This window comes from Chionomys nivalis, chromosome 7 (assembly GCF_950005125.1).
Source record: "Chionomys nivalis chromosome 7, mChiNiv1.1, whole genome shotgun sequence".
Taxonomy (NCBI): Eukaryota; Metazoa; Chordata; class Mammalia; order Rodentia; family Cricetidae; genus Chionomys; species Chionomys nivalis.
The window spans coordinates 78,615,900-78,741,435 of record NC_080092.1 but is presented as its reverse complement, the minus strand read 5'-3'; the positions used below and the strand labels follow the sequence as shown (position 1 = coordinate 78,741,435).

Genomic DNA, 125,536 nt, shown 5'->3' with positions numbered 1-125,536 from the left:
GGTTTAGCTAAGCTGAGGAAAAGGGAGGGGCAGAGTCGTCTAGGCAAAGGGAGACCCAATAAACGCCTCTCCCAGCCCATCTGCAGTTCCCGCTTTTAGCCACTCGGGGGCGCCCAAGCCCAACCAGAGCACCGGAGAGAGAAAGCAAACTGAAGTAGCCGTTAGAGGACAACTTAGGACGTCAGGGACGACCCCGAACGGAGAGTTGATGCAAGGGCCCTCTGCTCTGAAGCTGCAGACCCCTGGCGTAGCCGCTGGAAAGCATCCGATCTCGTCTCCGCTAAAAGGCGCCTGTGGCACTGCAGGCTAACTCTCCACCTTTCACCCTCACCTTCCACGCTACGGTCACTTCTTCACTGGACTAGTTTCCTTCCCCTCCCCCTCCTCCTGTGGGAACCATCCCACAGCCGGTCAGAAGGTTGAGGAATGCTCTGCCTTGGCCAGGTGCCAAGCTGTGGACTTCCTGGGTTTTGGGGTGGGGCTTGGCAAGGGGAAGCCCTTTGGACACAGAGCCACCAGTCTTGCACAGCCTGTCTCCCCTCCCCCCACCCCTCTCTCTGCTAAGTGATAGGCTCTGCAGTCACTCTTTGTGACCGCAGTCTAATTTCCTCTCCCCCACCCCAATAGGATTTCCTAGCCTGGGTAAACACATCTACAAGTCTGGGGGCAGGCGGCCATCCTGAGCTCTATGGCTCACAATAGGTAGGGGCGGGAGGCAACCATTTCAGGACCTGCCTTCCCTGCCTGGAAGGAGGGGTTCAGTTGTCAGGGCCTTGGTCCCTAAGTTATTCATGCCAATTCATCGCCTCAGGTTCCTTCGTAGAACCTTGGGTCTGAAGTCTCTATGGAGTTAAAGCCAGGAGTAAGCCGGTTTCTGAGTACTGGACCTTGCCTCGGCCTCCATTTTTCCTGAAATACATCAGCTGAACGCTGAACTCGCTCATCCAGATCAAGACCAAGGAAATCTTTGCAGCCCGGTGCAGCTGACTGGGGTGCGTTTGGAAAGAATCTGAAGAGCCTGCAAAACCCACTTTCAGATCTCCTGGCTGGAGGCCAAGCCTGACAGGGACCCCTCTGTCCTACCGAAGGGGCTCGCTGCTTAAAAGTACTTTTGTGTTTGTGGGAGGAGAAGCCTCTGATATGTCCACCGTGGCCCTGAGACGAAGAATGGGAATTCAGTCTGGTGGCGCCCCCTGCCTCACGGATCCCTAGTGCCACTTTGGCAGCCAGTCCGCCTGCCGTCATCATCTGTAGACCTGTGCCAGATTCCCAAGTTCCTATCTGGAAACTTCAGCCCCCACACCCCAGGCCTAGGGGAGAGCCAATGTAGGTCACTGCAGCTGAGCCTGCAGGGCTGTCTGCTCCTTGGGCCCAGAGCCTTTCAGGCCTGGAGGAAGTCTTGCAGGGAAGCAAAAGCAAGAGCACCATGAGATTCAGATATATATATATACTGTTCAGAAAAGAAAGCAGGGAGAAGGAAGAAGGCAAGGGGTCAGAGCCGAGTCTGGAAGAGGAGCTTGAGCCTGCGCCGAGTTACCCATGCGGGAGGGAAGGCATGCTCCCATTCTTGGCATCCCCCTTCTTCTTGCTTTCTTTGCCTACATAAGGAGGTTCTGGTTCTGGTGTCTAGCCTCCACTCTCTGGTCACACGCCAGGCTCAGCTTTCACTCTCAGGAAACTTTGTGATTTACCTTCGAGACCCTCTGGCCACAGTTTTTGTTTGGGTCTTGGAGTAGTATGCCGGTGCTATCCCCGCCCTCTCTTATTGACAAACCTTCCCTGCTCCTTATCTGCTAAACTCATTTTACCCAGGGAACGCCCAGCCCTCTCATCCCTTTTCTTTTTTTTTCTTTTTTTTTTTTTTTGTTTTTCGAGACAGGGTTTCTCTGTGGCTTTGGAGCCTGTCCTGGAACTAGCTCTGTAGACCAGGCTGGTCTCGAACTCACAGAGATCCACCTGCCTCTGCCTCCCAAGTGCTGGGATTAAAGGCGTGCGCCACCACCGCCCGGCTCTCATCCCTTTTCTTGACTCTTCCTACCCTGACCCTGGAGAGATCTAGGCAATATGAGTTTGGGCAAATGTGTTAATTTCGTTTCGCACAGAGGAATCAAGGGTCTATGGCCAGACCTAGCTCAAGGCAAAACAATAGTGGAAGGGCAGAGGATGGCTCGGTCGTTAGGAGCACTGGGTTCAGTTCCCATTATCCACGATCATCTGTAACTCCAGTTTTAGGAGACCCAGTGCTCTCCTGACCTCTGCAGACACCAGCCATGCATGCAGTACACAGGCAAAACACTCATACATATAAAATAATAAAATAATAAAAATAAACAAGGGAGGGAAGCACACACCTTTAATCCCAGCACTTGGGAGGCAGAGGCAGGCGGATCCCTCAAATGCAACCTGGTCTACGATGGATGGAGTGAGTTCCAGGACAGCCAGAGCCACACAGAGAAACCCTGTCTCAAAACAAACAACCCCCCCACCCCCCGCACGCGCCACCACAAAACCAAACCAAACGAAAGATAAATAAGGGGGAAAAATCCTACCTCCAGTAAAATAGAATCGCAATCATGGTGGGCTTTTCTTTTTGTGGGAGGGGACATTGCTTTTTTTGTTTGCTTTTGAGACAGGTCCCACTGTGTAGAGTAGGCTGGCCTAAAATTCAAAGGATGCACCTGCCTTTGCCTCTGGGTGCAGGGATATCGAGGTATGCTACTGCCGAAGCAGGTCCTGTGATTTCTGCCCCTTCATTTGAAGCCAGACCTGCATCTTCAGCCCCTAATCAGCTGCTTTAACAGGAAACTCAGAACAAGGGGGTGGGGGAAGGAAGGGGAGGGAAAATGGAGGATAGTCTTCTCTTTGCTTCATTCTTCCTCCGAGTACATTCTACTCCCCTTTGAGAACAGTAACTCACTATCCCTCTCCTGGTGTGTCATTTGCCCTCATTACCAGAAGCCTGGTACACAGGAGGCACCCAATAAATGGGTTTTGCACAGAGTCAAACTAAATCGGACTAAGCTTTCTGACTCAACTCTGAGATATTGCCCCACATTGGAGAAGGGTAAAAATATCCCCAGATTATGGCTGTATGTCCTGGAGAGAACTCAGACCTAGAGCTGCGTTTCCCTCACACAACAAATCCCCTGGAAGGCATCCTAAAGCAGATTCCCTAAGCGACACGTCCCCAGCGTTTGAGAATCAGTGAGCCTCCGGTGGGCCTGAGAACCTGCATTTCTCACGGGGTTCCAGGTAATGCTGATACTCTCCATTACTGCCCTGAGAATTGTCACCTCAGTGAATCCCAGCCCCTCACCACGAAGACCTGGTTGATTGCAATCTTATATAGGAGGAGGAGGAGGCGTCATGAGCACCTCCCTTTTGTGCAGACCCTCCACCACACAAGGTAAGGGCAGGCGGCATGTCAATGTAGGACTGATTATCTGTGCTCTTTTTATTTAGTCCGTATTGAAAGTCACTTCCCCCAAAACATGTTTTGCTCCAGCGAGGGAGCACCAGGAATTTCCTGTGGCTCTGCAGCCCAGTGCCTGCCGGGGTGGAGGCAGCGCTGAGCAATCCAGTCCTTCCCTTGGCTCGGGCAGGGCCACGTGCCCCACCCCCTCGCTTGCACATGTCTCCACCGCCACCGCCGCAGCAGCCGGGCTGTTTATGAGCGGGTTGTTGTGGTAGAAATGGAGCAGGCTGCACATGCCCGGGCCATGTGACCCGGGCAGCCCGCGTGAGCTCCAAGACGGCACAAACACACTCGGGCCTGTCCTCCAGTGGCCGGGGAAGCAGGAGGGAAAGAAGGGGGAAAGAAGTGAAAGGCTACTGGGCTGCCCTGTTGTCCCCTGCCCTGTGTTCTGCTTGTGTCCTTTCTGTCTCTCTCCGGAGCTACCGGGAGCGCAGTCAGCAATCAGCAAGGCAGCATGTTCACCTCCCAAACAGACCCTCGGCATTGACAGCCCCCACGCCCCATAGTCCCCCACGCCCCACCCGCCCCAAATAACAAAGGGCCTCTCCAAGTCAAGTGCACAGCATCTCACTCCAGCCTCCTTGTGATGTGAGGTTCTGGCCTCCCAAGTTGGGATCTGCTTTTCCTGCAGCCTGGGCTCCCCAAACCAGGTTTCCCTGTCCCCTCTTTCTAGGAAGGAGGTCCAATGGCACACATTCGTGTAGCTAGCGTCCACCATGATTAGAACAAGCAGAATCAGGGATCTGAGTCGGGGACAGGAAGCTAAGAATATGGCTGCAGCCATCTGTGGGAGACAGTGGATTGGAAAGGGAAGTCCCTCTGGTTGTCCGTGGTTAGGACTGGAGACCTAGAAAGGTTGTCACACTGACTCCTGTCCAGAACAAGCGGCAGGGCAAAAGGCAGGCTTAGCTTTCATCCTCACTGAAGCGTCCCCTCCACCCGCCCACAGGCACTGGAACCCCAGAGCCCCTACTTCCAGACTGCGGCGGCTCCTGCCCCAGCCCACTGGTGACCCTGTTTCTGCACCGCAGTGCCTCTCGCTTCGAGGTGAGGCTGTGCTGGAGTCAGGCGGACAGTAGGTTAGCAGGAACAAGCTAACGAAATGAGCACGACCCACATTTCCTCGCACACCAAAAACTTTGCAGATCCTGCATTGCAGAGCTGGCGCTTTTTATTTTTTATTTTTTTTAAATCTCTCCTCTGGGCCCCTACACACGTCTGCATTTTTGCAACTAGCACAGATTTTTTTTTCCAAGGGTGCAAACTGCGCATCCTAATGAGCCAAAGCGCCTTCCTGCAGCATTGAAAATCTCATCAAATTGCCAGAGCCCCCCCTCCCCGATTTACAAGAGGGGGCAGGATCCTAAATTTGTGAAGTAGCATCTTCTCCCTCCTTCCTCTGCCTGCCTCCCTCCCCCACAATACTGCAGACCTTCCAACCAACAGCTGCAACCAGTGGAGAGGGGCGGGAGGAGGGACCGGAACGTGAGCCTTATTCCTTCTTTCCACACAGGCTGAGCTGGCGGGCGGCTGGGCGGGGGTTGCTTTTTTTTTTTTCTGGGCAACCCACTGTACCTTCCCCTCCCTCCTCATCCCAGCCAGTGTTTATGTAAGCCTCCCAGAAGCTACACAGGGCCCCCAATGCCTGCCCAGGCCCCAGTTCCTCCGAAGTCCAGCCTCACGAGGACTGTCATGAGCTTCCCTAGACAGCTGCATGGAGAGCTGCAAAAGCCCAAGAATAGGAGATGCTGGATCAGGAGAGGGTCTGACATGTCGCTTAGAATGGAGATAAGGCAGGCACAGAGGCATCCTGCCTTCTCTCTCTCTCTCTCTCTCTCTCTCTCTCTCTCTCTCTCTCACACACACACACACACACACACACACACACTTCTCTGCATCTCTGTCCTCAGAGGCTCAGCTCAAGGACAGCCAGTACACAGGTCCAGGAGCATGAAAGATGGTCTTACCAGCAGGCCACAGCAATGGTATAGCAAAGAATGGATAGAAGACATCAACATGACATGCCGGATACTACTGTCCCCCTAGCTGGGAAGGTGGGCTCTTTACCAGATAAAGGGTCACCTGGGCTTATCTTGTACTACTAAGGACAGTCTAGGCCACCACCAGTGAAGTCACTGTGAAGTGACAAAGATCCTGAGCTCAGAGAACTCCCCTTTGAGTTCCCAAAGCCCTGAAGTATCCTTGATCCTGGATGGTGGCTTTAAAGGTGCGCATTTCTCAGGTAGATAAATGGGAAAGCCAGATTGTCTTTCCTTAGGGCCATATCACAACTTCCATCTGCCCTTGATGGCCTTCCAGACTTTCAGCAAACACAGCTTTTCATTCATTCATTCATTCATTCATTCATTCATTCATTGAGACAGGGTCTCACTGGCTGACCTAGAACTCACTATGTAGACCAGGACGACCTGGAACTCTCAGAACTCTGCCTACCTCTACCTTCCAAGCTAGGATCAAAGGTATGAGCCACCATACCTGGGTCAACTCGGCAGAAGCACCAAGGAGTTCTGGGGGCCCTGGCCTGTCGCCCTTCCCCCACCCATCACCAGCTGTGGACCCTATAATTAGGGGACTTGAGAGGAAAGCAGAGCCCAGATGTCTGCCTGAGTCCTCCTCTGGAGCAGCCCATGTGGAAGGTTTTTTTGCTTTGTTTGTTTTTTTTTTTTTTTTTTTTTTTTGCTTTTTCGAGACAGGGTTTCTCTGTGGTTTTGGAGCCTGTCCTGGAACTAGCTCTTGTAGACCAGGCTGGTCTCGAACTCACAGAGATCCGCCTGCCTCTGCCTCCCGAGTGCTGGGATTAAAGGCATGCGCCACCACTGCCCGGCCTTTGTTTGTTTGTTTGTTGGCTGATTGGTTTGGTTTGGTTTTTGCATCCTATTCTGATCCATTCCTACCTTGTACGACCAGATCATGGGAATGCAGGCTGGAGAAAAAGTTTAAGGGGAGAGAAAATGTTGGAGTTACAGGAGAGGTTCTGGGAAGCTGAGGTTCTTCTATGGGAGGGAACAGAAGTTTCTCTTCTTGATGCTTCACCTCCCTTCCCAGCACCACCGTGGCTTGGGAAACAGGGCTTGGTATGCGGCTCAGATGCACCCCCTGTGATACCATTCTCTCTGGGAAGGAATGTCTTGCTAGTTGAATTTCTTCTTCAGGCCTGGCACTGAACTCCCGGCTCTGCCGTGATTACTGATAGTGACATATAATTGCCGTTCCAAGCTGGGGTAGGGAACTTTATGTTTCCAATAATCTCTATTAATTCTGTCTGTCATTCTTTGATAGTGTTCTGTAAACACAGCTTCAAGACAAATCTCCTAGTCTCCTCTGCAATCCTGGCCAGGTTAATAAACATCTTTAAGCCTCAGTTTCCTGATCTCCAAAATATAAAATGTGATCTACAGCTTGGTGGTGGTGGAGTTCCAGGACAGCAAGAGACACCCCATCTCTGGCGGTAGAGGGTAGATCCCCAAAACAAAACAAAACAAAAAAACCCAAATGTGATTTACAGCTCTGAATTGCTATGAAATCCAAAGGAAAAAAAAATGTTTATAAGGTCCTTAGCACAGTGCCTGCCATACAATTGGTACTTAATACAAAATCTGCTATCTGATTTCTGTTGAAGGAATTGTAGCGGGGAAAGGTGGAACACATCCATTGAACCCCGTCAGCCCTGGTTCCTGCCTTGCTTTTCTCTTCTCAAGTTTTCATAACAAATCAACTCAGACTTTGTTCCTCAGGTCTTGAGATCCTCCCCAAATGGTGGGATTTTGGATGGATTAGGGAAAACTAGTTGCCCTTTTAGGAACCAGGAAAATGATCCAGGAAGGTAAGGAATGAATCCCTTTTAGGTAAATCTCTGGTTCTCTGATTCAGGGGCATCCCCAGGTTTCTATCCCAGGTTTGCATCACCCGGGCCAACAGGTTTCTACCCTGGACAATGGTTCTCTGGTGAGAAAGGAGGGGGATGGGAAGGCACCTAACTGAAGCCTGACCTATTTTCAGTAGGGACCCACCCTCAGTCAATCAGTCAGTCTGCCCAAGATTTAGGCCACTCAAGGTTTGCACAGGGTGTTGCCCTGTTACCCAGAACAGCCTACTCTCAAGGAGAATAGATCTCGGATCAAACACCCGCCCACTCGTGGACTCACTGCACATGTCCACAAGTGAAGATGCTGTTTAGATTCATACTCATAGTCCTGCCCCACCCAAAAAAGTGTGCTAGGAACTGAACCCAGGTCCTCTGCAAGAGCAGCTAGTGTTCTTAACTGCTGAGTCATCTCTCCAGCCCCCATTTTTCTATTTCTGATGTCCTCCCCAGTTCAAAGAATCCTGGGAAAACGAAAGACAGAGTTGAAAACACAATCACAGAGACACCAACAAAGCCTCCAAAGCATGAGGTCACTCCTCGGACTTCAAAGAAGCCAAGTGGAAGTGTGTACAATATGGATCCAGGGCTGTTCACTGAACCTGGCCTCCAGGGAGCCAAAATTGGCCCTGTATGTATTTGTGTGTGCGTCCGTGTGCTATGTGTCTGTGTGTGTTGTAAGCTAAAACGTCTGGCTGAGGGGAGGGTGAAGGATGTTATTGCTGTTTTTGGTTTTTGTTTTGGTAGGGTTTTTGATTGATTCATTGATTGATTGATACAGGTCTTCTACTATAATCAAGGATCAGTGGCCTGGAACTCTAAGTAGCCCAGGCTCACTTTGAACTCATAGTAATCTTCCTGCCTTAGCTTATAGACTACTTGGATTATAGGTATGGTCAGTCACCATATTGGCTATAAGTATATTGTACCAAACTATACCTGTTGTCTTTTTTTTTTTAAGCTTAATTTTTATTTTATGTGTATGGGCATTTTGCCTGCATGTATGTGTGTGCCTGGTACCCGTGGAGGCCAGACGAGTGTGCCAAATTCCCTGTTGCTGGAATTACAGGTGTTGTGAGCTGCCATGTTGGGTGCTGGGAATTGAACCCTTGTCCTTTGTAAGAATAGCAATCATTCCTAGCCCCTAAATCATCTCTCTAGCCCCTACACCTGTTGTCTTACAGCAAGGTTTAGGTCAAAGAGAGGCCATCCATCTACTCTAGTTCCCCCTAGGTGAGATAACACATCCCTTTGGTGGCCTTGGTTCCTTGGTTCCTCTGCCCTTCTTCCAGAAGCCCCTGATATAGGAGCACAGTTTACATATCAGAATTTTTTAGAACCAAGAAAAAGCCCTACTTTTCACTTTATTCCCTTAAATCCAACAAAAGAGCCAGGGAGTGAGAAGTGGGCGCATATCCTCATACCCACTGCAAGGACATTCAGTTACTTCTTTGACTTGGGTGTATTAGTAACATCTGCAAACCTGGCCCGTGGGGGGCAGGAGTAGGAAGATTAAAACTGCAAGACCATCCTATAGAACTAGACCCCTCTAAAAAAAAAAAAAAAAGGCAGAGCCCTATGTGAGGTGCAGAGGAAACAGGGGTCAGAGTTACGCCCCTCCTTCCTTTCCTCCCAGCCTCTGCCTTCATACCTCACACAGACAGCAAAACAACCTTGCTTCTTGCTTCTTGCATTTCAGCTCTGGTTCTCTCTGACTTCCCACTGGCTGCAAACTCCAGAAGAGAGTCTTGACCTCTGGCCTTCCTTCTTCTGGAAACATGCTCAGCTAAAGGATGTGGGCCAGACCACCACGGCTATAAACAAAGCAGAGGGCCTTGGGGGGCCCCAGAGCAGCTAAGGGGAGCGAGCTGTGTAGGAGGGAATGCGATTTTGGATTTTGAGCAGCTCTGACAGATACCTAGGTGGGGTCCCCTGGCACTGACCCAGTCAGAAAAGTCACAAAGAATAGGCAGCCGGGGACAGACCAGCTCACCTCCCAACTCTCCTTCCATACACAGTGGGAAGAGAAAGGGAGTGGAGGCTGAATTCAAAACCAAGTTTTCCTGGAAAGCCTCTTTCCTTGTTTGTCCTAGCTCCTCCCAGTTCCCCCCATGGTGCTCTGCAGCAGCTTCCTAGCTCTGGGCCCAAGGGGCAGGGCGGGCCAGAGAAAAGCCTGCTTCCCATCTGTCCCACTCTTGTTAGGTGTGTGGGCGGGGACAGAGTTGAAGCCTGCTGCCCAATCAACATCATTGCCCTTAACTCCCGGCTTACTTTTTCCTTGGTCCCTCACTCCAGCTTTGAGGTGGTGGTGGTAGTGGTGGTGGGGTGTCTCATATTGTTTAAGTCTCAAACCCCTAGACTCAAGTGGTTCTCCTGGTTCTGTTTCCCAAGCAGCCCAGGGCAAACCGCGATGCCTGCCTATGTGGTTTTCTCTGCTTCCTAGGTGACTGCCCTGCTTCCCAGGATTCCATTCTTTCTCCGGAGCTACCTAAAAGCAAGTGAAGAAAGGCTTCGGCTAAAAAAGAAAGCCGTCCCCAGAAGCACCGCGATTAAGGAGGACTCGGAGAGAGGAGCAGGTGGCTCAGCGCACTTGGCTGCTTGTGGGTGTTTCCGTCTCTGTACAGCCCAAACCCTAGAGCATACCTCTTCTGCAGACCCGAGTTTTATTCCTGACACAATTGCTGCTCTCAAAGAGAGATGCTAGTTGCTCCTAAGCCCGTTCAGTGTCTCTTCTGCTCACCTATCCATGATCTCTGTGGTATTCATAAGAAACAAGCAGTGGTCGCCTTTAATCCGAGCACTCCAGAGGCAGAGGCAGGCGGATCTCTATGAGTGAGAGGCCAGCCTGGTCTACAGAGTGAGTTCCAACACAGCCAGGGCAGTTACACAGAGAAACTCAGGTCTCAGAAAACCAAACAAAAACAACTGGATGCTCGACCTTAGGTCAGTCGCTTCTTTTCTTCTTCAGTAAGGGGAGGGAAGAATTTTTTTCCTTCCCTAAATAGGATCCTGCCATGTAGCGCTGACCAGCCTCAAATTCACGGCAGTCCTCCTGCCTCAGTCTCTCAAATATGGTGATGACGGGCATGTGCCACCACACCCTGCCAATGGGTGGGGGGAGGGAGAAATGATCCGCATGTCCTGTCTGGTAACTGGGAACTCCTGCTCCCAAGAAGCACTGCAGGGAGCAGACCCCTCCACGTTAAAGCGCTTTCACTATGAAGTTTCCCTCTGTTATCCTTTGTATTTCCCAGATAAAGGGAAATGACTCACCCCAGAGTCAGTTGAGTGGGCAGTGTGGTGTCATATAAGCAAACAGGGAGTCCCTAGGGATAGCCCCGCTCTGTCATTCCTTTCCCGCGGGTGTTCTTCCTTGGACGGGGAGGGGGGCGGTGTGCGGGAAAGGGGAACACGTTGTCTATCCCGCCTTGTCACCATAGCAAAAAGCAGCTTAAATTCTTGACTCCAGGGAAATCTTCTCCAGCTTGTTTACCGTGTCTCGTCACACCCCCCCCCCCATCCCCGTCACCAGTAACCTCAGGGCGAGGCCAATTCTGCAATCACGTGAAGTTCTCACGTTTGCTTAGGTTTGCAAAAAGGGCCTTTTAGCTTTGATCTCCCATGGAGCAGTAAGCTTTGCCAGGCCCTCCCCAGGAATTCACATGCCCTTGCCATACAAGGCTTTCCAAACACGCCACCCTGACTCTTCAGAAAACTCCACCCCAGTCCACTTTCAGCTCCTCCCCGCTGCCAGCCAGCACTTTTGCTTAGCAGAAAAGGGGGACTATACGCACTCCGCCTACTTTATCAGTAGACTACAAATCCCGACAATCTTGGCGGTGCGCAGACGCATAGAGCTCAACGTGCCGGCTGCTGGAAAAGTGTGTCACTGGGGCACGAGGCGCTCCCTGGAATCACATGGTACCTGCTCCAGTGCCGCGTGCGGCCCGGGAACCCTGGGCTGCTGGCGCCTGCGCAGAGCCCTCTGTCCCAGGGAAAGGCTCGGGCAAAAGGCGGTTGAGATTGGCAGAGTGAAATATTACTGCTGAGGGAACGTAGCAGGGCACACGTCTCTCTTTGCGCCTGGGTGCCTCGTTTCTCCATCACCTACTTACTTCCTGGTTGCAGCTTCTCTCCCTTTGGGACTTTTGCACCCGGAGCTCCAGATTCGCTACCCTGCAGCGTTGCGGAGCCTTCAGGAGTGGCATCCGGTGCACTGCAGAGACGCGACCCTTCTTGCTACCTTATAGCCAGATCTGCTGCAGACTGATTGCTCACACACATTCTCTCTGCTCTTCCCATGCAAATCAGACCTCGGTTGCCTCAGCGTCCTACCCTTCTGCAGGGCTGCAGTCCGGCCACCCCCAAACCTTACTGCTCGGTGCCTGGAATCCTGATTTCGAGCCGCGGGGTCCACTTGCCTCCCTCAGCCATTGCCCAGGGGGCGAGGGAAACTACCGTAACCTCCAGTTTGTGTCAAGGTCCAGTTTGAATGACCGTTCTCAGCCGGTGAAGACATGACGACTCTGGACTCCAACAACAACACAGGTACTGAGATTCTTATCCTCATCCTTGCTCTGTCACTGTCTCCATTTCCATCCACGGCTTATGAGAGGAACTTTGTAAGGGACTGGGGATTCCCTCTGACCGGCGTTTGCTACTGTGCTGAGAGCCACTACGTAGGGTTTCCAGAGCGGGTTACTCTGGCTGCGAATGCCCCTAAAGCATATCCTCACCGCTACCCCTCTGAATTCCCCTGAGCGCGAGGAACGTGAATATTGGGCAGATGAGATGGAGGGTGGATATTAGTGGCGAGTGGAAGAGTTTAGGGAGACTGAGCACTTTGAAGCAGTGTCTGGAAACGTCCCCATCTGTCCACCACTTTGAGCTGTATAGTATGCCTGTCGTTTTTCTCTTTCCTCCAGTTCTAGCCTACTTCCAGGGAGTCTGGGAAGCTGTGGGACTAGAGGGTCTGAAGGAATGGGTCAGATCTTGCAGGGGAATCCTCAGTGGCAGTAGGGAGCTCCACTTAAGGAGTCGGGTGCTTGGGGCTCATCTCCAGGCAGGGCACCCACAGCGCCCGAGCCCGGGGAGGGCTCACATGGCTGCAGAGCCCGACCCACGTGCTGTATTTGTTTTCATTCAGTAGAAGCCGTGGCCACCATCCCATTGGTCATTGCTTCCCGGCCTCGTTACATAATGAGCTCCGCCCCTCAAGTTGCCTGAGCAACGCGTGTTTCCTTCCCTCCTCCTTTCAGTTGTCCCGGCCCAGCTTGGTTTTAGGGCCCAGCCTTCGACCCAGGACGCCGCCGGAGGGGCGGGGCGAGGGCGGGTTTCTGCTTGCGACAGAAGGGGAGAAGAGAAGGCGGTGCTTCGAGTTCCGGGGTTCCTCGTTGGGGAGCCACGTGCAACGGGCACACGTGGAGCGGGGACGTGAGGCCAGCTGAGGGCCAGACTCCCGCCCCGCCCTTCTCCACCTAGATCTGGGTGAAGCTGGGTTGACTCACCGCCCCCGCCTGCCTTCTTTTCCTCTCCGACTGCCTGGCCCTTTTTACCCTCCATGACCGAGACTTGAGTAAGATGGGGCCACCCCTGTGACTTGTTCTGGCCTCAAGTTTGTGCGTCCCAGCGAGACCTCACACTAGATAATCCTTACTCCCCTCTATTCCGATCGCACCATCATCATCTAAAAACACTAAACTGCTCTTAGACCCAGTTTTTCCATGTTCGTTCCCAAAGTCATACTGTTCCTCAAGTATCTCTTAGCCTGCCACGAATGTCTTCTCGGCCAAAACGTGAACATCTTAGAATCAAAGCAGAAACCGTACTTGTTTTCATCGTGCTGCTTTTTTTCCTGCGGAAGGGAAAACACTACAAGAGGAAGCGTTGATTTCCTCTAGGTTGGAAAGCAGACTGGGAGCGATGAGCACCTAGATTTAGAACTAGGGTCTTTTGAGCAGTGCCCCTCCGTTTAAAGTTGGAAGACTTTTTGAGTGACTTTCTCATGCCCTGTTTCAGAATAGATAAACTAGGTCAAGTTCATCTAGGTCCACATAAACATCCCATCCCCCAGCCCAGCTGTGAAACCGTACCGGCTTAGCCACTCTCCAACTATTTTACAGGCAGCTGGGTTCACCCTGGACCAACCTTGAGCTATTTTAAGGCTGCCCTGCCTAGTTTAGTGTGTGTCAGTGGGTGAGCAAGACATGTGCTTCTGTAGACACGGTGGCGTGGCATGTGTCAGCACACACACGTGTCTGGGAATCCTCCCTTTTCCCACTCCACCCATGGCAGGCCAAGCAAAGTGCTTGGCAGAGGTGTGGCAGGCAAGTCATCTTCCTCTTCAGCAAATACCACAGGGGCAGAACCACGTCATTGGCGATGTAACCAGAGGGGACAGAGTTCCTGAGTGACTGGAGAGCCAAAGTCATCATCTGGCTGAGCCCCGAAAGGGGAAATGCCTAAATCCCCGGGCTGGACCTTCCTTCCATCTCCTGCAGCTCTTATCTCTAGGTCTTTCTTGGACTCAGAGTCACTGTGACTCATGCCTTGGAGGCCAGGGGAGCCAGGCTGAACCGAGTCCTTCCCTGCGGTTCTCTGTGAGACTGTGTCTTTGGGCTTAAAGGGATAAATGACTGCCGTACCTTTGTATGACCTCTGTTCTCTTAACCCTCGGCTAGCTACCCCTCACAGTCCATCACTGGATAGGTAGGTCTTGGTGTAGAATTGGCAGCTGGTTTATTTGTGAATGGCTGTCAGCTGTTCTTCCCATCCCCAAAGCTGCCCCTTATAACTAAGTTACTAGCTGCAGTTGCTCTTTCCCCGGGAAAATATCTAGGGCAGGGGTTCCCATGTCTAAGGTGCCCAGTGGGGTTATGCCTCACTAAGCAGAAGTTGAATGTGTTGAATAGGTGTTCCTTATGACGAGGTTGGCTATCATATGTAGTATATGATGGAGAGTTTCTTAGAATTTTATGTTGACCGTGTCAAGGCTAGTGTGTGTGAGAGAATTGCTTATTACTTCAAGGTTAGGTGTTCCACACACATAATTCCCAAGAGGAGCAGTATTTTGGTGATCAGGTAGTGCCTTGAACCCCAGACATGATGGCTGATACCCTCCTCTTGGATTCTTGTCCAGGCGGTGTCATCACCTACATTGGCTCCAGTGGCTCCTCTCCCAGCCGGACCAGCCCGGAGTCCCTCTATAGTGACAGCTCCAATGGCAGCTTCCAGTCCCTGACTCAAGGTTGCCCCACATACTTCCCACCGTCACCCACTGGCTCCCTCACCCAGGACCCCACCCGCTCCTTTGGAAGTGTACCACCCAGCCTCAGTGATGATAGCCCTCCTTCTTCAGCCTCCTCCTCCTCCTTCTATAATGGGAGCCCCCCAGGAAGTCTACAAGTGGCCATGGAAGACAGCAACCGAGTGTCTCCCAGCAAGGGGAGCGGCAACATTACCAGTGAGTGAACACCCAGCTGATTTAAGGGAAAGGAAGTGACTGAGGATTCAGTTGATAGTTGGTTTCCATCTGCCAGTTAACCCTCAGGGTCTACATCCTGACCTTTGGGATGCTGTTAGAGTTGTCCGAGCTTCTGTCCAGTCCAGTCTGGTCTGGTCTGGTCACCTGAGTGCTCCTAGACTTGGGAGCCCCTCCTTAGCCCTTACGCCCTAGAATCTTCAGCCTGGAAAGCCTCCACATCCCAGGCCCCTAAAGCCTCTCTGTTTATGCTCTGCCTGTCTCTTCCCACAGAGCTGAATGGCATGGTGCTGCTGTGTAAAGTGTGTGGGGACGTGGCCTCGGGCTTCCACTATGGCGTGCATGCCTGTGAGGGCTGCAAGGTGAGGCGGGTTGGGCTAGAGGACCCGGGCAGGTGCTGCCCTCCCACTGTGAGGCAAGGCTCAGTTTAGATGAAGAAGTTCACTAGTCGCCCCTGCTTCCCAGGGCTTCTTCCGCCGGAGCATCCAACAGAATATCCAGTACAAACGGTGTCTGAAAAACGAGAACTGCTCCATTGTCCGCATCAATCGCAACCGCTGCCAGCAGTGTCGCTTCAAGAAGTGTCTCTCCGTTGGCATGTCTAGAGATGGTAAGGCAGCATGCCCATGTCTCCTCCTGGCCCCATTTCCTTCCACCCAGTTCATGTCATGTGTTAACATCTTGGGCAGACACACTCGTCCCCCATTCAACCCCCCACCACCCCGTCATCTACTATCATATCCTTTGAGTGGCCTTGCTGGTTTCAGTTCTGAAGTGGAACCCCAGCATCCAGAGTCTTGCCCTTTCAGGAGGAAGGAAGGAAGGGAGGGAGGCATGTGAGTCTGGGAGAACTTCCTGACACTACTCTCATCCTGTTGCAGCTGTACGTTTCGGGCGCATCCCCAAGAGGGAGAAGCAACGGATGCTCGCTGAGATGCAGAGCGCCATGAACTTGGCCAACAACCAGCTGAGCAGCCTGTGCCCTCTGGAGACCTCACCTACCCTGCACCCCACCTCAGGCTCCGTAGGCCCCTCGCCACCTCCTGCGCCAGCCCCGACACCTTTGGTGGGCTTCTCTCAGTTCCCACAGCAGCTGACACCACCCAGATCCCCCAGCCCTGAGCCCACCGTGGAGGATGTGATATCCCAGGTGGCTCGGGCCCATCGAGAAATCTTCACCTACGCCCATGACAAGTTAGGCACCTCACCTGGCAATCTCAATGCCAATCACGCATCAAGTAGCCCTTCAGCTACTACCCCACACCGCTGGGAGAGTCAGGGGTGCCTGCCTACCCCTAACGACAACAACATTTTGGCGGCTCAGCGTCATAACGAAGCGCTGAATGGTCTGTGCCAGAGTCCCTCCTCCTACCCTCCTACCTGGCCCTCCGGCTCTGCCCACCACAGTTGCCACCAGCCCAACAGCAATGGGCATCGTCTCTGCCCCACCCACGTATACTCGGCCTCAGAAGGCGAGGCACCTGCCAACAGTCTACGGCAAGGCAACACCAAGAACATTCTGCTGGTGAGGGCACGGAGCCAGTGTGGAGAGAGGGAGGGGGCCTGGAAGGTTGGACCCAGCATAAGGCAGCTAGCGTTCCCGGAGCCTGACAGTGGGGATACCCTCTGCCCAGGAAATGCTATTCTACCCTGAAGCCTGGGTTCTGCCTGGGAACCTTTAACCACCAGTTGGCAACTGAATGCTATTTTAGGTGAGAGACCCATCCTCAGGAGCCATAGCCCTTAGCCCAGGCAGAACCTGGAAAGCAGTTGGGCTGGGGGAGCCCAGGTGAGCCCGTCTGGCTGATATGCCTCTCCTTACTCCATTTTCCCCCTAGGCATGTCCCATGAACATGTATCCCCACGGACGCAGTGGCCGGACCGTGCAAGAGATTTGGGAAGACTTCTCAATGAGCTTCACGCCTGCTGTGCGGGAGGTGGTAGAGTTTGCCAAGCACATCCCCGGCTTCCGTGACCTTTCCCAGCATGACCAGGTGACCCTCCTGAAGGCTGGCACCTTTGAGGTGAGCGGAAGTTGCTGTTCCCTGTTCTTGATTATGGGAAGGACCCAGTTAGAATAGCTTGGTGACTAGGGTGTAAAGGGGTTCACGGAGACTTTGGAACTGTGTTCTCTCTCTGATGGAGGAGGTGGAACTAACCCTACTACCACAACCGGCAATGTGGAACTTCTATCCTCTAAGCTGGTGTCTACTCAAAACTCACGGCATCCGAGTAACCCCTGGGACACATTGTTCCCCACTTCTCAACAGTAGATGGATGGTCTTAGGTTAAATGTACATTCCAGAAGTGGTGGGCACTTCCACCTGGGTTTCCCCGCCCCCCACCATTGACCGTTCATAGGTCTCCCCATTACTGGCAATCTAAGGCAACACACTTGACGTTTTGGGGGCAAACCGTAGCGGTCATTTGGCAAATGCTCCTCCCACCTCACTTTAGGTGTTGATGGTGCGTTTTGCATCATTGTTCAACGTGAAGGACCAGACAGTGATGTTCCTGAGCCGCACAACCTACAGTCTGCAGGAGCTCGGTGCCATGGGCATGGGCGACCTGCTCAATGCCATGTTTGACTTCAGTGAGAAGCTCAACTCCCTGGCGCTTACCGAGGAGGAGCTGGGCCTTTTCACCGCTGTGGTGCTTGTCTCTGCAGGTAGGCCAAGCTCTCGCCTGACCCCGGAGGAGGCACACGCAGTTCAATTTAACATACCTTTTATGGAGTACCTACTCTATGCCAGGCCCTGCACTGGGCACTGGGGTACAGACATGATTCAGACACAGTCTAGCTTGGGAAACAGACTCATGCCCGACTAATTATAAAACAGTGAGATAAGTGTCACAGTAGAAGCATGAACCAAGGAAGCACAGACAACTATTTCTGCCTGGGAGAGCTGGGGAAGGAGGTGACACTTGAGAAGGGCCTCAAAGGGACAAGATAATGCAAGGCAGAGGGGGGAAGGGCATCCCAGGCAGGGGGAACTACAGAGCAAATAGCAAGGGAGCTTGGCCATGTGTGGCTTGCTCAGGGTAGGAGGGTGGTCTTGAGGGGTTGGAGCTGGCCAGCCTGTGGCCTTGCTCCCAGCATTTGGGCATGCCCTGCTCTGGGGCAGAGGCCTGGGAGGAGGAGTAAGTAGCGCCCTCCTTTTCCTCCCCCATCACCCTCCAAGGGGCCTTAGGGAGAGGCTGCCTTGCCTGCCAGGTCCTCGCAGACCTCCGGGTCCTCGTCAGAGGAGGAGGAGGAGCTCAGGGAGCCTGCCTCACTGCTGTCGTCTTCCCCACAGACCGCTCGGGAATGGAGAATTCCGCTTCGGTGGAGCAGCTCCAGGAGACGCTGCTGCGGGCTCTTCGGGCTCTGGTGCTGAAGAACCGGCCCTCGGAGACTTCCCGCTTCACCAAGCTGCTGCTCAAGCTGCCGGACCTGCGGACCCTGAACAACATGCATTCCGAGAAGCTGCTGTCCTTCCGGGTGGACGCCCAGTGACCCGCCCGGCCGGCCTTCTGCCGCTGCCCCCTTGTACAGAATCGAACTCTGCACTTCTCTCTCCTTTACGAGACGAAAAGGAAAAGCAAACCAGAATCTTATTTATATTGTTATAAAATATTCCAAGATGAGCCTCTGGCCCCCTGAGCCTTCTTGTAAATAACCCTTCCCCCACCCCCACACCATGCTTCCCATCCTCCCCTATTTAAACCACTCTTGCTCCCCCACCCTCCTCTGGCCCCCTGATCTGTTCTGTTCCTGTCTCAAATCCAATAGTTCACAGCTGAGTTGGCTTCTGTGATGTGTGCTCGTTTTGGGGGGTGGGGGTGGAGGGGACTACTGCCAAGGCTGGGGGGGGCACCTCTCCATCTGGTTAGCTTGTGGGGTGGGTACTCTGCCAGCAGATGGAAGAATATGGGGAAACAGCACGCAAGTCTAAGGGGGGGGTGCCCAAGGGGGTTATTTTCATCATATATTTATTACATAAATATATAGTAAAATAGACGAGCAACAATTACCATAAAAATATCTTTCTTTAAAATCCTGACCCAAAACACAATGGGGTGAAAAATCGCACATAACAGACATACTGATTGTCAACTGTGGGGCAGGAGTAGGAGCCCCTCAAGTCACCCCTACCGGTCCCACCCCTCTCTAGAGAAGGGACCTATCTCCTTCCCTGTTTTCTAGGCATAAACCCCCTCCCCCCACCCCAGCACCAGCTTCTCATACATTCAGTAGCGCCTCTGGGTAGTGTCCCCCTCCACCCAGGAGTTCCTAGGGCAGGAAGTACGTTCCCCCTAGTGGACGGTGTCTGTCACACGCCCTGCCCTGCCCTCTCCCAGCCCTGTAGACCCACCACCCAGGGAAGGGGTAGGGGCTCCTCCTCCCCCACCCTCCCCAAGTCTGAGCAGGGAGGAGGCTGGATGAGGTATGTGTGTTCTAAGTGATGGGAGGGGGATACTGAGATGGAGAGGCAGTGGTGGGGCAGGGTAGTGGTCATGGCTCTGGCACCCCCTTGTCCTGGCCTGGCCCCCCCAACCTTCTCCCAGCAACCCATCCTCCCATCAATACTGCACCTGCTGCCCCACCCGGCCTGCCCTAGTGCCCCGGGCCAACACTGGGGGAAGGCATGCTAAGCACCCATGCCAAGGCCAACCCCCCATTAGCACCAATGGCCCCCAGGAGAGGGCCCTGTCCCCCACTTCCACAGCAGGGACTGGGACAGCTGCCTCTCTAGAACAGGTGCGTGGCACTCCTGAGTCTCTCTGGCTCCTCCCCACAACATATAGTCACTCATACATTCACACACAGGAACACACACACACACACTCCACATCACTGAGGGGAAGGGGAAGGGCTGAGGGGAAGGGGCTCACAGCTCATATGATTTGGGGAAGGGGGGGGATTCCCAAGTGCCTGTAAGAGGCCATGCCCATGGCTGAGAATGGGAATGGAAAGGGAGGAGTGGAGCCAGGGGAAGGGAGACAGCAGGCAGGTCAGGAACTCCACTGGGCCCCCAGATATGGGGGGGGGGTATGAGAGAGGGTTTACCCATGGGACTGGAGGAATATGGAAATCAGTACCCCAGGAGAGAGAAAGAGGATAGAGATAAAGATAGCACAGGTGGCCCAGGGGCCCCAGGGGTGGGGCAGGCACATGCACAGGTGACAGGAGGTGTTCCTCCAGGTCCTCTGCCCAGTTGGAACACCTGAACAGTGGCAGAGGACACTGCCCTGGGGACAGCAAAGCATTGCCTTCCTCTGTGTGTGTGTGTGTGTGTGTGTGTGTGTGTGTGTGTGTGTGTGTGTGTGTAGGGGCTGTGGCAGGCTGAGGGTCAGAGTGGGGTGGCAGGTTCCCCACTGCTTAAGACATTTTTTGCCCCAATAGTGCAAAGCGCAGGAAGCCCTGGCACCCCCTCACCCGCCCCCTGCCCCAGTCATTCCCCAATGGCTTCCGGGGGGCATCTATGTCCACCCATCCATCCCTGCCGACATGCAGCCCTGAGCCCAGGGCCACTGGTCTGCTCAGTTTCTCCCTCTCCTCCCTTCCCTCCCACTCATGGGAGGGCCACTTCCTCCGGCCCTCTCTCTCTCTCTGCAGAGGAGTGGGCTGTAGCCAAGGGGAGGAGACGGAGGAGGAGGGCAGCTCACCCAAGGGCAGACCAACAGAGCACTCCTCACCAGAGGGTGGGAGATGGCTCAAGCCAAAGTCCCTGAATTAGAAAAGAAGAGGGGAGTGGGTTCCCAGGGGCAGAGGGGTGGCTGGCCTAAAGAGCTTCAAAGAAAATCGGAGGAGCGCCAACTGCCTCCTCCCCTGGGCCCCTAAGTGCCACTGATAGAAACACTCCCACTGCACGCCAACCTGCCCTACGTCTGGCTTAGTGCGTCAAGTGGGAGTCAGTACGGAGGGCAAAGGGAGCCCAGAAAACAGACAGGAAACGGAGTCCCACAGGGGCGGAGGTTCTGGGAGACACACGTCCACCCCACCCCCCATGCAGCAGCATCTGGATTGTAGCTAATACTGCAGGATATGAGGAGGGAAGGAGCCTGGGCCACAGTTTTTCCTGTGTGTGGGTGCCAAGGTATAGCAGGAGGGGGACAGGAGGCCCCTGGGGCTGGGCACTTGAAAGGGGAGCTGTGTGGGCAACAGGGCAGGCTGGTGAGGGGCCAGCTGGCATCCAGCGTGAGAGGTAGATGGAACTCAGCGGGCACGAGTGGCAGAGCAGAGGAAGTACTGGGGTGCAGTGCCAAAGGGGCACAGGGGTGGGGGCAAGGCAAGGGGGGTGCCAGGACCCTGTTGTGTCGCCTCACAGCTCCACAGCTCAAACCAGCAGCCTTGGAGGTCTGCTGGGGGCATCTCTCTGGGGGTGGGAAGGGCAGCTCTCAAAGTGCATGGGGGTGGGAAAGGGGGGGGGTCCTTCCCCTTGGGCCAGCCTCAGCTAATAACTTAATATCATCTCTCTCTCTCTATGTCTCTCTCTCTCTAACACTCTCTTTTTTGTCTTTTTTTTCTTTTCTGTCTAGTTTTTCTTCATTTATATTCTCCCCTCGCTTGGTTTTCCAAAGTGCAGTTAGGGTGACGACCATTTTTAGCCTCCAGGGGAGGAGCCAAACCAAGCCAAGCTGTCCTTTGCACCTAGGACCCAGGTATTTGGGGAAGTAGAGACCTGTGGCCTGAAGGGAAATCTAGGCCAAGGAACTTGGCAGGGCTCTCCTGTGTGTATAGGGGTGAGTGAGGGCATCTGCCCCTATTCCTCATTCCTCCTGACCCTACAATCAGGATGGCTCGTCCCTCTCAGTTCTTCCTCCCTTCCCCTAGTTCCTTAGAGGCTGGGGGGGGGGTCCCAGAAATTCTAGGACTTAGGTCCCAGTCTCCCACACTGTCTTTCATAGCAAGTTCATTTGTTGCCCTGTCAGAGGGCTGGAGGTTCTGAGGGGGACTGGGCAGTGCAGGGGTGTATGGGAGCTGCAGCTATCCAAGGATGGGAGGAAGGAGAGAAGAGGTGGGGGGGTTCTCCCTCAACCCCCAGCTCTGTCCCTTCTCTCCAGGCTCCTCCCCACCAGCTCCGCACACCCTCTGGCCGCCTGAGGCTTTAGACTTCCTGATCCTCAAAGACCTCGAGGAAGAGTGGGGGAAAGAGTTCGGTGGGGCACTCGACTTTCATGTGGAGGAAGCGGCTGGCGTGGCAGGCCCCGATCATGCGGAGGTCAGTCACCTTCATCAGCAGCTTGGGCCAGAAGTGTGGAATGTTGTGTTTGCGGTGGTTAACGTAGTGCTCAAAGGCCAGCAGGTACGCCTCCTGACTCTTCTCAATCTTGTCCACACACAGCAGGCCGGAGCGGTCTGCAAGGAGGGAAGGCATGAGTGTTGGGGGATTTGGGAAAAACACAGGTAAGAACATTCGGGAGGGCATGGAGGGACATTGAAGCAGGGAGGCTGGGAGAGATCGGGCAGGAGTGGCGCACGCCTTTACCCCAGCACTCGGGAGGCAGAGGCAGGCAGATCTCTGAGTTCGAGGCCAGCCTGGTCTACAGAGGGAGTTCCAGGACAGCCAGAACTACAAAACCCTGTCTCAGAAAGAAAAAATAAATAAAAAAATAAAAAATAAGGAGCTGGAGAGATGGCTCAGTGGTTAAAAGCCCTGGCTGTTCTTCCAAAGGACCTGGATTTAATCCCCAGCACCCAAACGGCAACTCACAACTGTCTGTAACTCCAAGATCTGACAGCCTCACACAGACATACACATGCGGGCAAAACACCAGTGCATATAAAATAAAAATTATAAAAAAATAGCACTGAGGGACATGGGTCCATGAGCAGCCACCTAGCAGAAAGAGGTGACTGAGGCTCAAGGAAGGGCACTGGAAGCCTGGGTATGAAGCGATCCATAAGGAGGACAGAGAAATAGAGAGATGGCATGGGAAGAGAGGAAAACTGGAGACAGAGGAGGAACAGGCACAGAGTAGGATGGATGGCAAAGGCAATAAATAGTCTGGAGATCAAACATAGGAGCCAAAAAAAAATTAATTAAAAAAATAAAATAAGCCGGGCGGTGGTGGCGCACGCCTTTAATCCCAGCACTTGGGAGGTAGAGGCAGGCGGATCTCTGTGAGTTCGAGACCAGCCTGGTCTACAAGAGCTAGTTCCAGGACAGGCTCCAAAACCACAGAGAAACCCTGTCTCGAAAAACCAAAAAATAAATAAATAAATAAAATAAAATAAAATAAAATAACAGAGCATGGACTAGGGGTCAGAGGATGGATTGGGTTACAGAGAAGGAGCAGGAGTGTAGCGATAAGAGTGCCAATGCAAGATTAACGAAGGGGGCAAGCAAGAAGCCTAGGGTGGAGATAAACTCTCTGGGACCTCCCAGCCGTGGCCAGATACCTGTTGACATCAGCAGTACAGCCTGCAGCAGAGCCACTTCCGTGTCATCCAGGTTAAAGGCAGAGAGTGACTTGCCCAGTTCAAAGATGGCGTCAGAGACTACACCCAGGCCGCCATTCTTGAGCTGCTCCCGCTTAACCGCCATCTCCCCACTCAGGGTCAGGGTGTCGCTCTCAGGGTCATAGCGGACAGCTGCCCGCAGGGACATGATCTCCATGCAGCACCCCTTCAGGAGGATGATCTGGTCTTCGCAAGGCAGCTGTGGGTCAGCAGGACCACAGACCATTCAGTACAGTCTCCCCATGCCCCACAATCCCCCTCCACCTCTTTGCTGGGCCACACCCACCTATGCACTACTGCACTTAAGCCTCACAGTTATTCCTAAAAGTGAGGTCCCATCATTCTCCCAGTCCTCTTCAAAACACTGAAGTACAGGGCACCTAGGTGACTTGGCCAAGGTCCCACAGCTAGTACAGAAGCCTATTTCCAGTCAGTGCTACGCAGAATGAAGCGATGAGTCATGCTGCGTGGAGGTAAAATGATCACTCTAGGAGCGTGTGTGTGTGTGTGTACGCAAGTACATACACTCATGTGCTAAATCGCTGTTGGTTTATCCTAACAAACCCTTAGTCCAGAGCCCATCAGAGGATTCCCCAGTGAGACTGTGGGACCTGGGAGTGACTCTGGGTTCCCTCTAGCAAGTCCCTCCTTCTGTTTGCTGCTCACCTCGGAGAACATGGGCAGTTTTTTGGCAAAGTCCACCACACGGGTGATGGCCGGGGTGATGATCTTGGTAAACTCGCTGAAGGCCTCTAGGTCTACCTTGTCTCCATCCGGCATGGAGACAATGGGTGACTGGCCAATGTCATCCGGCTGGAGGGAGAGAGGAGGGTCAGCTGGGGCTGCAGACCCCCTTGCAATCGCTGAGACTCCCTGTCCACCAGGGGGAGCTCCAAGGCAGCTTGGGGGAAAAGTCCCAGCCTGTGACTGTGTTCCAGCCCTCAAGGTTTCTTTCAACTTTGGGGAAGAGGACAGTCCAGAGCGAGCATTTCAGATTTGCCAGTACTAATAATAGTGAGAATTTTAGTTAATAAATTGTAATAAAAACACAGCCGTAATGCCTGGCAACATGACACCCGGCTGTAGGCTGGCTACCTATTCTACAGAGTTCCTTTTAGTCCTCCCCACAAATGTATATGGAAGGCAGAGTCACAGCACTTCACAGACAAAAGCCCAGCAGAGCTAAGTAGTATGACCAGAGTCACACAACCGGTCCTTTACAAGCACATCTGCGTGGCTTTGGGGAAATTATCTTCGTGTATTTTCCATCCCTTAGCATAGTGTATCGGGGAACCAGGCCCCAATAGTTCATCTCCTTCCAGTCTAACCATCCACTTGGCAGTCAGCTCGGTGAAGGTTCAACACAATGCCTAGAGCCCTGCAGGTACCCCAAATACTGCTGTGTTGACTAAGTCCTCGGTCCCTGTGGGTTAGCTCTGCCTTGGAATTCAGAAGAAGAGAAAGCCTGGTTGTCACGGAGCACCCCATTGGATGGGACAGACAGGCTCCAGAGAGCAAAGGCACATTACAGGTGCAGAAAACGCTAACTGCGGGACGGTACGGAGCACCATGGAGCACCAGCCGCCGGGAGAGGCAAGCCTCTGCGCTCTCACTGCGCATGCTTTCTTACCAGGAATTTTCGCCTCTGCTTCCAATGGCTACCCTGGGCATTGGTGCTGCGATGGGCCTCTGTCGCAACATGGATCAGATCCCACTCTTCAGGAGTGGGCTCTGGTCGCTGCTGCAGCGATCGGATCATCTCCTCCTTTCGCCTCCGCTCCCGGTTCTGCTCGATCAGCTTGCGTTTGGCCACCCGCTTCGAATCATCTAGAACCACTGTGGACAGACAAAAGACACTTTGCATGGCAATCCCCCACGGTGCTCATAAATTGCTTGTCCTAGTACAAAGGTCAAGTGACTTCCCAAATCACTTAGCAATAAGGTGGCACAATATAAGCCATGCTTGATCACTGGGACCAAGTCAACTCTAAGTAGGCTGGCCCAAGGGATAACATGTCCTGGTCTGAGCTATGGAGTAAGGAGTAGCTAGCTGCCGGGCGGTGGTGGCGCACGCCTTTAATCCCAGCACTTGGGAGGCAGAGGCAGGTGGATCTCTGTGAGTTCGAGACCAGCCTGGTCTACAAGAGCTAGTTCCAGGACAGGCTCCAAAACCACAGAGAAACCCTGTCTTGAAAAAAAAAAAAAAAAAGGAGTAGCTAGCTGACCCTGCTACCCAACCCACAGTTGAGAAAACGGCCGATCATTTAGCTGTGCCTGCAGGAACCCTACTAGGTTGGGTGCTTAGAAATTTTTACTCAACAGCTCCCTCTCTAAGGTCTTCAAAAGGCAAGACGCATCAGGCCTACATTTCATTTCCTTTGGGATGAGGGCACCAGATCCCAAATCTGAGATCAATACTTTACAATTAACCTGACCTGGACTTGCTGTGGGAGCTCCTTCAGCCAATAGCCTTTAAGAGGCGGGCTATTCGCAGAAGGAGCTCCAACAGCACCTGCGGAATGGCTATCAGTCCGCCCTGAAGGTTCCCAGGATCCACCCACCACCCTTACACTCAGCCCCACCACAGCTGCCTGACTCCACTGCCCCATGGGTGCCTCTTACAGTCCATGGCCATGCCCACGGCGATGCACTTCTTAAAGCGGCACAGCTGGCACTGGTTCCGGGTGATCTTGTCGATGACGCAGCAGCTGTCATACTTGCAGGAGTAGGTGGGATGAAGGTTCTTCTGGATTGTGCGGCGAAAAAAGCCCTAGGGTGGGGGCATATGGGGCAGGGTCTCAGTGTTATGACTTCCTCTCCTGAGCCAACCACAGAGTTCACTGAGTAGGGGGTGGGGCCAGGGAAGCAAGTGCCTCCTGGCACCTACTTTAGGGCGAGGATTGCTGGGTCCTACCAGGTCAAAGGATCTGAGAAATACAGGCCCTTCCCTCAGGCTGCAGAGGGAAGAGGAAGGTCTGTGGCAGCAGAACAATGAGTGGGGTAGGCTGCGGTAGGCCTGGGCTGGTGTGGGTGCTATGAGACCTTGGAAGGCTACTTTAAATCATTTTAAAATTTGAGTCTCCTGTACCCTAGGCTGGTCTCAAACTCACTATGGAGCCAAGTATGGCCTTGAACTTCTGAGCTCTGAGTGCTAGAATTATGGGCTTGTGCCACCACAGCTGGTGTGTGTGGAGTTCGGCTGGAACCCAGGGTTTGTGCCTACCGAGCAAGCACTCAACCCGAAGAGCTACACTGCCAGTCCTAGGGAGTCCAATTAATAGCTTGCCTGGTTTGTTTAATGACTCTAAAAGCAATGACCCCAAAAGCATCCTGATGTACAATATTATGCCTATTATGGGATTTATGAAATAGGAAGATCAATATTCAAGAAAATGTACTGACTGAGAACATTAATAGCTTTTCATTTTTTTCCCAATTTGTTGCTTTAGTCTTTGTTTTAAATGAAAAAAAAAAAAACCTGAAGAATCAGGATGATGGCAACATAAAGTGTTGATTCTTGTTGACCCTTACCATGTGATGTGCACTTGGCATGTATGTGCCTTTCATGCATGTTACATTTAATTTCAATGCCACGACTGGGCCTTCTGTGGAAGACATTAAGATCTGAGAGTCCAGGGGCTGGAGAGATGGCTTAGCAGTTAAGAGCACTGGCTGCTCTTCCAGAGGCCCCGGATTCAACTCCCAGCACCCACATGGCAGCTCACAACTGTAACTCCAGCTTCAGGGGATCTGACACCCTCACACAAATACACATAAAGTTAAATAAATTATTTTTTTTAAGATTTTTTTTATTTATTATGTATACAGCATTCTGCCTGCATGTATGCCTGCACACCAGAAGAGGGCACCAGATTTCATCATAGATGGTTGTGAGCCACCACGTGGTTGCTGGGAATTGAACTCAGGACCTCTGGAAGAGCAGCCAGTGCTCTTAACCTCTGAGCCATCTCTCCAGTCCCCAATAAATTAATTTTTTTAAAAAATAAAAGGTCTGAGAGTCCAGACCTAGAGTGAATTAAAATCACGGCACCAAGATACACCCTCCTAGGCATCAGTCTGGACCTACAAAACCAACTCTAGACGTGGAGATAGGGCACCTCTGTCTTTGGGGGATGTTCCCCTGGGACCCAGTTGTCCTTGGAGCTAAGAATCCTTGTTCTCGGCTTTGTTGCTACTATTATTTCCTGGAACACTGCTTTGAAACTTAGAATCTCAACTGGTTTTGGTTTGGTTGACAGTAGGAGAGAGAATCTTTAAGTTTCTGCATTGTGTGTGAATGCCTTTGTGTGTTAGTTTGAGAGAGAGTCTTGTTTTGTTTTCCTAGACAGGGTCTCTCTGTGTAGCCCTGGCTATCCTGGAACTCACTCTGTAGACCAGGCTGGCCTTGAATTCAGATATCCATCTGACTCTGCCTCTCAAGTGTTGGGATTAAAGGATGTGCCACCACCACTGGCCACCTTGAGAGATATGTAGCCCAAGCTAGCCTCAAACCCACTATTTAGCTAAGGATGGCCTTGAACTTTTGATTATTTTGCTTCCATCTTCTGAATATGGGACTATAGGCATGTACTACCATGCCTGGTTTCACTTACTTTTAAATGATCTCTTTCTGGAAAGATCTGTATTTGCAGAAGGTCCTGGAAAAGCCATACAAGTTGAAATGGATTGAATCTAATCGGCTTTTCCAAGTCTGTGGCCTCTGACCCTCTGCTAGAAAGAACCTTTGGTCGTCTTTTCCTCTAGGTCCCTATCATGACCCTTCAGCATGGGTTCTCACCTTTTCAGGTACATTGGGATCACCTGGGACACTTTTTAACAGCAGATTCCTGGGCTCCACCACAATAACGTTTGGACTAAGTAGGGGGCAGATGCAGCTTGGGAATCTGTATTATAGCTAGCACTGTAGGTGGTCCAGGAGTCACACACCCCTCTGTGTGTATGTGTGTGTGTGTGCATGTGTGTATGTGTATATGTGCATGGACATGCGGAGGCCAGAGGTCAACACCTAGGGTTCTCTTCAATCATTCTCCACCCTTTTGATGTCCTTTTGTATGTGTTCTCCCTATAGAACTTACTGGCCGGCTAGACTGGCTAGCCAGCAGGCCCCAAAGATCTTCCTGTTTGCCTCGCAGTTTTGGATTGCAGACAGACATGCTGCACTCTTGGTTTCTGATGTGGACCTGGGACCTGAACTCACAGCCTCATGCTCAGGTAGCAAGCGCTTTCCCCACAGGCCATCTCGCCAGACCTCTAGGATCCATATTTTGAAAGACAGTGGTTCCTGTTTGTAGATTGCTTCTTTGGTGGACTGCAAGTAGCTTGAGGGTAGGGTACATACTGATATACTCATAATGTATCCCTTAGCCTTTTTTTTTTTTTTTTTGCTTTTTGTTCTTTTTGTTCTCACTGTGTAGTCCTGGCTGGTCTGGAATTCACTACGTAGATCAGGTTGGCTTCAGCTCATAGGCATCAGCTAGCCTGTGCCTCCAGGGCACTGGAGTTAAAGGCATGTGCTACAAAAGACAGGGTCTGACTATATAGATGAGGCTAGTCCATAACCCACTATATATCTAGATCTAGATCTATATGTATCTCCATATCCCAAGGTAAATTCATAATCTCCATGCCTCGGTTTTCCGAACTGCTGGAATTACATGTCTGTAGTACCACGGTACCACTCTTGGATTCTTGCCCCTCATTCCTAGCACTCTGCAAGGGTGGAAGGGGCCACACTAACTGCAGGGTGGGAGGAGCCACACTGACTGCAGGGTGGGAGGAGCCACACTGACTGCAGGGTGGGAGGAGCCACACTGACTGCAGGGTGGGAGGAGCCACACTGCAGGATGAAGGTGCCACACTACTTTAGAGACTCTCACAGTTATAACTGTTACCTCTCCCATACTTTTTTTTCAGTTTTTCAAGACAGAGTTGCTCTGTGTAACATTCCTGGCTGTCCAGGAACTAGCTGTGTAGACCAGGCTGGCCTCAAACTCACTGAGATTCACCCACCTCTGCCTCCAAGTGCTGGGATTAAAGGCATGTGCTACCACCACCCGGCATCTCTGCCATACTCCTTTTCATCCCTCTACAGTTATTTAAAGTGGTACCAGGTTGCTGGGCGGTAGTGGCGCATGCCTTTAATCCCAGCACTTGGGAGGCAGAGGCAGGCGGATCTCTGTGAGTTCGAGACCAGCCTGGTCTACAAGAGCTAGTTCCAGGACAGGCTCCAAAACCACAGAGAAACCCTGTCTTGAAAAAAAAAATAAAAAATAAAAAAAAATAAAGTGGTATCAGGTGAATTATCTGATTTAATTTGCTTATTAACTCTATGACAAAGGCAGCATAAGTATCCCCATTTTATAAATAAAGCATATGAAAGGATTATGAATGAACGAATGAATGAATGCATGAGAAGAGAAATGATATGACAGGTAGGCTCTGCGGTCCATGTTTACAGAGACTGTCATGGTATGACAGGTAGGCTCTAGGGTCCATGTTTACAGAGACTGACTGTCATGCCAGGTGTGGAGACTCACAGGGATTGGGCAATGGGGAAGGGACAGGAGATGGCTCGTCCATACCTTGCAGCCCTCACAAGTGATACAGCGGTAGTGATAACCGGTCGCCTTGTCCCCACACACGACACACTGCTCGTCTTTGTCCAGGTAACTAGGGATATACCCTGGGAAGGGGGAAAGGGTGGAGGCAGTGGGCATGGTGCGGAGCCCGGTGGAGGAACTTCTACTGTACCCACCCAACTTTGCCTTCCCCCTTTTTCTCCTAGGCCAACTTCACTGAAGGGTTCTTTATCTCAAAGCAGAAAGGAAAAGTCCTGGAGGCATAGAGGGGGACGGAGGGGTGGGACTGACCATCTCCTTCCCTTCAAATACACGGAGTCTTCACTCTTCGGACCCCCCATTCAGTGCCCCCCTTCCATGTATTCATTTATTCTTGAGCCTGGGTCTTACTATGTGGCCCAGGCTGGTTTTGAACCCCTGGGTTCAGGCTATCCTGCTATGTCAGTACAAACAGCTGTAACTGCAGGTAGGTGCCACTGCACTTGGCCTGGCTAGGGCTTGTTGTTGTTGTTCCATCTAAGTATAGGGAGTTGGGAGAAGAAACACCCCACCTTAGGAGAACAGACACCCTTAGGCTGGTGGAACCTTCAAGGAGGAGGTTACGGGAGGGTGAAAGGGCCCTTCCTGATCTAATTTCTCCTTAAAGGCCAAGATATGTTTTGAATCACCATTCTCACCCCCATACACACCCAACCCATGTTCTGGAAGCTGTTCCCTCTAGACAGAGGGGGTCCAGGCACAGCCTTGGAGGAAGCAAGTGTGCTCTGCAGGGGTGAGGGCAGGGAGAGGGACATGTGCAGCCAGGCTCACCTGTCATGCTGTTCTGCAGGGGTGAGGGTAGGGAGAGGGACATGTATAACCAGGCTCACCTGACATGCTGGTTTTCAGGGAACATTGGCCATTCTTTCTTTTCCGCTTTCCATCTGGTGACCTGGCACTGCATGGGGCAAAGTGGGAAGAATCACACAGTGGCCTTGGGCCAATCCCTTCTCATCTAAGAGGCTTCCACAACCCCCCCCCCCATTCCTGGCTCCCTCTGTCTTAGGTCTTTAGTCCACCTCCCACTCCTACATCAGCTGACGAAGGTTAGGAGGGTCTAGCTATCTGGTAGCTGCATGGGAGAGATAAGGGGCTTAAATGGGGCCCAAACCATGTTTAGGGCCCCAGCACAAGACAAGTATTGCTATGAGACTCCAAAATACACACGCACCTCACATATAAGCAACGTTCTAAAGCCCACCCCCAACACACATACACACATTTCACCCACAGTCTAGAGGACATTCGCATTTAAGCCTTAAATATATGCCAAATATGCTGAAATGCTCTTTGGAATATTCTTAAAGCTATGTAACCTTTACAGTGTATATATCTGCAATATGACACCCACGCACGTGAATAACTATGCAGCCTTCAGGATAAACCCAAGTATGGCAATAAGCTTTAGGATCTACAAATTCATGCAATTTTCAGGGCATCCTCTAATGTATTAAATGACTTCTAGGAGGTGCCCGTGTGTTATAGAACCCCCTGGACAGGCACCTGTTTGTGCCACCTCTCTCTCCCATGTGAACGTGTGTCTTAATTTCTAGGTCATATACACACGCTAAATAACCCATGCTGACAGCAAATATTAGGTCACCCTGTTCATGGCCTCCATGTAACAAATCGGAAAACTGAGGTGCCATTTGTGCTCTGTGACACCAAGCATTGGAACCAGTCAGGAACAGGACCCTTGGCTGCTCCATGCAAGGTATTATTAGCAACTGTCAGCCACAGCACATATATGTTGCCAGGTTTTCCACATATGTGTTATGTAACTTCAGCACACACAGGTTACATAAGCCTCTACTCATGCAAGGATTGTATAACCTTCCACACCCACCCTGTGTGTGACTTGTTGCAGGGCCCCACCTCCTACAGCCTGACACAGCTCCCAACACACTGACACAGTGACCTTGGCCAGGGTCACAGTCACGGACAGCCTTGGGCTTCACACCCCCCTGGGGATTACCCCTCTCTGGCTCCTACGGGGCTGGAAGGTCAGGCTTGCCTCCCGCCTTGTGTGTGAGAGTGTGTGAGTGCAGAACTCAGGCCACCTAGATCCCAGTTGAACTGGCGGCTTTGGCTGTCACCAGACTCAGAGCCTCTGGTGCAGTTCCACACGCTGCCACAAGGTGGCACATAGCCATGGGGGAGGGGAGGGCTAGGAGCCGAGGTGCCTCCGTTCTGAGGGACTAGGATTCTCATTTCTACTTTTTTTTTTTTTTTTTTTTTTTTTTTTTTAAACAAGATCTTAGAGCAGGCTCGCCCAGAAGCCTGAGCAGGGAAATAAAGCAGATGCAAGTGACAGCTACATGGTGACAGTCTGTCTCAGAGTCTGAGCATGGAACAAGGGCTTTGGGGAACGGGGCTCACCCCACCTACACAACCATGAACTCCATCCACTATTTCTGCCCCTCCAAAGAACCAGTCTTGAACACAAGGGCTTTGCCTGGCCAAGTTTCCGGCCTTCTGGCTCAGGACCCGATCTCCTAGACAACGGCTAGCTACACTGCTCCCCAGAGCACCCCACCCCCACTATTTCCCTGGCCATACCGCACAGGCTGTACCAGCTCTGGGGATATCATGCCAAATGGGACAGAGCCCTGTGCCACTTGGAGCGGACCGGGAAGGCAGGGACCCTCTGAACTGATCTAGGGCAGTGCAGAGAGGTAACCCTTCCTGAGTCGTGTGTACAAGGTGACGCCTCCCCCACGTGTGAGTAAAACCTTCATGGTTGACGCACACTTCCACTTCCTGGGAGGAGCACCATCGCAGTACCCGCCTTGGATCATGAACAGGGAAGAGTGTCTGGGGTTTCCAATAGATTCCAAAAATAAGTGTGGGCTGTGACCAACAGTTATTGGTGCCTGTACCCGGAAATGTTATGTTACATGCACCATGGCTTGTGGATGAGCATGCTTGCTTGTGGTCAAAGACGGTGAATGGACTGGAAGGAAGAAGAAAATGGCAGGGCCATGGGGATCACACACGCGCAAGTGAGGGCAATAACGGAGAAGGAAGGATGGGGCATTTGAGACTACCCGGCACTGCCAAAGAAGGGGCCACATGTCTGTCGCCTGTAATGATTCTGCTTCTTATCACTTCCTCCTGCAAAGTAAGCACTTCTCAAGCCAAGCGCCTAATGCCCTGAGACACATGAACGTGCCCTCAGTCCCCGGACGAAGGCAGGCAGCAGGCCCACTGGTCTCATGTACATCTTCAGGGAGACTTAAAGGAGACCAGCTCTCTTAAGCCCAGAGAGCTCTCCGAGTCTGTTGCTATGAATAGGTAATACCAAGATGCCACCCATTACCTGCTCTCCTCTGGGTCCGACCCACACTCCACCTTGCTTGGCTTCTGTTCCATTCACTTCAATTCCATCCAGGATGCCCTCCAGCACGCCAAGAGACTGGGGTGGGCACACTGCCCCCCCCTGCAACGCCCACAGGCCACCCACCCCCCGCCTCCCAGGCCCTAGGGCACAGCACCCATGGTACCCGCCTCAGTACTCAGCCTTTCACACCATGCCCTGCGCCCCAAAGGGGTGAGGGGAGTGGTGGGAGGGGCCAGGGAGTGGCAGGTGGGAGAGCTAGGGGCAAGCTGGGTTGGTGAATGGTACTGGGTTAGGAGCTGGGAGGTCTTCCGTGTCTTGTCGTTCCTGGAGATGTCTGTGGAGAGAAGGGAGAGGCAGGGGTAAGAAGCTGCCATAGGGGTGGGTCAGTGAGCAACCGTTAGTGGGAAATATTCAGTAGCTTCCTGGGGCCTGTAGCAAAATGGCAGTGGGCATGGAGGGAAGATACAGGAATAGGACCAGAATAACCTTATATCACAGGGACAGGAGAGCTACAACATAGGCCCCAGACACAGGGAGGGATGAAGGGAAAGAATGAGGTCATCTATGCAGCAGGTAACAAGTCTCAATACTCACATTCAAACAAATGTCTGGCCTTTTATGAGCGCCTATTAAATATCAACTATTGTTACCTCCCTTTACCCAAGATTTCTTAGCATCTGTCAGTGTTACAGGGCAAGAGGGATCAGAGACAAGTAGCTCGCAGCACAGGCATGGGGAGGGGTTCCCACAAAGGCAGGGTGGGGCAGAGGCATAGCATATAGGGATGATGAATGTTCACACTAGTGTCTTTTGGGGGCGGGGCAATTCTGGGTGGTCCCAGGGCCTTCTGTACGCTAGGCCAGTCCTCTGCCTCTGGTTTAGGTCCCTAGCCCCAGGCTGGCGTCTCAAAGGAGCGAGACAACAAAAACGAATGAGAACTGACTCTCTCCGCTTCCAGTACATGAACAAAACCCCAACTCTTGCCCCTCCAAGATATTATTTGTTTGTTTGTTTCTGAGACAAGGTTTCTCTGTCTCAAAGCCTGTCCTGGAGCTAGCTCTTGTAGACCAGGCTGGCCTCGAACTCCCAGAGATCCGCCTGTCTCTGCCTCCCGAGTGCTGGGATTAAAGGCATGCGCCACCACCACCCGGTTATTATTATTTTTTGAGACCAGGTCTCACAATGTAGCTCTAGATAGCCTGGAACTCACGATGTACACCAGGTTGTCCTAGAACTTACAGAAATTCATCTGCCTCTGCTTCTGGACAGCTGGGAGTAACAGTGTGCCTCCCCCCGGCCTGACCCATTTAAGGGTTTTTAAATCTCTCAAACCAAGTTCCAAATCCCAGTGTCCAGTTAAGGATGAGAACGAGCTGATTTAGCCGATCGACTGCCATTCACCAGGATGGGAGAAGGAAGGAAAGTGACTTGTGCTGGTGCTGACTGAGCAGATATGATTGCCTTCCGAAGGGGCTCGAGCACTGTGCAGACGGAAGAGGCAGGCATGTCGTCCCAGCACTTGGAAGCTATAGAGGCAGCAGGATTAGAAATTCAATGTTGGCTGGGCAGTGGTGGACACACCTTTAATCCTAGCACTTAGGAAGCAGAGGCAGGTGGATCTCTGTGAGTCTGAGGCCAGCCTGGTCTACAGAGGGAGTTTCAAGAAGTTTCAGGATAGCCAGGGCTACACATTGAGAAACCAAATGTCTTGGGATGGGAAGTTCAAGGTTATCTTCAGCCACATAGTAAGTCTAAGATCAGTCTGTGCCAGAGACCCTGTCCTTAAAAAAAATTTTTCCCCCAGATGGAGCCAGGTTTGCTAATGTCTGCCTATAGTTCTAGTACTCAGGAGGCTGAGGCAGGCAGACAGTCACAAATCCAAGGCAAGTCTGGGCTACACAGTGAACTCTATACCAAAAACAAAATAGCATAACATTAAAAAATAAAGTAAAATGAACTTTCCAGGTGGGGAAACCGAGTCTCAGTAGGTTTGGCAAGTCCCTCAAGTTCACTCAGCGAGGAAGCAGGAAGCTCAGGGATGGGGCTAGCCTTAGTCTGCTGCTTGGAGCCAGGATAGTGCCAGCACAGGCGCCCACCTCCAGTTCCTCTGAGCTGCCACTGTGACTCTGGCTGCAGGCCTGTGGTATCCTGTCTGCATGTGCACAGACTGGTGCGGGCATTTGTGAGGGGGACAAAGGGTAGAGTTCCCCACTTACAACTTCATCACCTGGCTGCTGCACCAGAGACCTTGCCCTAGGCCCCCGCCCCACCCCCCACCCCCATGAGCTGATAAGGAGTTGGGGTGAGAGGAAGGGGCAGAGATAAAGCAGAGCATTGGGCAGGGGCAGGGCAGCAGGACAGGCTCTCTGCACTCAGGCAAGCCCCTGGGGTGGGAAAAACAGGACCACAGAAGAGGGGACCATTCTGTCTCTGACAACCGCCTCCCGGCCAGGACTGCGCACTGGGGGCTGGACAGGAATCTGGGGGGTGATGAGTGGGGAGACTTAGCCCAGGGAGCCATCAAGAAAGTGGGTCAAGTTTTTCTTGGCTTGTGGAGAAATTCCTGTTATAAATTTATAATGGCGTAGCCAGCCCTAAGGGGTGGAGGTGGGGGAGGAAGAGAAGTGGGTAGGGATGCCCATGGCTGGGCACCGGAGCCTGCAGCTTTTAGCTAGAACAGAGGAGCAACAGCAAGGAGCTGGACAAGAGAGGCTAGTTTGTTCCCGTTGCTGTCTGGGCCCAGCAAGGCTTCTTTCAGTCTGTTTGTCTGTCTGCCTGCCTGAATCTCTTTTTCTTTCTTTCTTTCTTTCTTTCTTTCTTTCTTTCTTTCTTTCTTTCTTTCTTTCTTTCTTTCTTTCTTTCTCTCTTTGGGTCTGGGTGTCTCCCTCTCCGCCCCCACCCACCCACCCCAACTGTGCCTCGGTGCTTGGCACACCCTGGCTGCGGTGTTGCCCCCGCCTGTCTCCTGCCCGCCTGGCACACTGCCACCACTTGTTTACAGAAGCTGGAAAAATCCACTCGCCAGCCGGAGGCCCAAGCGCCCCCAGGGAAGGGAGGAGACAGACCCAGGAGTGGGCAAGCAGAGAGAGGGGCAGCCCTGGGGAACAGGCCTTGGGGGCAGGCAAAGAAGGCCAGGGTGTGTAGGAAAGGGTATTAGCAGCTGTGGGCAGGGCCTGACAGGGAACCTCAGCAGGAGCCAGTGGCATGGGAAGCTCCTGCCTGGGGCCAGAGCTCTGGAGGTGCCCTTCCCCCCAGCATCCCACCGCTACCAGTTGCTACAAGGCAGACGTGGGGCAGTGCCAACCTAAGCTACCCTGTTTATTTCCCCTCTCTCCTCCCTGGCCCAGCCTTAACTCCAAATGTGTCTGGGCACTGCCAAGGGCTTGCACTGCACGTGCCCACAGTGGGAGGGGCAGGGTCCTTGTCTGCCTCACCTCTGTGTTGAGCTGAATGTGCCCTGGTGCCAGGTGGTGTAGCCCAGGTTACGGCTATCCCCTGGCAGTGGAAGAAGGTGTCAAGGTGCCATCCTCACTTCTTAGAGCATTTTTGCCTGGCACCTATCAAGAGTCTAGAACCCCTGGGGACACCTGATAAACCTCTCCAAGGACGCCTTTGGGCTCTAAGGATACACAGAACCCAGGCAGAGGCCCAGCATTCAGGAAGGCACCAATCACGTGAGCTGCAAGGCAGGAGAAGGTTAGTGGGGAAGGGGTATTATGTCAAGGATAACCATCCTGAAGGTCAGCCTCTCTTCCCTCTTCCTGGAGTACAGCTTAATACCCTCCAGCTCCTGCCTAGAATGTTCTTTGCAGCGGGGGAAGGGGTTCAGACCCAAAGACAGAGGGGGTGAAGCGACGGGGTTCAGGCATTCATTTGGACAGCAGAACAGGAAGGCCCACCTGTCCATTAGCCTGGCCACCTACTCCTTCTTTGTCTGATAAGAGCTGTTGGGTGGCAGCATGGGCAAGTTGCCCACAGAGGGGAAGCATTTCATTAAGCCTAAGTGATTCTGCAATGGGGGGGATAGGGACAAGCCAATGCGGCATCCATAGGCACTACGCCAGGTTCCCACTGCCGCCTTTCCTACTCGCAGTTCTGTGGATCCCTGGGATCCGCCCAAAGGAGACCGCCAGCGAGGACTCTGCCCCTAGCCGGCTAGCAGCAAGTAGTATGCATGCAGCTTCTGAGTCTCTGTACTGGGCTATGGCTCTTCCTTTCTGGGGCCCCTGAACTTTGCCCTTAATGCTTTGAAGAAAGCTCAGCCATCCTTGTCAAACACACACGCACGCATGCACGCACATACACACACACACATACACACACAGACGGACATGCGCATGTGCACACACACATATACACACACACAGAGGCAATGAGGAGTTGTAAAGGGGAGAAAAAGGAGGAAGAGACGGGTAATGGGAAGGATGGGGAAAAAGGGAAAGAAAAATACAGAGGGAAGAACAAAGAGATGAGGCAGAGATGTGGGTAGAGCTAGGGGTTTCAAGGAAGTAGGGGGAAAGGAAGAAGGGAGCAATGAGGAGGACGGGAGAGGAAGGGGTGAGATGGGCAGGGCAGATAAAGGGAGGAGAGGTAGATGAAAGAGAGAGACAAAAGGAGAAAGGAAAGTAACAAAGAAAAATGGGTGGGGGGTGCTTCTGCCCTGCCTAAGTCCCACCCCATGGAAGCTGGGGGAGGGGGGAACAGAAATGGTTTCCACGGTGACAGCTGGCTCTTGGTGGCCTGGCATGTGGGCTATTAATAGTGCTGTGGGTAGGTTCACACCTCCCTCTCCCCTTCCCCTCTGCTTGCTACTAGGATGAGGGGGGGAAGAACCCCCTACCCCAACTCCCAGTCATCCTGCATAGCTGTCCTGATCCCACACTATGGAATCATCAAGGGTAATGTGGAGAGGCCAGGGCAGCCACTGTAGCCCAAACACACACGGGCATGCACAGGCAAACAGGTATCTGTGTGCAGACGTGCCCAGTGCCAACGTGGGTTCCCACAAGTAACGCCGACCTAAGACTGGCTCGGGGTATCTATGGCCATTGGGGACCTGTGGTGGCAACATATACCCTATGTTTTGGGACAGATGCCTCCCTAGGACTGGGGCCTCTCCTCCCCCTTCCCCGGCCCCTACCCTGCTCTGTTCTCAGGTATGGATTGGGCAGGATTGCCCCACCCAATTCTCTGCTATCCCAGTGCCAGGAAAGAATGAAGGCGGGAAGGCCGGGACTATTTGGCAGGTGTTTCTGTGGCAGAGAAGTACACACAGACTTAGGCGCAGTTTATAGGTGTGGGGGTAGGGACCGAGAGAGGCAGCACCTCTGGGTGGGATCTTGCTTGAGCACTCCGGAACTTAAGAGCAGTGACCTGGCCTTCTGATTTCCTAGCTTCTGTGGGCCTTAAAACTAGGGATGGGAGATTAGGTGGGGGATGTGCACTACGGGGAGGGGGAGACTGGTTGCTTAAACAAAGGATCCTCCCTGTCCGTCCCCCCCCCACCACCACAAAGACTATAACAGGAAATCCCCCCCCCTTGCAGGTCAAAGACAGAAAGACATAAACAGTAGCCCTGTCTTGGGCCAGATGCCCAGTATTGACATCAAAGACTGTGCTCCCAACCCACTCCCCATCGCCTTGCCCACCTGCTTCTCTCTCTTCCCCCAGTCCAGGCTAATTCCATAAAGCATCCAGGGTGCTAGGTCTAGACGTCACCTCTCTGGCTATGCCCAGCCTCCACACTTAGTGATGGATGGCTATACACCCAGCCCTCACAGAATTTCAGGTCCTCTTTCCCAAGTCCCTTCAGAAAAACCAGCAAGAAATCTGTCCCCAGAAAGGCAGAATTAGGACCGCCCCCCCCAAACAAAAACAAATAAACAAACAAAAAAACCCTGGGCATAGTGTATTCTCCCCACCCCACCCCCAGTAGAGGGGTAATTGGAGCTGGGAGCTGGGGCAGCTGAATGCTGGAGGCATGAATGTCATGGGGCCAAGGCGCTTGCAGCAGATGGCACCATGGGCACAAGGCTTGGGGGTACTCCCTCAACACTCCCCTCTTGGAAGGCAGAAGTTGCTTGGCAGCTACATCACCTGGGAAGGGAAGGAATGGTAGAGGGGAAAGAAAGACAAGATGTTCTCCTGGGCACCCCAGGGAGGCAAGAGCTAGCCCCCACCCAGTCAGAACTGGCAGAGGCAGAGGGAGGGAGGCAGAGAGGGGGGCGACACAGATAGAGGGGGAGGGTGGAGGGAAAGAATAGAAAAGGAAGGAAGGAGAGAATGGAAGGGAAGGGATGGAGGAAGGGAGGGAGGGAGAGAAGGAGAGAGAGAGAGAGAGAGAGAGAGAGAGAGAGAGAGGAGAGAGAGAGAGAAGAGGGGGGAGAGAGAGAGACCGAGAACAGAGCAAATGCAGCTGAGTCTCAGGCACACACATGGACACGTGCAGACTCACACATTCAGCCCGCATGCGCAGAACTACAGGGCTCCAGTACCGGTTCCAGGAGATATTCAGAGCCCTACCCAGCCTACACATGCACAAAACACGCTCACATGGATGCATGCACAACACACCCACTCACTGATGTGTATGGAAATGCTGAGAGTCCCCAAAGCTTGTCCCCTCCTCCTCCCCATGTCTGCTAAAAGAGAAAATGAAACAGGCAACCAGGGCTTCGGAGCCAGAAGTCCATTCCTTCCTCACAAGAGGAAGGGGAGGAGGAGGAAGAGAAGGTGGGTGGCTGCTTGGCCCAAACCGCCACTCTTTGCCACCGCTGAGTGGGTGTGGCTGTGCCTCTGGCACTAACCTGTAAATCCTGACTCCCTCTCTTCAGATCAAAAGCCCACCACCAAAGCAAAGGAGCAGGACAGTATCCGGGTACAATAATATCCATTTTGTCTCCCTGTCTACCTGTGAACTTCTGACCCCTCCGAACAAACAGGAAGAAGGACCCTATTGGTATCCCTTTCTTGCCTGTCAGGCGAAAGGACATGACACGTGTCCCACTGCAGGAGAGCCACAGATGTCTCAGTGAGAGACGGAACTGTCTCTGGTTCCTGGTGGCACGTGCATCCTCAGCCTGGTATGTGCCAGGCTGGGGAGGAGAGAAGAATCCACAGGAACGGCTTACCATGCCAGGCGGCACTACCCGAACAAGCTACCATCTTGCCTTATGCGTCTTGTCTTTTTTTTCCCCCCTGCAGTATTAGGGATCATGTATGCCAGAAAGTGTTCTGCTACCGAGCTATAACCCTACGCCCAATATTATGTTCTTGACCCTTAACCTAAGTGGGTAATATATAATAAAAAGCCAGGCCCCAAGTTATACAACTGGTGAATGGCAAAAACCCAGCCCCTAACTCCCAGCCAGTATTCTTTCCACACACCACACCTGCCTCCCCTCAAGAGGCTCCAAAGTTCCCTAAGCGCCACCACAGCCAGCAGCCATGAGAACTGGAATTGAGACTGTCTCTCACACCAAAGGCTCCAAGTCCCTCCACTATGACAGGGCCCGTTCATTGTCCTTACTTCACCTTGAAGAGCAGGGGCTTGAGGGAAAGAGGATCCTGATTCTTAGAGTCACAGCCAAGTAAGGGACACCAATACAGACCCAGGCTCTCCGGGTACTATGTGTTGGTCCTTCCCTAACATCTCAGTTTCCTCCCTGCCACCACCTCTTACTAATGGGCACTGTGTGCCAGGGGAATCTGGCATCCGTGAGCCAGGACCGTCCTGGTAGGTAGCTGGGGTGATGGTACCCGAAGGAGGAGGAAGGGCGCTGCCCCCTTCCTGAGTTCCTAGGCTTGTGGCGATAACACTGCTTTTGTTCATGCATGTGTTTCTCTCTCTCTCTCTCTCTCTCTCTCTTCTCTCTCTCTCTCTCTCTCCATTGTCAACACTCAGACTTGTCCCAAGAGAGATGTAGTGACACCCAGGCATTCATGCATGTGCCTTTAGCTAAGGAGGTGTGTCCCAGGTTGAGATGCCAAAGGCTCCTTTTAAATTAAAAGATGAGGGTCAGAAGAGGTGAGGCAGAGAGGCCTGCTGTAGGCTCTTAGTTCTTGTTAGACCAAACACCTGCGAGCAAAAGGCGCTATATAAACAGTGAGGAGGCTGGACATGCATTGCTTCCCCACTCACTTCCATTCCCATTCCTGTAATGTCTGGGAGACCCAAATCGCTACTACAGTTCCACCAGAAATCCCAGGGTCTCCGGGCATGAACTGGGTGCATTTGGGGGGGATGGGGTGACACAAGCTCGCTATGTGTCCACGGTTGGATTCAGACTTCTGCTCTTCCTTCGTCTGGCTTTCCAGCTAGTTCTAGGAGTCAAAACTTGTGCTGTTTGCTATATCTCACTATGAACTGGGCTCCTTTAAAGCATTGTATATGTGTCTGTCTGTTTGAGATAATGTCTCACATAGCTCAGGCTGGCCTCTCTCGATGTGGATGTGAATGGCCTTGATCCTCCTGCCTCAGTCTCCCAAGTATTATATATATATTGGCTTTTGAGATAGGGTTTCTCTTTGTAGCCTTGGCTGTCCTGGAACTCACTCTGTAGATCAGGTTGGCCTTGAACTCAGAGATCCATCTGCTTCTGCCTCCCAGGAGTAAAGGTATGCACCATCACCATCCAGCCTTTTTTTTTTTTTTCTTTCCCAAGACAGGGTTTCTCTGTAGCTTGGAGCCTGTCCTGGAACTCGCTCTGTAGACCACATTGGCCTCGAACTCATGGAGATCCACCTGTCTCTGCCTCCAAGAGCTGGGGTTAAAGGCATATACCACTATCATCTGGCTCGCATTTAATATATTTTAACAACTATAAATGTCAAAAGCTAAATGAGATAGATATTATTATCTCTAGTTTGTGGATAAGGCAAAAAGGAAATTTAAGTCTTCTCAAGGTTACACAAATTAGCAGGAGACATTTAGGATTCAAACCCAAGCAGCTGAACTCCAAAGCAAACAACAAAATCCCGCTTTTAACCATAGTAACGTCGGACCTGGAATATGACCTGGTAGAATAATGTTCTTCCATCTGGCTATGTATCCCCTGTGACAAACCTCAATTTATCTTTTTGTTGAAGTCTATAAGTACTGTATGATGGACTCATTACTAGTATGTTCTCATCCAAGCAGGCCAAGGCTAGAGGGAGCGTAGCCAGGCATACGTGCCCCCGCCCCCAGGCTTTGGGTCTCTGGTGCCAGTAGTCCCTGTTCAAATTCCCTCCTTGAAAGAGTTACCCTTTCTGTCCCCACATGTGGGTTATAGCCCGCCCCCCAAACTGGCACAGTCTAAACAGCCATACCCTCAGAACCAAGCCTGAAGCTGGACAAGAAAGATACAGCTGTTGGGACATCTCTGAGGAGGGTCTCAGCTGCCAGGGGTGTGAAGAAAGGTCATCATGAGTCCTAATGTGGACCCAACTGGGTCCTGCCAACTCCTGTCACTGCAAGGGTGGAGGGGGGCATGGTTTTCCCGCCCGGGTCAGTTAGGGGAGGAGTCTCCTCCTTGCCTCCTTAAAGAGTTGCAGCCTGAACCTACAGTGACCCCTCTGAAGTGGTGTTCCCTAGCTGGGCCTGCCAGCTTGAGGGGTCAACACAGGCAGTAGCCTACTCCCCTCCCTTTCCCCATTCCCAGCCCCAAAACTTGCTGGCCAGCCACAGCTGCAGCATTAAGGAAGCGCAGGATGTCCTGAGCAGCCAGCTGAACACCCCCACCCCCCCAACCTCCTGCTGACCCCAGAGGCAGGCTGGGCGGGCCAGAGAGTCCGAATTTGAGTATTAACTGGAAAAATATGAAGAATGTTGCTGCCAGCTCTGAGAAAGAGGCCGTGGCAGAAAGAGAGACAAGTACAGGGTGAGAGAGAGGGAGAGAGGGAGAGAGGGAGAGAGAGAGAGAGAGAGAGAGAGAGAGAGAGAGAGAGAGAGAGAGAGAGGAAGAAGAAGAAGAGAGAGAGAGAGAGAGGAAGAAGAAGAAGAAGAAGAGAGAGAGAGAGAGAGGAAGAAGAAGAAGAAGAAGAAGAAGAGAGAGAGAGAGAGAGAGAGAGAGAGAGAGAGAGAGAGAGAGAGAGATACAGACTGGCAGAGTCACAAGGAGAGAGTCAGACACCCCAAGACAGCAACAGAAAGACAGACAGCGTTAGAGAGAAATTCCACGTCAAAAATACACCTCACTCAAACAGACACTGGCCAGCGTAAGGCCTCCTCCTCCTCCGGAGGAAAGCTTCCAAGTTTGGACAGGAGGGCCAGAGGTGAGAAAAGGGGCAGATTCACCGTGGGAGGCAGGCACTCAGCTGGGGACAACTAAGGCTCCCCAGGAAAGCTCCAGCCAAATACCCCCAGCAGGGGCAGCCAGGTCCCCACTGGTTTAAAGGCTAGGGATGAGAGGGAGCCAGAAAGCCACTCCCAACTCTTCCCCAGACACCCCTCCCCCAGCAACCAGGACAAGCCCAGCTGTTAGAAGTCACTGGACACTGCTGCAGGCCCATGACTCGGCCCTCTGGAACCCCCCTTGTACCCACTTTGCTCTTGTTTCTCTGTCCCTCTAAAAGCTGGGTTGGGGGGGGAGCCCATTGCTACACAGTGGCTGAGCCTAGAAGATAGAAAAGAGTCAGAGGGAAGAGTCTGAGATTGTGTGTGCATTTAAGTGCATTCCTGCCCCGCTACAATGTGTCTGTCTGCGGGGGTTAGCTGGACACTGCCAGGTGGGACTGGTGACTGCAAACCAGAGCCCTGTGCATGGCCCCTGCACCTGTGAAACTATGTGTAAAGGAGTGCACCTGTGCCAGGAGTTCCCACAGTCAATCAATTAACACGTGTTTACAGAGCACACACTGTGCTAGGCTCTGGGTGGGATCCAGGGCTCTTCTAGAGATTCTCCCATGTCTCAAGGAGCTTGCCGCCTAGTAACTGACAACCGACAGTAACGAGACCATATATGCATGCCTTGCACCATTATGCAGAAAAGTCCTTTTATACTGATGAATTTGATTTTCTCGGTAGCAGAGGTTTTATTGTCTACAGAACCTCAGCTCCACAGATGAATCCAGGAAAATACTTGTTGCTAAGTTGTGTACACATGTATTGATGTGTAGTTGTGTTTTTGTTTGACTGAGTGACAGTGACTGTCATGGCAAGCAATGATGACTGCATGACTGCACACATGTGAGCGCATGTGTGCTCGTGAGTGACAGGGTCTTTTGTAACTGCGTGGCAGTGTGCAATTGTTATGTATGCACGCATGCATGCATGCATGCAATAGTGACAGCGACTCCTCCTTGCCCCTGTGTGTGACAGCATCTCCCTGTGACCCTATGCGTGGGTATGTGCACAGGCTGTCTCTCTGCTCTTGGTCTCCCGTGGGTGTGTCCAACCCCTCTGAGCTCCATGGTGCAGCGGCAGCCTCCTCTTCTCTTGTCCCCATGTGGGTGTGTCCAGCAGCTCCTGTCCTTGAATCTGCTTGGGTGTCCCTGGGTGTGCATGTGGTTGTCTGTGTGGGCATATCTGTGTCTGCATGTCACCTTTGCCTCCCCCTTCATCTTGGACAATGGCCCCCTTTATCCCCTCCCCCTCCTGGGTCCAGAGCCAGCATTCAGGGGCAGGCTCCCATCTCTCTGGCTCTCCTTCTGTGCGTCGCCCCCCCCCGCCCCCCCCGCCCCGCGCTACGGTCCCTGAAATGGGTGGCTCTCTCCATTGCCTTTGACATGTTCCCAGGCCTTCCTTTCACACTGGACAAGGGAGGGCCCTAGGCAGAAAAGGGGCACCAGAGACACGTTGCAAAGGGAGGGAAACACGGGGAGAGCATGCACACACACACACACACATGCATACGCACATTCACACACAACACGGGTCCATTCCTTCCTCTCTTCCCCACCATAGGCCAGCAATTCTCCTAATCATCCAGGGACCATCGAGTACACCCCCACTACTACAGGCTCACATTCCCCCCCACCCCACCCCACCCGCCGCGTTTTTGCAATTAGGAGTGTTGCAACCAGAAAGCCATGCTCAACTGGGAAGGCAGAGAGGGGAGGGGGACTTCTTTCTCCCCCAGCCCATGCAAGCCCCCCCACCCTGCCGCACCCACATTACCCTCAGTAGCTGGAGGCAGCTTTGCAAAGGCCGTTCGGCCTCTTTGGCTTGGGGGTTGGGAGGGGGGGCAAGACAGGCTTCTGGCACACCGTAAACAAACCGCGGCGCGGCGGGCGGGGGAGCCTCGGCAGGCAGCGGGGCCCAGCCCGGGAATGCGCAGCAGACCGGCCGGACAGAGGCCGGGCGGGCCCTCGAAGGGGAGGCCCAGACGCCATCTCCACGGGCGAACCCCGGGGCCCACCGACCACTTAACAGCACCTCCTTTCCCCAGGGCGTAAGTGGCTAGCTCTCGAGCCGTGACAGGGTCACCCGGGTGCCCGGAAAGGCAGAGGTCGGCGGCGGGAACCCCCTGGGCGCCCCCAGCCCGCCTACGAGCTGGCCGAAGACCCGCGGCTTTGCATAATCAATCGCGATGCATTTGCATATTAATGCCCCCTCGCTCCCTCCTCCTTACCTTGGCTTGGCGCGCTGAACCGAGTTGGGCAACGACGCGGGGGTCTCAGCGCCCCGTGCCGGGGGCGTCCATGGGGGGCCGGTGGGGCCCGGGCCGCCCGCCTCCAGCGCCGGGGTGTGAGTGCTAGTGAGCGCGGGGGGGGGGCGGGGGGCGAGTGTGGCGGCCCCGCGGCTCCTCCGGCAGAGGCGGCGGCCGCTCTGGCTCCTCCCTCCCCCGCCCCACTCCGGCTGGGGCTCCGGCTCCGCACGCCCGGCCGGCTCGCGGCTGCTCCCTGCAGGCCGCCTCGCAGCCGCCGGCCCCCGCCCCTCGTCCCCCGCCGCGCCCCGGGACCCCGGCCGGCCGCCCCGCTGTCACTCTCGAGCGCCTTGACCCCTACCAAGCTCAGACTCGCCCACCTCCCGCCCTGCGGCTCCGTCGAAGAGCGATGCTGGGTGACACATTTTGAGAAAGATGTCATTTTGTTAAAAAAAAAAAAATAGCTTTCGCTCACTGGGAGAATTGGGGTTTTTTGGTTTGAACCCTGGGGTAGAGGGGAAGTTTCGGGGAGCTCTCTGTACCTTATAAAGCTTGGAGAAAGTCCAGATACCAAACGCTAGGGCTAGTTTGTTTTAGAGTTCGGGTCCCTTTTCTCCAAGCAACTCTGTGTGACCTTGAACAAATTACAGCTGCCAGGGCTAGAGCTTAAAACCCAGGTGTTGGACAGGTTACTTCTGAAATCCTCCTAACTTCCACCATCCTATTTTCTAAGCCGTTTGGAGGCTCACTCTTCGTTATGCCTCCTCTCTCATTTCTGACATTAATGCTGGATCTACCGTCTCCTCTTGCAAACGTTTCTGTTCTCCATAGAGGCTCTTTCTATTCTCTGCCCACCAGCCATTTCCCCAACAATATACAACCCGCGCTAAGCTTGGGGAGGGGTGTCGGGCAAGACTCGCCACTGCCACTCATCCCCCTAGCTTCACTGAGATGGGATTTCCCCTCATGTTTGCACCATCAAAATCTAAATGGTTCCAGGGCCAACAACCTAAGGAGCAGAGTGACTGCAAATACATGGACTCGTTTTCTCAAAGGACAGGTCTCCATGCCAGTTCTGGACCCCTGCGCGCGCACGCGCACGCACGTGCGCCACACACACACACACACACACACACACACACACACCCCTCTGCATTCATGGACATAAAACCCTGTCAGTGACGCCAGAGCCCCTTTCATCTTGGGATCTACTACCGCCAGGCAGAAGTCTAATTACCCTAGCACCCCCCTCTGGCCCCGCCGGTTCCCCCGCTGTCATTAGCCCAGTTTTACCAGCGGGGGCCATAGTCTTCCCACGGCTCCCAGGGCGGAGCCCTGCCTCCACAGCCTGCTCTTGGGGAGGAGCCAGTGAGTGTGTCAGGGGAGCTGCTCTTCTAACCGGTCAGTTTATACTGGATAGAATCGCTTGCTGAGTGGGATGCTGACCAATAGTCTATCCAAGATGGGCTGCCCTTACTCATGTTAGTCTCAGCCATCTACACTCTGAGCCACCGAGCCTCTTCTCTTACAAGGGATTTTAAGGGTTTGCAATGCATGAGGGGAAGGAAGAATGCCTCTCTTGGGGCTCCTGATACAAAAGGGAAGAAAGCTGGGATGAGGGAAGAGTAAAGTGGTAACAGTTATTGGTGATGGGACACACACACACACAATGGTTGAAGGAAGCCAGCACTGTGCAGTGGCAGCTGCAGTGGGGAACTAAGCTGCAGTGTGCAGAGTCAGCATGCAGTAAATGAACCTGTTCAGTCCGGGCTCCCAGTGGACATGCAACAGCTGCAGTTCAGAGCAGGAGGCTGCAGTGTGCGGTCAGTGCACTGAGGATGGCTCTCTGCCAAAGGAAGCCACCTCGACAATAATCAGATCTGACTGAAACCCCGGAGAGCAAAGCAATGTACAGACTCAGGGTCCATGCGCAAGCCCATATGGAAACAGTCTCCTGAGACAGGGTTACTAGAGGAGCTGAGAGATAATCCCAGGGTATGAGAAATACAATTATATTCTGCCTGAGGGGTTCAGCAGAAGTCTGGACCAGGACGAGGACTGAGAGAATCCAGATGGGAAGGTGGAACTCTTGTCTTTATCCAGATTCTGGAGGGGGTTTTTGTTTGTTTTATTTTACTTGTTGGTCTTGTTCCTTGCTTGTCCGTTTTAAAGACAGGGTCTTGGTACGAATGTACTATGTAGCCCTAATTGCCAGAATGCTTGGAACTTGTAATCCTCCTGCCTCTGTCCTTCACGTGCTGAGTCCTGGGATTAAAGTCATGCTCCACCATACTGAGCAATTGGGTCATTCTCCTCTACTGCTGTCTTGATAAAGGCTTTAAAGATGGAGGATAGCTCCTTAAATTCTCAACATCCCACCCCAGGTGAGATCTAGCAAATTAAACACCTACAAGCCCACCTTCAACCAGCCTGCCACGGACAGAGTGGGGCACACTGAACAACCAAGCTTTGCCATTCCCGCCTTCCCGAGTCCCCAGTGTGGGCTGATAACAGACCTGGACAAGGGCAAAGTGAAGGACAGTCTGCCTCCAGAGCTGGCGTCTCACCAGATGCCAGGATCCAGTCCAGGTCTCGGCTTATAGCCCCTGACCTGGTGTTACATCATCCCTCTGCCACCTGCTCATCCTGCCCACCTGTTTCCTGGAGCTTCGGTTTATCCCCAGCTCCCAGCCTCTCTTTGCCAGGAACCACACCCCCATCACGCTGTTTCCTCCTATCCCCTCATCTCTGCTTCGAGGCACTCCTTCACCTATGGGGAAAGCCAGAAGGCGGGGCTTTGAGTGAGACAGTTAAGGACCCTCCAAGAGGCTCTCTCTGCCAGCCCCCTCCTCTGCAGCATGGATTTTGGTTGCCAAGGAAGCAGGAGGAACAGCCTGTTCTCTGGGCTCCAGTGGGAGCAGACGTGCCCAACCAAGCCCCGCCTTCTCTCCTTTTCTCCTCTCCCTCCCTTAATCCAAGACTGTTGCTAGGAAGCACCCCAAGATTTCTTGAGGGCTCCACCCCCTATGAACCAGGAGCTATCTTTCTGCAGAGCTTCCTCCAAAATCTTGGCAGCCCAAACCCACTCAGCATCCTTCACCCCTGCTAGGAAGCTTGTAGATCCCTAGCGATCTGAGGAAGGAGAGAACCGGCCTTTCTGCCAGCCAACCATGCAGCTAGTTAGCCCGGACCTCAGTATTCGCCCTCCGTATTTCCTCTTTACTTCTTGTTTGGAGGTCAAACTCAGAGCCTACAAAGCACGCGCGCACACACTTTACCACCAGGCCGCCCTCCCACTGTGGCAGCTCCTCTGGAGTTTACAGAGTGGTGGAGCTCACTGAGTGACGTCAGGGAGTGGCAAGGTCTCCATCAGATCTTGGGTCTGCAAGAAAAAGCCCCGTTTAGAACCGGGCGGTGGTGGCGCACGCCTTTAATCCCAGCACTCAGGAGGCAGAGGCAGGCGGATCTCTGTGAGTTCGAGGCCAGCCTGGTCTACAAGAGCTAGTTCAGGACAGGCTCCAAAACCACAGAGAAACCCTGACTCAAAAAAACCAAAAAAAAAAGCCCCGTTTATTAGGGGTGTGGTGAAAAGACAGCTAAGGGAATTCAAGTGCCCCCCAGCTAAGAGAACCTAAACCCCAAAGCTTCTCCCCCTCAATGCTCTCGGGATTTAGAAGTGTTGGAAGTGAATCTCAGAGGGCACCAGAAACACGAGGTGCACATGCATGTACACATGTAGGCAAAATGCTCATAACAAATAAAAAGTTGAACAAAGCAATAAAAATTAAAGGGTCTTGCTGCCAAGCCTGAGGACCTGCGGTCAATCCCTGAGACTCCCATGGCTGAAGAAAAGCAAGTTGTCCTCCGACCTCCCTAGGTATGAGTGTGAACATGGATAGACATAAACGTGGCTTTTTGTTTGGTTGGTTGGTTTTGGTTTTTCGAGACAGGGTTTCTCTGTAGCTTTGGAGCCTGTCCTGGAACTCACTCTATAGACCAGGCTGGCCTCAAACTCACAGCAATGATATTTCATTTATATTTTAATAAATAAAGCTTGCCTGAAGATCAGAGAGTAAAACAGTCCCACTGGCCAGTCTTACAGACCAGGCAGTGGTGATACACACCTTTAACCCCAGTAGTCACTCTAGTTTGCCAAAGGAAACCGGGCAGTAGTGGTCCACGCCTTTAATCCCAGCTCTAGAGAGGAATATAAGACAGGAGGAGACAGCTTTAAAACACAGTCTTATTCTGAGGATTCCTGGAGGCAGTATCACCATTTTGGACTGAGGTAGAGACTGGCTGTTTTGCTTTTCTGACCTTCAAGTTGAACCCCAATATCTGTCTCTGGGTTTTTATTAATCATGCTACAGTGAGTCTTGGTGTTGGCACTCAGGGAAGATATGAAAAAATAAACCAAGCCAGGATGTGGTGGTGCAGACTTAATCTCAGCACTTGATCTCAGACACTGGCAGATCTCTGAGTTCAAGGTCAACGTGGTCTACAGAGTGACTTCCAGACAGCCAAGGCTACATAGAGAAACCCTGTCTCTAAAAACCAGAAGTAAAGCTAAAATAACAAATAAATCAATGCTTTCTCTGGGTTGTTCTTCAAGGTTTCTCTTACCTTTATTCATTCATTTGACTTTCTTTCCTTTTTATTTAATTTTATTTTTGAGGCAGGGTCTTGCTTGTAATCCCTCTGGCTGTCCTGAAACTCATCATGTAGATCAGACTAACCTCAAACTCAGAGATCTGCTTGCCTCTGCCTCCTGAGTGTTGACTTCATAAAAAAAAAAAAAAAAGCCTATTATAGCTGGAGTGGTAACACATGCCTTTAATCCCAGCACTCAGGAGTCAGAGGCAGAGGGATCTCTGTGAGTCTAAGTGAGTTTGAGGTCAGCCTGGTTTATGGAACTAGCTTGAGGACAGTTAGGTCTTGTTACACAGAGAAACCCTGTCTTAAACAAAAAAAAAAAAAACCGAAAAACAAACAAACCTATTATATTTATATGGGTGTTTTACTTGCATTAATGTCTGTGCACCCCATTAATGCCTGGTGCATGTAGAGGCCAGAAAAGAGCCCCAAACCCCCTGGGCAGGAGTTGGCTATAGTTGTTAGCCACCATGTGGGTGCTGGGAATCAAGCTCAAATCCTCTGGATGAACAGTGTTGTAGCTGACTATCCTGTGAACCAAACAACTGCCATCCTGGGGTGTTCAGTATCTTCCACTGCAAAAAGATCATACCAGTTGGGCTTGTTATTTCACACCCCCTCATGGAGAGCTGTGGAGGGTCACAGAACCCTTCCCGGAGCATCCAGCTGTTCCCTACCGTTTCTGCGTGGAGGGCCGCCTTGATTGCAGGTAGTCTCCAGCAAGGGCTAGAGTATAGGTGCGCAACTGGTGTGTTTAGCTCCATCTATTCAGCTATGCGAAAGCCCTCAGCCCTCCTAGAAGCTCTCAGTCTTATAGGTGTGGCCTGTGATGAAGGATTACCATGCTTTGTAAGTAAACCCTCAGCTATGCTTCCTAAGGAAATCCAGGAAATTCATTGATTCCCCAGAGCGAGCCTTGGTAGAACTGTGCCCCTCCGTCTGTCATTGAGACCTTAGGTGAAGGGATAGACACCGCTTACATCTCCTCCTGGGAAGGAGTTTTAACAAGAAGCAGCCAGTGTTTGTAACCACGGAGCCATCTCTCCAGCCCCTCATTTGACTTAAAAAAATTTTTTTTTGTTTTTAATGTGTGCCAAGCGTTGGATCCTCCAAATGTTCCCACCTTCTGGTTTCATTTTCCCAGAATCCCCTCATCCTGCTTTTGCCAACAGGAGAGAAAAGAACGGGGTGGAGACCAGTTTTTACCATCAGAGTGGAGGGCTTGCCACCCTGAACCCCCTCCCCCCAGTTAGAGGAGAGGATGGCACAGTGTACGTGGAGATCAAGAATATAAGGCACAGCGAGGGCCGAGGAAAGAGCTAAGTCAGCAAGCCGCTAGCTTTGTAATCATGAGGTGCTCAGTCCCATCCCTCGAGCCCACATGAAAAGCTGGGTGTCAGTCGGGTGTCATGGCGCGCATCTTGAATCCCAGGACCCAGGAGCAGAGGCCAGCAGATTTTTAAAAGTTTGAGGCCAGCGAGGTCTACATAGAGAGACCCTGTTTCCAACAAATAAACAAGCAAAATAAAACAACACCAAAGCTGGGCGTGGTGGCGAGACCTTGTAATCCTGCTGCTAGGGAGACAGAGATGGGTAGATCCCTGGGGTTTCTTAGCTTAACCTATATGGTGAATTCCAAGCTAGTGAGAGACCCTAGCTCAAATAAATAAATACATAAATAAAGGAGCAGAACCTGAGGAAGGACACACCCAGGCTTGTCCTCTGGACACACACATAGCAATATAGAGTAGAGTGGCATGGTGGCTTTCGGGGCTTAAAGAGAAGAGCACTACAAAGGAAATGGCAGGCTGGCCTCTGTGCCCTAGTGCTGGCGCTCAGGGTCACAGCACCTCCCTTCCTTTCTTCAGTTGTCAGGAGTGCCGAGTGAGGAGGCATCCTTCACAGTGTTGGGAAACGTACAGAGTCTCCATCCTTCTATCTGGGTACGTGGGAAAGTACACCTGTAGTCACAATTGAGGAAGAAAAGGCTGGAGGACAAGGAGCTGGAGACCAGTCCGGGTCAGATGTCTTAATAAATTCCAACCCAGCCTGGGACATACAGCAAGTTTCTGTCTCAAAAACAACAAAACCCAGGGGTAGAGATATGGTTTTGTAGTTAAGAGCTCTAGCTGTTCTTTCAGAGGACCCAGGTTCAGGTCCCAGCACCCACATGGTAGCTAAAAACTGTCTATAACTCCAGTTCCAAGGGTTCTGGCTCCCTCTTCTGGCCTCCGTGGGCTCTGCACACATGTAGAGAACAGACATACATACAAGCATGACACAATACACATAAAGTTAAAAATAAATAAATCCTTTAAAAAAAAAAACCCAAAGAACCCCAAACAAATCCTGCTTTTCACTTCAGGGTTAGCAGGAAGATAGAGACAGAGTATTGGGGACCCAAGGACTGTCTGGGAAGTATAATCACCTATAGCCTTCTTTGCATTATCTCTTCCCCTACATAAATAGAAAGCAGGTGGTTTCTTTTTGTTGTTGTTGTTGTTTGACAGAATTTCTCCATGTAGCCCTGGCTATCCTGGAACTCACTGTGTAGAGCAGGTTGGCTTTGAACTCAGAGATCCACCTGCCTCTATTCCCCAGCGCTAAGATTAAAGGTATGTGCCACCATGCCTTGCTTAAATAATTTTTTTTTCTGTTTGTTTGTTTTGTTTTTGGAGATAGGATTTCTCTGTAGCTTTGGGGCCTGTCCTGGAACTAGCTCTTGTAGACCAGGCTGGCCTCGAACTCACAGAGAGCTACCTGCCTCTACCTCCCCAGTGCTGGGATAAAAAGTGTGCACCACCATCGCCTGGCGCTTAAATAATTTTTTAATTATTTTATTGGTATGGGTGTTTTGCTGGCATGTGTGTTTGTGCATCATTTTGCATGTGGTGCCCTAGGAAGCCAGAAAAGGATGTAGGGTTTCCTGAACTGGGGTTACAGACAGTTGTGAGCTGCCATGTAGGTGCTGGGAATCGAACCTGGGTCCTCTGGAAGAACAGCCAGTGCCTCTAACTGCTGGGTCATCTCTCCAACCTTTGAAAGCAGAGGCTTCAGCTTGGGAACTAGCTTGGAATTATGCGTGTGAATCTGTCGGAAAGACTTTCTTCCCTCGTGCGGCTGGTATTTATGAAGAGTGAGTCAGGCAAGTCTCCATTCAGGAGAGTGGCAATACTCAGTTTCCCTCTGAGAAAAAGTGAATCTGAAATTCTCTGGAGCTTGTATGCTTTTAAATGATTTTACTGTTTCTGGGTTTTTGGGTCTGGGCTCTTGGTACATTTTTATATCCAATTTTTAGTAGTTTAGATAAAGAATGCCCATTCCCTTTGGGTAAAAAACCCTATTCCTTTTTTCAAGGTCTCTTTCTTTTTCTTTTTTAATAATGCATGTTTTACCTAATGTATATATGTGTGTGTCTGCTGCCTATGGAGGTCAGAGAGGGATTATAGCCCCTGGAGCAGACTGTGAGCCACTGTATGGATGCTGGGAACTGAATTTAGATTCTCTAGGAGAGCAACACATCAAACTCTGTTTCTTGCCACCTTTTACTCCAAGGCCATGAAGCTTTTTCATGGGCTCCCGATGTTTCTGCATCATTTACCTGTTGGCTCCACTGCCCCTATTCCCCAGCTAGACCTCTCCCTCGGCCAGGTGGGCCAATGTGGTGGAAATGTTGCTAAGTGTCGCAGTTCAACCTTATACTTCTAGCCCTCAGGAAGTTGAAACAAGAGCATGAGTTGAAGCTAACCTGGCTACGTTGTGAGTTTCAGGCTAGCCTGAGATATACAGTGTTTCAAAAAACAAAACAAAACAAAATTTAAAAAGGGATGGGAAGATGGTTCAGTCTTCCCATGCTTGTCCCGTAAACATAAGGACCTAAATTTGGAACCATGTCTATAATCCCAACGCTGGGGGAGCGGTGGTAGTCGAGACAGGTGGATCCCTGGAGCTCACTGGTCAGCTCTCTAGCTGAAGGAATGGAGCGAGCTCCAGGTTCAACGGCAGACTCTGTCTCCAACAAACTGGGTGAAGAAAATGATAAGGGATGACACTGAAGTCAACCTCTCGCTTCCACATATGCATATGCACCACACACACGCACACACGTGTACACACACACGTGCATGCACACACGCACACACACACACCACACACAAAGAAGATAAATCACTAAATGGTAAAGATACTGGGGCTCAGAGCTAGGAAGTGGGAGTACAGTGAAGCGAGTAAAGGGGGGTGGGGGAGTTTGAGAGGAGCTGGGGACGTGCTCCTTACTCCCCAAAGAGAAGGCATTATCTTTTGTCTCATTCTTGGGAGCATTATCATGGAGTCGTCCCTGTGTAGCAGGTAATTCTGAGCGCTTAAGAGAGCTCCCAGGAGGAAGGAGGTGGGATTGGGAAAACAAGAAGCTGATGATGATGGCCCTTGCCCAGAGCTGAGGAAGCCCTCGTACACACTGTTGAGTCCTTGGGGAAACCCTGCCAAGCCTAAAGAATGGACTGCTGGTGAGGAGCAGGGGGCCAGGGAAGGCAGATGGCTCAATACCAAAAGCTGCCTCTCATCATTATGAAGTGTGGAGGAGGAACAACCTCCCTCTCAGAAATCTGCCAGGCTTTGCGCCAGAGGGAAGGATTTGAGCTCAGAATCTAACCATCATCAGGCCTGAGTATCCCCACCCCCTCCCATATGGGCTGAACCCAACACCCACTAATTCAATAAGGCACACTCCCAGAGTTGACAGCCTCTCTCCAAGAGGGGCAGTTTGGGCTATGAGGGGTAGGAAAAGAGCAGCAGTATCTGGAAACAATTTATGGCGGTGGGTGGCAGGGCATCGGGCTGTGTAACAGAAAAGAGTAGGGGTCACAACAGACAAAGGTGGAGTGAGGGATGGCAGGTAGATGAGAGACTGAAGAGAAGGAGGCCTGTGGCAGCGTAGAGTGCAGGTCTCTTTGGAAGGGGAGCCTGAGGGTTATGAAGCAGGAGTCTGAGTTCTTCCTCCTTCCTGCTTTGGAAGCTTTGGCTACACATACTTGGCAGCTATTTTGTATAAATATTAGTCTCCAGTAGTATCCCTTCGGAAGGCACAAGAAACAGAATAAGAATGGGGGGGGGGGTGCAGAGAGGGAGGAAAGCCATAGGCAGTACCTGTCTTAGAAGGATGTGATCTGGCCCTATTCCTCCAACCATCCTCTCCCTGTTTATAGCATGGTCCAGGTACTCAGGTGCCTATCAGTCTCCTTCTAAAGGTGCACAAGGCCATTTCTAGAGCCTTCATGGGCCACTTTCTCAAGATTTATCCTGATTTTCATTGAAAAGGTAGCTTGGGCTAGGGAATACAGTTCAGTGGTAGAGAGCTTGCATAGCTGCAAAAAGGAGGGTGGGAGTAAAGAGAGTTGTTGGGGACTATAAATTGAATTTGAAGAAACAAGTTGAGATATCAGTCTCCCCGGGATCTGAAATTAGGAGCCAAGAAAAAGAGGGTGATAGAACATTGGCCGGGGGCCTCCAAGTGTGCTTTACAGACGGGGTCACCCACAGTACCATATCACATTTTGCTTTCCTAGGCCTTTTAAGCAGTTTTTGAGTCATATAGTAATGTTAACCTCTTTCCCATCCTTCCTTCCTTCCTTTTTTCCCCTCCTCTGAGACAGGGTTTCTCTTTGTAGCCCTGGCTGTCCTGGAGCTCTCTCTGTAGGCCAGGCTACCAGGCTGGACTCAGACTCAAGAGATCTGCCTGCCTTTGCCTCCCAAGTGCTAGAATTAAAGGTGTGGGGCACCACTGCCCAGCTTCAGCTTTTTCCTTATTTTTCTTCATATATAAACAATATTCAGAATCAGGGGATTCTGGGAGCACTGTCAGATTTAGGGGTGAAATGGTGGTATGTGTGCACCTAGTCACACCTCAATGTCCCTTTTGGAACAGAAATGTGAAATGAGAACTGTGGTGGCAACAGGGGCTTTCGAGAACAAAGACTGGGCTGGAGACATGGCTCGAGGTTAAGAGCATTGCCTGCTCTTCCAAAGGTCCTGAGTTCAATTCCCAGCAACCACATGGTGGCTCACAGTCATCTGTAATGGGGTCTGGTGCCTTCTGGCCTGCAGGCATACACACAGACAGAATATTCTATACATAATAAATAAATAAATAAATAAATAGAACAAAAACCCAACAGAAGCCCGGTTAGAATACATAACACCCATGGGCCTACTTACTGGGGAATAACCAGAGTATCAGAATAATTGAAGGTATAGATAGATGGCTACAACATTGAGAGACAGGGTTTCTGCCCTAGGCACTGAGTCTCCTGGTACTAACTCCTCAGCTTTTTGGATAATCTCAGGGAAAAACCAACAGAACCAATTGATCCTTTTGCTTGCTTGGCCGGGGGTGGGGATGGGGGAGTGTGTGTAGGGGGGAGAGGGTGTGTGTGTGTGTGGGGGGGGGTAGCTAAATCTTAAGGAACTACAATTCCCAGAAGGACTTGCCTCTTACTACGTTTCTATTGGTCGGTGCCTGTTACCACGGGCCAATAGTAAATGAGTTCTTTAAAAGGTGCCAAAATGGCGCTGCCTACGATGTAGAACTCGGTTTTCCGGTAGGCTTAAATTTAGGGAAATGGTCAATGAAAGAAGAGGGAGAATTACAGCTTCAGGGCTGAAGAAGGTAGAGGAATTGGGGAATGGGTACATATGGGAGTTGGGGTGGTAGACACAACTAGGGCGAAGGGCATAGTTAGGCAACCGGAGCGGGCTTAACCCCTTCCTACGCTCTTCAGGGCTTTGAGCCCGTTTGACACACCTTCTGTCCCAATTCAAGGAAAGATTGTTCAGAAGGGGAGAGTGTGACAGAATCTCCACCTTGCCACCTCCATTTCTGCTCTTAGTTTTCCTGTCTTGCTTAAGTCTTCCCGAATTTCCTTTCTATTTATCTCTCCCTTATTCTTTTTTCTCAGAGCTCCATCTCTCTTCTGGCTCCATTTTTAAACTCCCGCCTCGCCACCGGTCTCGCCTCCTTGGAGTGAAATCATGAAGGTGGTGAACCTGAAGCAAGCCATTTTGCAAGCCTGGAAAGAGCGATGGAGCGACTACCAGTGGGCAATCAACATGAAGAAATTCTTTCCGAGAGGAGCCACCTGGGACATTCTCAACCTTGCAGGTCTCCAGTGCATCGGGGAAGGACGGGTGGGAGGGGTAGACCCAGGAAAGATGTTACCACTCAGTCTTTCTTTAATTTCCTGTGCAGACGCGCTCCTGGAGCAGGCCATGATTGGACCGTCCCCAAATCCTCTCATCCTGTCCTACCTGAAGTACGCCATCAGTTCCCAGGTAAACCTTCCCATCCCCTGGCTTTTGGAGGTAAAACATCGGGAGAACAGTTTTCAGTTTAGGCCTGTTTTCTTACAAAGTTAACTCTTCATTTTGTGATGAACATCACATTCTTTTGCTCTTATCATATACATTTACAGTTAAAGCTTTTCAAATTTATATAATTATGGGGAGGGGCATGTGGAAGTAAGAAGGCAATTTTGTGGCGTCGAGTCTGTTCTTCCCACCTTCATTGTAGATTCTCTGGGGATTTGAACTCATGACAGCAGAGTTGTATGCCAAACACCTTTACCCGACAAGCCTTCTTAGCAGCCCCTTGTTTCTTTTTGAGACAGTGTCTTATGTAGCCCCGGTTGGACTTAAATTCCTGATTTTTCTGCTACTACTTCCCATAGTTTGGGAGTGGGTGGTTGCTGATAAACCAACCTGGATCCGGACGTACTAGGCAAGCGTTCCATATTTGAGCTGTAGCCCTACCCCAGTATTTCAGACAATAGCAGGCCCTGGGGATTTGGTCCTAGCACACAGGGAATGTAGAAAGTGATGCAGGCTCACTAATCATTGATAGGATGGATTTGTGGTATGGTTAGGACAGAATATGGAAATGATGGAAGGAGGGCTTGGACACGATCCCTGCTCCTGTCTGAGCAACCAGGGAAGGTGTTCTAGAGGAAGTGGGTTTTTTTTTTTTTTTTTTTTAAAGATTATTCATTTTATTACTTAATGTGTGTTGGTGTTTTGCCTACAAATATGTCATGTTCAGGCAGTGCCTGTGGAAGGCAGAGAAGGGTGTTGGGGTCCGTGGGACTGGATTTACAGACAGTTGTGAGCCGCCATGTAGGTGCTGGGAATCAAACCCAGGTCCTCTGGGAGAGCAGAAAAGTGCTCTTAACCGTCTCTTCAGCCCCTAGGAAGTGATGTTTAAACAGAGGTCTTGGTAGTGAGTTGGAGTTAGCCACACAGATTAATGAAACTGAAAAGCAGAGGGGAGAAGTAGATACAGGCTGGTAGAGAGAAATCACAAGACATTCGTTACTGAAAGTAAGGCTGGAAATAGAGTTCACCAGTAAAGCATTTGCCTAGCATGTACAAGGCCCTGGGTTTTCTCCCCAGTGCCACAGAATTGAAGGTCATGTGGCATTGCTGCACCAGAGCTGGGCTTGGCACAGATGTTCTGTTTAGGTGTATCGTACACATACTTGATGTCATAGAGATTAAAACAGAAATGTAAGGCATATTGTCCAGAGGTATGGATGTACCTAAGTTAGGAGAGTGCTTGCCCAGCATGGACAAGGTCCTGGGTTTTTTGTTTTTCGAGACCATGTAGCCCTGTCTGGCCTCAAACTTATTGTGTAAACTAGGCTGACCTTGAATGTATAGAAATTGCCTCTGCCTCAAATTCTGAGATTAAAGGTGGGAACCAAGGTCCTGGCACAGTGTGTATGTAATCCCAGCAGGAAGCAGGTCAGAAATTCAAGGTTATCTGTGGACACCTAATGAGTTTGAGATCAACCTCAGAGAGAGAGAGGTATATGTTTTTTATTTATTTTATTTGTTTTTTGAGACTGGGTTTCTCTGTGGCTTTGGAGCCTGTGCTTTGTAGACCAGGTTGACCTCTAACTCACAGAGATCCGCCTGCCTCTGCCTCCTGAGTGCTGGAATTAAAGGCGTGTGCCACCACTGCCCGGTTTGAGAGGTGTAAATTTTAAAATAACAGTAAAAAGCCAGACACACCTTCAATCCCAGCACCCAGGAAGCAGAAAAGGTGAACTCTGTGTGAGTCTGAGGCCAGCCTACTCTACATAGTAAGTTCTAGAACAGCCAGGGCTACATGGAGAAATTATCTCAAACCACAACAAACAAACAAAAAAACCTCAAAGCAAACAAAATGAAAAAATAGTAACAATGAAGATAACTGTATTTTCCAAACTAGTGAGGAAATTGACATCATTTGAGTTTTGCCAATCTGTGTAATGTCTTACTTAATATTGTTAAATTCTCCCACGAGCTTCTTCATTCAGTGCCTACAATGAGGCTGCCTGTCTTGACATATAGTAAAAGTCTGAATTCACATATCAAACATTTGATTTGAAAAGGAATAATTTTTTTTAATGGTTTTTCAAGATAGGGTTTCTCTGTTTTGCCCTGGCTGTGCAGGAACTCACTCTGTAGACCAGGCTGGCCTTGAACTCAGAAATCTTCCAGGCCAGCCTCTATCTCAGCCTCTTCAGTGCTGGGTTTAAGGGCATGTGCCACCATTGCCCTGCAAGGAAGAATCATTTTAAAAATAGATTTAACTTTTCTTTACTAGCATTGCTTGTATGTAGCTGTGTGCGTGTGGGCATGCATGCCTTCGTGCCTGGGATGCAGTCAGAAGTCACAGGTTGACTTTTTTTCCCTTCCACCATGAATTCTGGGGCTGGAGCTCAGGTTGGGTTATCGGGCATGCGCCACAAACACACACAATCTCCAAACCATTCTACCAGCATGCGGAAAAGGTATTTTAGTAAGCTTTCAGAGATGGATGTTCTTTGTTACTTATTTTTTCTTGAGACAAGGTCTCTCCATCAAGCTCTGGCTGTCCTGAAACTCACTCTGTAGCCACGCTTGCCTCAAATCAGAGACCTACCTATCTCTGCTTTCCAAGTGCTGGGACTAAAGGCGAGCACCACCACGCCTAGTTTGTTCTTTGTTTCTATACTAAACTTAACAGGTACTATGAGCACCATTATTGATGACTTTGTACAGTTACATCAATCCTTTGGTCTCTCTTGCACTTTTATTCCTAGTGCTGAGGATCCAGTCTAGGAACTCAGATGTACTAGGTGAGTGCTCCACCACTTGGATACACCCCAATGGCCCTTTTGTACTTTGAGTGGATTTTTTACCAAGGCATAATTGTTTTGAGACACTTTCCCTGTGTAGTCCAAGTTGGCCTCAGCCCTCCGGATGCGAGATTACAGCTGTGCTGCAGCTTTGGAGCACACAATGTTCGCAGCATCATGAAATGGTCCTTTTGGAACTGTAGCTGAGGTACACAGATAATGTAGTTCTTGCCACATTGAACTATACTATGTCATTACGCATCGTCAACTCTCTGGAACACTCTACTGCACAGCTGTGAGAAAATGTGAGCAAGGATGTAAACTATACCTTAGTAATATTTTTAAATTCTTTGACAGCCGGGTGCTGATGATGCAAGTCTTTAATCTCAGCTCTCAGGAGGCAGAGGCTGGTCGATCTCTAAGACTTCAAGGCCAGCCTGGTCTACAGAGTGAGTTCCAAGACAGCCAGAGATACACAGAAAAACATTGCCTCAAAAAAACCAAAAAAAATTCTTCTATTTTTATTGTGTGTGTGTGCGCGCGCACGTGTGCCTGCACCATCACATACACACGGAAGTCAGAGGACAGCTTTTGGGAGTTGATTATCTCCTCCAACCATGTGGTCTTAGGTATCAAACTCGAGTGTCAGGCTTGGCAGCAGCAGGTGCCCTTATCTGCTGAATCATCTGCTCGGCCTTGTTTTAACCATAGCTGGGGCTTCCAGTTCCTCTAAAATGGTGTTGGGAACTCTAAGGGTTCCTTGAATCATACCTTGAGTTCTGCTGGCTAGGACTTCAAGGAAAGTGGTGTATTTCAATTTGTTTGTTTTGAGACAGAATCTCACTCTTTAGTTCAGCCTGGCATTATTACACTCATGGCAATCCTTCTGCCTCAGCCTCCCAAACGTGGGAATTACATTTGTAAATCACCGTGACTCCTGTAGAAAAGGGATTTCGAGAAACAGAGGTCAGGTAATACGGACCCCATGGCCACGTGAGGAGTGTGGACTTTATCCCACAGTGGTGAGTCGTCACTGAGGGAGTTTTAGAACGAGAAATAGGGTTTTAAGGTTTTTATTGGCAGAGAGTGCCCAGTGGATAAAGAAGTATGAGAACTGGGGTTCAGATCCCCAGAACCCAAGGAAATGCTGGGTGAGCATGGCAGCCATGTAATTCCAGCGCTTGGAGGGCAGAACTGCCATGTCCTGAGCTAATAATAGGCCCGCTAGCTGAACCTTATCAGTGAGTACGGGTTCAGTTGGAAGACCCTGCATCAAGGAGTCAGGTGGTGAGCTGTCGCTGGACCTCAGCCTCAGGTCTCCACATGCATGTGCACATACATGCATGGATAGCAGCACACATAGGAACACACATGCATATGAACACACACCATGCAAACACGGAAAACAATTTTGTATGTGTGTTGTATAATGTTCCTGCTTACTATAATTTAAGTTGCTCATAATTTGTTTTTACCACGGTAATCATTGGACTGTGAAACACCCTTTTACACATTTACCTGCATATCTGGGAAAATATCTCTAGGATAAATACTTAAAAATGTAATTTCTGGCTTGGTAGTGTTGGCCTGTACTTTTAATCCCAGCACTCAGGAGATAGAGACCGTATCTTTGAGTTTGAGGCCAGCCTAGTTTACAAGATGAGTTCTAGGACCGCTAATGTTATTATACAGAGAAACCCTGTCTCAAAAAACCACAAACAAAAAAAAAATTCTATCACTTTACACCCCTACCCCCATAGTGTGTTTGTTGTTGTTCATGGTTGGGAATTGAGCCCTCACCTTACATGTGTTAGGCACGCACTCTATCAGTAAGCTATTTCTCCAGCCCCTCCCCATTATATCTGGTAGTGTTCCCTAGCCCTTCACCAATGCTGGATACAATCTTTTATTTTTCGATCTTTCGAGACAGATTTTCTCTGTGTAAGCCTCGGCTGTCTGTTATGGAACTCTGAGATTTAAAAGCATGAGTAACCATCGCCATATCTCAGGTTATTTTTATTTGTGTGTGTGGTGTGTATATGTGCATGTATATACCAATATGTGGGTGCCTATTGAGACCAGAAGAGGGTGTTAGATTCCTTGAAGCTAAAGTCGTGAGCTATCATATGGGTAGGAGGATCAAACCTAGATGGTCTGGAGGAGCCACTAGGGCTCTTAACTGGTGAGCCGTTTCTCCAGCCCCAGTGTTGTCATCTTTACTATATACATTCATTTTTTTCTTTTGTTTTGATTTTTGAGACAGGGTTTCTCTTTGTAGCAGCTCTGGCTGTCCTGGAACTCACTTTTTAGACCAGGTGACCTCAAACTCAATTGAGATGGTCCTGCCTCTACCTCCCAAGTGCTGAGATTAAAGGTGTATACCACCGCTGCCCAGAAAATTGAAAATTTTTCTAGCACTTGCTTTGTTTTTATTTGGGGGGGCAGAGTCTCAGAACGTGGTGACCCAGGCTGCCTGGAACTTGCAGTGGTTTTCTTGCCTCATCCTCCAAGTGCTAGGATTATAGGTATGAGCTACTTACTACATCTGACTTCTGCATTGTTTACTTATTATTTATTTTTGTGGTGGTTTATTTGGTTTTGTTTTTGGGGACACTCTCATGGAGCTGGGCCTGCTTTAGCCTCCCAATTCCTGGGATTAAAGCATGCACCACCACACCCAGCTCATTTCTATCAACACGTGACTTTATTTTCTGTATTTCTTTTTTTTTTTTTTTTTTTTGGTTTTTCAAGACAGGGTTTCTCTGTGGTTTTGGAGCCTGTCCTGGAACTAGCTCTTGTAGACCAGGCTGGTCTCGAACTCACAGAGATCCGCCTGCCTCTGCCTCCCGAGTGCTGGGATTAAAGGCGTGCGCCACCACCGCCCGGCTTCTGTATTTCTTTTTATAAATCATTTAGGTTTATTTATTTTCTCAAGTAGACGAGCAGGTGTTCATTCATCTTTATTGAATAGGCCAGCCTTTGTCATGGCTTCTCTTATAGACAAGGCCTGATATATTTGTCCTTTCTTGCACAAGTCCTTTACTGTTGTTGTTTGTCTTGTTTGTTATGCCGGGGATCAAACCCTTGTACACGTTAGCAAAGTGCTCTGTCCCTGACCCTGCTGTTGTGATTACTGTGGTTCTGCTGTCTTTCTTTTGTTTGTTCGGTTGATTTTGTTTTTTGTTTGTTTGGTTGGTTTTGATTTTTTTTTGTTTTGTTTTGTTTTTGTTTTGTTTTTTTGATAGGGTTTCTCTGTGTAGTTGTGGCTGTCCTGGAACTCATTCTGTAGACCAGACTGGCCTCAAACTCACAGAGACCTCTCTGCCTGTGCCTCCTGAGTGCTGGGATTATAGGTGTGTGCCACCACTGCCCAGCTTTTTTCTGTTTTTGTTTTGTTGTTCTTTTTTTCCCCTCTTCTTTTTTTTTAGACTGGTTGAATGTGGCCCAGGCTTTGAACTTACTTACCGTGTCATCCTCGACCTAAGTGCCAGGATTTCAGGCATGAGCCTCTTTGTTCAGTTTCTGCTCCCAGACCTGGTGACTTGAGGGGAGTGAGAGATGCTTGATAACTTATAGTGTCATGAGGAGAAAGAGCCAGAGTGGTGTGGTTGTGAGGACAGCGGATGATTCCAGCCTTACTACGTTCACGGAGCCCATGTGGACTGTCTGAGGAGACCGTCAGAAGGAGGTAGATTTAGGCCTAGAACTTAGGAGTCTAGATGTGAGCTGTTGGTTTAGAAATGTGTGGTCACTTTCTGTTGTGACGGATTCCGGAGATAAGCCACCAAAGGAAAGAAGGGTTTGTTTGGGCTACGACTGGCCAGCTTTGTCACTTTTTTTTTTTTAAAGATTTATTTATTTATAATGTGTACAATATTCTCAGTATTCTGTCTGCATGTATCCCTGTAGGGCAGAAGAGGACACCAGATCTCATTACAGATGGTTGTGAGCCACCATGTGGTTGCTGGGAATTGAACTCACGACCTCTGGAAGACCGATCAGTGCTCTTAACCTCTGAGCCATCTCTCCAGCCCCAGCTTTGTCACTTCTACGCAGTAATGAGGCCGAATAGCAGCTAGAAGGGTGCCCAGGGATTGCTCACATCTTGGTAGCTAGGAGGAGGCTCTCAGAAATGTGCCTCTCTTCCTCCAGCTAGGCCCCACCTCAGTAGTTTCCACTCCCTCCAGTCGTGTCGTCAGTTTACGAGTCTGCATATCGATTAATCCACCAGCTGGGAGCCAGCCCGTCAGCAGAGTCATCTGTGGGGACAGATTCTGGCCAGTGGTCAGACTCGGATAGTAATGGAGGATGCGGTCATGATGGCATTGCTCGGGGAATGTGGGCAAGAGAAGTGATCCATAGCAAATTCCCGAGCACCTAATCATCTGTCAAGAGCACATGTAAGAAATAATCTGACGAGAGTAAAAGATACATTTAGTGTGCTAAGGAAGGTTGAAAGTCAGCTGTGTGTTTGATGGTGTCACCTGCTGCCTGGAAGCTGGGCTCCATCAAAAGTGAGCCCGTGGGTTTAACAGCAAGAGTTTGTTGATGGCTGTATGCAAAGATTCATGCAGGGGTCAGGACAGAAGTGATTACAGTGTGAAGAGCAAGCGGAGGGTGCGGAGGTAGAGACAGTAGCGAACTCTGTGTCTGGAGAGAACAGAGAAGGTGGTTAAATGGGAATGTGGGGTCTGTAGGAAGCTCTCTCTGAAATAGAAGACTCAGGATGTACAATGACGTATAACTGACGAGAATGGCAAGCAGGAGAAAGACTGCAGAGAATGTACGTGGCCTGTCAAGTGCTGTGCAAAATTAGTAATGTATTCTTCCTTCGGAGTTAAGAGGCTCTTTGGTCCGGTGCTGAGCCGGGAGAGGGCACTTAGGAATGGTTAGGGGTGTTGAATATGAAGAAGAGCAAGAGGATTAGACAGCTGCAAGGTCACCCTGGGCTAGCCACACGTGCAGACGCCAGCCTCTAGCCTTGAGGACTTGTGTCAGCTCCGAGCATGTAGTTGGTAGAATTGTTAAGTCTGGAAAGGACTTACATGCTCCTGGGAGAAGCGGGTCACCGTGTGGTAAGTGCTTTTAGGTGTGTCCAGACCAGCCCTAAACTGATAGACTTGGAAGAAATACAGAGAATTTACCATCAGAATTAATGAAGGCCATTGATTCATTTTGACTAACGGCCCTGCTAAGAGCACACATACACAGTTGGGAGTTTCTCTCCTTGGTGTGGGGTCCAGATTTTTAAGTTGCACCATCCAGCTCCCCCTACAGGTTGGCATCCAGCAAGACTCAGTTCTTCTCCAAGCTTTCGCTATGGGGACATGGTTATAAATAAACAAACACCAGCCTGGAAGGGCACGGTCATTCTGCCCAGGCAGGCTCCCAACAGTCTGATCACCATCGGACACTGGCTTCAGCGTCACAGTGTATCCTGCTGCCGATGGCTCGGAATGCTAATTGTCTGTATTTTGCTCCTGTTCATCCACGAGTTCTGGCTTAAAATGTCTGACCCAGTCTGCCCAGGTGACGTGCCGCACTCTGCAAGCGCATGGTTGTTGTTACTTGCACTGCTGAGGACTGAACCCAGGGCCTCATGCATTCTGGGTTAGCACTCAACCACGGAGCTACTTACAGCTCATCCTGCTGAGCTAAGAGTTTAAATTCACTCAGAACAAATTATTTCTTTCAAACTGATTGTCTATGGTGATGAATATATTTTACTAACAAATATGTTACAAGGTAAAAAATTTTCAGACTGCATCTCCTTGATATTCAGTTATCTGAAGCAATGAAAACTTCCTGAGGACAAGGCCCTAGGCCTGCTGCTAGGGAAACAGAGGAATTTAATTTATTATATCTGTCTGCAGCGAATTTACTGTCTAGGCAGAATTTATAAAAATGTATCTTGGAAGTGCCAGTTAAATGAGATTTCATGATGAAATAACTTTGAAGGCTGTTGCTTGTGCACCTCGGGGAAGGGGCATATGTATGCCAGGCAGAGGACAAATCGGTAGGAGTCAATTCTTCCAGCTTTTGGGTCCTGGGGGTTGAACTCAAATCATTAAGTTTGGCAGCAAGAGTCTTTACCCACTGAGTCATCTCTCATTTTTTATAAATACATTATGGTTTTAAGAAGTCTCATAATGGGGATGTATGTATTTATGCATTTTGTTTGTTTTATGAGACAGGGTTTCTCTGTGTAACCCTGCCTGTCCTGGAACTCACTCTTGTAGACCAGGCTGGCCTCGAACTCAGAGTTCTGCCTCCCAAGTCTGGGACTAAAGGCATGCACTACGACACCCAGCCATATGTTTTTAATTCAGGTTTCTAAAATTTATATCATACGTAATGTGTGCGTGCATGTGAAAAAAAATCATTCCCTGCCTTTTCCCTTATTTTTGTGTTTTTCAGTGCTGGGGGTGGCAGCTAGGACCTTCAGCTTCAGTCTGAGTCCATGCTCTCACAACTGAGCATATCACCAAACTCGGTGACGCTTCTTCATGTCTAGAAGAAGCTTTGGAGCAACCTGGCCCAATATGATTTCCTCAGTAAAGAAAGTGATCTTTCTGTGCTGAATGACGCTGTGGCCACCAGCGCTTGAATTGAGAATAGTATGCCTGAGGAATTGAAATTCATTTGTGGGCCAGAAAGACGGCTCAGAGGTTAAAAACACTGGCCACAGGCCAGGCATGGTGGCGCATGCTTTCAATCCTAGTACTTGGGAGGCAGAGGCAGATCTCTGTGCGTTTGAGACTAGCCTGGTCTGGTCTACATCATGAATTTTAAGACAACCAAGGATACTCAGAAAATCCTGTCTTAAAAAAATAAAAAAAAGAAAGAAAAGAAAAGGAAGAAAGCTGGCCACTTCTTCCAGTTCTAGGGGATCCCATCCTCCTCCTGATTTACAGGGCAATGCATGGGTGTGACACAAATGTACATGCAGGCTAAACACCCTTACACATCAAATACAAATTTAAAAATAAGTTTAAAAAATAAATTATTTGTTTATTTTGCAGTATTGTGATGAAACCAAGCCCTTGAACATGTTAGGCAAGTGCTCCATCATTGACCTACACACCCAGCACCAGGAACCAACATTTTAAATTATTTTGGTTTTGGTTTTTAAGCCTGGCTCTTACTATGTAGTCCAGGCTGACTTAGTATTTACTATGTAGCCCAGGCTGGCTTTGGCCTGTACAGCAGTCCCAAGTGCTGGCTTTGCGGGTGTCTGCCATCTTAATTACCTTTTGTTAGTATAGCTTTGGCAGCAGCTTCAGGAAGTGGCTAATTTAGGGGTGTGTTTTGATTTATCCATTCTGTAAACATCAGGATTATGGCAGTCGTTGAATAAAGTGATCCCCTGATTGAGTGAAGGTTGTGTAGGACATGTTTGCCACTCCTCCTTGCCCCAATAAGATCACACATGCCCCTTTATTGTTGGCTCAGGGTTTTGCTATAATGTTCAGACTGACCTCAAGTTTAGAGGCTCGGTGCTTCTCTGGTCTTAGCCTCCCATGTAACTGGAACTATGGGGCTATCACTGTGTCCTTCCAGGTCATTGGTGCAGGAGTTTGCGCCCTGGGTCTTGCTCACCTAGGCAAGAACTCCAGGCACTTTTTTGCTCAGCCGCAACCTCTGTCTTCTCGACAGAAGTAGTAATTAGTGCAGAGACTCAGGACTAGTACACGTGCGTGCGTGCGTGCGCACACCACCTCTGCTTCTGACTGAACTTAGGGCACACGCTAGGCCGGCACTGACCACCAAGTGAATCTTCAGTTCAGCAGATTCTCACTTGTCAGCCCTGCCTAGCTAGCATGAAGCTGAGTTTGGGCCCCTCCCCCTACACAAAAAGGTTATAGAAATAAGGCAGCATTGCCTTCACTCTCGGTGGCTCTTCTGCCCACTAGTGGCCAACTAAACCTTGCTTTTTTTTGGCAAGGAACAGCATCAGAAAGCAAAACAGAGTACCTTTGAGTCCTTGAAAGTCCTGTTATGTGGATGCCATTTTCAGTGAGTTTGATAGAAACAGGAACAAAGACAACAGATAGCATAATTGTGTGTCTCTTCGTGAGCTGAGGAAACCTCTAGAAGGGGCTGGCGATTCAGAGCTGTGGCATTTCATTTATGCATGAGTTTGCCCCTCCAGTGGACGCCTGTCTGACTGCCTTGTCTCTCCCTCCAGATGGTCTCCTACTCGTCTGTACTCACAGCTGTCAGTAAGGTAATGACCATGGCACCGAGGAGGTCCTGGGAATTGGGAACTCACTTCCACGTGGAGAGGATGCTAGTCTGCAGCCCGTGGCTAGAGGGAGGAGAAGCAGGCCTGCGCACACAGTTGTTGCTTGTGAGATTTGGGGTTGACTGGGTAATGTTGTAGCCTCTCCCTTGTTCTTTCCCCAGTTTGATGACTTTTCCCGGGATCTGTGTGTCCAGGCTTTGCTGGATATCATGGACATGTTTTGTGACCGACTCAGGTAAGAGATGGGGAAGCTTAGAACATTTCATTGTTCTTTCAGTACTGAGGAAAAGCCTATAGTCTAGGAGACAGGTTGAGACCAGCTGTGGGTTCCCATGTTTCTTCTCCCCACCTGCCCTCCTCAGCTTCTCTATCCATTCCTCACTTCTCTTTTAGGAAGAGCAGGTTTAAAATCTTGTCTAGTGGAAACTAGCTGGACTAGGTGGCTTATGCAGGATCCTGCCAACTTTCCAACTCTGTCCCCTTGTAGGGGAGTGCCAGAGACTCTGGGGGAACATTGGTGTGGGTTGGATTTCAGCTTTTGGAATAGATACAAATTTTCATCCTTTTCTGGGCAGTTGCCACGGCAAAGCAGAGGAATGCATCGGGTTGTGCCGAGCGCTTCTTAGCGCCCTCCACTGGCTGCTGCGTTGTACAGCCGCTTCTGCAGAGCGGCTCCAGGAAGGACTGGAGGCTGCCACTCCAGCCACTGGGGAAAAGCAGCTAGCCTTGTGCCTGCAGTGCCTGGAAAAGACCCTCAGCAGCACCAAGAACCGAGCTCTGCTACACATCGCCAAACTGGAGGAGGCCTGTACGTCCCCTGACCCCCCTGCGCCCTGCCTGCTGCTGCTTCTATGGCTGGTCCTTTGATTGAGAGGGGAGAGGCAGGATGCCATCCCACTTCTTTCTAGAAGGATCCGAAATCATCCCACTTCCTTTTTTCTCTCCCCATAAGCATTGCATACATCCCAGGGACTTGGGCAGGGTGGCACCCGAGCCAATCAACCAACAGGTATTTACTGAGCATTCTTGTGTGCCCAGCACTGTGCCAGATGCTGGAGGTGGGGGAGGGAGGGCTACCAAAGGAGCATGTGGCAGGGTCCCTGCCCTCAGCAAGCTTACACACTGGTGGGGAGTAAGACTCGAATGCCATGCACCTGGAGGACATTCAAGGACAAGACAGGCATGTCGTCTGCTTTTGTCTATCTCCATGTTTCTCGTCTAGAAGCAGATGACGCAGGTGTGATCTGGAACTCAGGTTAAGCTCAGTGCCTGTCTGTCAGGACTGTTACCTCTTAACTCTAGTTCCAGAGCCTGAGAACAGGCAGATCGAGGGAAGGATTTCAGCAACTTAGGCCTGAGGCCACAGTCTTGCTTGAGCCCCAGTGGCTAAGGCCACCTGAGGGCCTCCTGTTTTCCATTGACATGGATGCTACAGTGGGTGACACCATGTCTTCAGGGCTCAGTTGGGGCTTGTTAGGGGATTAGTCTCCAGTTACCTCTCAATAGCTTCCCCTGGGAAAAGTCCACAGAAGAGTGATCACTGTGTCAGAATGGGCTGCACTGACAGTTTTTCTTCGTCTGTTTCTTGTTAGTGTTGGCAGTGCCTTGCCTTCTTGAGCACTTGATAAATGTTTATGAATACTTAATGGACCTCAGGTCTTGGTTGTCTTTTTCTTACCTCTGTGCTACATGGAGGTTAATTGGCTAGCTGGTGCCATCATTCATCATCTGACCTTTGGAGCTGTAACTAGGATAAGTCACTAGCAATTAGACGCCGAGTGTGCTGTGGCCATGAGTGTGGGCATTTAGGAGCGAAGCCAGTGGGCTAGACCAGTTGGGCACACTGTTAAGAGAGCAGATACCCATGTTGGCAAGGTGTTTAGAGCTAGCTTCCCTAGAAGGGACCTGATTGCTGCTGTGAGACTGGCCTTCCAGGGTGGCCTCTGTCCCTGCCTGGCCGCTGGACTCTACCCCACCCCATTGCCGTGTGTCTCCGTGTGGATAGTCCCTGAAAGTCAGGCCCTTGCTATGGTTTCTAGGGTGCTCGGTCCCACATTGCCTGTTCCCCTTGTAGAAACAGTGCATGTTGCCCTCAGGACCCTGCCTCCACATCCTCCTCAGAGAAAGCCTTGCTGTGTGGTTTCATGGGCCCAGGGTCGAGGAGTTTGGGGCCATGCCCTGCTTCTCCTTCCCATCATGTTTCTGCCTTGCTCCTTCCCCGCCAGCCTCCTGGACTGCCATTGAGCATTGCCTTTTGAAGCTCGGGGAGATCCTGGCCAATCTCAGCAACCCCCAGCTCCGGAGCCAGGCCGAGCAGTGTGGCACTCTTATCAGGAGGTTAGGTTTCTGAGGGCAATGGGAAGGTGGGGTACGTGGTCTCTTCAGTCCCTAAGCTGCCCCTGTGTCTGTCTCCTCAGTATCCCCACCATGCTGTCCGTGCACTCAGAGCAGCTGCACAAGACTGGCTTCCCCACCATCCACGCGCTGATCTTGCTTGAGGGCACAATGAACCTGACCGGGGAGATGCAGCCCCTGGTGGAGCAGCTGATGATGGTGAAGCGCATGCAGGTGGGTGTGGCCACTTAGGGCAGGAGGGAAGAGCCTGGTACTTGAGAGGAATCGGTTTCCTCTTGATTCCTTAGTGGAACAGATGCTAGTCATGCATTTTTGTCATCGTACCTCACGATCCTGGTTCTGAGCACTAGCGCTGGAACCCTGCTGTGTAGTCAGAGACCCAGCCAGCCCCTAGAGCCTGTGGAAGGGAGCCGGGATCTGGGCAACCCCTCACACCTCCTTCGTGGTCTCTCCACAGCATATCCCCACCCCTCTTTTTGTCCTGGAAATCTGGAAAGCCTGCTTTGTGGGACTCATTGAGTCCCCCGAGGGTACACAGGAGCTGAAGTGGACAGCGTTCACCTATCTCAAGGTACTTGGTGACATGGGAACAGCAAAGAGAAACAGCAGCATGCTGGACCTTTGGCCTGGTGTCCCCTCCTGGCATTTAGTCCAACCTGCTGAGTCTCCAGCGTAGGCCCCAGATGACCGTTTTCTCTGTGTCTCGGCTGGTTTAGCTCCCAAGGGCTCTGCTGTTTGCCCAGCTCATCCTAAATCAGATTGGTTCAGGACAGCTAGGAGAGCCAGGGCAGCGGCCCTGACCCCCTCTGAACCACAGTTCTTCCCTTGTTGAGGTGGCAGAAATGGGAGACCCCATGTCCTGTAGGTCAAGTGGCGGCAAGTGCTTGAGTACCCATGGGCACTGTCAGCTGTAGCACTGCTACTCCAGTGCCCACAGCGGGGGTGGGGTGGGGGGTGGGAGGGATGGGCGTGTCCTGTGGTACGAGGCAGAGAAAGGACATTGATCTTCCTTCTTTCCTCCTTCATGTCCTAGATTCCACAGGTTTTGGTGAAAGTGAAGAAATATCTTCATGGGGAAAAGGTGAGTTAGAGAATAAGATGAGGGTATGGGAGCAGCTAAGGATGGACATTTGTGGGTGGGTCTCTCAGGCTGCAGCTGAGTGGTAGTGTGTTGTGCCCAGAGGAAAGCTGTGTGTGCCTGTGAGCACCAGTGTTCTTCCTTGCACATGCCCTAGACCCCTGTGGTGGCTGAGGCTGCCTGCCTTCTACCCCATTGGTTCCTGGGGGCTGGTGGGGGTCTCAGCCTGCTTCCTCGCTTGCTGAGCAAGGTGTTGATGTGAGCCTGCACTCGGGCTGGGCTGGGCGGGGACTGGAGGACATAGAACCCAGGAGGGAGTTTCTGAAACTTTGCAGGACTTCACTGAGGATGTCAACTCTGCTTTCGAGTTCCTGCTGAAGCTCACGCCCTTGTTGGACAAAGCTGACCAGCGCTGCAAGTATGAGCCCCTGTTCACCCGCTTTGCTGGAAGGTGTTCCAGGTCCTTCCCTGCTCTCTGTGCAGATGAGCTGCAGGAAGCTCTGTCTTCCTGCTGGACCCTTTTGGCAGGGGTGGGAGGCAGCAGGCTCATAGGTGCTAAGCACCAAGAGCCTTTCTACCTTTGGGTGTTTGAGTATTCCTCACCGTGAAGGAGTGGGGAGACTGTGCAGACCTTGTACCCCTTGTCCCCAGCTCTCTGCTCATTTCTTCCTTTGGCTTTCCCTCACAGTTGTGACTGCACAAACTTCCTGCTCCAAGAGTGTAACAAGCAGGGGCTTCTGTCCGAAGTCAACTTTGCCATCCTTGTGGGCAAGCGGTACGTTGTGAGCCCCTTGGGCTGCCTGGGGCCCCTTGATCTCCCTCTCTCTTGCCAGACTGGTTTCTGGTGCCTTTCCCTTCCTCTTTGAAGTCTGAGTAGCAGTGACTGAGACCGTCCTGGGGCCAGGGAGCAGGACCATGGAGCAGAGTTTCATACTCGGAGCTGCTGCTCTCTGACTCACCCTCGTTTATGAGCAAAAGACAAAGAGAAAGCCTTAGTCTCCCTTTCATCTTAAAGGATGGTGGAATGATAACGACAGATTGAAATGATTGTGATATTGGGTACGCTTTCAGTCATAAACTTTATCCCAACTCAAAAGAGTCTTTGTTTTTTGCTAAGGGTTAAGCCCAGAGCGTTGTGCATGTGAGGCAGATGCTGGGGGACTGAGTTACACCTCCAGCCCCAGGTTTCCCGTGCTTCCATCTCTCTGCTTTCGTTTCTGGAGTTGGTTGAGAGATTTCTTTCTTTTTTTTTTTTAATATTTATTTATTATGTATACAATATTCTGTCTGTGTGTATGCCTGAAGGCCAGAAGAGGGCGCCAGACCTCTTTACAGATGGTTGTGAGCCACCATGTGGTTGCTGGGAATTGAACTCAGGACCTTTGGAAGAGCAGGCAATGCTCTTAACCACTGAGCCATCTCTCCAGCCCCGAGAGATTTCTTTCTTAAAAGGCAGAGTCTCATTATGTAGCTCTGGCTGGCTTCAAATGCAGAGGTCTGCCTGCTTCAACCACTTGAGTGGCTTGAGATTAAAGGTGCAAGACCTAGTGGATTAGAGACTGTCAAGATATTTTCTTAGCCATGTATGGTAGCTCACATCTATGATTTTATTCTTGAGAGGCTAAAGCAGGAGGATTACCTTGACTTCAAGGTCACCTTGAGTTACAGTGTGAGATCTGTCTCCAGAAGAATAAGAATCCTCTTTGTTTCTGTTTTCTTCTCTGGTTGTGGCCATAGCACTGCAGATCGGGACCCCCAGCTAAAATCATCAGAAAATGCCAACATCCAGCCCAACCCTGGGCTGATCCTCCGGGCAGAGCCCACTGTCACGAACATCCTCAAGGTATGTGCATCTGCCCGTGGACTCCCTATCTTCTTTTGGCTTTTGTCTACTTCCAGGTAAATAAACTGGGGCCACAGACCGCTCTGCTGTCTGGCTTCTATGCTGGGCTCTTTTGGGAGTGGGAAAGGGGGAGGCCACTGAAAGCTGGCATTAGTGGCCCTTCTGCTGTGTCTTAAGCGTTAGGGTAGGTGACTACAGACACCACCCCATGAAGACACAGAAGGGAAGCTCCCAGCAGATCCTCCCCCGCCCCAGTGTAGCTGAGCATAGAGCTCGCAGTGAGCAGAGATTTCTGCAGCGATTGTCCTGTTGGAGCCAGGAAGTGACAGGTTACGTTTAAAGGGGCAGTGTGCCTGTCAGGGGGCACACACAGAGAGAAAGTGTGGCTAGGCTGAGTCTGGGGGTCTTCAATGTCCTTCACTGACTTTCTGTCCTGTCCCCAGACAATGGATGCGGACCACTCCAAGTCCCCAGAGGGGCTCCTGGGAGTGCTGGGACACATGCTGTCTGGGAAGAGCCTGGACTTGTTACTGGCTGCTGCTGCCGCCACTGGGAAGCTTAAGTCCTTTGCCCGAAAATTCATCAAGTGAGGAGAGCTGTGCCCTGATGTGGAATGGGAGGGCGTTTGAAGGGAGGGGTGCCTGGGGTCCGGCTCCCTTGGGTTGTTCGGGCCAGGGCAGAGCATCCTCACTAGAAACCATGACAGAAGGTTCATTTGACTGAGAGCTCTTCAGCCGGAGGTGAAATAAAGATGGTTGATAAGATAATGAGGCATCGGATTGAAGAGAAGGCTCAGTGGTTAAGAACACTGGCTGGGACCTGAGTTCAGTTCGCAGAACCCACATGACAGTTCACAACTGCCTGTTGATTCTAGTCTCGGGATCCAGCACCCTCTTTTAGCCTCAGCAGGATCCATTTTTGTTTTGTTTCCAAGGCAGGGTTTCTCTGTGTAGCCCTGGCTGCTTGAAACTCACTCTGTAGACCAGTTTGGCCTCAAACTCACAGAGATCCACCTACCTCTGACTCCCAAGTGCTGGGATTAAAGGCGTGTGCTACCACTACCCAGCTAATACAGGGTTCTTAAATTCTGTTGCTTTGAAGGGGGTTACCTAGAGTTTGACATGTGGAACATGGTTCCATTCTGGGAATCTTACAAATCTTTTGCAGTGGGGTCTCACTGCATAGCCCAGACTGCCCTCAAGCGCACCATGTTTTAGCCCCTTCTGTGCTGGGAGCATAGATGTGAGTCACCATATTCTTCTGTGATTATAACACTTTTGTATTTAGCCTATAGTTCGGACTCTGGTGACCACCCTTCTGAAGGTGTAGCGTCCTTCACCCCCACTCCTGTCACTCAGCTCTTGTCCTGGGTGACGCCACCTGTTTCTGTTTCTCCCGCAGTCTGAATGAGTTCACTACCCATGGCAGCGGAGAGAGCAGTAAGTTTGCGTCTGCAGATCCCATCTGCACTGAGGCGGGGAGGAAGGGAGGGGCCACCTTTGCTCATCTGGGGAGGCAAGGTCTGCCAAAGCCACCCACCTTTCTGTACCTGTACCATCTCAGATGGGTTTGGGTTCTGGAACTCCAAGGAAGGGATGATGTTCTAAGTAAGACCCAAGAAAAGGATTCTGAGCCTCAGAGCTTTGAAGGACCCACTTGGTCTCTGACCTTCCTCCGGGAAATCCTGAGCTGGGGTATAGCCTCCATGCCTGCCTACTATGCACGAGGCCTTCTGTCTCCAGCACCTCCTCATCTGGACAGGGCTTGGGCGCCTGCCCTGGGCTGAGAGGTTGGTGTTCTTGCCTTTCCCACAGCAAAAACAGCTTCTGTTCGTGCCTTGCTCTTTGACATCTCCTTCCTCATGCTGTGCCACGTGGCCCAGACCTATGGCTCAGAGGTGAGTGAGATGAGATCTGGGGCCATTAAGAGTCACCACCTGAGTGGGACAAAGAGGAGGGAAATGGTCAGTAACTCCCTTACCTTACCCTTACCTCCATTGATCTCCCAAGCCAGCAGGTCCTGTTGGCCTGAAATCAGGTGCCTCCTACCTCAGTGGATACCCAGCTTCCCAAGCCCTCTAGTGACACATTCATACTGACCACAAGGTGGCAGCACAACTCCCTGTCTGCCTCTCCTGGACAGATTTGTCCTTGGAAAGGGAAAGGCAATAGGGGAGGGTTCTGAGGCCCAGTCCCTGGGCTCAACTCTGGCAAGAGCCACACCCTCCTCTCTCTTAACCTGAAGCCTCTCTGTCTTATCTAGGTGATTCTCTCCGAGGCAAGCTCAGGAGAAGAAGTCCCCTTCTTTGAGACCTGGATGCAGACTTGCATGCCTGAGGAGGGCAAGATTTTGAACCCTGATCACCCTTGCTTCCGACCAGACTCCACCAAAGTAGAGTCCTTGGTGGCCTTGCTCAACAACTCCTCAGAGATGAAGCTAGTGTTAGTGACCTAGGGCTGACCTCGGGGTAGTAGGGGGGCATTCCAAGACCCTTTCCCCACATCCTGTCTCCAGCTCCCTTGTAGTGATGTTCGTCCTACCCCACCCTCTCTGTAGACAGATGAAGTGGCATGAAGCCTGCCTGAGCATTTCCGCAGCCATTTTAGAGATCCTCAATGCCTGGGAGAATGGGGTTCTGGCCTTCGAGTCCATCCAGGTAGCTTCACCCTTACTTGAGCCTCTCTTGTCTGAGACACAGGGCCAAGTCATTGAGAGCTGTTATTTTGCATGCAAATCAATCCTCAACAATCAACAACAGAGATCATGTTTTGGTATTAGTCTTAGAATGCTTTTCTTAGCCACTTCCTTCTTCCCAGTTATCTTTTAGAAAATCAAATTTGTGTTGTAGAGGTATGGAATGTACCTTGAGATTTTACACGTGATCCCCAGCCACCCCTAGAGGCCATGGGAGTGACAGCCAGGGGGAGGCAGAGCGTCCCTCAGTCATTCTCCTGCTCCCCACAGAAAATCACCGATAATATCAAGGGAAAGGTATGCAGTCTTGCGGTGTGTGCTGTGGCTTGGCTTGTAGCCCATGTCCGGATGCTGGGGCTGGATGAGCGTGAGAAGTCGCTCCAGATGATCCGCCAGTTGGCAGGGCCACTGTACAGTGAGAACACCCTGCAGTTCTACAATGAGAGGTCAGTACCTGCCCCACCCTTCCCGGCCCCTGCAGGTGTGCGGTGAGGAGTCAGCACCTCCAGGGTCCAGGTCGGGCATCCCACTCTGGTACTGTCAGCCTTTACCTTCCCAAGGTAGCTGCTCACCAAGCCACTTCCGTCTGCTTCTGCCCAGCCCACCTTAGCAGCGGAGCTGGTGCACATTCAGGGTAGTTGGACTGCCACTCACTTTTCCCTTTCCCCACCACTTCCTCCCATTCTTACCCATGTAGTCATTCGCCTGGCTCAGCAGATTTTTGATGTGTGTCTTTGTATCGGGAGTGTTTTAATCCTGGACCGCCCTTGTGTGGGAAATACAGACCCCAGGCAGCTTGACGTCTGTCCTCAGAGACTCCAAGTTCCAGGAAACTAAGCTGAGGTGGAAGAGCAAAGGGCTTAGGTGGCTGTGTCACTGTCGAGGAACTCTGAGCCATCTGCAGTTTTTATAGCTGCCCTCCCCCACCCCCAGCTGTCCTGGTTACCATGTCAAGTACTGGCTCTTGAGGGACTTCCGCCTCTCTGAGTTCAGTCGGATCATTCACTCCACTGTTAAGTTGTTTGGCTGTTGGTTTTTAAATGTGGCAAGAAGCACGTAATAGAAAATTGACCATTTCAGCTGTGTTTATGTGTGTCGTTCAGTGTATGGGATCTGTTGGAGTTGTGAAATAGACCTCCAGACGTTTTTCATTTTGTATATCTGGGCCTTTTACCCAGTAAGCATTGTCCAACCCCCTCCTCTCAGTCTCTCTGAGTTTGGCTACGCTAGATACTTCATCATACTAGAATTACATAATACCTGCTTTTTCATGACTTTACTCAGCGTTCTTTCCTCAAAATCATTCATATTCTACCATGGGGCAGGATTTCCTGCCTCCCCTTTTTTGGCGGGGGTGGGGTGGGGTAGGGGAGTGGGGACGAATTTTTTGAGACAGGGTTTCTCTATGTAGACCTGGCTGTCCTGGAACCCTAAACTCAGAGATCTGAGACTGAGTGACATCGGATGTGTGTGTCCCTCCTGGCCACCCTCCTCACTCAAGGGGCACTCAGGGAGCACCGCTCTGAGTGTGGGTGCTGAGACAGCTCACAGGTAGCCGCTTGGATGGTTTCTGAGCAACACGTGGAAGGAAACACAGCTGAAACCAGGTTTGGGGAGGGCCTGTAAGGTCACATCTCTCCTTGCTTGTGGTACATTGGCTTTGACATCATCCATCTCAAGCGTGTATGTGCGTATGCACGTGTACACGCACACACGCATGCACGCACATGCGCAGTGGAATCCGGGCTCCCTTGTGCAGGTGGCAGAGGGCTCTAGTAGCCGCAGTGTCCCTGTGCTCCAGACAGTCCAGACCCCCACCGCCGTCATAGCCCCAGATGTTCCTCAGCATTTTCCTGGCTATGAACACTTTGCCCCGCTACCCAGGGCCGGGAAGAGTTCTGGGGAAGGCCCAAGGGCTCCTCCTGGAAGTTACAATTTACTTTGGGAAGAGGCCAAGGCTGGGCGGGACCCCTGCCCCCAAGTACTCAGCTCAGGGGGAAGTGATTGTATTTATTTATGACTCTGATTTGGCAGAGCTCAGGCCTGGGGGTTGGGAGAAGTTGGAAGGGGAGAGGGAGAACAAAATCTGAATAGATGGATGGAACCGGTAAGAGAAGACAGTCCCTGCCCTTTGCCTCTTCTGGGCTTCATGCCCAGCAGGTAAGCTCCCCGTCAGTAGTAGGTTATGTTGTCGTGTCTTCCCCTAGTGTTAGTGGGTCTAATTCCTCAGCCGTGTTTCCGTAACCTAATTCTGGGGGTAATGCCTGCATGAATCCTCCTTGCCCCCCAGGGTGGTGATTATGAACTCAATCTTGGAACACATGTGTGCGGACGTGCTTCAGCAGACAGCCACACAGATCAAGTTTCCATCCACGGGTGTGGACACGATGCCCTACTGGAACCTGCTTCCTCCCAAGCGCCCTATCAAGGAGGTACTGACGGACATCTTTGCCAAGGTATTGGAGAGGGGCTGGGTGGACAGCCGCTCCATCCACATCCTCGACACCCTGCTGCACATGGGCGGCGTCTACTGGTTCTGCAACAACCTCATCAAGGTACTTGGATGTGGACAGCTGTGTAGACTGGGGCCATGGGTGTCTACGGCTGGGAGAGGTCAGGCTTCTTGGAGAGGTTGCTGGAAGCTGGGTGGTCCCTTGGGGAGACAGAAGTAGGGGCCTCATCTCAGAGAAGCACCTTCAAGTTGGGGTTGATAGCACCTTTGGCTGTAGAGATGGCAGAGTGTGAGAACCCCAGGGTTCAGGTGTGCAGTGCCTCAGCCGCTGCTTGCCCACTGCCCAGGAGCTGCTGAAGGAGACTCGCAAGGAGCACACACTGAGGGCAGTACAGCTTCTCTACTCCATCTTCTGCCTGGACATGCAGCAAGTGACCCTGGTCCTGCTGGGCCACATCCTGCCCGGCCTGCTTACTGACTCCTCCAAGTGGCACAACCTTATGGACCCTCCTGGCACTGCACTAGCCAAGTAGGAGTCTCCAGAGCCTTCCTGGTGTGCCCCCTTGAAACCCAGGCATCTAGGCACCCCAGCCCTGATGCCACCTCAGGAAGCTAGACTGTGGTTGGGGGGCTGCTGAGCGGTGGTGGTGGGAAGAGCTTGTTCAGCATGAGCACACACAGCTTCTTTCGGGACCCTCTTAACAATGCCTTTTTTCTGTACCCCTTCACCAGACTAGCTGTGTGGTGTGCCCTGAGTTCTTACTCCACCCACAAGGGACAAGCGTCCTCCCGCCAGAAGAAGAGGCACAGGGAAGACATTGAGGTAGGCCTGCTGCCTCGGTCATGTGTTTATTCAGCAGACATTTTCTGATTATTTCTAGCTGAGAGCTGCCTTCCCAGGCAGAGGGTTGGGCTGAGGTCAGCGTGTTTGGTCATGTGATTGGTCAGGATCTGGGGGAGTGGCTTGAGTGGGCCCCTGAGTATCCTTGATGAGGGTCCTTTCTGCACACTAGATTGGGGTGTGGGAAGGGTCACCACTGGGGTTGCTAGTCAAGGACTAGGAAGCTCACTCCTCTCCACTCAGATCTGACTTCCAGCCCTCTCCAGTCCTTGGAGACTTGGGAGGTTGGGTGTGTGATAGTGACTCCCCACCCCCAGGACTACATCAGCCTCTTCCCCGTGGAAGACATGCAACCTTCGAAGCTTATGCGACTCCTGAGCTCCAACGAAGATGACGCCAACATTCTATCGAGTCCCAGTGAGCACTTGGGAGGTCACGGGCTTGCTAGGACCCATTCATCCCTAGGGACCTGCCTAGGTTCCCAGCTGGCGGCAGTGTTTGGCTGTCAGTGTGGTGTGGCAGGAGCTAGCACCTCTGTCATCTAGTGGATGCTCTGGTGCCTTCTGGTGGGGACAGGGGTGCCACTCTCCATAGGACCTGAACCTCTCCTCCAAGGCCCCTCCCAGTCCCACAGTTTTCTCTCTTGTCACCAGCTAAAGATGACAAGACACAGTGAGTTCACTACCTTGGCACAGCATGTAGGACTGACTCGCTCTGCCTTCCTTCTAACCCAGAGACATGCCCTGTAGCTGAGAACAGGCCCCGCCAGGCTGTGACCTGGGGCTGCCCTCCCGCCTTCCTCCCCAGAGGGCAGCCTGTGTCGTCCTTTCCTTGCTAGCAAATTTCCTTCTGCCAAGTCTTTGTATGGCATCCAAGTTTACCTGTTTTCAGAGTTTCTCCTGAACCTACAAGTTTCTCTGTAGCCTTTTAGGGACCAGGGAGCCAGCCACATGCTTGTGCAAAAGAAAGATGCTGATTGGTCGCCTCCAACCTTAGCCAGGCCCTTGGCAAACATCGTGTATCTGTAACATGAACTTTGAGTGGGATGGGCAGCTTCAGCCACACAGAGTACCAGGATTGGCCTCTGACGGTGATCAGCAGGGCTAGTCCCCTCATCTATTCTCCAGATTCAGGCTCTTCTGTGCCCCGCATGTGCCAGACTCCCTGATGGTAGGGGACAGGAAAGGCTCCCCTAGAGCTAGACTTTACGCAGCACCCTCTCTGCCACTCCACAGCTGACCGCTCCATGAACAGCTCCCTCTCGGCTTCCCAACTCCACACAGTCAACATGAGGGATCCTCTAAACCGAGTCCTGGGTAAGTCCTGCCAGCTGCACCCATCTGCAGACTGAGCTAGAAGGAACCCTCTCGTCAGAGGCAGGGAGGCGTCTACCAGAGGGTTCCTCTGGGCTCCTGATATCCTGCTCCATTTCCACATGCCTCCTGCTCCCTCACTGCTGACACCCCCACCCCCTTCCTCTGTGCCTGCTGCCCTTGGCCTTCCTGTGTGAGCTCTTACTGCTCCTTCCCCCGCCTTGGTCCCCTTCTTCCTCATCTGACTTGTTCTAGAACTCAGCTATCTTGTTTCCCTCTGCACAGCCAACCTCTTCCTGCTCATTTCCTCCATCCTGGGCTCACGCACAGCTGGCCCCCACACCCAGTTTGTGCAGTGGTTCATGGAGGAGTGTGTGGACTGCCTGGAACAGGACAGCAGGGGCAGCATTCTGCAGTTCATGCCCTTCACTACTGTGAGTGTCCTGTGCGGGAGCCGGGAGCCAGGGTAACCTCAGGAGAGGAGGGAGGGAGGGAGGACTTCCTCCTGGGAGGCCACACCCAGGAGTTACCTTTGTTCATCTTTTGCGGCAGGTATCAGAACTGGTAAAGGTGTCTGCCATGTCCAGCCCCAAGGTAGTACTGGCCATCACAGACCTCAGCCTGCCCCTGGGTCGGCAAGTGGCTGCCAAAGCCATCGCTGCACTCTGAGGAGCTTGGAGTGGCCTGCAGGGGTCCCAGCCCCAGCAACCCAGCAGGGAGAGTGAGGATGAGCCCAGGCTGCCCCATCCAGTGATGCAAGAATGCTTTCTCAGCGCCCTCCCCCATTCGTGTCCTACCACATCTCCCAGTTCCTTCTGTAATTTTCTGTCCTTTCGACCAGTGCTCAAAGACTGTGAGCAGTCCTGATAGTCGCCCCAATTCTTTGTTTGTTTGTTTGTTTGCTGCTTTTTTTTTTTTTTTTTTTGAGATGGGTTGTCTATGTAGCAACTCTGGCTGTCCTGGAGCTCCCTCTGTATATCAGGCTGGCCTCGAATTCACAGAGATCCGCCTGCCTCTGCCTCCCGAGTGCTGGGATTAAAGGCGTGCGCCACCACCACTCAGCCGGTTGCACCAATTCTAGCAGTAGCTGAACTCCAAGGAGGGACTTTGTAGGGTCACAGTGTGTATATAAATTTATTTTTATAACTCATGAGGGGGAGTCCCTCTTGGTTCATTTGTAAATAAAGATCCTTGTGGCTCCTGTGACTATTGAGTGCTATTGGCAGGTTTACTGCCTGGGTGGGGACAGTTCTTTTCTCTGAAGTCTCTTGTGCTGTGGCTAGGGAGGGGGCACAGTCCTGTGGTGGGAGGGAGAAGGCATGGAAGGCCAGGCATTGTCTACAGGCCCCACTGGAATGATGAAGGGTCCGCAGCCTTCCCCACTGAAAGCAGGAAGTTGTGCTGAAGGGCCCTGTGCTGTGCTGTGCTGGGCAGGATGTCTCCTCTGCAGTCACACTCCACCCTCTGGCCCAGAGCTCACTGCGTGTTCTTTCCAGAAGATTGGTGGAGGGATGCAAGTCCAGGGACATGGACCTGTGAGGCTGTGGGAGGGGATGGTGCTGGGGCTTTGAGGAGCCAACCAGTGGTGTGGAGGATTCTGGAGGGCTGCAGAGGAAGGTGCCTGGGTCGGCATGGTGGGGAGCCCCACGCACAGGGGAGCCTTCAGCTGACCTTCAACTGCAAGTGTTCTCCAGTTTGCTCTTCCAGACACCCCACCCTTCCAGACCTCTTCAGCTCAGGAGCTAAGCCAAGTAGGGAAGTGCTCCAAGGGATGATAGCAAGGGGACAGAGCTCACTGAGAGAAAGCCAGCGCAGAACTGAGTTCTGACCCAGCTTTCTGCCTGTAAAAGGCATGGTATCATTCTCGCGGGCGGACGCTTTGTGGAGAGCTCTTCATAGCAGTGAAGGGACATCGTGTGCACGTGTTCAGTGTGCCCAAGCTGCAGCTCATCTGCCCCCATCACCGTGCCCCCTCTCTCCCGCTGACTCATGATCCATCTTCCTCAAGAAGCTCTGACTTTCAAGGCAAGTGTGCATTTTCACTATTGTGTCTCTGTCACTTAGGAAGTACAGAGTGACACCCAGACCGGTCAGTCCCAGCCCCGTCCTCTCCTGCCATCCACCAGCCCCTGGACAGGCATCAGCCAAACCCAAGAAGGAAGAAGGACTTTTACTGGATATAGGCACTTTATTCCTCAAGCTTGGTTACAGTGAGCAAGTGGGGCCTAGAGGGAGTTTAGACAGGTAGGCTTCCCTCCATGCCGCGCCCTCCCGGGGGGGGGGGGGCGTCCTCCTGCCTTTTCTCTCTCATCCACCCCCCAGCCCAGGAAGGCCCTAACAAAGAATCCAGTAAATTCCAGGGCCAAACCTGGCTGTCTCTGCCGCTTTGGGGACAGGGAAACATGCAGCGTGTGGTTGAGCAGAGCAAGGGATACAAAAACCCAGTTTGGGAACACTTCTGTTTAAATATTAAACAGGGTTGTCTTGTCTCCCCAAAGGGAGACCTCCTGATGCTGCCAGGACCCTGAGATAGGTGTCTCAGGGGGATGGGGCTCACTGTGGCTCTTTTGTACCGCCACAGAACTGGGTGCCTGGAGCAGCCTCAGGAATCAATACTTGGTATTTACCTATCTCCCTCCAGCCCTGGGGGCAGGAGGACTCAAGAGCTTCCCCTCTCTATTACAAGCAGGAGAACAAAACTCAGGAGTGGAGAGAAGGGCCTAGAAGCTTGGCACTCCATTTTCTCTTCTCCATCTTTAAATAGTAGGTTTAAATAAGCATAAATATTAAATAGAGATAAATAAAATAGCTGGAAAGGGCTTTGCTCAGGGCTGGACCAGGTGGTTCAGAGCACAGTGAGCTGTCTCCAGGAATCTCTGCAGGTGGGACGTGGCGAGGACACCTCCCGCCCGGCGCTGGAAGGCCGAGGTGAAGGTAGGCATGGTGCCCTGAGTGGGCTGCACAGTAGGGGCCACCCCCAGGTTTTCCATCTGCAGGGAGGAGAAAATGAAGTCGGGGATCAGTCCTTACTGCAGGCAACGGAGTGCTGGGAGTTAGTGAGCTGTCCCGTGGGGCTCACTCTTCACGTGGACAGCAAGAGCCAAGGCTCCAGCCCCCATCTGTTTCTTCTAATCAGCCAGAAGAAACAGAGGGGGAACTCCCTGTATACAGGCCTCTGAGAATACAGGAGCCTCCAGGGTGCCCAGGTAAGCTGGTGTGACCCCATCCTCACTCTTACTGCTTGCCCCTCCAGATGGAGCTCACCTGCTGCCAGATGGTGGTGGCAAAGTTGGCAACATCCAGCTGCAGCGTGTCCAAGGTGGGAGCCAACTCAGGAGAAATGCCTGCCAGGGCCTGAAGGAGGCCTTGGTAGAGGAAGAGTCCTCCGTGGAGCTGGCTCAGGCACTTTGTCTGGGGACAGTAGGAGAGTTAGGCAGTAAGCAGTGGAACACCCCTTCTTTTCAGGAGCCCAAATACCAGGGTGTAGACCCTTCTCATCCTTCTGGTCCCCTTCTCCAAATACTCACCAGCTGCTGAGCCTGGCTGGAACAGCGGCTCAGAGAAGCCTGTGGGATACCCAGCGAGTGGCCGAGCAGCACCAGCTCCTCCGGGTGGCACAGCTTGTAGATAGCACACTGTAGATGGATGGGTCGTGAGGGGCACTGGGCCAGGCTGTGCCTCCCTCCCAAGTCTTCTCTGTCCACTTGGCTTCTCAGTTCCCTATCGTCCCAGGACCCTAAGTACTGCCCCACTGCGCCTCTCCTTTTCTCCCTTTTCTCCCAAGTCCCCTTCATGTCTCATGTTCCCTTCCTCGGTGTTTTGTCAATATTCTGGGTGTGGAATCCAGGCCCTGTGCACACCAGGCAAATGCAGCCGCTGTGTCCCCCTAGCCTGCTCCCTTCCCCTTTGCCCTCCTGTGCCCCTCCCTGCAGGCCTTCCCCCACCCCCAACTCACCAACTGCTCCAGCAGCACCGAGTTCCCGGCCTGAATCTTCCTCACTTGCTCCAAGGACTTAAGCAGGAAGCTCCGGGGCAAAGGCAGGGGTGGTGGCAGAGAGGTGACAGAGACTAGCGGAGCAGCCTCTTGTCCTGCCCAGAGTACACTGTGCCACAACAGCAGCTGTAGGGCTGGCAGCAGACAGACAGGTTAGAGACACTTCGCCCCTCCAACCTCCCTCCTTTCCAGGCCCAGGGCAGGTAATCAGGGCCACTCACCCATCAGTCTCCTGCGGCTCTGGGCAGAAAGCTGAGCCATGGGTTCTGGGTGCTGTGGGCTCAGCTCTAGGTTCTGCCAGGGCCTAGCTCCAGGGGGCCTTTATACATAACCCCATCAAGGCCTGGGAGGAAATTACCTGGGGCTGGGGCAGTCAGGCTTAGTAATAACTTCCCAGGATTTATGCAAATTTTCTTCTGTCGCTCAGGACAATGCAGGGGGTTGGGAAAAGCTTTTGCGAAAGTTTTGTGAAATCGGGGAATCTCTGCTCCTTCCTTGACGTCTTGTCCCCCTCAAACTCTTCCTCCAGCCACACCCAGGCCTGAATTGCTCCAGGGTGTTCGGGCTCAAGTGCTGGCGAAGCCCTGGGGGCTACAGAGGGAACTCAGCCAGACCTTGGGGAAGAATCAGGCCCCCAGGTCAAGATTGCTCCTATCTTTCTATCCTCTGCCAGATATGCCAGGGTTGCCCCCTCTGCCCTTTCTGTGATTCTCAAGATACCTATACCTGGGGCAAACACTCAGAGAGAAGGAAGAACCCATTGTTCTCTTTCCGTACCCATAAGCTCCCAGGCGGCTGCCTCCTGTAGTAGTGCCAGGAGCCCTGGACAGCACCCTGGGGTATTGTTTTCTGTGCCCATTCCACATATGCATAAAAAAACAAAGCAATTCAGCATTCAGGCTGCTCTGACCCAGGCTGATTAGCTGGGAACTCCCCAATACCCACCACCATGACTCATCCCTTTAAGCCCCTGGATCCCGGCAGAGAGGCCAGAGGAAACCGGATGTCTGTCCTGAATGAATCAAGACCCTTTGGGGCACTTTGCTCACCTGACCTTACCGTTCTGTTTCCCTGTGTGGCTCTCCTGGCATGTTACCCTGCCGTGGCGGAGTCTGGGGGGATCTGGAGTCGGGCTAGGACACTCGGGGTCCCGATGATCTCTACCCCACACAATCAAGTGGATGCAGGCTGGGGTGAGAAAAGAGAAATTGCATCTCCAATCCTAGAACTCTGTCCAGTAATGGTTCTGGAAAGACCTTGGGTTTTCTACACTGTGAACTGAGCCAGAGGGAAAAGCCTTGCCCAGTCAATGGTAGGAGAGTTGGAGGGACATCCCAACCTGTTTCAATTCCCACAGGTTTTTACTGGCTAAAGAGGAGGAGGAGCACGCTTATCTGACTGACCTCATCTCAAGTTGTCTCTTTCTGAGCCATTTCACTCCCACCTTTTGGGTCAAGGAACATAGACATCTGATGCTGAAGTCTAGCTGACTGGGCGGGAACATTCCTGCAGCGAGGGTGCCCTCTGGTGGCCATATGTGTCCCAGGCGTCTGGTACCTCTCTGCTTGGGAGGGCACAGCAGGAGATTCCCTTTCAAGACAGGATTTCTGGGGGCTAGAGAGATGGCTCAGTGGTTAAGAGCATTGCCTGCTCTTCCAAAGGTCCTGAGTTCAATTCCCGGCAACCACATGGTGAGGTGCCCTCTATTGTATACATAATAAATATTAAAAAAAAAAAAAAAAAAGACAGAGAAGTAGCCCTGGCCATCCTGGAACTTGGTCTGTAGATCAGGCTGATCTCAGACTCACAGAGATCTGCCTGCCTCTGCCTCCCGAGTGCCGGGATTAAAGGTGTGTGCCACCCTGGGATTCCCATTCTTTTAACATGCTGACTGGCAACAACTGGCTACCTCATTTGTCAGAAACTCTTCATTGTGTATAGGTCAGTGGTTCTCAGCCTGGGGGTTGCTACCCAGGGGTCGCATATCAGATATCCTGCATATCAGATACTTACATTACGATTCATAACAGCAGCAAAATTACAAAGTAGCAATGACATTTTATGGTTGGGGGTCACCACAACAGGAGGAAATTGTTACTGCTGCTAGTTGCTAGCCAGACCTCAGTGGTAAGACTGTCCCTGAAGTCACCCAGGCTCTGGTTACAAGACACTGAGACACTGGGACTGACCTGCGGGCTTCCTCCCTCTGCATGAAGGAGCTGGGCAGACTGCTGAGAGAACTGTCATGCCCTGGCTTTCTCAGCTGGGACCTGTGTGTCTTGCACTATTGACTGGCTGGGTAAGATGTGAACCCAGGGCCTCTGGCATACAGTAGTGTCAAGTCTAGAAGAGCAAGCGGTGACTTCCTGATTGGGTCTGAGCTGGCTCCGCGAGAGGGAATCCACCCTGTGCTGTAGTCAGGGTCAGTGTCTATGGCTGGAAAGTCATCATTGGATCCAGCAGGGAAGGTACTGCTTTTGTTCTGGAAAATAGACATGATGTGTTTGTCTAGTTGACATCCAAATAGTGATTTTTTTTTGTTTGTTCTTTTGTTTTTGTTTTCCAAGACAGGGTTTCTCTGTGTTGCTTTGGAACCTGTCCTGGAACTCACTCTGTAGACTAGGTAGCCTCAAACTCACAGAGATCTGCCTGCCTCTGCCTCCTGAGTGCTGAGATTAAAGGTCTGCCCCACCACTGCCTGGCTCCAAATAGTGATTTTTATGCCCATAGATAGTCAACTTCGGTCAGAGAAGCTTCTTTTTGTAAGGGGTTTTGATAATTTGTCGTAACTGTCAAAGTGCTGGATCCTCGGCTGTTAGTGAGTCAACCGTCACCTACCCAAGGCCCGGGGATCATTGTGGAAGAGGGCAGAAAAAAACGCAAAACTGGGGGCTGGAGAGATGGTTCAGTGGTTAGGAATGCTGACTGCTGTCCCAGAGGACCCAGGTTTAACTCCCAGCACCCACATGGCAGCTCATCACTGCCATTACTCAAGCTCCAAGAGTTCTGGCACCTTCACACAGATACACATGCAAGCAAAACACCTATCCACATAAAAAAATAAAAACAAATGATTAAAAAGAAAAAAAGAATACAGAATTAGAGGAAGGGGCTGTGCTGTAGAACATTCTGAAAATGACACAGCCACGACACTCCAGTTTGCAGCTTTTTTTCTATTATTATTTATTTTATTTTATGTGCATTAGCATTTTGCCTGCATGTGTGTATGTATGAGGGTGTCAGATCCTCCGGAACAGGAGTTCTAGACAGTTGTGCGCCGCCATGTGGGTGCTGGGAATTGAACCCTGGTCCTCTGGAAACCAGTGGTCCTAACCACTGAGTCATCTCTCTAGACTTTGTTTTGTTTTTCAAGACAGGGTTTCTCTGTGTTGCCTCTGCCTCCTGAGTGCTGGCATTAAAGGTGTGCGCCACCACCGCCTGGCTGCTAACAGCTGTTGTAATGGTTACCTGCGTGAGACTGGGCCTGGCATCCTATTAGGGAAGGAAAGGGGCTCACTGCTCACCCCCAAGGGATTGACCAGCAGTTTGTGGTTACTGGGGGAGGAAGAGATTTTTCTTCAGGGTTATGGCAAGGTGCTCATGCCCCTAATAACTTCTCTGAGTTATTGTTAGAATGCTAAGGGCCTGGTGGTGGCGCACGCCTTTAGGCAGGTGGATCTCTGAGTTCGAGGTCAGCCTGAGCAAAGTTCTAGGACAGCCAGGGCCACACAGAGAAACCCTGTCTCAAAAACAAAAGAATCCGGGGGCTGGAGAGATGGCTCAGAGGGTAAGAGCACTGGCTGCTGTTCCAGAGGTCCCGAGTTCAATTCCCAGCAACCACATGGTGGCTCACAACCATCTGTAATGAGACCTGGTGCCTTCCTTGCCAGCAGTACATTGGATGCTTAATAAATAAATAAATAAATCTTAAAAAAAAAAAAAAAAAGAATCCTAAAGATCACCAAAAACTAACAAGAGAATTGGTTGTGAGGAGGGAGGAGGAAGGGGATGAGCAGGAAGGAAATGCAGGGTAACGAGGAGCTAACATGGTCATCAAAATACATTATATATACTCTGTAATAGCATATACTTTAATAGTGTATATATACACATTATATATACTCTGTAATAGTGTATACTTTAATAGTGTATATATACATTATATATACTCTGTAATAGCATATACTTTAATAGTGTATATATACATTATATATACTCTGTAATAGCGTATACTTTAATAGTGTATATATACATTATATATACTCTGTAATAGCGTATACTTTAATAGTGTATATATACATTATATATACTCTGTAATAGCGTATACTTTAATAGTGTATATATACATTATATATACTCTGTAATAGCGTATACTTTAATCGTGTATATACACATTATATATACTCTGTAATAGCGTATACTTTAATAGTGTGTATATATACATTATATATACTCTGTAATAGTGTGCCGCATCCACGGCTGACTCGCCTGTGTGACAAAATGCCTCTCAGGTGGTGGCCGTCTCAAAATGAGGGGCTCGTGCTTCCCGGAGCTTGGCCCCCGGCGGTTCCCTGGCAGTCTGCTCGAGTTGAGGTGCCTGATTAGCCTCAACGATCTTGTTCACTTTGTTCCTGGCGATGGTTTCTTGCATTGACTCTGCTATCTTTTTCTTCTGTTCTATTTTTCTCTTGACAAAAACTTAATCTGCTCAAGGAACCAGAAAACATTCCCAACGGCTCCTTGAATACGGAAGAACTGATGCGTCAGTTCCCTCCCTTGATTCAGGCCATTAATGTTATGATTAAGACTCTGGCTTGCTCTCTGGGGGAATTTACAGATACCCTAGAACAGAAAGAGCTCATGATAGGAGATTTGGTAGAAGATGGGTAAATTATGAAGGAAAATGTATGGAATGGCATGAGCTACCATTTATGGAGAGACTAGCCAGAATGAGAAACCCCTGGTGCATTTTAGATAGGAAAGAAAGGCAGGCTATTCTTGATAACATGAAGCGAGCCATTCAATATTGGAACAAACCCTGGGGGTGGGATCCTGAAGAATGGTGTTTGGGTTACCTTGGTTACCTTGAGGGCAGATATGATTTAGGGCCATGAGAAAGCGCAGTTGGTCAGTGGTGTGAGACGAATTTCAAAGAAAAGCTCTGCCCACCTGGCCCTGACCACAAGACTTGCTGAGAATAACCAATTGTCTGTAATCATTTTTCTATGGAAACTTTTATGTCTGCCAACTTCCTTCTGTAATCTCTTAAAAGTGATGATTGAATTTTAGTAAAGTTGCAGCAGATTCAGATCTCATTAGAGTTGTGTCTGTCATTCGCCGAATCCTGGGTTCTCCTAAGCCTTCACCCCTGTTCTCCCTCGGTCTTCGATCTCCAAGAGAGTCAGTCCGCGGCAATAGTGTATACTTTAAAGTGTGTATATATATATGTATATATGTGTGTGTGTGTGTGTGTGTATACATATATATACACACACATTATATATACTCTGTAATAGCGTATACTTTAATAGTGTATATATACATTATATATACTCTGTAATAGCGTATACTTTTAATAGTGTATATATACATTATATATACTCTGTAATAGCGTATACTTTAATAGTGTATATATACATTATATATACTCTGTAATAGCATATACTTTAATAGTGTATATATACATTATATATACTCTGTAATAGCATATACTTTAATAGTATATATATACATTATATATACTCTGTAATAGTGAATACTTTAATAGTGTATATATACATTATATATACTCTGTAATAGTGAATACTTTAATAATGTATATATACATTATATATACTTTGTAATAGTGAAGCCTATTGTGTGGCCTCTTTCCCCTGGACAAGTCACACAGGCTGAGCAGAGCTAAACTTAGGGAGGCTCAGAGGCCTGAGTGGTTCATGAAGGGTTGGCTGCAGAAGCTCTTGCTGTCAACTCCCCTAAAGGCTCAGGCAGATCTTCATTTTTTTTTTTCAGGGCTAGATTGAATCCAGGACCTGGGGCATGCTAAGCAAGCACTCTACCCTGAATTTTAAAAATGTATGTTCAATGTGTATGTGTGTTCTGCCTTCATGTACGTGTGTACGCCCATGCATTCATCGTCAGCGGGGCCCTGGATCCCGCTACTGGAGTTGTGGATGGCTATGAGCCAGGTCCTTTGCAAGAGCAACAAGTTCTCTTAACCAGTGAGCCATCTCTCCAACCCCCTTGTCTATGATCTTTAAATGTGCTCTTTTTTGATATTATCATATAATCTGAGCCTGTATGTACAACAATTGCAGCACCCGGCAGCTCTCATCTGCCTAGCATCTGGCTGTAGTTATGTTCTTGCTAGTAATGCCCAGTACCACAGGGTCATGGTCACCTGATCCAAAGAAAAACCCTCTCCTGGTTTGGCGAGTTTAGGACTTTGAGTTTGTTATTGTTACAGTTGGTCCATTTGCCAAGAGTTTCTGACTCTCATTCTTGAATCTGAGCCTTTTTTTTTTTTTTTTTTTTGGTCAACCTCCTTGCTAAAGACCAGCCTGTTATGTGTAGCCAAGAGAAGCTACCTTGCCCCAGGAAACAAAAATATAGACTATTCAAAGCACGAACTATTTGGGCACAAGGATAAGATCATCTGCAAAGACAGAGTGGGGAGCTAGAGGGAGTCCTATCTCATATAAGCAGGTTCAGACAGTTTATGACGCCGAGGTGGCATTAACTAGAAGCGTGTAGCAAAGCTGGGTCACTGTGACCAGGGTTAGGCTAGGATCAGGAACCGAAGTAAAGACCAAAACATGTTGAGTGAATTGTGTTGCTGGTGAGGTGTGTCAGTATGCAGTCCTCAACAAACAATATTTTAAGCAGCCCAAATGTCGTGCCAGGCAGGTATTTGGGTGGCCTACGAGGCTAGAAGCCCAGCCCTCAAGATTACAGACAGGCTGGCAAGACAAAGTTGTCCTACCAACCACCCTGTCAGAAAACATGACTAAGTGGCCCTGAGCAGGCAAGGCAGAAAGTGGTGCTGGACCAGAGGCAGATCGCCATGCCACAGGAGGTCTCAGCAGGGACAAAGGGGTGTGTGCGGTGACCCAGGGACACATGCCTAACCACACTGACACAGTGGGGGCATTGCCATTAGTCCCGGGACACTTGACAACAACAGCTGGGGAGCTGGGGCGCCTCTTTTTGCTTTCAGCGAGCGGCCTTTCTCCCACTCCACAGGGCCACTGGGCAGAACTGTTCCCACCCTGCCCGGCTTCGCTCTCCTGGGCACACAAGGCCAGCTGCTCATTCTTTCTCAACTTTTTTTTTTGAGACAGATTCTCATATAGCCAAGAGTTTCCTCTTGAACCTGACCTAGGGCTGGGTTACAGGTGTGCACCATCATGCCTGGTTTGTGCAGAGCTAAGAATCAAACCCGGAAATTCCCTGTAAGTTGGCAAGCCCTCTGCCAACCGACTTCCATCTCTCGTTCACCCCTTGAGCACTTAGAAGTTTAGCCCCCGATTTGAAGAGCCAGGAGGCCAGTCTAGTCCTTTATTTTACTTATTTGATGCCTCAGTTCACCTCACCGTGGTGTCCTTCCCTGCAGATCTGCTGGATCCTGATCACACTGGTGCCAAGAAAAAGAAAGTCACCTGAGCCTGTCAACACTGCAATCGAACGAGTACAAGGAGCTTTGGAGAAGTTTTTATTGTTTAAAAATCATAATTGAAGCTTCAAAAACATACAACCCAACATGTCCCAACTCCAGACCCTAGTCCACACCCTAATCCGCGGTTCTGCTGCCCCCTCCTGCTGCCTACACCACCATTAGGCAGGACTCTGCTCCAGGAGACTGCCACCATTCTCCTGCCCAGCTTATTGTCACCAGCTACAGAGAGGCATGGTAGCAAGAGGGGATAGTTGGCTCCCAGCATCTCTGACCCCTGCACATGTGCAGTCTGTGAGCTGTGTGTGGGAAAAGGAGGTCAGGTTCCCAGCAGGGGCCCCTGAGTGAAAAGACGAAAGCCAGTCTCCACTCAGCCCACCCCCCCCAAGCCCTGGCTCAAGGGAAGCTGTCGTCATCATCCTCCGCCATCTCCTTGGCAAACTCCAAGTCCTGCTGCTCTCGCTCACGCCGTTCCTGTGGAGAGAGGGGCTGCCGGCTTCACCCAAGGGAGGGGCTGCCCTGCCCTCCAAATTTTTCCCTGCTTCCCTTTGAAAAGGTCCACCCTTCATTCTTGCTCACCTCTGCCGACTCCAGGTCCTTGTTGTAGGATTTGGGAGGAAACCGCATGGCCTGAAAACAGCAGGTGGAGAGAGAAGCAGGAATCACTGGCATGCCCATTGCCTGCTTCAGATACCAACATCTGAACACGGTGGGCCATGGCCACCCTCCTGTCCAGGTGGGAAGTTATCTATGCATGCATGCACGGTATGTATCTATCTCTCTCTCTCTCTCTCTCTCTCTCTCTCTCTCTCTCTCTCTCTCTCTCGCGGCCGGATGGCCTCAACCTCAGAGATCCACCTGCCTCTACCTCTCTTTAGTGCCGAGACTAAAGGTGTGCACCAGATGTTAAAGGTGAGGCATAAAGGGCTAGGTCACAAAGGGCTCCCCACATCTGCACAGCACACTTTATCAGATTTGAAGGGTGACAGCAACACCCTGGTTCCTGGGTGAGGAGGAAGACCAACAAACTCAGTGTCTAGGTACAGAGGGGTTAGAACCTTCCACGGAACTAAATGCTGCCCCATGGTTTATACAGGTGAGCCTGGCCAAGTGCTCCACGGTGTGCAGTGATAGTCTCAGTAGTCAATCCCTGAAGAAGGCTGGCCAGGCAGCAACTGACCATGTTGTTTCACAGGCAGAGGCAGGGGCTCAGAGAGGAGTGACATCCTTTACATGCTACAGAGAAGGCACTGGAGTCCTGCTGGCAGGGGCTATGGAGCCTTGGCCGAGTCCTCTGTCCTATGGCCCTGCTGCACAGCGGTGATTTTTAGACATGGACTAGGAACTGGGTACTAGTCAAGTACTAGGCTTCCCTGAGGATTCTGGGGGAGGGAGGGTCATAAATGGCAGCTAGCCCAGTCAGTAGCCAAGGGCGGCTCACCTTGACAGACATATTGTGGATGTCCAGGCAGAAGGAGATGCGCTGGTGGAAGGCTAGCTGGGGTTCCCGGGTAGAGTAGATATCAGTCATCTCTTTGGATTGAACATAGCCCTTCTCATGATTGATGCTGGCCTCAATCACACCATCCCGGATGGCCTGCGGGCTCCCAGAGGGAGGAAAGGTCACCTCCTGCTAAGTCACCTCTTGCGCTGTTATAGTCCTCTATCCTAACACTCAAGCCCAGACTCATTTTCTTCCTGGCAACCTCCTGGCTTTGCTACAGTTACTGGCATTTCCTGATGAGACTGGTTACTGCCATACCCTCTGGCGAATTCCCTTCCACTTCTGCCCCCTGTATAAGAGGCAGGAAGGGCACATCCCACCTTGGCGACAATGAACTCTGCATCCTCTGGACTATCCAGCTGCAGCTTCTGGGCAATGTCCGCCAGGGAGATGCGAGAATAGGAGAGGCTGATCATGCGCACACCTGCGGGGGGAGCAATGGGTGGGCAGGTGGCACGAGGGGTCACCACCCACCTACCCACGAGGCTGCCCGTGCCAGGAAGAAAGTCCACCTGCACCTGTGCAGACCCCAACCACACCTGTCTTAATCACATTGTGCCGCAGTCGGATAATTAGGGTGTAGGTCCCGTCTGTTTGAAACTTCTCTCCAAACTGATCCAGGACTTGGTTGAACTTGGCAAGATTTCCTGTCCTAACAGCTGTAAGGAAACAGGAGCACCTTAGTTGATGTGAATGGGCACACACACCAGGCCCCAGGGCAGGGCTCTGGGAGGGCAGCCCTTACCTTGGGTGAGAAGGAAGTAGGGCATGAGAGAGCGCTTGAGGGAGGGCTGGCGGAACTGCAGGCGGTCTGGGATCTCCCCCAGCAGGAGCTCCACCACAATCAGAAGCTTGTGCACCTGCGAGGGGTGTGACAGGGAGCTCAGTGGGCAGGAAGCGTGTAGATGGGGAAATGAATGGGGCTCTGATCTCATCAGAAACACCGAGGCAGAGAGGGCAGAATTATGATGCACACAGTCAGGTAGGCAGAGAGACGTACATACACATTAGCTTAAAAGGGAGAGAGATGCAGATGGCTCTGCAGTTAAGCGTGGCTGCTGCTCTGCTCTGGCAGAGGACAGGGTCTGGTTCCCAGCACCCACATGGTGGCTCACCACTGCCTCCAACTCCAGCTCCAGAGGATCTGATGCCCTCTTTGGGCTCTGTGGGAACTCAAACACGCAGCACACACTGATAGACACCCCCCACACATTTAAATAAATAAAAATAAATCTTAAAGAAAAAAAGGGCCAGATGTGGTATTAATCCCAGCAGAGACAGGTGGGTCTCTGTGAACTTGAGGCCAGCCTGGTCTACATAGTGAGTTCTAGGACAGCCAGGGCTATGTAGACTCTCTCCTTCACACACATGCACAGAACAAACAAACAACCCACAAAGAGGGTGAGAGGGAAGCAGAGGTTAGAATGGCAGGCACAGTGTGACGCTAGGATGCAGCCTGGCATGGAAGGAGACCACATGCTGAGGCCACCAGGAGCCTCTAGAGTCTCCTCAGGGTCTCCAGAAAGGAGTCCATCCCATGCGTACTTTGGTGTTCGTCTAGTAAGACCTCCTGTTTGGCTTAAACTTCCGAAATGGAAGGGGAACAAATTTATGTTTGCCTTTTTAAAAAGGCAGGGTTATACAGCTTGGGTGAGCCCTGTACTTGCTATAGAATTAGGAACAATACTCCTACCTCAGCTTCCCAAGTGCTAGACTATGACATGCACCATGAAGCTGGCCAACATACCTGCTTTCTCTTACTTTGTATCTTTATTCCTGGAAAATGTCCTAAAATGTATTCTGATCACATTTATCCTCCATTCCCTTCCCCTAATTCCTCTCAGATCTACTTCCAAAATTTGTCTTTTAAGTTTTGGTGGGCTTTTTTTGTTTTGTTTTCTTGAGACAGAGTTTCACTGTTTAGCTCTGGCTGTCCTGGAACTAGCTCTGTAGACCAGGCTGGTCTCGAACTCACAGAGATCCGCCTGCCTCTGCTTCCCAATGCTGGGATTAAAGGCGTGCGCCAACAGCACCGGTTATCTTTTAAGGTTTACAGTAGAGAAGCAGCCGCATTAACGGGTACTAACTAGCCTTTATCTACTCCTGAAGAGAACGAATGTTCCCGTTTACCAGCAGTACCAGCACCCAACAGTTCCAGTGCACACTCTGGGGCACAGTGACACCATCGTTAATCCCAGCATTTGGGAGGCAGAAGCTAGCTTCATCCACACAGAGTTCCAGGCCAACCAGGGCTAAATAGTGAGACTCTGTTGAGAGAGTGAGTGTGTGTGAGAGAGAAAGAGACTTCTTTGTAAACAGGGTCTTGCTATACAGTCCCAACTGGCTCAAACCTGCAGTGCTCTTGCTGCTCTTCCCAAGTGCCTGAGCACACAGCTGCGCCTCCAGCCCAGCTGCAACCTGTATTTTAGTTTTGAAAGGGGCGGAGCGGGGGACAGGCCCTCTCCTTAAACACACACATCCCAGGCTTCCTCATCAACCTAACACTGGTCAAAGACCCCAGGCCAACTCTCGGCACCATCCTGCCCCAGATGCTATCGTGAGGAGCCATGAACCCTTACATCTTGTTTGAGATGCCAGACTTTCCGACGGGCTCCACCAGCACGTGACACACTATCGCACTACCTGTAGCTGTCGTGATTGTTGTTGTCTGAGGCACACTCTTACATTATGTAGTTCAGGTTGGCCTCAAAACCTGCCACCTACCTGTGTCAGTCTCCTAATTACCTGGATTACTGTGTGCCACCACACCTGCCTCTTAGCAATTTTTAAAAGGAACTTTAGCATGTGATTTATAGTGTGAGCAACCTTCCAGGCTGCTCGTGTGTCTGGAAATTCCTTTGTGTAAAAATTCTATTTTTTTTTTAAAGATTTATTTATTTATTTATTATGTATACAACATTCTGCCTCCATGTATGCCCGCACGCCAGAGGAGGGTGCCAGATCTCAGTACAGATGGTTGTGAGCCACCATGTGGTTGCTGGGAATTGAACTCAGGACCTCTGGAAGAGCAGCCAGTGCTCTTAACCTTTGAGCCATCTCTCCAGCCCTGAAAATTCTAATATTCCAAAAACCAGTTCAAATTTAAGATTTCTTATTCTTTAAAACCAAGTGAGCCTAGTCCGAATGGAACGCCATGGTCTCTGCCCCTGCCCCTGCTCACTCACTGATAAGGGGACAACAGAGGCTGGTGCCATGCTGCGGCAGGAACAGGGAGGGTCAGGAAGCGCGAGCTCTAGCATAGGGAAGCAGACCTAGGGTACCAGATAAGCAAGAGAGAGAGGGCAAGGAGGTTGGCTGACCGTCTGTTTGAAGCCAACAGCTGTGTGCTGTGGGGCCTTGCGCAGGGCATTGGTCATTGTCCTCCGGGCTTCAGAGTACTCCAGCTGGATAGCTTTGATTCGGCCTGGACAGGAGAGGACGGTGGGTCAGAAGAGTGTGTGGGGATGGGTCGGGGGTGGCACACGCCTTTAATCCCAGCATTTAGGGAGGCAGAGACATGCAGATCTCTGAGTTTGAGGCCAGCCTGGTCTACAAAGCAAGTTCTGGGACAGCCAGGAAAACCCTATCTTAAAAAACCAACCAAACAAACAAAAAGTCAACATCATTCACCACGAACACTTGGCTTTAGAACAGTCTAAGCTCTTGCTTGCCTGATGATTTGTAGAGTAGTCCATGTGGAGACCTTGACTGCGCTAATCAATCAAGCTTTACCCAGTCCCTCCCATGAGGGATGAGTCCTGTCTGTGCCAAATGGTCCAACCCTGAAAAGTCTGCATCAAGGAGCCTGAGCCACCTCCTACTTTGTGGGTGGGGACCCCTCCTTACCTGTGTAGTAGAGGTACCTGGCCCACTCGTTGTTGTTAGCCTGTTCGGGGAAGACAGACTTGGACACTAGTTTCTCAGCCTGGTCATACAGGCTGTAATGTAGGTAATTCCGAAGCAAGAGGTTCAATAGTGTAGCCTGTCCGTCCGCATCATGCCGGAGGGTGGCTGTCCGGAGCCGGGCATGCAAGAAACTTTGAGAAGGAAAGCAAAGGGGTGTCAAACCCTCAAACCATGTCAGATGTGGGTCACATCTTTGATCCCAGTCCTTGGGAGGTAGAAGCAGGTGAGTTTCTTTGAGTTGAGGTCAGCCTGATCTACTTGCCTAGTTCCAGGACAGCCAGGGCTACAGAGCCCCTGTCTCAAAGACAAACAACGCAGAGTCTCAAAACACAACTCTGCACTGCCTGATTCACCACATGTTCACTTCTGGTCGGCACTCGTCTAGAAGCACCATTCCAGAAAGGACAGCACCTGTGCTTTACCCAGCGGGACAGACGGTGGCAGAAGCTAAGGAGAAACCGGGGAAGAGCAGCACGCAGGCAGGAGGCAAGAGGGGGCTGGCTTGCCGGGCGGTGGTGGTGCACGCCTTTAATCCCAGCACTTGGGAGGCAGAGGTAGGCGGATCTCTGTGAGTTCGAGACCAGCCTGGTCTACAAGAGCTAGTTCCAGGACAGGCTCCAAAGCCACAGAGAAACCCTGTCTCGAAAAACCAAAAAAAAAAAAAAAAAAAAAAAAAAAAAAAGAGGGGGCTGGCTTCTTTCCTTTTATCCCTTGGTTGTGAGCCCGAGCCTTTGGCAGCTGAGCTGTCTCTCTAGCCCCAGTTTTCCATTTTCTATCCCACCCATGTGTGTGCACACGAGTGCCAGTGTGTACACAGGGCACAGGACAACTTCCAGGGGTTGCTTCTCTCATTCCACAACCTGGGTCCTGGGGATCAAATTCAGGTTCTCAAGCTTGGCAGCAGGTATTTTTACCTACTGAACCATCAATATGGTTGAATTTATTTTTAATTATTACATTAAAAATTGTGTATGGGTGAGTGTGCACTGGCACAGCTATGGAGGTCAGAGGCCAACTTTAGGGAACTAGCTTTATCCTTCTATTCTGTGGATCTCAGGGACAGAACTCGGTTGCTGGACTTTAACACACTGAACGGTTTCACCAGCCCCGATGGATTCTAAACAGCCAGGTCCTCACAGGACTGAGAAGTTACAGGGAAGGACAAACTGAGGAGGTTGTCTAGTCTGCCCAAGGAAGGACAGGAGGCAGCATGTTGGCGGAGAGGAGAGATGAGTCAAGGAAGAAAGAGGAGAGTCAGTTCAGTTCTCAGAAATGCCATGAGGGCTCTGGCTTTTCTAAAGGGCTGGAGCTGGGGTGGCAAAGCAGGTTTTGAACAGAAAACCAAAATATTTCTAGCATGTCCTTTCACCCCTCACTCCCTAGCTGTGGGCTGACAAAAGAGCCAGGGGACAGTTCGTTAAAGCCCAGAGGTTATCTCCATTGCTTACCCAGAATCTCAACTCCCCCTCTCAGGGCATGTTAGCTATTACCTGCTGGGTATCTGTGGTAGTCTGAACAAGAATGTCCCCACAGGCCCATATATTTGAATGTTTAGTCACCAAAGAATGGAACTATTTAGAAAACTTAGAAGGGTTAGGAGGTGTGGCCTTGTTGGAGTAGGTGTGGTTTTGTAGATGGAAGTGTGCAACCAAGGTTCCAAAGGCCCAAGCATCCAAGCACTCAGGAGGCAGAGACAGGAAGATCCCTGCGTTTGAGGCCAGCCTGCTACAGAATGAGTGCCAGGACAGTCAGGGCTACATAGAGAAACCCCTCAAACAAGAATGCAGCTCTCAGGTACTGTTCCAGAGCCATGCACGATGTCACAACAACAACGAACTAACCCTTATGAGTTGCCTTGGTCATGGTGTTTCTTCACTGCAACAGAGCAGTGACTGAGACAGGACCTCACACCCACTGGTCCCTCAACTGTGTAGTAGTGATGACCTTGGCTCTCGTACCTGCGCACCACATCCAGCTTGTCCAGGAACTCATAGACCCGGGCATGGTAATAGTAACACTTTGCAGCTATGAGGTCCAGGGCTCGGCGGTTCTGAGTGCTGATCTTCTGCATCAGGTCATCAGAGATTTTCTGGGCCTGGTGGGTGGGGGGTGCAAAAGAGAACCAAGTGGTAATCCCTCCAAAGGTCAAAGAGGAAATATCATGAGCCAGCAGTTCTGCTCCTAGGTGTATATCCAAGAGAACTGTAAACAGTTACACACAAAAGCCTATAAACAAATACTATTATCTGCATCATTTAAAATAACCCAAGGGGGGAAAAAAAAAACCCAAGGATTTCTTGGTAGCTGAAGAACACTTAAAAAATCAAGTGTAGGGCCGGGCGGTGGTGGCGCACGCCTTTAATCCCAGCACTCGGGAGGCAGAGGCAGGTGGATCTCTGGGAGTTCGAGGCCAGCCTGGTCTACAAGAGCTAGTTCCGGGACGGGCACCAAAGCTACAGAGAAACCCTGTCTCAAAAAATCAAAAAAAAAAAAAAAAAATTGAAAAAATTGAAAAAAAAAAAAAAAATCAAGTGTAGGGCTGGAGAGATGGCTCAGCGGTTAAGGGCACTGGCTGCTCTTCCAGAGGTCCTGAGTTCAATTCCCAGCAACCACATGGTGGCTCACAACCATTTGTAATGAGATCTGGTGCCCTCTTCTGATGTGCAGGCCTTCATGGAAGGAATGTATATATAATAAATAAATAAATAAATCTTAAAAACAAAACAAAAACAAAAAACAAGTGTGGTGCTGCATGCCTATAATTCTAGTGCTCGGGAGGGAGGAAGATCCAGTGTGAGGCTAGGCTGGGCTAGAGACATGAAACTAAACAAAAACTCATAACAATAAGTGAAGAAAGGCATATCCATTGGAATATGTCACAAAAATGTGATCCTCCAGAAGGGCTGCAGCAAGTCTCAGGCCAGCCCGGATTAGAGAGCAAGACACTGAAACAAAACAAAACAAAAACGACAGGCTAGGGTACGGCGTGGTGGGCCAATGCTTGCCCAGCAGTAGCACAAATGACATCCTAACTTCCATCTTCAGTTAAAAGAAAAGCGTAGAATGATGTGCTCACTGGTCCATGCTATGCCATTACCCACTGCAAAATCTTTAAACTTTGTATCAAGAAGCAAATCTTCCAGAGACAGAAAGCACATTAGTGGTTTGTGGTAAAGAGGGTGGCATTTGTGCTGGAGCAAGGAACATGCCCTTGGTGTTAGTGCTGATGGCTGTAGAGCCTTCTGTGTATACAGAAAAACCACCCAAATGTCTACAGAAACAAACAAAAAACAAAGAAACAAAAACCAACAAGGAGGAGTTATAAAGGCTTGTGCACTGGCATCCACGTGGGTGCTGGGTGTTGACCCTGGGTCCTCGTCAACAGTATCAGCTGAACCATCTATCCAGCCTTACAGAGTTGGCTTTTTTAAAATATAATTTTGAAAAATTACTTTTATTTGAGTGTGCATATGCCTTCTCTCAATCCTTCTGTCTCGGCCTCCTGAGTGCTCAGGTAATAGACATGCCCCATGCATGATTAGCTGTCATTTCTTTTTCTTTTCTTGGTTTTTCGAGACAGGGTTTTTCTGTGTAGCCCTGGCTGTCCTTGAACTCAGATATTTGCTTGTCTCTGCCTCCTGAGCACTGGAATTTAAGGTGTGTGCCACCACCAACTGGCTACTATTTCTTAAAGATATACCAAAGTTTACTCTGTGCAAATGTGAGACAGGGTCTCACTACGCAGCCCACACTGCCCTTGAACTCCTATTCTGTCTCAGCCTCTGAGCAATGGGGTTGTAGGTGTGCACTGCCATGCCTGGCTTGGGGAGGCGAGATGAGAGGCAGTTCCCAGTGATTCCCTCTACTTCTGCACTGGAGATAACCTCCCCGAAGCATCCCGGGTACCTCTTTGTAGCGTTTGCTGTTCATTAGGAAGATGACCATGAGCAGCTGGAGATAGGCTTCCACTTCGGGGAGGAGAGGGACTGATGCAGCTTTTCCTGTACGCGGACGGAACTGTAGATCGGCTTCTGTGTCCATGGGCTAGGAGAGGACAGAATTACCATGGAGAAGTGCCGCGAAACCAAGCAACAAGAGTTCCCTGGGCACTCACTGTGTTTCGACACACACTTACTGAGTGCCCACTATGCACAAAGAAATTGGCCAAGTGCTGAGGATATGAGATTAAAGATAGTCCCTTTTTTTGGAGCGTCAAGGAGGTTGACGACAGAACAGAATAAAGATTTCTGTAATCTCACAAAAGGCTTAATTTAAGAACAAAGCGACCATACCCGAGGCCGCTGCGAATCCTACCCAACACCCTTAAAGCTAGCTCAACTCACTTCTTCTAGGAAGGGTAGCAAGAAGTCTCGAGTGGTATTATTGGAGGTGAAGAAGCCATGCACGGCCTTATACAGAACATAGTGGTTGAGGCGGCGTGACGTGGACGGCAGCATCCGCAGCGCCCTCAGCACGAACCGAGGCTCCTTGCCTGAGACAGCCTTCTCGAGCTGCTTCACATGCTCCTTGATGTCTGCAGAGGACCAGAGAGAAGTTACTGCAATTCCTCCTGTCCCTTACCACTCTGGGGGAACAGTTACCTGGAGTGTCTTACAAAGGGGGCGGTATGCATATTTACGCCTTTGGGCCTAAAAGAATTATGCAGTATTTATGGTACAGTCCACCGATTTTCAGACATAACCAGAAACAAGGAAAAATACAACTGGGGCAGGGGTAGGGTAGGCATAGTAGAAAGGCACAGAAAAGAAAACAGTTGACAAACAAAGCAGAAGAAATACATGGAGATTTATCAGAGCTCAAAATAGGGAAAGACTTTGTAAAGAGCGGAAAAATCTCAGACAGACACACAGGACTGATGAGTGTGTCTGTCTACACTACAAAAAACCCTTCTTTTTTTTTTTTAAAGACTTATTTATTATGTATACAATATTCTGTCTGCATGTGTGCCTATACGCCAGAAGAGGGCACCAGATCTCATTACAGATGGTTGTGAGCCACCATGTGGTTGCTGGGAATTGAACTCAGGACCTCTGGAAGGAAAGTCAGTGCTCTTAACCTCTGAGCCATCTCTCCAGCCCCAAAAATCCCTTCTGAATAACCATGTCAACAAGAGAAAAATACGTGCAACAAATGGCCAGGTTCACATTTCACTTCACAAAGAACTTACAGAACTGATTAAGAGAAACTATGGGGGTTAGAGAGATGGTTCAGCGGTTAAGAGCACCGGCTGCTCTTCCAGGGTCCCAGGTTCAGTTCCCAGCACCCACATGGTAGCTCACAACTGTCTGTAACTCCAGTTCCAGAGGATCTGACACCATCACACAAACATACATGCAGGCAAAACACCAATGTACATAAAGTAAATAAATAGATCTTTAAAAAAGAGAGAGGGAGGCCAGGTGGTGGTGGCACACGCTTTTAATCCCAGCAGAGGCAGGCAGATCTCTGAATTCAAGGCCAGCCTGGTCTACAGAGCAAGATCCAAGACAGGCGCCGCCGGCCCCCCCCAAAAAAAAAGAGAAAGAGGGAGAAAGATACTACTGGTCATAACTTCAAAACAAAAGTGGACTTGGACAAGAAGCAGAGGACGGCAAACATAAGAGACACGAAGGCTGTATTTGGCAGTATGCAAATACCTGAAAAATACCTGAAGAGATTTTTTTTTTTTTTTTTTTCCGAGACAGGGTTTCTCTGGAGCTTTGGATCCTATCCTGGAACTAGCTCTTGTAGACCAGGCTGGCCTCGAACTCACAGAGATCCACCTGCCTCTGCCTCCTGAGTGCTGGGATTAAAGGCGCGCGCCACCACCGCCCGGCTTAGCAGTATTTTTAAATGGAATGGAAATAGTAAAGAGAAAAGAACATTTATAATGTAAATCAGATTTTCAGGACAACATAAAAAGCTTTAGAAATGGGGCTGAAGCGATGGTTAAATACACTGGCTGCTCTTCCTCTGGAGGAGTAGCACCCACTTGGTGGCTCACATCCATCCACAACTAGAGTTCTGGGAGTCAGACATCCTCTTCTGACCTTTGTGGACACTGCACACGGGTGGTACACTTACAACCACCCAGGTAAAACACACACACACACAAATTTAAATTAAGACATGTTTACCCTTTTTGACTTAGACATATAAATTCTGGGAAGCTACATTTAAGTAGTTATAAATAAAAGTCAATTAAAAGTTTATGTATGGAGATGATGATTGTAAAACTACTTAAAAGAGCAAGAACCATGAAAAACTTTAACTGTGCAGTCAAGGGATAGTTTCTTAGTGACATCCCCTCACTGGGTGCTTGTGATACCAATGATCACAAACAGCAGGAGCTCCTGCTTACGGAGGGTTTGCCATGTATTTACTATGTGCTAGGCACAGTTCATGCATTCTACGAAAAGACATAAAATCTTTACATACTAATATCTTGAGTCTAACTGTGTACTGCAGTGATTTCAATGATAGAACAGCTTGAAAACATGTTAACCATGCTTGAATTTTTCCTGTTACTTTAGAATCCTCAAGCTTCAAATTCTCTGCAGTGAATACAAACCACAATGAAATGTACACACACTCTCGGGCGATGCTGAGTGACAGCTCTGCCACAGGCTACTTTCCTTTCAGGTAAAAATCTTTACTGGACACAGATACTGTTGCCAAGTTTTTAAGTGGGAGTTGATGCAGTCCCTCCCCCCCCCACATACACACAAGTACCACTCAAGGCATAACGTGACTTATCTCCGCGTTTTAAAGTGGTTTCTCATGCAGTTAAGCAAAACGAGAGAGGGAGAAAAAATCTAGTAAGGAGCTTGGTCCCACTTGAGCCAGAACTTGGGGAACTTCCCTGGATCTCGGTGCAAAGTCTCACCTCACCCACTTCAAACATGGACAGGATGGACTAAATGGGAAAAGTAAAAATAGCAACTTAAGAGGGCCGAGAGGATAGGACCCCGAGAAGTGGCATCTGGAAGAAAAAAGTTTGGTGGCTTTATAGGAGTTGAGGCCACAGGCACTATAAGCAAGAAGACAAACTCAGGAGTGGAAGTGTGGATGTGCTTGAACTCTTTAGGCGTGGAGGGGGAGTAAGGGACCTCAAAAGAGAGGAAAGGAGCAACGGGACAGTTTAGATACTTCAATTACAGAAGGAAGGAAGCAAGACAAGGTAGAAATGGCTTTCCTAGGGAGGTCGCTAAAGGAAACCGGAGCTACAGAACCCTCTATAAACGCTCAGCTAAGGGGCCAGTGTACTACTAGCCTGGCCTCTTTAGACACGAATACAAACGCTAATTTCTAGGGATCAGCAACGTTTCGGAGGTGCTAGAATCGGTTGGATGGGGTGTACATGGAGTAGATCAGTGGGAAGGACTGAAGAAAAGTCTCGGTGAGACCAAGATGCAAGAGAAAGTATGAGGAAGGCAGTCCGCAGCCTGGAGAACAGGTTCAGTCGCCGGCTGGGGTCGAGAGCCGCAGGGTGTGGGACGGGCACTTCCGACCCCGGCCCCATTGACCGAGGTAGGTGGAGGCTGCGCTGAGGTCCCAGGGAGAAGTCGCATCACCGTGGCCGCTGTCACCCGTGATCGCGGCACGTCCCGGGCGCGGGCTCCCGTACCTTCCAAGGTGACAGTGTCCAACTCTCGCTGGGAGTGCTCGGTCGTGGCTGCCTTGCCGTCTCCCTCCCCCGTCGAGCCGCTCCCTGCTGCTGCCTCCTCTTTCATCTCCACATCCTGGGGGGCCGGCGGCGGCGGTTCTTGTTCCCCTCCCGGCGGCGGCTTTGCCTTGTCGGCGCCTCGGCGCCGCGCCGAGCCCTCCTGCTTCATGGCGCCCGGGGTCGCGGCCTGGTCCGGGGACCGAGGCAGGGGCCTCGCCTAAACCCTCACACCAGAGACCAGGCACAGAGCCGGGCCTGCACACCAGCGCGGGCTCGCGTCGGGCGGCACGATGACCGAGCAGCTGCAAACTCCTTCCCGGCGCTGGGGCTTCTGGGAAATGCCAGGCCCGGCGAGCGGATGGCCGAGTCCTGGGAGGGGAGAGAAATCAACAGCCGAGGTGCACGATGAAGGCGGATCTTCCAGGAAGGAGGAGGAGTCCGCAAGAATTTGTGGGGCTTAAGAGTGGTGATTTTATTTTCCTCTCGAGTGCCTATCTCCGGATGTCCGCGAGAGGTCCCCTTAGGCTCCAACCTGGGCTACCACAGACTCTAATATGTAAGTATTAGGACCTATCCGAGCGCAGATCCTGATGACATCACAAGTTGCCGGGCTTTTTTTTTCCTTTCTCTTCCCCGCCCGGCAAACTCTCCCAGTTTGCACAGGTCAGGTTCCCTGTGAAATCCGTCAGGCTCGCGCTCTCAACGCACGCCGGGTGCTTCCAGCGCCAGGAAGAAAAGAGCCTGTGTGCTTGTGGCGAGGCTGTTAGATTGAACTGAGCTCAACCCTGTGGCATCCGAACTTCTTTGTCAAATTTTTGTATAGTGCTGAATATAAGGTCGACCATCTCTGCAGCGTGAGAGTGTGCTGGGGTGGGGCGTATTTGTGTAAATTAGTCAAATTTAATAATAGGAGGCCACGTAGTATACAGCTCAGGGCCAATATGTAGAGGATTGTTGCGAAACCCAGATCAAGTACAGCTCATTCCTTTAACCCCAGCTCTCGGGAGGCAGAGACAGGCTGATCTCCGTAAGTTCGAGGCCAGCCTGGTCTACAGAGCGAGTTCCAGGACAGGATCCAAAGCTACAAAGAAACCCTGTCTCGAAAAATAGAACAAAACAAAAGTAGGGCCAGATGTGGTACCATCTTTAATCTCAGCACTAGGAAAGAGGATCTACATAGCAAATCCCCCCCCCCCAAAAAAAAGGAGGAGGAGGAGGAGAAAAGAGAAAGAAAAAAAAAAAAGATAAAGGACCTTGCTGCCAAGTGTGGAGACATGAAGACATGAGCTTGATCCCTATTGATCCCTAGGTTCCATGGTAGAACGAGAGAAGAGCCTGTGTGCTTGAGCATGCTGTCACAGCACGCCCCCAAAAATAAATGAGAGAGAGAGAGAGAGAGAGACAGAGAGAGAGAGAGAGAGAGAATGTAATGTACCCAGACAAGCACCATGTTCCACTCCAGTAATTCCAGTAAGGAAAAACAATTGTCATTACTTGGAGGTTAGCCTGGGCTACATAGTTTCAGGAAAGCCTGAGCTACAGTGTGAGCATGCTCCGTCCTCAAACACAAAACAACCGGACGAGCAAGGTGAGTTAGCAGATAAAGGCGTTGCCACAAGAGAGGGTGAGGAAAAAGTTGACACTCTACATGTTCTGCTTTGGGACCCGGTGTGCTCTGGGGAGGGAAGGAAGAGGCTCTAAGGGAGCAGTTTGGGGAGGCCTGTGAATGGGGAACAGAATGATGTCCTTCATGGGGTGCACAGATGGAAGAAGATTGGACCAGAAAGCCTTCCCATCAGCACAAAACAAAACTCCAGCATGGAAACTAGATCTAATCTATAAATAGAGCTGGGACTGGCTCAGCACAGGCTCGAACAAGGATTCAGAAGACACGAAATGTGTCCCTTTTATATTCCAAATCCTCAGGCCGTCTGTTTGTTTGTTTGTTTTGGTTTTTCGAGATAGGATTTCTCTGTAGCTTTAGAGCCTGTCCTGGAATTAGCTTTGTGGACCAGGCTGGCCTCGAACTCACAGAGATCCACCTGCCTCTGCCTCCCAAGTGCTGGGATTAAAGGCATGTGCCACCACCGCCCAGCGTTGTTTGGTGTTTGAGACTCACTCTGTAGCCCTGGCTGGTTTATAACTCATAGAGATTCACCCTCTGTCTCCAGAGTGCCGGGATAAAAGGCGACTAGATCCTTCTCTGCCCCATCACACCTGGCAGCTGCATATATTTTAAATTTTCATTCATGTATGTGGTTAGTTGGGGCCATTCTTCTCATGTATGTGAGGGAGTCAGAGGACATCCCCCTCCCACCGTGTGGGGCCTGGCAGTTGAAGTCAGGTCGTGAGACTTGGCAGCAAATGCTGCTGAGCCACCTGCTGGTGTCCCCACTTATCGCTTGTATGATTTTTATTCTATTGTGGCAAATAATTCTCAGTACTAGGCAGCCACTCGCCAAACAGAAATGTGTGCTCCAGTTCTAGGGCGCACACCTGGACCTGTTCTCCCAAGCTGTCCTTCCACCGTCCCCCCTCAGTGCTGGGGGACAGAGAACAGAGCTTTCTAATGAGCACAGGGATAAACTTACTAAAGACCCTCATGACACCCTAGACTGCAGGTGGCGGGAATGGCAAAGGGAGAAAGCAGACCAGCTTTGTCGTTCATCCTTCCAATCACGGAAGTTACCTTGCCGGCTGCTAGTTAAGATGTCAGCTCGCCTCTCTGTGAAGTTTACATCCCGGGGAACAAATGAACAAGTCAGCAGAGAAGACCGCAGTAGAACCCGAGGGCTTCCAAAGCTGCCAGGAGCAGGGGAGGAGGGCTAACCGTGAAGCTTTTGGCAGCTGGTCGTGATGAGTCTTGCTGTGGAGAAACTGACCTGGGCAAGGAGGTCGGTAAGAAGTGGGAGATTCTGACTCCAGGGGCCTTGGAGATATAGTCTACTCATAAAAATGCTTGAAAAGAGATTGATGTGTATGATATGTGTGGTGTGGGTGTAAGTGTGGCTCGGGATGCTGGGGAGATGACTCAGAGGTTAAGAGCGCTGACTGCTCTTCCAGAAGACCTGGGTTTGAGCCCAGCACCCACACGGTGGTTCACAGCTGTCCATTCTCCCGTTCCCTCCAGGGATCCAGCCTTCTCTTCTGGCATCTGAGATCACCAGGCATCTAAGTGGTACACATACGTACATGCAGGCAAAATACCCATACATGTAAGAGGGAAGGGGAGATGGAGATATTGGTGGGTTGGTGAGATGGTTTTGCTCAATGCCAAGCCTGATGACTGATCCAATTCTTGGATCCTACATGATGGGAGGAGAGAACCAACTCCCAGATGTTGTCCTCTGACCCATACAAGCATGGCATGGCACAATGCAGCCCCCATAAATAAGTGCAAATACATAAGACTGGTGACAGATGTTCAAAGCCCACTTTAGGCGGAAGGCAATAGGAACCCAGAAAGTTGATGAGATTAAGGTATATTGGCCAAGCCTATCTGTATTATTTCCTCCCACACCCATCCTGAATTGAGGCTGAAAACAAAACAAAAAGCAGAAAGCAAGCAAGTATCATTTAACACGGTGGTTCTCAACGCCCAAATGCTTCGATGCTTCTATACCGTTCCTCGTGTTGTGGTGACCCCCAACCACAAAATTATTTTCGTTGCTTCTTCATAACTGTAATTTTGCTACCGTTATGAATCGTAATGTGAATATCTGTGTTTTCCAATGGTCTTTGGTGACCCCTGTGGAAGGAATGATTGACTCTCAAAGGGCCCCTTCCCGTCTTCTTCTTTTCTAATTAAAATTTAAAAAAAAATTTTATTTTATATGTGTGGTTGTTTTGCCTGCATGTTTATGAACCACATACATGCAGGACCCTTGGAGGCTAGAAGAAGGCCTTAGATCCCCTGTAACTGGTGTTACAGATGGCTGTTAGCCATCACATGGGTACTGGGAATTGAACCCAGGACCTCTGAAAGAGCAACAAGTGCCCTTAACCCCTAAGCCAACTCTCCAGCTCCCTAAAAAAAAAAAAAAAAAAAAAAAAAAAAATTTAAAACAAGGTCTCACTATGATCACCTGCAGTTTTTCTTAACCAACTTGAAAACTTGTGTTTGTTTGGGGCTTGTATCATCCACCTCTAGACCTTTCCCTCTCCCAAGCCCTCAACCAGGACTAGAGGACATGGGCTCCTCAATGAACTAATACAGTTTTGATGCTCTTCTGCCTCTTCTGCATGTAGAGCAGACAGTGTGCACTGTAACCCCCTGGGCTCTTGGAGCATCTTCTAGCCAGTCCGAGGGCAGTGTGAGCAGAATCACGTACATGTGGATAACGTCTGTTTCTTTAACTGGCACCAATGAATGATTCCCTTTATATAAGAACCAGAAGTCAGCTTGTCCTAGGATCGACATAATATAATATTTTCCATTTATTCCAGAAAGGCTAGGTTTTTTTTTTTGTTTGTTTGTTTGATTGATTGATTTGTTTTTTGAGGCACAAGTGGGAAGGATTTGACTGGGAAATTGATGTTTGCTTGCTTGTTTGTTTTTTTCTTAATGAAATGGCTCAAATTTGCAAAGATTTTGAATGATTCTGTATCTTCACAATTTAAGCATCAGGAGATGGGCTTAGTGGGTGACTGAGATGGAGGACAGAAGGAGAGAGACGCCAGGGTAGGTGGGATTTGGTGACAGTGCATTATGAGGATGGCATTTCAGTTATCCTGGAGACTCTAGTGACTTGGAGAGTTCCAGAGAGCACAGTAAGGTTGGGAAGGCAGGAGGGAAGCAGGCACCTTCTCTAGGTGCCTTATGAAGCCTTGCTCAGCAGCTGAAGGAAGGAGAGCCCTGCGTAGAGGGCGCAAAGGCGTGGGAGAGTGTCCGGATCCCACGTGTATTGGGGGCCCGATCTCTGGACTTCCAGGCCGCTCAGCCCCACTAGGGCTTCTGTGAGGGTCAGTTCCTCCTCCCCGAGGGAGGAGAGCAGGTCAGGTCGCAGAGGGAAAATGCCCTCTTTGTCTTGCAGGAAGTTCTGCTCCATGGTGCTTTCAACCTGCAAGGGACCAAAGTGGCCTGAAAAGGAGGAACCGAACCCCCTGCCCCTCTCCTGACAAAGGCAAGCTGATTACCCTGAACACCTAGGGAGCGGGAAGACACAGCTCCTAGGATAAGACTCCCTGTGATTCCAGCTGTGCCCTCCCGTCTGTGGCTTCTCCCTGGCATCTCACCAGCTTCAACTGCATCGGGAGGAGCTTCTTCTCCAAGGATTTTACAAGAAGCTTCTGTTGGGCTTCACTTAGCACTGGAGGGAAAAGCAGAGGAAGAAAAATGTGTTGCCGGTCCAGAGGGAACTACAGACTCCAAATAGTGACGTTTCAGAATTCCTGTACACTGTAGTCAATGAATCCATCGGTCCATCTGTCCGTCTCTCCATCCACCCGCAGCTGAACACCTGCTCTATAACGCGCATCTTGGCTGACCACTAAATGCAAAGTTGTGACCCTTGACTGAGTAGGTGGCATGCACCTTTAATCCTAGCTTTGGGAGGCCGAAATATGGGTCTCTGTGAGTTTGAGTGCAGATCATTCTACATAGTGAGTTCCAGGCGGGCCAGGGCTATGGTGAGACCCTGTCTAAAAAGCACGGCAAACCCCAATTCTAATCTTTTGCTGCAGTTTTGGGGAGAAGACAAAGTGGTGTTTTCTGTTTGTTTTTGAGACAGGATCTCATTCTGTAGCCCAGGTTGGATTAGAACTCACTCTGTAACCCAACGTGGTCTCAGACCTACAGTGATCCTTCTGCCTCAACCTCCTGAGTGCTGGGCTTATAGGGATGAGACAGCCCAGGGAGTTAAGGAAGTCATAGCTGAGGGGTTTCCTTTGCGTTTGGCATTTTTCTTTCTATCTTTCTTTCTTCCTTTTTTTTTTTTCCCCCTTTTCTTATTTATTTATTGAGAACAGGGTCTCACTATGTAGCTCTGGCTATCATGGAACTCACTCTGTAGACCAGGCTGGCCTTGACCTCAGAGATCCACCCGCCTCTGCCTCCCAAGTACTGGGGTTAAAGGCGTGCACCATGTCTGACCTTCTACCCCACATTGTGTGTGCATGCACGTGTGTATGTGTGTGCATTCAAACACACTCCTGTGCATGCCATGATGTGTATGTGGGAGGGACAGGACAACTTGCTGGAGTGGTGCCCCACCATGTGGGCGCCAGGAATTGAATTCAGGTGGCCCAGTTTGGCAGCAAGAGCCTTTAGTCATTGAGTCACCTTGTGATTGGTTACTCCCCGAAAGTAAAGCTAACAGGTGGGCAGCAATATGGAAGCCATGAACTTAGCTCTATGCAGAAGGCTTAAATGTGCAGCTAAATAAATAAATAAAGGACCAGCTGAATTCCTAGGACTGTAGTACAGACCACCTGGCATCCTCTCATTCATGCATTTGGGAAGTCATTCACAGGGTTTATTCTTGGGACTAGCTCTGTAGACTAGGCTGGTCTCGAACTCACAGCGATCCGCCTGCCTCTTAGGGTTTATTCTTATAACAGAAAACCACGTGACTCACTGCTCACTCACCTGTTAGAGCCCCAAGGAAATAGAGGACGGCGCCCATGGCATCCTTCGACAGCAGGACGTCTTTTGGGAGTGCTTCTAGGGTCACTTCATGTCCCTTGTCTAGAGCTCCTTCGAGCTGTGAGGAAAACTGGGTGATTAATCCCTCAGGTAAAGGTCTAACCTAGCATCTGGCACACAGTCTCTGGACTCCGGCTGACTCTTTCCCGCTTCTTATTTCTTTTTTGTATAGTCAGGTCCTAGAAAATACTAGTTCCTTGTTCCTTGGGTTTGGAGCGCTGGAACGTTCAAGCTGTTATCCAGCAGAGGGCGCCACTGGCCTGTTGCTACACTCTGACATCAGAGAGTGCACGTGCCTTCCGGGAACCCTGTGCCAGTGCTCTTTTCCAGGGACTAAGGGGCCAGTGATGGCCTAGTAGCCTAGGTACACTTGGCCAGCCTTGAGAAAGTATCCGCTGTGGATTCTATAGCCTATGGCCGCTCTGTGCACTGTCAGTTCCCCCTCCCCATCTGCATCGGCCCACCACCACCCAGACGCGCCTTCCCCCACACTTCCTGTTTTCCCCACGGGACCTCACCGTCTGTTCAAGGTCTTGGAGCTCTTTTTTCTTTCCTAGGAGGTTGCTGAGGGAGGTGAGCAGGGAGCTCTGCCCCACTTTACTCAATTTCTCCACTTCTTGAGTCTCTCTCTGAACCTCTTCTTTTAAAGTCTCGAAGTCCTCATGCATCTCCCCTAGGGGTACAGTCAATACCGCTGGCATCTCCCCTAGGGCACAGTCAAGGCCGCGGGCGCCCCTTCACCTGGCCCCTCCCACCCAGTACATAGTTTCTGCGGGCTCAGTCACACCTCCCTCTCCCCCCTCCACTTTGGCCTGCTTCCTGCCTGAATCGGACCTCTTTACCAAGGAGTGTGGTTATGAAGTTATGCTAAAGCCTCGCCATGAAGGATGGAGCTAGAAGTTGGATGGGACCCCATGCAGTCAACTAACAAAAAAGTTAACCACGCCTCCATTCCCACGACTCCCGCCTCCCCCCCCCCCCCCCCAGGCTTCATCAGTGCACAATTGGTCTGTGTTTTCAACCAGTCCAGCTAGCCGTTTAGGGTAAGCCTATTTCCCCTTCTCTTGTGGAAAGGACGCCGTTGACAACTTAGTGACAGTTGAGCTGGGGCTGCTTCAGAGCAGTGAGTGAGGGTCTGGATCCGGGGAAAGGAGTGAGCTGCAGCCTGGTTGCTTAGAGACCTGGTATCCTAAAAGTACATCCAGTCTGTGTTGGAGAGAGTGGTTTCCTGGAAGTGGCTCTAATTTCAGGACCTGGGACTCGGCCTTTTTCTTTTCCTTGCCCCCTAATGCTTCTCCCCCTACCTGTGTGGCAAAGTCTTGAAAACATTCCCAAAACTCCTTACCAACATCAGATGCCTGGATAACTGAGAAAACAAGAAAGTAAACAGGCAGGTAAGAACATGATCCTTCGGAATGGCGGCCACCCCTAGGCAGTGAGTCTCTGGGGACCATGAGACTGCAATGCCCCTCTGAGCTCCCAGCCCTCTCCAGAATCCTCTGGCTCTGTTCTGGCCACACATTCTTGGGTGGCAGGAGTGGAGCGGAGGAGCTAAGGCGATGTGAAAAGGGCACTCCGAGCAAACTGGTGTCACTCAGTAGCTTAGTGACTCAGCGCCTCCTGCCCTAGTTACTGGACAGCAGATACCTGTGCAAACAGGTTGCAGCTACTGGGGCCCTTGACAACAAAGGCCTGAGACAGCCGATCTCCTGCGCATCTTGTCTACAGATCTCCCCCTTCCGTGGCTTTTTCCTAACTTTCTGTTGGAGGTTCTACGGGAGGTTCTGTAGTTGAGGGATAGCTGTTTGCTGAGACCTGTCTCACTAACTTTCCTGTCTGTCCTATGGAAGGGGGAGGAAGATGGGAGTTTTGAACCCGAGTCAAGAAAGTTGTGAAGCAAAAGGCACACTTACGTAAGAATTTTGCCTCTCCTGGCTTTTCTGAAAACATAAAAAGAGCGCTTCTGTCAGGACGAGCTCTTTGCTGCCTTTCGCCAAAGCCACTGTTAAGACTGCATTCTCATGAAAACCCAGAGACCCTGTTAGCACACCCATCTGGATCAATTGGTCTCCGAATCTCTCTGTTCCTGATGGTGCCTTTGTTTCTTTGTCTCTTTGGGCAGTATTTATATCCCATACCTCTCTCTGCCTGAGGGCCCAGGAAACAAGAGCACATGCTCTTAGAGGGTGGGAGATTTTAGGGGATGACTTGGGGCAAGGGAAGTGGGGCGCACCTACCTCCTGGAGGGAAGGTCTGCATGCTGTCATTGCAGATGTGTGGAATGTCTGTAATGGACAAGAGAAGGCACCCAAGAGTTACACCGGCTGCCACACCCCTCCTTCTGTAGCCTCAAGCCCAAGGGTTCTGCTCAGGGCTAGATTCTGCCCCTCAAATGCCCCCTCTAATTCTCTACCCAACCCTACTGCTGAAAGTTGTAAGCTCTTGCCTACAATAGCATTTTCTCTCCCGAAATCCAGTACTGGCGGCAGGATCTGTCTCCTTGGGCTTTCTAAGGTCAGAGGCTGTGTTGGTTTGGTCTTTGTGTCGCTCCCTATGGCTTCCCCAGCACCCAGAGACACCTGGAACTCAGAGTTCCCCCCCCCCTTCTAGAGCAGCCTTTGCTCTGTCTCCGGCAATGGGCTGCCTCCCCGATCCCCCCACATCATTGCAAGATAGGACCAGGATGCCCCCGCATTGATGGAGGCACCCCTTATCTTGAGGGGAGAACATGCCCGTCTCTGCTCACCCCACTCATCTTTGCCATTAACCATCAGCTGTCTCACACGAAAGGCCAGGACACAGCCCTTGGGGATGGTTACAGCCTCCTTGTGGTTCACGGATCCCTAGGGTTACACAATGAGAGTCTGTGAGTCCTCTGAGGTCCTGCATAGGCGACGTTAAAACAGGGGCAGGAGGCAGGTGCGGAGCCGGGGCTGAGAGCCTCTGGGGAGGCCCCAGCAGGACCTCCAGCTGTCTGTCTCTGTGGTCTGGACTTGAAGCCTTCCCACTCAGGTCTAGGGCTCACCCTCTACCTTGCTGTGTCTGCTTCTGGATTCGACATGTGAAAGGGAACTGGGCAGACCTGCTCCAGCACCCGCCTGTGCACCATCCGGTCTCACCCCCCAGCTTCTTCTGCCCTGCTTCCTCTTCCTCTGCACCCACTACCCCATTCTTATCTCACCCAGGAAGTCTTCCATGACTAACTCCTCCCCTGCTCCCAATCCCAGGCCATCCCTCATGAATACACTCACTAGGTGTATGTAGAGATAGAAGAGATACACTTCCTTCTACTGAATTTTCCAATCCTACATCCTCTGGGCTTTCACTGTGTGTCTCGTGTATATGTAAGGACTTTTTTTTTTTCTTTTTGATTTTTCAAAACGCGTTTTCTCTGTAGCTTTTTGTTCCTGTTCTGGAACTAGCTCTTGTAGATCAGGCTGGCCTCGAACTCACAGAGATCTGCCTGCCTCTGCCTCCCAAGTGCTGGGATTATAGGCATGCACCACTGCCTGCAGAACTTTCTGACCTACCCCCACCACAGGGGCTCACCAGGTAGCCCAGACTGACCTTGAACCTGTGACCCTTCTGGCCTCTGCCTTCAGAGTGCTGGGATTACTGGTGCCCCACCACCACCACACCAGGCAGGAGCTCTGTTCTTCAGCTTTGGCAGGTGGGAGGGGAGGGATGAGGACAAACTCGGTAGCACTTGGCCTGCTCGGTATTGTCTGTGGTGTGTGGACCGGGACCCTGCCCTGCTTGGTACTGCTAAGCAAGGAGAGGGGTGTGTGGCCAACTTGACTTTGGATATTTTTTTCCATGTCCTCTATCCTGAATAGGCACCATTCAGGCAGAGTTAATGGAGCCTCTGTGTGTGTGTGTGTGTTTGTGTGTGCGCACGCATGTGTGAAGCAAACCTGCAGTCCCAGCGGGGCAAAGAATGGAAGGGAGAAGCAGCCTTCTGCCTTGCCAGCTCTCTCCAGAGTGACTTCCTGCACGGTCTCCACCACCTCCATCACCACGTACAGGTTCTCCCCACGATCCCGCATCTCCTTAAGGAACGGGTGATCCGCTGCCAGTTTCCTGAGGCAGGAAAAGCAGAGGACGTCACTCAGCGCCGCCTCACCGGGGCCAGCTTCGGGGCTTTATATTAACGTTTATTTTATTTCTGAGACAGGGTCTCACTATACAGCCTTGTGTGACCCGGCACTCTCTCTGTAGAGCAGACTGACCTTGAACTTACAGAAATTTACTTGCCTTTGCCTCCCAAGAACTGGGACTAAAGGCATGTGTCACCATGCCCCGCAGTGTCTACTTTTTAATTCATCAATCCTAGCATCTAGACAGTAAGGTGCCAGGGAAGGAACGAGGATTCAGTCAGACCTCAGTGCAAACTCAGACCTCCGGCTTCCGGGCAGGGCAGCTGCTTTGAGTCTGCGTTGCCTCACCTATAAAACAGAGCTGACGCCAACAACCTCCCAAGGTGCAAGATAAACTGGGCAAACAGCCGGAGGCGCAGCACCTGGCCTGGATCGAGGCCTCGTGGTCACTTCCTCCTCTCCTCCTACCCAGGAACAGGTTCTCCTCTTTTGGCCTCTGTTTATATGTCTGAGATTCCTCTCTGCCTCGTTTTTTATGTTTGTGTGTGTGTGTGCGTGTGCGTGCACACACGCATACGTGCATGTATGTATGCACATATGATGTGTGTGTACATGGATATGTGCCGCAGTATGGGGGTCAGGTGACAGCCTCAGGTGTCTATCTTTGCCTCCCTCCTTGTTTAAGGTAAGATCTTTCATTGTCTGAGTATACCAGCCTAGCTGCGTCCTTCTTCCTCCAGTTCACACCTCCAGGGATTCTCCCGTCTCTGAGCCCTATCTTTCTGTGAGAACACTGGGTTCTCAGAGGCAGGACAGTACGTGCGCCTTTTACGTGGGCACCGGGGATTAAACTCAGGTATGCACACTTGTGGGACAAGCAGTGCACCTATTCCTGCCTCCGTTTCCCAGATGTAGCCTGTCACTGTCATCTCTTCTCCATCTATAGTCTCACCTCTTGCCATTCCCAAGGCTTTGTCTCCTTCGCCTTGCTTCCGTATGTTAACATGTCTCTGCCCCTAAAAGATCTGCTTCCATTCCTGAACACTCCTCCAGACTACCATCCAACTTGTTTCCTTCACCTTATTGGCAAAATCTCCAAAGATATTTATCTTTGTCTAGTCTTCACCATCCCGTCATGATTTCTTCTGATTACTAATTTCTTCTAATTTGTCTTCTGTTTCTGCCCTCAGCTGAAATCACAATGGCCCCACACTCTCTGTACTGGGTATCCCTCCCTAATTGTGCAGTGTGACTGTGTCGTATCTTGGCTTCCAATTGCATGCTACTTCTTCTCCTCCTATCTTTCTGGTTTCTAAATCATATACATTCTTCTTTGTTTGTTTGTTTGCTTTTGTTTTTAGTTTTTCAAGACCAGGTTTCTCTGTATATCCCTGACTGTCCTGGAATTTACACTGTAGACCAGGCTGACCTCGAACTCACAGAAATCCACCTGCCTCTGACTCCCAAGTGCTGGGATTAAAGGTGTGTGCCATCACCGCTCAGCTCTAAATCATATACATTCTATCTGACTCCTATTTTCCAGTTGATTTGGAACCTTGATATTTTCTGTCCTCTGAGATTTTGCTGTTTTTTTTTAAATATTTATTTATTTATTGTATATACAATATTCTGTCTGTGTGCATGTCTGCAGGCCAGAAGAGGGCACCAGACCTCTTTAAAGATGGTTGTGAGCCACCATGTGGTTGCCGGGAATTGAACTCAGGACCTTTGGAAGAGCAGGCAATGCTCTTAACCTCTGAGCCATCTCTCCAGCCCCAGATTTTGCTGTTTTGTGTGTATGTGCATGTGTGTGTGTATGTGCATGTGTGTGTGTATGTGCGTGTGTGTGCATGTGTGTGTGTATAAAGCAAGAATAAAGCATCAGATCCCCTGGAGCTGGAGTTACTGGTGCTTGTGAGCTGCCTGATGTGAGTACTGAGATCTGAACTCGGGTCCTCTGCAAAAGCAGCAAGTGCTCTTAGCCGCTAAGCCATCTTTCCTGTCCCCCGAGATTCTGTTTTTTTTTTTTTTTTTTTTTGGTTTTTCGAGACAGGGTTTCTCTGTGGCTTTGGAGCCTGTCCTGGAACTAGCTCTGTAGACCAGGCTTGTCTCGAACTCACAGAGATCCACCTGTTTCTGCCTCCCGAGTGCTGGGATTAAAGGCGTGCGCCACCATCGCCCGGCTTCCGAGATTCTGTTTTTATGCCTCCTCTCTGAGTATTCTCCAGCCTCCTCATCTCCCCACCCGATCCCTGCCATCCTGATTGGTATCTTGCTGACCACCACATGTTCGTCTTTATCCTGACCGCTCTCTGAGCTTCCTGCCCCTTTCCCAGCTCCCTCTTGACCATTCTCAGGAGGTAGATACTCCAGTTGTGCCATGTTAGGAGCTGGCAGCCAGCCCTACAGAACTTCCTCGCTTCTGTCTTCCTGTTTGTCATCTTCAGTGTCTTATAATGTCACAACCTAAGTCAAGACCCAGAGTCACCTTTAACGAGACCCTCACCACCACCCTGTCCCCATCACTCTACACCTAGCTGTTGGGTTTAATCCATCCCATCATCCTTTGCAATAAGCCTTGCACCCATTCCTCCCTGCCTTCCAGCCACACTTCCCAGCTCATGTAAATATAGCTTCTGTGTAATTATTCAAGTTTGGGCGGCTACATGGCATCTGCCCGACTCTGCCTTCTTTCCTCCTGTGTCTCTGTTTGGATTTCCTGCCTTGCTACATTCTGTCCTGACATAAGCCAAAGCAGATTCATTCTTAACCAATGGTAACAAAACATACTCGCAGCACACAGAGGCAAATCCCCAATCCCATGTCCTCATTTTATACGTCTGATGGGCAGCTGGACAGGGTCTCTCCTGAGACACTCCTAACCCCACCTTCCTCTGTCTAATGCACTTCTTCCTTCTGGTCAGGTCGGTCACGGGCCACATCAGAGCCACATCAGGGTGTCGCTGGTGTCTGCTTATTGGGCTCCTTGACCTGGTTTCTGGTTCCTACCGGCTCTGGGTCTATCCTACAGCTTTCTCTCGTTCCTTTGGTGCCTCCTTTGCATCTGTCACTCTAGTTCTCCCGTGGTCCCTCTTGGTTTTGAGACATCTCACCTGCTTGTCTTCGTAATGCACTTCTCTCTCTGCATGCCCCCATTGCTCAAAGCCTCCACCCAAGACCACCACCTTTGAGGGTCTGTCTTACTTCCCCAGCCAGAAGCCCCCTCCCCACCACAAGTCAAACCGAGTGCTTCCTATGCACGGATCACTTCTTGCATTGAATAATTACTCTTCTGTTTCAATATAGGGTTTTAATATGTAGCCCTGGCTATCCGGGAACTCACTCTGTAAACCAGGCTGACCTTAAATTCAGAGATTCGCCTGCCTCTACCTCCCGAGCGCTGGGATTAAAGGTGATAATTATCCGCCACCAGCAGTTGGATAATCACTCTTACAGAGTAGCTTTCTCCTTCCTACACCACAGGGTTGTTTGAACGTAGACACTCTGGGAACACCAGCACATAGCAGGATGCCTTACACTCAGAAATCTGAAAATGTTTCCTGGGTGACTTGTCAAACTTGCAAGCCTTTTCTTCTGGCCCCTCCAGTCCTCACCTGCTTCTTTCAACCGCTACTTAATTATTTGAAAGTCAGGTCCCCTGTCAAGCCAGGCATGTGCCTTGTGCAAACATCACTTCCAGCCGGGCAGTGGTGGCGCACACCTTTAATCCCAGCACTTGGGAGGCAGAGGCAGGCGGATCTCTGTGAGTTCGAGACCAGCCTGGTCTACAAGAGCTAGTTCCAGGACAGGCTCCAAAGCCACAGAGAAACCCTGTCTCGAAAAACAAAAACAAACAAAAAAACAAACAAACAAAAAAACATCTCTTCCGACATTCCCCTTGTCTGCTGGAGCAGCGGTCCCTAGGTGTGTGGATGGAGCCAGTCTGAAGTTTGCTTATGGGAGAGGGCTCCGGACAGTCTATGCCAGGAACAGTTACTATGACCTCCGCCTTTTCCATTACGTTTCACAGTCTTAGGGTTGAAGGAACCTTAGAAACTGTCATTCATTCCCACTGTGCTATAGCAAAAAATAAAAAACAAACCCAAAAAACTGAGGTTCCCTGAGAAATGACTTTTCCCAAGGTCACACAGCAAGTGAATATGAACATCTGAACGTCCACATCTATGTATGTGTGCTTGCGGGTGTGCATGTGTGTGTGTGCATGCATGCGTGAGAGAGAGGGGGGGAGGGGGAATGATACTGGAGGTGCTGGATGATGGGAGCAATGTCTAGGAAGGAGCTTGGTTGTGCCCATAGTTGCAAAAGATTCCCCTTGCCCCTGCTAGACCCCACTATTGAACTACTTTCCCATCCCCCAGGAGAATTCTCTTTAAGGATGTTCCTGTGGAGACTACATTGGCAAAGGTCAGGGTGAGAGTTTTACCCTTCCACCTGTGGTCCAGAGCATCTGTGCACTGCCCAACCCCATCCCATCACCCCATCAGCCCCAGCCCCTCTCACCTCTCCTTGTGCAAGTTCTCCAGAGCCTTGGGAGCCACGCTGAGGGTCTGGACCTCCAGTGTGCTGCTTCGTGACAGGCCTGCAGTCCCTTTTACCTTCACCGTCTTTGGCACGTCCACGTCTCCCTCCACTCGGGCATCCAGCATGTTCTTAAAGCTAAAGTTCCCAGAATCTGTGGGATCTACAGGAGGGAAAAGCCAGGAACTGAGCTGAGCTGCATCTCCATGGTGCCTCAGCACCCAGTGAGAACTGTGGGCTTGGTGACCCTTAACCACGTCAGGCAAGAGAGCTCCACGGTCCTAGGAGGACAAGGTGGCTGGTCCTAGCCCTACGGAACCCCTAGAGCCCAGCCCTGTTTGAGAGGCTGACCTGAGGGGCAGTTGCCGGGCTCCAGCACATCCAGGAGTGTGTAGTCGGTGCGGACATAGCGGGCTCCCCAGAATAGAGTGCTCTTCCTCTTCCTCAGCACCAGGCAGAAGGGATGGAAGCGCTTGAAGTCGATGAGGCTGTCTAGGGGTGTCAGATCCCCCCGAGGGTTCAGCTGCCTAGCCAGGGCTCGGGTGACATTCTCAAACATAGTCATTGTGTCTGCTGAGAAAGAGATGGGGGATGTCAAGGTGGCTGCTGAGGACCCCCAAGACCCGAGAGGGACTTTGTAAAGAGGGGTCACCAGGCTCTACTCCTAGAGCTGGGGGAGACCTTGGAGAGGCCTGGGTTTTTGAATGTTAGGTCTTGAAGGAACCCAAGGAGTCCTTATTTGGTGATGAAGAATCCTGGGTTTCAGAATTCACACGACTGGTGGGAGACGCCAGACCTCCCCTTTGTCAAGGGCTCTTTTCTTAGTACATGTTCATTTCTTCACAGTCACGGAGCCCAACTGGCATGTCATCATAGAGGAAGTGAGGCTTCCTCTCATACCAGGGGACAGCTGTAACCAAAACTCGGGGACACTAGGGAAAGGAAGCAACCACCACTGGGGCCGATAGTGGACAGTCAGAGCTGGGTACCGTCCTCAGTCGCCTCTTCCTTGGCAAGGGGACACTTGCTTGAACCCTGAACATCCCTCACCCCTGCCTCCCAGCGACGTGGCTGTAAGGAGGCCAGTTCCCACTCCTTTGCCTTTGGTTTTCCTGCTTACATTACATCCCTTTTCCAATAGAGAGAATTTGTAGTCACGTCCTGTACCACTCAGTCCAGGGCACCTGCTCAGCCCTTTACCCCTTCGGGCGTGTTGGTGACTCTGCCTGGATTCCCAAGGCACCTTGTAGATCCACTTCGGAAACACCTGCTAATTCATCTTGTTACCGTCTGTTCACCTGCCTGTCTCACCTCCTGTAATCTCCCAGAGGACAGGAAATGGGCCTTAGTCACCTCTGCTGCATCAGCACCAGGTGCCGTGCCGGGTAGAAAGAAGGGAAGAATGAACGTGACCCTGGGAGGTATGGTGGGGTGAGAGGGTCCAAGGAGGACCTGAAGTTCACTGTCTTCCGTCTCTGTCTTTGAAGTCCAGGTTCATCACCTGGGCAGCCAGAGACACACCCAGATTATCCTGGTGGATGGCAGCGGACACATCAGCTAGCCTCCATGGGCCTCACCATCCATCCTCCCTCCCTCCCTCCCTCCCTCCCTCCCTCCCTCCCTCCCTCCCTCCCTCCCTTGTTCTTTTCTCTCACAGGATAACCTCCAGGGACCAGTTGAGCGACCCTGGGAAGTGCTCTCCACCAGAGAGGCACTCAGAGGGTTCTCTCTTCTCTCTCAGAAGCCTACCTTGATACCTGATACCAACTCCCAGTGATATCTATGGGGAATTTTATGGCCACAATAAAAGACAAGAAACCCCACACCTTTTAGTCCCAACATTTCCCCCAGACACCCAGAATGTCCCCCTGCCTCCTCTGCTGTCACCAATCTTACCAGGGAAGGAGTGATGCTGGGTCCTGTCTGGCAGCTGGGGGTGGGGTGAAGGCCCAGAGCTCCTCTGTCTGCAGGTTGGCAGAATGACTGTCCCTTACCAGGACGGGCCACTTTATGCCTCTGTGGAGGTGGGACGTAGGCTTCCTCAGACCCTGCCTGCCTCAACGGCCCCACCCCTTTTTGTCCCACTTCCAGGAGAACAGCATCAACCTGTTCCGTGTGCCCCGCCTCAGGCCCTGGGCCCTGGCCTCCTAAGAGATGAGGGGGTGGCAAGGGAGCTGCCAGGCAGGTGCCAGTGTAGGTGTGGATAGCCGGGGTCGAGAGAGAAAAAAGGTGGCAGCTGAAAGTTGCTTGGGGACACTTTGGGGAGCAGGGAGGCAGAGGGAGTCGATCACATGTGTATTGTATACCCTGAGTGTGCTTGTCTGTGTGTACGGGTGATAAGGGGTGGATCTCTTCTCTGCTGTCAATAAGGTCCTTCAGGAAGCATTGTGATTCGTGTGATTCATCTGAGGCCTGTGGACGTGATACATGATAAGAAATCCTGTATATTCAGGGACTCGAGACAGCAGAGCAGCCGAGGCCCCACCCTTCGTCTTTCTGCCTGCTGATCCCTACCTCTCTCCACCGGTGCTGACAATACAGGCACAGGTTAATGCCAGTGTACACACCCGTCTGAGGAGGCAGGGGTAGGGCGAGCTCGAGTGGCCTTCAGTGGCTCAGCATTCTGCTCATCTCTGCTTCTCGAGGAATACTGAAGACACGCATGCTCATTCGGAGGCGGGTCCCAGTAGTGCGAGATGGAAAGCTCTGGGATCCAGCGGTCACCCTGCGGGTCACTCAGAGTCTGTCCTTATCTTTAGTCTCTGCTTGGAAATAATTTAAAAGAGGATTCTGCAGGCACGGGTAGGGCTCCAGAATACAAATAACACAGTTTACAGCAAGGCCCTGTGAAGAGTCAGTTTGCTGGAGATTTCCTTCGGGGGCTGGGGTGGCGAGGATATAATTTTATACTCTGTGAAACTTGTTAAAACTTTATCACTCAGCTGGGCAGGGTGGCGCACTCCTTTAATCCCAGCACTTGGGAAGCAGAGGCAAGTGGATCTCTGAGTTTAAGGCCAGCCCGGTCTACAGAAAGAGTTCTAACACAGCCAGAGCTCTTGTTACACAGAGAAACCTTGTCTTGAAAAGAAAACAAACAAAAATTTACAAAAAAACCCACTTTATTATTTCCTTTCCTCAGAGCCTCCTTCAGCAGGGAGGATGTTTCCACATCACTCTTCCCAATGTCACAGTAACACTTTGCCCTGCCTCTCTGGTCCCCATCCCTCATCCTTTTGCTGCCTCACTTCACGCCTTTCTGGTACAGCAATCAGCCACTAAGACAGCTCCAACCCCTGCTTGTTGTCAGGTGCCCATCTCCCTCAGGAGAGGCACAGTTGGGGACTTGGGTAGGTAATGGTTGTCATTAGTTGTCTGGTTTTTGCCACGTTGAGCACATATGTGTAGAAACGTGGTATGTGTTATGCACACCTGCCACCCCGACCCCCCGGATTTCTGCCGCTGCCTATCTCTTTGGATCACTGCACTGGTAAGGTGTCTGAACTCTGTATATAGTCCGGGGCTGTGCAGGCTCCTATCCAGTCATCAGCTCCGGGAAGGAGGCCCAACTGCCCATTACCTGGGCCAGACACTGGGGAGGTTCTTCCTAGAGTCTACCCTCTTCCAGAGGTCGATGGCCGAGCTGTCTGGTCTCATTGCTCTTTGGAAGATCTACGAAGTGGGAGCTGAGTCAAGTCACACATGTGTTTGTGCTTCCTGAGGACCCCAAGTCCCTGTACCAGTTCCTCCCTCTGGCCTCCCATCTTGCTTCTTTCAATTCTCTTGCCGTCCTCCCTTCACGCGGATCTCTCTCTGCCCTGCTGTCCTCCCTTCATGCGGATCTCTCTACCCTGCCGTCCTCCCTTCACGCGGATCTCTCTGCCCTGCTGTCCTCCCTTCACGCGGATCTCTCTACCCTGCCGTCCTCCCTTCACGCGGATCTCTGCCCTGCTGTCCTCCCTTCACGCGGATCTCTCTACCCTGCCGTCCTCCCTTCACGCGGATCTCTCTCTACCCTGCCGTCCTCCCTTCACGCGGATCTCTCTACCCTGCCGTCCTCCCTTC

At 50.9% G+C, this 125,536-nt stretch overlaps 6 protein-coding genes and 1 non-coding gene across 12 annotated transcripts; 3 read left to right on the top strand and 4 right to left on the bottom strand.

Annotated features, from left to right (window-relative positions):
- The first annotated feature begins 11,332 nt into the window (after positions 1 to 11,332).
- On the top strand, positions 11,333 to 18,622 carry Nr1d1 (nuclear receptor subfamily 1 group D member 1). The gene is made up of 8 exons (XM_057776499.1): positions 11,333 to 11,906; positions 14,497 to 14,820; positions 15,112 to 15,200; positions 15,304 to 15,448; positions 15,720 to 16,363; positions 16,677 to 16,862; positions 17,296 to 17,506; positions 18,135 to 18,622. Exons 1-8 carry the CDS (start codon positions 11,876 to 11,878, stop codon positions 18,332 to 18,334), a joined length of 1,830 nt encoding a protein of 609 aa, XP_057632482.1. The 5' UTR covers positions 11,333 to 11,875; the 3' UTR covers positions 18,335 to 18,622.
- On the bottom strand, positions 18,611 to 46,111 carry Thra (thyroid hormone receptor alpha). The gene is made up of 9 exons (XM_057776500.1): positions 45,814 to 46,111; positions 33,242 to 33,596; positions 30,753 to 30,820; positions 29,887 to 29,987; positions 25,907 to 26,054; positions 24,915 to 25,120; positions 23,951 to 24,097; positions 23,225 to 23,483; positions 18,611 to 22,180 (listed from the first exon to the last, which is right to left on the bottom strand). Exons 2-9 carry the CDS (start codon positions 33,292 to 33,294, stop codon positions 21,930 to 21,932), a joined length of 1,233 nt encoding a protein of 410 aa, XP_057632483.1. The 5' UTR covers positions 33,295 to 33,596; positions 45,814 to 46,111; the 3' UTR covers positions 18,611 to 21,929.
- Positions 46,112 to 57,036: 10,925 nt separating this feature from the next.
- Med24 (mediator complex subunit 24) lies at positions 57,037 to 82,652 on the top strand. 3 transcript variants are annotated; one of them, XM_057775394.1, is made up of 27 exons: positions 57,037 to 57,145; positions 57,435 to 57,637; positions 57,725 to 57,807; positions 68,821 to 68,859; positions 69,039 to 69,112; positions 69,453 to 69,685; positions 69,830 to 69,886; positions 71,103 to 71,214; positions 71,295 to 71,445; positions 71,690 to 71,803; positions 72,266 to 72,313; positions 72,646 to 72,728; positions 72,999 to 73,085; positions 74,048 to 74,153; positions 74,597 to 74,739; positions 75,555 to 75,592; positions 75,968 to 76,050; positions 76,416 to 76,594; positions 76,710 to 76,809; positions 77,118 to 77,293; positions 79,138 to 79,402; positions 79,647 to 79,828; positions 80,032 to 80,122; positions 80,458 to 80,557; positions 81,376 to 81,456; positions 81,739 to 81,887; positions 82,006 to 82,652. In XM_057775394.1, the coding sequence occupies exons 2-27, from the start codon at positions 57,508 to 57,510 to the stop codon at positions 82,120 to 82,122; spliced, it is 3,021 nt and encodes a 1,006-aa protein (XP_057631377.1). In that variant the 5' UTR covers positions 57,037 to 57,145; positions 57,435 to 57,507; the 3' UTR covers positions 82,123 to 82,652. The 3 variants fall into 3 exon arrangements, with proteins under 3 accessions (XP_057631377.1, XP_057631379.1, XP_057631378.1); XM_057775395.1 differs by having other exon boundaries at positions 57,039 to 57,077; XM_057775396.1 differs by lacking the exon at positions 69,830 to 69,886.
- LOC130878897 (small nucleolar RNA SNORD124) lies at positions 75,733 to 75,836 on the top strand. The gene has a single exon (XR_009057510.1). It is a non-coding gene; the product is annotated as a small nucleolar RNA SNORD124 (small nucleolar RNA).
- Positions 82,653 to 84,278: 1,626 nt separating the features above from the next.
- Positions 84,279 to 85,708, bottom strand: Csf3 (colony stimulating factor 3). Its single transcript, XM_057776687.1, has 5 exons — positions 85,669 to 85,708; positions 85,409 to 85,581; positions 84,981 to 85,088; positions 84,718 to 84,864; positions 84,279 to 84,443 (listed from the first exon to the last, which is right to left on the bottom strand). Exons 1-5 carry the CDS (start codon positions 85,706 to 85,708, stop codon positions 84,279 to 84,281), a joined length of 633 nt encoding a protein of 210 aa, XP_057632670.1.
- Positions 85,709 to 93,157: 7,449 nt separating this feature from the next.
- Positions 93,158 to 106,521, bottom strand: Psmd3 (proteasome 26S subunit, non-ATPase 3). The gene is made up of 12 exons (XM_057775945.1): positions 106,157 to 106,521; positions 102,873 to 103,063; positions 102,436 to 102,573; positions 100,488 to 100,624; positions 98,470 to 98,660; positions 97,944 to 98,047; positions 95,369 to 95,483; positions 95,163 to 95,282; positions 94,944 to 95,047; positions 94,561 to 94,716; positions 93,699 to 93,749; positions 93,158 to 93,593 (listed from the first exon to the last, which is right to left on the bottom strand). The coding sequence occupies exons 1-12, from the start codon at positions 106,362 to 106,364 to the stop codon at positions 93,516 to 93,518; spliced, it is 1,593 nt and encodes a 530-aa protein (XP_057631928.1). The 5' UTR covers positions 106,365 to 106,521; the 3' UTR covers positions 93,158 to 93,515.
- Positions 106,522 to 110,651: 4,130 nt separating this feature from the next.
- Positions 110,652 to 122,039, bottom strand: Gsdma (gasdermin A). Of its 4 annotated transcripts, XM_057775912.1 has the most exons (11): positions 121,826 to 122,039; positions 121,457 to 121,637; positions 116,753 to 116,918; positions 115,585 to 115,681; positions 115,076 to 115,123; positions 114,752 to 114,778; positions 114,184 to 114,204; positions 113,357 to 113,511; positions 112,782 to 112,896; positions 111,431 to 111,504; positions 110,652 to 111,255 (listed from the first exon to the last, which is right to left on the bottom strand). In XM_057775912.1, exons 1-11 carry the CDS (start codon positions 122,037 to 122,039, stop codon positions 111,013 to 111,015), a joined length of 1,341 nt encoding a protein of 446 aa, XP_057631895.1. In that variant the 3' UTR covers positions 110,652 to 111,012. The 4 variants fall into 4 exon arrangements, with proteins under 4 accessions (XP_057631895.1, XP_057631893.1, XP_057631894.1 ...); XM_057775910.1 differs by lacking the exons at positions 114,184 to 114,204; positions 114,752 to 114,778 and adding an exon at positions 114,596 to 114,661 and having other exon boundaries at positions 113,357 to 113,532; XM_057775911.1 differs by lacking the exons at positions 114,184 to 114,204; positions 114,752 to 114,778 and having other exon boundaries at positions 113,357 to 113,532.
- Positions 122,040 to 125,536: the final 3,497 nt, after the last annotated feature.

What these genes read in the sequence shown, in the direction of transcription:
- Gsdma (XM_057775910.1), bottom strand. Translation starts at nt 122,039, where the DNA reads ATGACTATGTTTGAGAATGTCACCCGAGCCCTGGCTAGGCAGCTGAAC. An exon ending in TTGCCCCGCTGGGACTGCAG is followed by an intron (nt 115,682 to 116,752) that starts GTTTGCTTCACA and finishes GTGTAACCCTAG; the next exon opens with GGATCCGTGAACCACAAGGA. An exon ending in TTTCCTTGGGGCTCTAACAG is followed by an intron (nt 111,505 to 112,781) that starts GTGAGTGAGCAG and finishes TTTTCCCTCCAG; the next exon opens with TGCTAAGTGAAGCCCAACAG.
- Psmd3 (XM_057775945.1), bottom strand. Translation starts at nt 106,364, where the DNA reads ATGAAGCAGGAGGGCTCGGCGCGGCGCCGAGGCGCCGACAAGGCAAAG. An exon ending in ACAGCAAACGCTACAAAGAG is followed by an intron (nt 100,625 to 102,435) that starts GTACCCGGGATG and finishes CCCACCCACCAG; the next exon opens with GCCCAGAAAATCTCTGATGA. An exon ending in CAGAGTTCATTGTCGCCAAG is followed by an intron (nt 94,717 to 94,943) that starts GTGGGATGTGCC and finishes GGGAGCCCGCAG; the next exon opens with GCCATCCGGGATGGTGTGAT.
- Med24 (XM_057775394.1), top strand. Translation starts at nt 57,508, where the DNA reads ATGAAGGTGGTGAACCTGAAGCAAGCCATTTTGCAAGCCTGGAAAGAG. An exon ending in TTTGCCCGAAAATTCATCAA is followed by an intron (nt 74,740 to 75,554) that starts GTGAGGAGAGCT and finishes TTTCTCCCGCAG; the next exon opens with TCTGAATGAGTTCACTACCC. An exon ending in CCATGGCAGCGGAGAGAGCA is followed by an intron (nt 75,593 to 75,967) that starts GTAAGTTTGCGT and finishes CCTTTCCCACAG; the next exon opens with CAAAAACAGCTTCTGTTCGT.
- Csf3 (XM_057776687.1), bottom strand. Translation starts at nt 85,708, where the DNA reads ATGGCTCAGCTTTCTGCCCAGAGCCGCAGGAGACTGATGG. An exon ending in CGGTGCTGCTGGAGCAGTTG is followed by an intron (nt 85,089 to 85,408) that starts GTGAGTTGGGGG and finishes ATCCATCTACAG; the next exon opens with TGTGCTATCTACAAGCTGTG. An exon ending in CCACCACCATCTGGCAGCAG is followed by an intron (nt 84,444 to 84,717) that starts GTGAGCTCCATC and finishes TCCTCCCTGCAG; the next exon opens with ATGGAAAACCTGGGGGTGGC.
- Thra (XM_057776500.1), bottom strand. Translation starts at nt 33,294, where the DNA reads ATGGAACAGAAGCCAAGCAAGGTGGAGTGTGGGTCGGACCCAGAGGAG. An exon ending in CGTGGGCATGGCCATGGACT is followed by an intron (nt 25,121 to 25,906) that starts GTAAGAGGCACC and finishes GTCTGTCCACAG; the next exon opens with TGGTTCTAGATGATTCGAAG. An exon ending in AGCAGAGGCGAAAATTCCTG is followed by an intron (nt 24,098 to 24,914) that starts GTAAGAAAGCAT and finishes CTCTCCCTCCAG; the next exon opens with CCGGATGACATTGGCCAGTC.
- Nr1d1 (XM_057776499.1), top strand. Translation starts at nt 11,876, where the DNA reads ATGACGACTCTGGACTCCAACAACAACACAG. An exon ending in TGAAGGCTGGCACCTTTGAG is followed by an intron (nt 16,863 to 17,295) that starts GTGAGCGGAAGT and finishes ACCTCACTTTAG; the next exon opens with GTGTTGATGGTGCGTTTTGC. An exon ending in TGTGGTGCTTGTCTCTGCAG is followed by an intron (nt 17,507 to 18,134) that starts GTAGGCCAAGCT and finishes TCTTCCCCACAG; the next exon opens with ACCGCTCGGGAATGGAGAAT.